The sequence below is a fragment of the Mustelus asterias genome, chromosome 9, assembly GCF_964213995.1.
Source record: "Mustelus asterias chromosome 9, sMusAst1.hap1.1, whole genome shotgun sequence".
NCBI lineage: Eukaryota > Metazoa > Chordata > Chondrichthyes > Carcharhiniformes > Triakidae > Mustelus > Mustelus asterias.
This window is the reverse complement of record NC_135809.1, coordinates 95,857,168-96,001,346: the sequence shown is the minus strand read 5'-3', so window position 1 is coordinate 96,001,346 and position 144,179 is coordinate 95,857,168. Positions and strand designations below refer to the sequence as shown.

At 44.9% G+C, this 144,179-nt stretch overlaps 1 protein-coding gene across 1 annotated transcript; it reads left to right on the top strand.

Moving 5' to 3' along the window:
- Positions 1–25,413: 25,413 nt before the first annotated feature.
- saxo4 (stabilizer of axonemal microtubules 4) lies at positions 25,414–132,129 on the top strand. Its single transcript, XM_078220604.1, has 12 exons — positions 25,414–25,519; positions 33,132–33,249; positions 43,558–43,711; positions 47,774–47,902; positions 51,793–51,856; positions 61,816–61,928; positions 72,801–72,872; positions 78,238–78,324; positions 89,712–89,897; positions 120,020–120,114; positions 121,644–121,808; positions 132,051–132,129. The coding sequence occupies exons 1-12, from the start codon at positions 25,414–25,416 to the stop codon at positions 132,127–132,129; spliced, it is 1,368 nt and encodes a 455-aa protein (XP_078076730.1).
- The last annotated feature ends 12,050 nt before the right edge of the window (positions 132,130–144,179 follow it).

Here is a 144,179-nt window from a genome sequence, read left to right as displayed (position 1 = left end):
TCCAGTTTTGCCAGGGCTCCTTAATGCCACACTTGGTCAAATGCTGCCTTCATGTAGAAGGCAGTTGTTCTCACCTCACCTCTTTAGTCCACCTCTTTTGTCCATATAATCCAGGTGCACTGACCTTATTTCTCAGAAGATATAAATCCACGGGTTCTTTAACATCTGGAAACAGAAAAGTTGACCTTTTTGGGGAACTTTGAACAAACTTTTGATCAAATAAACCTGTCTTTTCTGCCTACATAACAGCACAAGGACTGTCACTGCACTGCACTCCCTACAAAAGGCGTTAGGGGTCATTTCAACATGCAATTTAGCACAATATAAATGCAAAGACGTGGTTATCCTTCAGATGCATGTGGGCCTGTTACATATTCCCAATTATTTTATTCATGATATCTCCAGCAGTAGCATATTTTTCTTACAGCTCAATTTTGTTTTTCATTTGGGCATGGGCTGTGGGCACCAGCTGCTGGGCTAACATTTATGTCCATCCCCAATGTCCTTGAGGTGGTGGAGGTGACAAAAACAGAAAATGCTGGAAAATCTCAGCAGGTCTGATAGCATCTGTGGGGAAGGAATCGAGCGAACGTTTTGAGTCAGGATGATCCTTGGTCAGGGCTAGTGGAGGAGGTAAGCTTCCTTCTTGAACTGCTGCAGTCCATGTAGTGTAGGTGCACCCACAGTGCTGTTAAGAAGGGTTTCTTATCCTGTAATCAATCTCAAGTAGCATTGTCTATTTGCGCAATTGTTTGAAAATTGGAAACTTGTTGAAGATCATACCTGAAGATCACACCTGACACGTCAGCAATGCAGACTGTTAAAGACCCAAGAGACATAATTTGGAAGAATGTGCATTCAAAGGATGTAATGAATAAGGGAAAGGGGGAAGGGATGAGACAGAGTACAGGAATGAGATGGAGAATCTGGTGAACTGGTGCAACAACAATAATCTCCCCTCAATGTCAACAAAACGAAGGAGAGTGTCATCGACTTCAGGAAGCGCAGTGGAGAACATGCCCCTGTCTACATCAATGGGGGCAAAGTAGAAATAGTCGAGGGCTTCAAGATTTTAGGTGTCTAGGTCTTCAACAATCTGTCCTGGTCCCACCATGCTGACACTATAGTTAAGAAAGCCCACCAACGCCTCTACTTTCTCAGAAGACTAAGGAAATTTGGCATGTCAGCTATGACTCTCACCAACTTTTACAGATGCACCATAGAAAGCATTCTTTCTGGTTGTATCACAGCTTGGTATGGCTCCTGCTCTGCCCAAGACTACAAGAAACTACAAAAGGTCATGAATGTAGCCCAATCCATCACATGAACCAACCTCCCATCCATTGACTCCGTCTACACTTCCCGCTGCCTTGGAAAAGCAGCCGTTAAGGACCCCACGCACCCCGAACATATTCTCTTCCACCTTCTTCTGTCGGGAAAAAGATACAAAAGTCTGAGGACACACACCAACTGACTCAAGAACAGCTTCTGCCCTGCTGCCATCAGACCTTTGAATGGACCTACCTCGCATTAAGTTGATCTTTCTCTACACCCTAGCTATGACTGTAACACTACATTCTGCCCTCTCTCATTTCCTTCTCTATGAACGGTATGCTTTGTCTGTATAGCACGCAAGAAACAATACTTTTCACTGTATATTAATAGATGTGACAATAATAAATCAAATCAAATATACTTTATTACTATGAAGAAATGTCCAACATTATTACCTAAGCTCTGTACACAAACATTCCCCCTGCAGTTAATGCTACAGTTGTTAAGAGACTTTTGTAAAGTGAAGTTTGAAGGCAGCTCCCTCTGGCTCTGGAAGTTTGTTTCAGACTATTATGTGTGTTACTTTTTTTAAACACGTTAATCTCTGTCTCTATTGCCGAGGTAACGGTTGCTAGGTTACATGTAGAAAGCGTCGCAGTTCGGGCAGAGAGGGAGTGAGGGAGATCCGGAAGCGGCCAGCAGCAGGTTTCTTGGGTGAGTGAGTGAGTGAGGGCTAGGCAAAGGTGAATTTCAAAAGTTTCAATAATTCTCTGCTAAACTCCACTTCCTGGGAACTGAGCCTTGATTTCTGTGTCGCGGTCAAAATAACTCAGGGAGCCTCAGACCTTAAGACTGGCATTAAACTGTCAAAAGTTTATAAAACAACTTAGACATACAAAACTGAATGGGTTGGTTAGAGTTCACATCGTCGAGATTTCCATCCCGAATGTGCTTGGTTTCTGTCTGTAATGTGTTTATTAACATTTGGTTTTAAAACAAAACAGTGCACACTGCAAACTGGTACTGTACATCTGTGAACTTCGCAGATGGGAAATTGGAGCTGCTTCTAAACTTAAATAAATAATATACTATTCATGTTATTCCATAAATAAACACCTCACCTGATTATTCATTTCATTGCTGGACACATAAGCCATGTGTGCCAAGTGGCTCTGTATAGGACAATACGAAATGCATTGCAACTGAATCAATTCAGTGTGAAAGACGACGCATTTCAGATGTGCCATATTCCTGCAACATTTCATCTCTCCTAAAGTGCTCGATGTGATTCCACTCCAATCAGTTTGAAAGAAGTCAGCACATCTCCATCACCATTGCTGGCCGCTCCTAACGACTGTTTCAAAGATTCCATATTTGACCACCCTCTGTTCCTCATTTGGAATGTGCACCATTATCCACAACGCCCTTATTTTTTACAGACCCTTTTTAACACCTATCTAATGTCTGATGGCCTGTTCAGGTTTTTTTAAAATTTATTCATTGGATATGAGCATTAATGACAAAGCCACCAGCATTTATTGCCCATACCTAATTGCTCTGGGAAGGTGGCGTGAGCTGCCTTCTTGAACAGCTCTAGTCCATGTGGGGTAAGTACACCCACATTGCTGTTAGAGAGGAAGGTTATTGACTCAGTAAAGGAACATCAATAATGTTCAAAATCAGAGTAGTGTGTGACTTGCAGAGGAATAGCAGGGGATGGTATTCCCATTCGCCTTCTGCCCTTGTCTTTCGAGCCGGTAGCGGTTGTGAGTTTGGAAAGTGCTGTCTAATGAGCCTTGGTGAGCTGCTGCAACATGTATTGTAGGTGGGACATACTGCTGCCAGTCTGCACTGTTGATGAAGGAAGTGATTGTTTAAGTTGCTGGATGGGGTGCTGAGCAAGTGGTTTCTTTTGCTTGTATGGTGCGGAGCTTCTCACGTGCCAGGGCTGCATTCAGCCAGACATGTGGAGAGTATTCCATCAAATTTCTTACTTGTGCCTTGGAGGCGGATAAGCTTTGGGAAGTCAGGAGGTGAGTTGCTCACTAGAGAATTCTCAATCTCTGACCTGCTCTTGGAGCTACAGTGTTTATATGGCTAGCCCAGTTCAGTTCCTGGTCAGTGCTAACCTAAGCATGTTGATGGTAGGAGATTCAGAGATGGCAATACTATTGAATGTCAAGTGGAAATAATTATGTCCCCTCTTGTTGAAGATGGTCATTGCCTGGCACTATGTGGAATGAATATTATTACTATTTATCAGCCCAAGCCTGAATGTTGTCCAAGTCTTGCTGCATTCCTTTGATTTGATTTGATTTCTTATTGTCACATGTGATACAGTGAAAACTATTCTATCTTGCATGCTATACAGACAATACATAATGTTCATAGAGTACACAGGAGAGAAGGAGAGGAGAGGGTGCAGAATATAATGTTGCAGTTACAGATAAGGTGAAGACAAAGATCAGCTTAATATATGAAAGGTCCATTCAAAAGTCTGATGGTAGCAGGGAAGAAGCTGTTTGTGAGTTGGTTGGTAAATGTTCTCAGCCCCTTGTACCTTTTTCCCAATGGAAGAAGTTGAAAGAGAGTATATCTGGAGTGCGAGGGGGTCCTTGAAATTGCGAGCTACTTTTCCAAGGCAGTGGGAAGTATAGATAGAGTCAATGGATGTGAGTCTGGTTTGTGTAAAACACTGCGCTACATCCACAACCCTTTGTAGTTTCTTGCGGTCTTGGACAGAGCAGAAGCCATACCAAGCTGTGATACATCTGGAAAGAATGCTTTCTATGGTGCACCTGTAAAAGTTGGTGAGAGTCATAGTGGATATGCCAAACATCCTCAGCCTCCTGAGAAAGTAGAGGCGTTGGTGGGCTTTCTTAACCACAGCGTCGGCATGGAGCAACCAGGACAAATGGTTGGTTATCTGAGCACCCAGGAACTTAAAGCTCTCAACCATCTCCACTTCAACACCATTGATGTAGACAGAGGCATGTCCTCCTGGAGGCTTCATCACATGACTGGCCCTCAATCCCACAGCCATTTGTCACCCAGCACATCCAATTTGCAACTCACCGCCTTCCCATGCCAATTGGAAAGCAAAAAGAGTCATTACCCAATTGGATGATGCTGAATGTCAGACATAGAACCTTTTGTTCTCCCCATTTTCAGTTTTTGAAAATTTGGTAACGAGAAATGATCAAAGAGAATGACAAAGAAAATCTTTTTAAATTGTCCAATGGTTTTTTTTCCCCTAGGATTACACACAACCATGTCCTGGAGATTAATCTTCAATTCCTGGAAACTACAGGACAGTACTGGAGAGTTGGCAACCCTAGCTTGGCAAATTGCTGCTTAAAATTGCAGGACTGCAGCACTTCAGATGTTATGAATGGACTTGCTGCTGTAATATGAAGTCAATGTATTAACATAAATGACTGCTCTATCCAGCATACAATGGCTGACATACTGGGTATGCACCAGGCTCTAGAGATGGCTTTTGGGGTGACGATGTGGAGATGCCGGCGTTGGACTGGGGTAAGCACAGTAAGAAGTCTCACAACACCAGGTTAAAGTCCAACAGGTTTATTTGGTAGCAAATACCATAAGCTTTCGGAGCAATGCTCCTTCGTCAGATGGAGTGGTCTCTGTTCTCAAACAGGGCACAGACACAGAAATCAAATTACAGAATACTGATTAGAATGCAAATCTCTACAGCCAGCCAGGTCTTAAATGCACAGACAATGTGGGTGGAGGGAGCATTCAACACAGGTTAAAGAGATGTGTATTGTCTCCAGACAGTACAGCTTGTGAAATTGTGCAAGTCCAGGAGTCAAGCTGTGGGGGTTACTGATAATGTGACATAAATCCAACATCCCGGTTTAGACCGTCCTCATGTGTGCGAAACTTGGCTATCAGTTTCTGCTCAGTGACTCTGCGCTGTCGTGTGTCGTGAAGGCCGCCTTGGAGAACGCTTACCTGAAGATCCAAGGCTGAATGCCCGTGACTGCTGAAGTGCTCCCCCACAGGAAGAGAGTTTATGTCACATTATCAGTAACCCCCATAGCTTGACTCCTGGACTTGCACAATTTCACAAGCTGTACTGTCTGGAGACAATACACATCTCTTTAACCTGTGTTGAATGCTCCCTCCACCCACATTGTCTGTGCATTTAAGACCTGGCTGGCTTTAGAGATTTGCATTCTAATCAGTATTCTGTAATTTGATTTCTGTGTCTGTGCCCTGTTTGAGAACAGAGACCACTCCATCTGACGAAGGAGCATTGCTCCGAAAGCTTATGGTATTTGCTACCAAATAAACCTGTTGGACTTTAACCTGGTGTTGTGAGACTTCTTATTTTGGGGTGACAGCAGCTCTATTATGAACTGTTTGTGCATGCCCGACTAATTTATGTTAATACATTTACATTGCTTTAAAATTCCAAGTCATCTGATTAGAGTACAGGTGTACGCAGTAGCCAAATTTCTCCAGTCCCATCACTGTGCCAGGAATATGTGATTAGAGTGTTGATGAACCCTTTTAAACAAAACAAATAAAATTAAGCATACATATTACTCCATTACCAGCCTCTTTTGGAACTAATAAGTGGTAAATATGTTATTTTCTTTGAAATGAGTTCTTTGATCCTCTGAGGGTTGACTGGATTATCATTTCTACAGAAGTGTAGTCATTAGCAGAGCCAGTGTGATGTTTCACTGTTAGAAATTCAGACGCATACATTTACCGTGTCCACAAGAGGGCAGAAGCACAGCAGCAAAGAGGAGCTGATCATCGGATGGGCAGGTTATGTGATACAAGCAAAATACTGCGGATGCTGGAATCTGAAACAAAAACCGAAAATGCTGGAAAATCTCAACAGGCCTGACAGCGTCTGTGGAGAGAGAATAGGGCCATTGTTTCGAGTCTGGATGACCCTTTGTCGGAGCTAAGAGCAAAGAAAATCAGAAGATGTGTTGAGAAGTGGCATCACGCTGGAGTTGGCGGAAATGGCAGAGGACGATCCTTTGAATGCGGAGCCTGGTGGGGTGAAGAGTGAGGACAAGGAGGACCTTATCCTGGTTCTGGGAGGGAGGGGAGAGGGTGAGAGCAGAGCCCTGGGGGATGGGTCGGACGCGGTTGCGAGCCCTGTCAACCACACAATGAGTTTCTGAACAGTGCAGGGAGGGCTCAAGCATGGTGTTATAGTCAGAGGAGTGTATGTTTAGGATTTATTTGGTGTGGCAGGTATTGTGGGCAACTTTTAAACAGCGTGCTGAATCCGTGGCCATCTACTTTTTCCTCAAGCTACCTTATCTGTGCTTTAGGTGATAGCTAATGTCATAGAATCCCTACAGTGCAGAAGGAGGCCATTTGACCCCGACAGAACATCTTACCCAGGCCCACGCACCCTGCCCTACCCCATGGCTAATCCATCTAAACTACACATCTAGGGAAACTAAGAGGCAATTTAGCATGGCCAATGGACCTAACCTGTGTACCTTTGGACTGTGGGAGGAAACCAGATCACCCAGAGGAAACCCACACAGACACGGGGAGAATGTGCAAACTCCACGCATAAAGTGACCCAAGGCCAGAATTGAACCTGGGTCCCTGGTGCTGTGAGGCAGCAGTGCTAACCACTGTCTGACCTTGCCCTGAATGGTTTTCTTTCGATTCAAGGTTCCCTACGGCTTTGTCCCTGCCCTTCTTCAGACTTTTTCAGACTAACAAATCCCTCCACTTATCATCCAATCTCACTTCCTCTTGGTTCTAGTTACATTAGAAAACTTGTGAGCTCCAATCCCGTCAGTGCAGTGGCTGAATTACCCATCTGATCTTCATCTCCTTCATGAAGCAATGGAAATCCTCTTTGCTTAAACACCTCAGAGATGCAATTCATCATGCCACCTCTTTTGTGGATTTACTTTTAATTATCTCTATTTATTAGCTTCATATAAAACTTAAATAGCTCCTGTGTTTCTACAGTTACCACCAAGAAGCCTGTCCTAAAAAGCAATGAGCGAAAGGATCGTGAAGAAATAACAAATTTCTGCAAGCAGATTTAAACGCACTGGGACAAATTCAGGCAAATTATATTTCAGATAAATAAAGTGTTAGAACCATAGAACCATAGAAAATTACAGCTCAGAAACAGGCCTTTTGGCCCTTCTTGTCTGTGCCGAACCATTTTTTGCCTAGTCCCACTGACCTGCACTTGGACCATATCCCTCCACACCCCTCTCATCCATGAACCCGTCCAAGTTTTTCTTAAATGCATTTACCACTTTATCCGGCAGCTCATTCCACACTCCCACCACTCTCTGCGTGAAGAAGCCCCCCCTAATATTCCCTTTAAACTTTTCTCCTTTCACCCTTAACCCATGCTCTCTGGTTTTTTTCTCCCCTAGCTTCAGCGGAAAAAGCCTGCTTGCATTCACTCTATCTATACCCATCAAAATCTTATCCACCTCTATCAAATCTCCCCTCAATCTTCTACGCTCCAGGGAATAAAGTCCCAACCTATTCAATCTCTCTCTGTAACTCAGCTGCTCAAGTCCCGGCAACATTCTTGTGAACCTTCTCTGCACTCTTTCAACCTTATTTACACCCTTCCTGTAACTAGGTGACCAAAACTGTACACAATACTCCAAATTCGGCCTCACCAATGCCTTATATAACCTTACCATAACACTCCAACTTTTATACTCGATACTCCGATTTATAAAGGCCAATGTACCAAAGGCACTCTTTACGACCCTATCCACCTGTGACGTCACTTTTAGGGAATTCTGTACCTGTATTCCCAGATCCCTCTGTTCAACTGCACTCTTCAGAGTCCTACGACTTACCCTGTACGTTCTTCTTTGGTTTGTCCTTCCAAAGTTCCTTACACCTCACAAGAAATAGGGCTGAAAATAATTAAAAGGGAAGGATCTTGATGTCTTGATCTTTAAGGCTCTTTAGGTTCCTTAGATAAAACCTTCCAAACCCACAACCACTACCATCTAGAAGGACGAGGGCAGCAGATATCTGGGAACACCACCACCTGGAAGTTCCACTCCAAGCTATACACCTTCCTGACTTGGGAATATATTGCTGTTCCTTTCTGATCACTGAGTCCAAATCCTGGAACTCCCTCCCCAACCAGCTATGATTTCCCAAAATTCCTTAGATTGGGAAACAATGCACTTAGAAAAGCATAGTATGATTAGGACAAATCAACATATCTTTACTGTAGGGAAATCCTAGTTGACGATTTTATTGGAGCTTTTTGAGGATGTAACCAATAGGGTAGATAAAGGGGAACCAGTTGATGTAGTATACCTGGATTTCCCAAAGACTTTAAATGAGGTGCCACACAAAGCATTAATAGACAAGCTAAGGTCTCATAATACATGATATTGAGGATAATATCTTAGTATTGATGGAGTACAATATGGAGGAGTGTGAAGTTATTCGTTTTGGTTGTAAGAATAAAACAGCACAATATTTTTTTTAAAATGAGGACCTTTTAAGTGTTGATACTCAGCGGAATTTGAATGTGCTTGGACTAGGAATACAAAAGGTTTGCTGGAGGTGCAGCAAACAATTAGGAAAGAAAGTAGCATGTTTCCCTTTATAACAAAATGATTGGAGTACGAGAGTAAAGAACTCTTGCCACAATTGTGTAGGCTTTGGGCGAGACCATGGGGGTGATTCTCCGATCCCACTGCACTACAAAGGCAGTCAAGAGACTCCAGTGGAGGCTGTTTCGTAGGCTCCCCACTGGGCATCATGTTTTCCATGTGTCGCCCAGCGCCGGATTTCCAGTGCCGTGATTTGAATATAATTTAAATGGCATTAGCGGGCCCAGGACTGAAATCTCCGGGCCTGCTAGCCATCACCACCCCACCCCCCTCCCCACCACCCCCCCGCCCCTCCCCTCGCCAGGAGTGGCTCACTCCAATGGGGTTTATAGTAGCTTCCCACTTGTGGGGAGCTGGCAGTCCAACCCTGCTGGAGTGATGGGGAGGCAATCGAGGCTCAAAGAGGGTCGGATGCTGGGGGTTGCCCCTTAGGCATTGCCACCTTGACAGTGTCAGCCTGGGCACCCTGGCACTACCCAAGGAGCAAAGTGACAATGCCCAGGGCATTTTGGCACTGCCCATTAGGCATAGGGCAGTGCTAAAGGGGTGGAGCCTAATGGGGCCGGGCCTGATGAAGGCAGGGACTCTGGGGGGGGCAATCTGTGGGGGTCCCACTGCCACTCTGCACTTAGAGCTGAATGACAGAGGGAGAGAGGCCAGTGATTGGGGCTGGCCATCGGGGTTGTGGGGTCAGCCTTCTGGGGGCTCGGGGCTGCCGGGGGTGGGGGGTGGGGGGGGGGGGGGGAAGTGAGGGGCCCAGACATGTCTGGGGGTCCAGCAATCGGCCGTGAGGGAGGTAGAGGGCCGGTGATCTGGGGGTTGTGGGGCTGGCCAGTGACCAAGCTGGCCAGCAATCAGGAGGTTGGCAGACAGGGGCTACTGTGCGTGCACCGATCCCGGTGCTGACAGATCGGCACATGCGCAGTGGTCCGCTCAGTGCTATGCTGCCGGCCTCTCCAGCGGGAATAGACCCCGGCCCCTGATTTTTGAACTAATTCATGCTGGTGTATTCTGCAGTGCACTGAGTGTGCGAGATTAATTTCCCGTGAAAAAAGCAGTGTAATGTATTCCAGTTTTTACACGAATTTGACACTTAGAATTTCATCTGGAGTATTATGCGCAGTTTTGGTCTCCACATTTAAGAAAGGATATACTTACATTGGAGACAGCACAGTGAAAATTTGCTAAATTGGTCCATGGGGTGAGGAGGTTGACGAATGATGAGAGGCTGAATAAATTGGATCTATATTCTCTGGAGTTTAGAATGAGAGGCAATCCCATTGAAGCAAATAGGATTCTGATAGAGCTTGATAGGGTGAATGCTGAGGGATGGTTTCTGTGACAGTCTCAGGATGCGGGGGCAATCATTTGGGACTGAGATGAGGAGAAATTCCTTCACTCAAAGGGTTGTGAATCTTTGGAATTCTCTACTCCAGAGGGTTTCATAGAAATTTTCATAGAAACCCTACAGTGCAGAAAGAGGCCATTTGGCCCATCGAGTCTGCACCGACCACAATCCCACCCAGGCCGTACCCCCATATCCCTACATATTTACCCACTAATCCCTAATTTCCTACCTATCTCAGGACACTAAGGGGCAATTTTAGCATGGCCAATCAACCTAACCCACACATCTTTGGACTGTGGGAGGAAACCGGAGCACCCGGAGGAAACCCATGCAGACACGAGGAGAATGTGCAAACTCCTGGGTGCTTCACCGTTGAATACATTTAAAGATGGGATGGACAGATTTTTAGTCTCTCAGGGAATTGAGTGACATTGGGAGTGGGCAGAAAAGTGCGGATGAAGCCCAAGATTAGCCATGATCTTATTGAATGGTGGAACAGGCTTGAAAAACTGTGTGGTGGACTCCTGCTCCTAATTCTTGTGTTCTTATGGAAGGGGCTTTAATAGAAATTTATGCACAATAAAATGTCCTTGAAAAATGCCAGTGTGTGTAGAACACTTATAAAATTATGTGCAGATTGTGGAGGAACATTTGAAAAGGAAAACTGCTGTTCAAAGAAGTTGAACACTGCAGCTATAAATGGAAAGAACTCAATGTGGAAGGGGTGAAACCTTTTCCAATAAACAAGCATTTTAATTTGTTAAAATGATTTTCTTTTTCAAAAACTTGGCTCCCATTTTTTCCCCCTCTTTGCTCTCCTTGTGTCATCTCTTGCTGGAGTGTGGCTCTGTGGGTGGGCGCTGGCAGCCTTCTGTCACCTCATCAGAATGTTTCAGATGTGAACCAACATAAGGTCATGTTGGAACCAACAACGTAATGTCATGGGACTACATTTTAAGTTTAGTTATTAGTCTCAAGTAGGCTTACATTAACACTGCAATTAAATTACTGTGAAAATCCCCTAGTCGTCACACTCTGGTCCCTTTTCAGGGACACTGAGCGAGAATTTAGCATGGCCAATGCACCCACTAGCACGTCTTTTGGACTGTGGAAGGAAATGAGAGCCCCTGGAGGAAACCCACATAGCCACGGGGAGAGTGTGCAGATTCCGCACAGACAGTGACTCAAGTTGTGAATCGAACCAGGGTCCCTGGCACTGTGAGGCAGCAGTGCTAACCACTGCGCCATGTGCCGCCCTGTGCACCATGCCAGCCCACTTCCGGTGAATTCTCTAGGGAGAGACTTCAAACCCCACCAGGGCAGCTGGTGGAATTTAAATTCAACAAATAAATCTGGAATATAAAGCTTGTCTCACTAATGGTGACCATGAAACCATCATTGATAATGTCCTTTCGGGAAGGAAATCTGCTATGTGCCATCCTTACCTGGTCTGGCCTACATGTGACTCCAGATCCACAGCAATGTGGTTGACTCTTAATTGCCCTCCGAAATGGCCTAGCAAACCAGTCAAGGACAATTAGGGATTGGCAAGAAATGCTGACCTTGTCAGTGACACCCACATCCCATGAAAGAAGAAGAAACAATTCACATACATATTATTTATCAGAAACAGGAACTCTTGGTTGAAATTTCCCTTGAAAAATTGTATTGCCCTAACTATCACACCTTGACATTCAATACTATCGCTGACCAGAAACTGAACTGGACTAGCCATATAAATACTGTGGCTACAACAGCATGTCAGAGACTAGGAATCCTGCGGCAAGTAACTCACTTCCTGAATCCCCAAGATCTGTCCACCATCTACAAGGCACAAGTCAGGTGTGTGATGGAATAGTCTCGCACTTTTCTGGATGAGTGCAGCTCCAACAACACTGAAGAAACTTGACACCTTCCAGGACAAAGTAGCTCACCTGATTGGTACCCCTACCACAAACATTCAGTCCCTCCACCACTGATGAACAGTGGCAGCCATATATACCATCTACAAGATGCACTGCAGAAACTCACCTTGACTCCTCAGGTAACACTTTCCAAACTCAACACCACTACCGTCTGAAAGGACAAGAGCACCTGGAAATTCCCCTCCAAGTCACTCAGCATCCTGACTTGGAAATATATCACTGTTACCTCACTGTTGTTGAGGCAAAATCCTGGAACTCCCTCCCTAACAGCAACATGGGTGCACCTACCTCTCAGGGACTGCAATGGTTCAAGAAGGCAGCTCACCGCCATCTTCTGAAGGCAATTCAGAATGGGCAACAAAATTGCTGGTCTAGCCAGTGATGCCCACATTCTGTAAATGACAAATGAATTTTAAAAAATTGTTAACTGATCAACTAACTCCTCTAATGTAATTCAACATGATACCTCTTTAGTGCAACACTAAGTGGGACTGCAACCAATTAAATCACCAAGAGGATTTTCACTTAAAATAGGCTACATTTTTACTTTGGGGCCTGTTGGCGGCAGAGAAGCCCGACAACACAAAGTCTTTTTTTTGGAGGCTGCAAAGGTTTGCAATCATCTGACATGAAACCTTCAGTCCCCCAAGGCACTGCTGCTCAGTCATGTCTAAGAAGCTCATCATCTGCATGTAAACCCCATGGACATTGCCTTCTGTGGGTTCTATCCCTGTGCTCTATGTTCTGATACTGCCCCTGCTGCTGCTACTGCTCATCCTATTCCTCGTCTGTGGCCCAAGGTAAATTTGCTGATTTAAAGGTTGGCAAATGGCAAGTATAAATGAAACGCAGCATACGCCAAAGTAGTGGAAATGACCTTCAAAGCAGTGAAAGCACACCCTCAGAACGAGTCACAGAATCATAGAATTACTACAGTGCAGAAGGAGGCCTTTTGGCCTGTCGAGTCTGCACCGACCCTTCGACAGAGTATCTTATCCAGGCCCACCCGCCGCCCTAACCCCACATATTTTCCCTGCTAATCCTCTGACCTACATATCTTGGGACACTGAGGATCAATTTAGTTTGGCCAGTCCACTTAACCCTCACACCTTTGGACTGTGGGAGGAAACCGGAGCACCCGGAGGAAACACACGCAGACACGGGGAGAAAATGCAAACTCCACACAGACAGTCATTCAAGGCTGGAATTGAACCTGGATCCCTAGTGCTGTGAGGGAGCAGTGCTAACTACTGTACCACTGCGCTGCCCTTCTGTACCACCATGCCATCCTGTGAGCAAAGCCTTTCACCCAAGCAAGGAGGCAGGTATATGTTGCTTGTATTTGAGGAATATTTGATATGATTTATTACTGTCACATGTATTAGTAAGAAGTTTAACAACACCAGGTTAAAGTCCAACAGGTTTATTTGGTAGCAAAAGCCACACAAGTTTTTGCTACCAAATAAACCTGTTGGACTTTAACCTGGTGTTGTTAAACTTCTTACTGTGTTTACCCCAGTCCAACGCCGGCATCTCCACAACATGTATTAGTATACAGTGAAAGATATTGTTTCTTGCATGCTATACTGACAAAGCATATCATAGAATATAGAACATAGAACATAGAAAGCCACAGCACAAACAGGCCCTTCGGCCCACAAGTTGCGCTGATCATATCCCTACCTCTAGGCCTATCTATAGCCCTCAATCCCATTAAATCCCATGTACTCATCCAGAAGTCTCTTAAAAGACCCCAACGAGTTTGCCTCCACCACCACCGACGTCAGCCGATTCCACTCACCCACCACCCTCTGAGTGAAAAACTTACCCCTGACATCTCCTCTGTACCTACCCCCCAGCACCTTAAACCTGTGTCCTCTCGTAGCAACCATTTCAGCCCTTGGAAATAGCCTCTGAGAGTCTACCCTATCCAGACCTCTCAACATCTTGTAAACCTCTATCAGGTCACCTCTCATCCTTCGTCTCTCCAGGGAGAAGAGACCAAGCTCCCTCAACCTATCCTCATAAGGCATGCCCCCCAATCCAGGCAACATCCTTGTAAATCTCCTCTGCACCCTTTCAATGGCTTCAACATCTTTCCTGTAATGAGGTGACCAGAACTGCGCGCAGTACTCCAAGTGGGGTCTAACCAGGGTCCTATAAAGCTGCAGCATTATCTCCCGACTCCTAAACTCAATCCCTCGATTAATGAAGGCTAGTACGCCGTACACCTTCTTGACCGCATCCTCCACCTGCGAGGCCGATTTAAGAGTCCTATGGACCCGGACCCCAAGGTCCTTCTGATCCTCTACACTGCTAAGAATGGTACCCTTCATATTATACTGCTGCTTCATCCCATTGGATCTGCCAAAATGTACTGCTGCTTCATCCCATTGGATCTGCCAAAATCATACATAGAGAAGGTAAGGAGAGAGTGCAGAATGGAGTGTTACAGTCATTGGGTGTAGAAAAAGATCAACTTAATGCGAGGTAGGTCCATTCAAAAGCCTGATGGCAGCAGGGAAGAAGCTGTTCTTGAGTCGGTTGGTGCATGTCCTCAGACTTTTGTATCTTTTCCCCGATGGAAGAACATAGAACATAGAACATAGAACATTACAGCGCAGAACAGGCCCTTCGGCCCACGATGTTGCACCGACCAGTTAAAAAAAAAAACTGTGACCCTCCAACCTAAACCAATTTCTTTTCGTCCATGAACCTATCTACGGATCTCTTAAACGCCCCCAAACTAGGCGCATTTACTACTGATGCTGGCAGGGCATTCCAATCCCTCACCACCCTCTGGGTAAAGAACCTACCCCTGACATCGGTTCTATAACTACCCCCCCTCAATTTAAAGCCATGCCCCCTCGTGCTGGATTTCTCCATCAGAGGAAAAAGGCTATCACTATCCACCCTATCTAAACCTCTAATCATCTTATATGTTTCAATAAGATCCCCTCTTAGCCGCCGCCTTTCCAGCGAAAACAATCCCAAATCCCTCAGCCTCTCCTCATAGGATCTCCCCTCCATACCAGGCAACATCCTGGTAAACCTCCTCTGCACCCTCTCCAAAGCCTCCACATCCTTCCTGTAATGTGGGGACCAGAACTGCACACAGTACTCCAAGTGCGGCCGCACCAGAGTTGTGTACAGTTGCAACATAACGCTACGACTCCTAAATTCAATCCCCCTACCAATAAACGCCAAGACACCATATGCCTTCTTAACAACCTTATCTACTTGATTCCCAACTTTCAGGGATCTATGCACACATACACCTAGATCCCTCTGCTCCTCCACACTATTCAAAGTCCTCCCGTTAGCCCTATACTCAACACATCTGTTATTCCTACCAAAGTGAATTACCTCACACTTCTCCGCATTAAACTCCATCCGCCACCTCTCGGCCCAACTTTGCAACCTGTCTAAGTCTTCCTGCAAACTACGACACCCTTCCTCACTGTCTACCACACCACCGACTTTGGTGTCATCAGCAAATTTGCTAATCCACCCAACTATACCCTCATCCAGATCATTAATAAATATTACAAACAGCAGTGGCCCCAAAACAGATCCCTGAGGTACACCACTTGTAACCGCACTCCATGATGAATATTTACTATCAACCACCACCCTCTGTTTCCTATCCGCTAGCCAATTCCTGATCCAATTTCCTAGATCACCCCCAATCCCATACATCTGCATTTTCTGCAGAAGCCTACCATGGTGAACCTTATCAAACGCCTTACTAAAATCCATATATACCACGTCCACTGCCTTGCCCCCATCCACCTCCTTGGTCACTTTCTCAAAAAACTCAATAAGGTTAGTAAGGCACGACCTACCTGCCACAAAACCATGCTGACTATCACCTATCAATTCATTACTCTCCAAATAACTATAAATCCTATCCCTTATAATTTTTTCCAACATCTTGCCGACAACAGAAGTGAGACTCACCGGTCTATAATTCCCGGGGAAGTCTCTGTTCCCCTTCTTAAACAATGGGACAACATTCGCTAACCTCCAATCTTCTGGTACTATACCAGAGGCCAACGACGACCTGAAGATCAGAGCCAGAGGCTCTGCAATCACTTCTCTTGCCTCCCAGAGAATCCTTGGATAAATCCCATCCGGACCAGGGGATTTATCTATTTTCAGACCCTCCAGAATATCCTGCACATCCTCCTTATCAACTGTAATACTGTCTATTCTACTCCCTTGCAACCCAGTGTCCTCCTCAGCTATATTCATGTCCCCTTGCGTGAACACCGAAGAGAAATATTGGTTCAATGCTTCACCAATCTCCTCCGGTTCCACACATAACTTCCCTCTGCCATCTATAACTGGCCCTAAACTTGCCCTAACCAACCTTCTGTTCTTGACATACCTATAGAACGCCTTAGGATTCTCTTTAACCCTATCCGCCAAAGTCTTCTCATGTCCCCTTTTAGCCCTTCTAAGCTCGCTCTTCAACTCCCTCTTAGCCAATCTAAAGCTTTCTAGTGCACTACCCGAGTGCTCACGTCTCATCCGAACATAAGCCTCCTTTTTCTTTTTAACCAACAAAGAAACTTTTTTGGTGCACCACGGTTCCCTAGCCCTACCAATTCCTCCTTGCCTGACAGGGACATACCTGGAAACAGGTGGAAGAGCGTATGTGCAGGGTGCGTGGGGTCCTTGATTATGCTGGCTGCTTTTCCAAGGCAGCAGGAAGTGTAGACAGAGTCAGTGAATGGGAGGCTGGTTTGCGTGAAAGACTGGGCTTTGTTCACTGCCCTATGTAGTTTTTGGTGGTCTTGGACAGAGCAGGAGCCATACCAAGTTGTGATACAACCAGAAAGAATACTTTTGATGGTGCACCTGTAAATGTTGGTGAGAGTCGTAGCAGACTTGCCAACTTTCCTTCACCTCTTGCAAAAGTAGAAGCGTTAGTGGGCTTTCTTAACTGTAGCATTAGCATGGAGGGACCAGGACAGGTTGGTGGTGATCTGGACACCTAGAAACCTGAAGCACTCGACTATTTCTAATTCGTCCCCATTGATGTCGACAGGGGCATGTCCTCTACTATGCTTCCTGAAGTCGATTATTATCTCCTTTGTTTTGTTGACATTGAAGGAGAGATTATTGTCGTCACACCAGTTGTCCAGATTCTATATCTCTTTTCTGTACTCCATCTCATCATTGTTTGAGATCCGACCCACTACATCAGCAAACTTGTGTTAATGTTTGCTATTTTCATAATTTGTCTGTTATATTCATGTCTCACTTGCAGGTGTCCTTGTAGTGGGGGTATGGGCACCAGGAGGATGTGACCCAGTGGATAATTCATCGTGGGAGGCATGATGGCACAGTGGTTAGCACTGCTGCCTCACAGCACCAGGGATTTGCATTCAATTCTGGCCTTGGGTCACTGTCTGTGTGGAGTCTGCACGTTCTCCCGTGTCTGCATGGGTTTCCTCCGGGTGCTCCAGTTTCCTCCCACAGTCCAAAAGACGTGCTGGTTAGGTGCATTGACAGTGCTAAATTCTTCCTCAGTGAACCTGAACAGGCTCCGGAATGTGGCGACTGGGGGATTTTCACAGTAACTTCATTGCAGTGTTAATGTAAGCCTACTTTTGACACTAATAAACTAAACCAAAACTAGTCTTTGGATAGAAGGTCTTCATCCATCTGATAAACATGGCTGAGCTAGCAAAGACGTTGTTAGCTTAGCAATGAGTGTATATTGCTGGCATTAGCATGGTCCAGGATCTCCGAGTTTCTGGCCTCGTTATGCCAAAAGATGCAAAGCATAAGTCTACGACACTGAGGGTGGAAACTTTTAAACCTTGCTTCCTGCCTATATTGTTCAGGCCTCACCACTGTAGAGGATTGTGCTCAGGGTGCAGGCTTGGTAGACTGACAGTTTAGTGTTCTCAGTCAGGTTGCTATTGTTCCACAATCTGTTACTCAACTTGAACATAACAGCTACAGCTTTGGTGATATGTGTGTTGATTTCAGCTTCAAGTGACAGATTGCTTGTGCTTCTGGAGTCTAGATATGTGAAGCTACCAACAATCTCCAATGTCACATTGTCAGTGCTAATAGGTGGCGGCATGGCAACATATTGGACCATGACAAATGTCTTCCTGATGCTGATGGTCAAACCAACTCTTTAAAGGCGTATGAGAGTCTGTCCATTTGATGCTGAAGGTATTCCTCAGTGTGGAATGTTATTGCGGCATCATCAGTGCAGAGCAACTCTCTGATGAGGACTTGGTGCACCTATGTCTTGGATCTCAGGTGCGCAAGACTGAACAGCTTTCCTTCAGTTCTGGGATGTGAGTAGAAGACCTGAAGGTTTATGACACCAGCAAAAAGAAATATATGCCAAAGAATGTCAGTGTCAAAATACTGTTTGAACCCCACTATGGCTGTCAAGGAGTTCTGATGTTGTCCTGTCATAGCTGACCTCACCCATCAGGTTGCCATAGAAAGAGGAGATCCCACTGAACAGCTTCAGCGAGCAGCCAACTTTCCCTAGCAACTTAAATAAAGTGCCTCGGTTCAAATGGTTGAATGCCTTGGTGAGATTGATGAAGGCAATAAACGGTTGTCTCCTTTGTCCATGGAGCTTCTTTCACAGCAGTCATACTGGGAAGCTCATTGTAAATCTTCCAATTTGAAAAGCATACTGGAATTTGGCCTGGATGGGTTAGCCAGGATCTGCAGTCTGACAAGGGTAACATGGGCAAATACTTTTCCCACAGTATTCAGCAGTGAGATGCCCCGCTAGTTGTTGTAGTTGCCCTTGTTTTTGTTCAGGGTCACAATCTTTGTATCTACATTTCCTGGGGTCCTCCCTCCAGCCGAGACACAAGAGTTTATGCAGATGCTGGGGGAGTGCTGGTTTCCTGGGATCGATTAGTTCAGGCAGTATAGCATCAGCAACTGGAGCCTTGCCAATGAGTCAATAATTTTGCTAATCTCCTCCAATGTGGCTTTGATATCCACCTCCGCCATGCAATGCAGACTTTCTGTGGTGACCAGCGTTTACCCAGTGACAGCCTTTTTCTGAGAGTAGAACTCAAGGTAGTGTTTCACCCAACTCTCCAACTGTAATCAGTGATGACCTCCCTGATCTTTATTTTCCATGGAACTGTTTTCTTTGCTGATGTGCCTTTTTGATCCTTTATAACTTGCCCCTGACATTTCCTGTGTCAAAGGATGTCTGTATATTCTGGCAGAGTTGTAATCAGTAGTCATTGACGCACCTCCTAGCAGTTTGTTGGAGTTTATTTCAAGTGGCTTTTAGTGAATTCAGTGTTCTCTCTCTCAGATCTCTCTTGTAATTTAAGAGAGCAGACTTCTTGGCTTCAATGACAAGCTCCATTACAGTGAGGTCAGCCTTGAACCAGACTCTTGCTTCCTATATGTTGAGAAGTGCAATATTATAGATGAAGCCTCGAAGGTTGTTCCATTTAGCTTCTGCATACTTTATTTTTATTCATTTGTGGACATGGGTGTCACTGGGAGCCAGCATTTATTGCCCATCCCTAGTTGCCCTTGGAGGGCAGTTGAGAGTCAATCACATTGCTGTGGCTCTGGAATCACATGTAGGCCAGACCAGTTAAGGATGGCAGATTTCCATCCCTAATGGACACTAGTGAACCAGATGGGTTTTTCTGACAATCTACAATAGTTTCATGATCATCAGTAGATTCTTAATTCCAGATATTTTTTATTGAATTCAAATTCCACCACCTGCCGTGGCGGGATTCGAACCCGGGTCCCCCAGAATATTAGCTGAGTTTCTGGATCAATAGTCGAGCGATAATACCATTGGCCATCGCCTCCCTTAAACTGTGCAAGTTTGCCAGAGAAAGCCTGGTCAACTGAATCACAACACTGTTGGATTTTATCTGGATAGGCTGTATGGCTGACAATGATACAAGGATGGCATTTCTGCTTTGAACGAAGCATTCTCACCTTAGTTTGCATCAGGGAGTGATCTATATCACAGTCAGCACTGTGCCAACTGTATGCTAATGAGATTCACATCTGGTGATGATCAGATTCAGCTGGTACCAATGCTCTGGCTTTGGCTGTCTCCAGTTTACCTTGTACCATGGTTTGTTCTGAAAAAAAGGTGTCCATTCCTCAAAGCTCATGGCGGCAGCAAAGCTGAAGTAGCCATTCTCTTAACCTTCCCAGGCTATGATACCTGACGCAGGAGGGTTGCTCCTCAAGATCCACTTTCACTCTTGCATTGAAATCCCCCCATAGGTACAGATGTTCTGACTTAGGGATTCTGTAGACAGCAGTGTCAAGTTCCTCATAGAGTGGAGCACAGCATTGGAGCATAGAGACTCATGAAGTTACTGGCCTTGTTTAAGTTGAGAGGTGGCTGGAGAGAACATGGTGGGAACCATTTGTAAGGAGTTCTATTATTGAGAATAGCGAGCTCCTTGCAGCAAAGCTTACACCTTGCTCAGACTTTTCCTCTGAACCTTACCCCTGACAGATGAATGTGTATTTTTTTCTTTCAGTAGTCACTCACAGATAGCCTGGTCTCTTGTAAAGTTTTGAACTTTATTTATTACTGTCGCAACTATGCTTACATTAACACTGCAATGAAGTTACTGTGAAAATTCCCTAGACACCGCACTCGGGTGCACGTTCAGATACACTGAGGGAGAATTTAGCATGGCCAATGCACCTAACCAGCACGTCTTTCAGACTGTGGGAGGAAACCGAAGCACCTGAAGGAAAGCCACGCAGACACGGGGAGAACGTGCAGACTCCACACAGACAGTGACCCAAGCTGGGAATTGAACCTGGGTCGCTGGAACTGTGAGGCAGCAGTGCTATCCGCTGTGCTAGTGTAGGGGAGCTATATTGATGTTCAACCTATTAAGTTCCATGTTAATTATAGTTGCCTTACATGTGTTATTGATCAGCTGCAAGTCATGTGTCAATTCCACATGCATGGTCCTGATCTTCCATCTTGTCAATCGGAGAGTTGGTATCTTCTTTCTTTTTGTTTGTTTGCCGAGTGCAATGGGTTCCCTTCATTTGTGAAGAAGAAATTCTAAGCTCCAAGCACTCATTGTAGCAGATGGACTGTGGCGGGTCACTCAGGGGCTGCCCAACTTGTGATGGGCAGTAACTGAATAAAAGGACATAATGATCCCTCCCACCATTGGAGATAGTCCGTAGCACCTGTTCTCTATGCCAGTCGAGTTGGGCTTATCACTCATAATCACTGCTGTGTTCATGATTTGCAGCATACCGGGAGTATCCTCTCCAGGGCCCAAGCCTGGGCAAAATGTATAGAGAACCTGGCCTGCCCAAAACTCTTGCAATGGAATGGAAAGCACCATGTTTGGTAACAGCTTGGTTGCAGGAGTTGCCTAAAGGATGACATATTTAGACATCAGCCCAACTTAGGGCGCCACTCCACACTTTTTGCCTTCAACTCTCCTGAAATACCCCAAAGTTTCTCAAGATCCTGGGTAATTCAAAGAAGGTGCAAGGCTTGAAGATATTACTTTTTTTTGTAGATGATTGGTCTCCCAGTATGAATGTATGTCACTTTCAGCAAGCAAACGTGAGTCACATTGCGAGCTCAATATTAAATTGGTTGTTAGTGCAGCTGTTAGCTCACCGAGGATTGTGTTGTCCAATCGTGGCATCACATTTTAACAGTAGACATTTTGCAGTGGACCAAAAATCATGTAAATAGGGCCTTGGCTATTTGTTCACCTTGTAAACTTGACACAGAAATAGAGTGCATCAAAGATATCGTGCAGTGCAATTGCTGTCCTCATCAGGTCATTGTTGTTGTGTATCTGTTCAAATTTTCAAATGGGCCAAAGGCTGCAACCTTTGGAACTGAAAAGTGCCCAGTCTGCATTCAGTTCCAATGAAAGGCAAAGTATTTTAAAGATTTGAAGAGGTGAAGCTAGTCATTTCAAGATGCTAAGCTACAATGGCTACATAAGTGGCATTTTCCACATACTGGATGCTGCTCTCAGTCCAAGAACACATTCTGCCACCATGCAGTGGAATGATGTGCATGAATTTCTGGGCCTGTACATCGTCAGGTATGTAGGCCTTCTGTACCAGCCATTGCATGATCGAATGAAACAGTGGGTAGGATTTTCCCGCTGATCAGTAAAAGCTGATGTTGGGTCGGAAAAACGGCATTCAACAGCAATGGCGGCTTTCTCTGCTGTATCGTCAAGGGGCGGGTCCCATGATCTCTCACTGGTGGGACGCTCTCTGATTCACCTGCCCCAGCAGTAACTTAGTCAGCCGAGGAACGGGACGCCAGTTTTAAAGGCCACAGCATCACAGACAAAGCGAAGGAGCTCACCCTGGAACCTGCCTGAATCCTCCTAGGACTGCCTGGACAAAGCCCCGGCACTGCCTGGACACTGCCCCCTGACACTGCCCAGACACTGCCCCCTGGCACTGCCCAGACACTGCCCTAGCACTGCCCGGACACTGCCCCTGGCACTGCCTGGACACTGCCCCGGCACTGCCCGGACACTGCCCCTGGCACTGCCCAGACACTGCCCCGGCACTGCCCGGACACTGCCCCGGCACTGCCCGGACACTGCCCCTGGCACTGCCCAGACACTGCTCCCAACACTCTTTTATGCTGATGAGAAACCCAACTCTGTAGTTCCTGCAATATTTTTCCATTCCCTTGCCCCATGCCCTACACGATCGGGAGAGGAAAATCCTGGAAAATCCCGGCCAGTTGTGCTTCTTTGTCTGTTCATAATTGTTTGTGTGTGCACCATGAGGAGGCGCAGCAGAGGAAAGGCTGACAGGGAGAGACTCAGACCTTGTTTTCACATTGCTGTTATCCAGTGGTGTGGGCTGAAAATGAGAAGCAAACCTGTACACAAGAGTGGAAAGCACACTAAATCTTTTCACCCACACACTAGACACATTGCATCGACCTGTTGGACACACAAGTGTTCTTAATGAGCACTTTACATGTTATAATTATCAACACACCCATTCCCACCGGGGTATTCCGCGGACTGCAGATTGCACTCATATTACATTCGGAAGTAAGTGGGTTGCTGCCCACTTTCAGATGCATTGGTACTTTAACCACCTGCCTGCTTGCAAACCCACTCACTTTTTGGAGTTAAAATTCCTCCCCCATGTTTCTAATTACACAGATTCATTGTTTGAAAACAAGTGTTCCTTGCACAGATTTTGCATAAGCACTAACAAATCGTTCAATAGGAAAGTTTCAAGAGTTAATTTAAGAGGATGACTATTATAGTTCACTATGTTTTATTTACCAATATTTTCAGTTCTTTGTTTTTCTTCTGGAAGTACTTTGTCAAATGACAGCATGTAAAATTCCCGATAAATCACACAATGCTCTGTTAGTCAATGCTATGGATCCTCATAATATAGAACAACATTAATCTACACTCTCCATTCCTAGTTGTATAAAGCTAACTCATGTGAAAGAAGCTTCTGTTCTGCTCTGCCATCACACCCACAATGGTTTGCTTCTTCCGGGTTCATCTGATTTCCTGGTGTTCATGATAACTTGGTTGACTGATAACTCGGACTACTTATTACTAGGATCTAGGTTCAAAGCCAGCTCAGACTAAGGTGATAAAGTCTCCTCAGACTGCTGGCTACAAGAGTCCAATGTGAAATCAATGGTCTTAATTCAGCTCATAGCTGGCAGGGGGCCACAGGATACCTTTTTTTAGAACCCATAAACAAATAAACAACCTCTTACAAATTAGGCACTCCATTTGAAAGGGGCATGATTACTCCACTCAAACAAGAACAAAAACTCTAAAGGGAATTTACCAACTTGAATTAAAATGCCACTCACAGGATTCATATTGTACTTAACCAGTGGGGGAACCATATGGAACTGCTCGCAATTTGGTGTTAATTGGAAATCTCATTCAGAATGACAACAAGTGTGGGAAATGGAACATGTAACTTGATCAAAAGACATGATCAGAAGGGCAGGCTAAAATCAATGCCGGAATTTTGCCGCCTCACCTGCCCGTGCTCGTAAAATCCCGCCCAAGGCCATTGGAGAGTGCCGTCCTATGAGCCTTGCCGCCCCAATTTTGGGGTGGGCGTGCCAGTGAAATTCTGGCACAAGTGTCAGATCAAGCCCAAGATGGAGCGCAATGCCTTTTCCTGTCATTCCTGGGGACCATGAATTGGATTCAATTGGATTTTGAATTTGATTTTTGGAGCAAGCAAGGAATGGATTTGGGTTTGCCTGGTCCACTCTGGGCATTGGCTTTGTAACTTTAAAGATGAAGTAATTTTTTTTTAAAAAAGGGCATGGTTTTACACAGACTTTTGAACTGTGAAGCCTGTTAGTAAGGCAAAAGTCATTTTGAAATTGAATATTTAAAACCTCTTTGCCATACACTATATTGGTCAGTGAGGCATGTTGTAGCACACCAAATACCTTTCTCAGTTGATATTAATTAATTAAATTTGAATTCAATAAAAACCTGGAATTAAAAATCTAATGATGACTTTTGTCATTGTCGATTGTTGTAAAAACCCATCTGGTTCACTAATGTCCTTTAGGGAAGGAAATCTGCTGTCCTTACCCAGTCTGGCCTACATGTGACTCCAGATCCACAGCAATGTGGTTGACTCTTTTACTGCCCTCTGAAATGGCCTAGCAAGCCATTCAATTCAAGGGCAATTATGGATGGGCAATAAATGCTGCCCAAGTGATGCTCACATCCCAGGAATGAATTTAAAAAAAATTAAACCTAAAACTGGAATTGAACCCGTGACCTGTGCTTTTCTATACGGATCATTATTCTGCCATACCAAAACAATGTCAACATCAGATACTTTACATAAAACTCCCTGACGAACCGTATGAAAGCAGGAACTAAACAAAAAAAATGAAAACTACAACTCAGAAATTCTGCCACTGGACCCTTTAAATTGGTTTTCTTTGCATTTGGACAGAGAGATGGCCAAGTGCTCTCCCAGTGTAAGTGAAAATATAGCCTGTGAATGTTAAATGTTTGTGGTTTAATTTTATCGATTGGAAATTGGCTCGCAATTCTGCTACCAACACAAACCCAACCAGAAAATTGGATTGGGCTCAAAATGGATGGAAATTTGATACGACTGATCACCAATTTTCAAAAAACTCTAGTTTTCAGTATATATATTCACATTTCTTTTTCAAACTTTTTGCCTTAGAATTTATTTGTTGAGAATGGCTTTGGTTTCTGTGGACAGCACACCGCACTACACAAAAACAAGCTTTGGAGCAGATAGCAACCCTCTGAAGTTCTACTCCACGACATATTCTACATCATACGGTAAGAGAGTGCAAAATGTATAGAATCCTACAGTGCAGAAAGAGGCCATTCGGCCCATCGCGTCTGCACCAACCACAATCCCACCCAGGCCCTATCCACATATCCCTACATATTTACCCACTAACCCCTCTAACCTATGTATCCTGGGACACTAAGGGGCAATTTAGAATGGCCAATCAACCTCGCCCGCACATCTTTGGACTGTGGGAGGAAACCGGAGCACCCGGAGGAAACCCATGCAGAATGTGCAAACTCCACACAGACAGCGACCCGAACCGGGATTCGAACCCAGGTCCTTGGAGCTGGGAAGCAGCTGTGCTAACCACTGTGCCACCGTGCCGCCCCTGTCTGTAAGTCTGTAGTGCTGCTGAAGCTTTTTTTGGAAGAGACGAGAGCACAATGCGAAGAGTCTGAGATTGGTGCATCACCCCATAAAATTTGGCACTCTGAAAAAATTGACAAGCTGAAGTAACTTTACAGGCATTGCAAAGACAGCTATGCATGCCGCTGCTTCAAATCATGCCCCAAGGAAGTGCAGATGATCGTGGAGTAATGGGGATCACGGGTAAAGTGAGTAGATGGTGTAATGAGATAGGCAGTGGCCTCCAGGCCCATTTCAAATCCAGCCCAGTTGACGGGGATAAATTATTTTCTGTCATTTGATTGTGAGGTTCCTATGAGAAATGGTGTTGTACAATGTCAAGCTAGCTTAGTGCACACAACACACACACACACTAGCACTATTGTGATGTGTAAATTGATGTTCAACTGGCAGTCTCCCTTTGAGACCCAAATGATAAACCCCATTCCACAGCCAGCATTTTCATCCCTCTCACTGGCTACTTTCTCAGACTGAACTGGAATCCGCATAAAATAATTGTCTGATTTGACCCTGAGCTGAGCTTCTGACTCAAATAATTTCCACCACTAAACTTCAACCTTTTTATTGTTGTTTACCTCTGCCCTTGCCTCAGCCCATCTGTTGCTGAAACCTCCATACCTTCATTTGTTACCTCCAGTCTCGCATATTCCACTTTTGGTAAACTTGAGGTCATCTAAATGTCTGCCTCCTGTATCCTACACCAAGTCCCATTCAGCCATCAACCGGTCATTAATTTATATTGGCCCACCAATACCTCAAAATTAAACTTATAATTCTGATATCCTCTATGGCCTTCCCTTCCAAATCTCTGTAACACTTCCAGCCCTACAACTTTAGGATATTTCCACGAGTAGGAAAAACTAGAACTAGAGGGCACAAGCTCAGGCTAAAGGGATGATCCTTTAAAACAGAGATGAGGAGAAATTTCTCCAGCCAGAGAGTGGTGAATCTGTGGAACTCTTTGCCACAGAAGGCTGTGGAGGCCAGGTCATTGAGTGTCTTTAAGACAGAGATAGATAGGTTCTTGATTAATAAGGGAAACAGGGGAAAAAGCAGGAGAATGGGGATGAGAAAAATAGTAGCCATGATTGAATGGCGGACCAGACTCGATGGGCCAAGTGGCCTAATTCTGCTCCTACATCTTATGGTCTTATGGTCTAACTCTTTAAGAATTGGGACAGAAAGAGGACCCACAATAAACTCCCAGGCAGAGACAAGGACAGCGATTAGAGATAGATCTCATTGAGTCAAGATAAATGACAGGATCAGAGAACAAGTCTCCAAGTTAAAGAAAGAACTATGGGAATCAGACTTGAAGCAAAGTGAGCTTGAGAGAAGCCGAGAAGATCTGAGAGAGCAGTCAAAGGTTGGTGACTCTATGCTGTAGACTACAGAGACAACAATATCCATTTGGAGCAGTGGTATTCTACTTGGCATGGCCAATGATCTGATGTTGAGAGGTGAAGCTTGAGTGTATTTGGAGATCTAGAGGAAAGGAATATCAGGAGGTGAAACTGACACCCTGAAGGCGGATGCTTGTTGAAACCATCCAAGTGGGATTGGCACTTAAAGTGACTTACTAGGCAAGTTCTTTAAACATGGATATTGGAAACCCTTGTGAAAAGAAAATTCCAATGAGACCAGTTGACTGTATTAGTATTACAAATGTCTGAGTGGGTTGTTGAGAAATCCATGGAATCTGCTTTGGTTGCATCTGTCATTTACTTCAAAGTGAAGTACCTGACCACAGTTCGCCTGTTAATTCAGATGTACCTCTTAGAACATAGAACATAGAAACATAGAACAGTACAGCACAGAACAGGCCCTTCGGCCCACGATGTTGTGCCGAGCTTTATCTGAAACCAAGATCAAGCTATCCCACTCCCTATCATCCTGGTGTGCTCCATGTGCCTATCCAATAACCGCTTAAATGTTCCTAAAGTGTCTAACTCCACTATCACTGCAGGCAGTCCATTCCACACCCCAACCACTCTCTGCGTAAAGAACTTACCTCTGATATCCTTCCTATATCTCCCACCACGAACCCTATAGTTATCCCCCCTTGTAATAGCTCCATCCACCCGAGGAAATAGTCTTTGAACGTTCACTCTATCTATCCACTTCATCATTTTATAAACCTCTCTATTAAGTCTTCCCTCAGCCTCCTCCACTCCAGAGAGAACAGCCCTAGCTCCCTCAACCTTTCCTCATAAGACCTACCCTCCAAACCAGGCAGTATCCTGGTAAATCTCCTCTGCACTCTTTCCAGCGCTTCCACATCCTTCTTATAGTGAGGTGACCAGAACTGCACACAATATTCCAAATGTGGTCTCACCAAGGTCCCGTACAGTTGCAGCATAACCCCACGGCTCTTAAACTCCAACCCCCTGTTAATAAAAGCTAACACACTATAGGCCTTCTTCACAGCTCTATCCTCTTGAGTGGCAACCTTTAGAGATCTGTGGATATGGACCCCAAGATCTCTCTGTTCCTCCACAGTCTTCAGAACCCTATCTTTGACCCCGTAATCCACATTTAAATTAGTCCTACCAAAATGAATCACCTCACATTTATCAGGGTTAAACTCCATTTGCCATTTTTCAGCCCAGCTTTGCATCCTATCTATGTCTCTTTGCAGCCGACAACAGCCCTCCACCTCATCCACTACTCCACCAATCTTGGTGTCATCAGCAAATTTACTGATCCACCCTTCAGCCCCCTCCTCTAAGTCATTAATAAAAATCACAAAGAGCAGAGGACCAAGCACTGATCCCTGTGGCACTCCGCTAGCAACCTGCCTCCAGTCCGAAAATGTTCCATCCACCACCACCCTCTGTCTTCGATCAGACAGCCAGTTACCTATCCAATCGGCCAACTTTCCCTCTGTCCCACACCTCCTCATTTTCATCATAAGCCGACCATGGGAGACTTTATCAAACACCTTACTAAAATCCATGTATATGACATCAACTGCCCTACCTTCATCAACACACTTAGTTACCTCCTCAAAAAATTCAATCAAATTTGTGAGGCACGACTTGCCCTTCACGAATCCGTGCTGACTATCCCGGATTAATCCGCATCTTCCAAAATGGTCGTAAATCCCATCCCTAAGGACCTTTTCCATCAATTTACCAACCACCGAAGTAAGACTAACCGGTCTATAATTACCAGAGTCATTTCTATTCCCTTTCTTAAACAGAGGAACAACATTCGCCATTCTCCAGTCCTCTGGCACTATCCCCATGGACAGCGAGGACCCAAAGATCAAAGCCAAAGGCTCTGCAATCTCATCCCTTGCCTCCCAAAGAATCCTAGGATATATTTCATCAGGCCCAGGGGACTTATCAACCTTCAGTTTATTCAAAACTGCCAGGACATCCTCCCTCCGAACATCTATTTCCTCCAGCCTATTAGCCTGTAACACCTTCTCTTCCTCAAAAACATGGCCCCTCTCCTTGGTGAACACTGAAGAAAAGTATTCATTCATCACCTCGCCTATCTCTACTGACTCCATACACAAGTTCCCACTACTGTCCTTGACCGGCCCTAACCTCACCCTGGTCATTCTTTTATTCCTCACATAAGAGTAAAAGGCCTTGGGGTTTTCCTTGATCCGACCCGCCAAGGACTTCTCAAGTCCCCTCCTAGCTCTCCTAAGCCCCTTTTTCAGCTCATTCCTTGCTAACTTGTAACCCTCAATCGAGCCATCTGAACCTTGTTTCCTCATCCCTACATAAGCTTCCCTCTTCCTTTTCACAAGACATTCCACCTCTTTCGTGAACCATGGTTCCCTCACTCGGCCATTTCCTCCCTGCCTGACAGGGACATACCTACCAAGGACACCCAGTATTTGTTCCTTGAAAACCCTCAATCGAGCCATCTGAATATTTGACTATAAGGTAGATATAAGGTAGATATTATGATTTGTTATAAATTTCTGAACTTGTTTGTGTCTGCAAAGATATTGCTGAGGTGGAAGAATAGTGAATATTTGAATCATTTTCTTACGTTTGTATTAAGAATTTTCTCACCTTTTCTGTCTGGTGTGATATAGTTCATTTTTATTGTTTAATTTTTCTTGTGTTAAAAGTTAATCAGTAGACTCCTGTGAATTTTTTTTTTCAAATCATAGAAACCCTACAGTGCAGAAGGAGGCCATTCGGCCCATCGAGTCTGCACCGACCACAGTCCCACCCAGGCCCTACCCCCACATATTTTACCCGCTAATCCCTCTAACCTACACATCCCAGGACTCTAAGGGGCAATTTTTTAACCTGGCCAATCAACCTAACCCGCACATCTTTGGACTGTGGGAGGAAACCGGAGCACCCGGAGGAAACCCACGCAGACACGAGGAGAATGTGCAAACTCCACACAGACAGTGACCCGAGCCAGGAATCAAACCCGGGACCCTGGAGCTGTGAAGCAGCAGTGCTAACCACTGTGCTACCGTGCCGCCCTTAATTTATTCAGTAACTTCCCTCTATGGTTTCAAAAAATATAGTTCAGGATCTATCAAGCCAGGTTTCACTATGGGATCTGACTTCTCTGGCTGCGACCATAAAACTATTACAACATTTCGCTATAGTTTCACCGATCTCCCTTCAGAGAACTTCTCAGGAAATACCAGGCAAATCTTTTGAAGATTTGCTGTATTTTTCTTTGTTCTTTAGTTTAGTTAGGGCATCATGATTGGCAATATTAGCAGATCTTGTCAATATTTGCAGATCACTCCCAGAAATGGGTCAATATTTACAAAGAGGCCCTTTTACAGAAATTTTGAAAACCATTAAGTGAGATTGTACAGTGTGGATGAGGAGACTGCTCAGGATTAGACCGAAGAAGCTCATATCACTCTTGGGAATTGTGTCGGCTTCCTAACCTCTGCAAAGAACAGCTGGCTCCCACTTTAAAAATAAACTCCTTCAACTTCTTTTAAAAAAATACTACAGACTTTAGGCTCCAGATGGTAAGCTCTATTTTGACAATTGACAAATGACAAATATTTAATGGCCTTTAATACTGAGTCAGTCCTTTTTAAAGAGGTCAGCCTTTTAATGGCTGCTGCATTGTAAAATGATGACTATTTCATATATTGGCTGTCTATTCATCAAAGAAACTCTGTAAAGCCCATATTGCTAATCTGCTAAACATAGACAATATTTGGTCTTGCAATGAGGTGTATAGTTTGTGGGGATGGGGTGGGATAGGATGGGGGTGGGGGAGGCAGGTTTCCTGTTGAGTTCCTGCCCTGTCCTAGCCCCTGCAATTATACATTGAAATGGCTCCAATCAAAGTCCTACCTCCAAAACATGTTCACCGTCTTCACCTGTGCTTCTGGGCACTTGCTCCTCAAACTCTCATCCATACCTTTGCCAACTCCAGATTCAACCAATCCAGCGCTCTCTTGGTTGGTCTCCTATTTGCCACCTTCAGCTTATCCAAAGCTCTACTTGACGTATCCAGTTCCGCACCATACCTCTCTCACCCAATTCCTCCAATGTTCATCCATCTAATTAATCCCTTTTTCATGGCTGTATCCATCTCTATCTCTGTAAACCTTCCAGGTCCACAGCAACCCCATTGACCGCAACCCCCACTGCCCCCCTGCCCACCCTCTGCCAAATTCCTTCCATCCTTACCCCTCCCCAGCCAGAATTTTCTGGATTTTGGCAAAATCTTCCTCTTTGACTCGGTTTTAATCATTTCTCCTGATCTCTCCTCCTCAGCCTTGGTGCCTGCTTACGTGATTCTGCCTAGCAACACTGCCTAACATCATGTCTGCCTAGAAATACAGGGAATGCTATTTTTACACAAAAGGCACTATATATATATATATGTAAATTGTTATTGTGCTAATTGGAAGAGTAGTGAGGAAGTTGCTACTGGCTTTCAGTGAGATGGAGGACTCCAGGGTTTCCACTGCTGATTGGCTATCCAGCAACTGCGACTGGAACTTTGCAAAAAGAGAACATAAACAAAGCAAATATGATTTGCATCTTTGGGATCAATTATCTTTCACCTATAGAACTTTCTAAGAACTTTCTGATGAGTTTTGTGTTGGGCTTAACCTCTGTTATTTGAAGAAAATGTTTTACAAATTCTTGTCATGTCATCTCCAATGCCTTCTTCAGAGACAGTAGGATCGGAGCGGCACGGTGGCACAGTGGTTAGCACTGCTGCCTCACAATGCCAGGGACCCGGGTTCAATTCCCAGCTTGGGTCACTGTCTGTGTGGAGTTTGCACGTTCTCCCCATGTCTGCGTGGGTTTCCTCCGGGTGCTCCAGTTTCTGAAAGACGTGTTGGTTAGGTGCATTGACCCGAACAGGTGCCGGAGTGTGGCAACTAGGGGAATTTCACAATAACTTCATTGCAGTGTTCATGTATGCCTTACTTGTGACACTAATAAATGAACTTTAAAAGATCCCTTTTAACTTTGGCCCTTGTTTGCCAGTGGTGCTTACCTGGACATTGCATAGCTATTGGCCACATATTTGTGTGCATTAAAGTTGTGGACCATGGATGCCCAATTTCCAAATAGGCATTCCTGGCAAGCATAACATTAATGAGTTTGTTATTAATATTGCACATTATTTCAGCTCATTATGGATAAGCTGGCTGAAAGTTGATGAAATCATTTAATATGTTTGAATATTATTTCAACTAAATGTTTCAGCTTGTATCTCTCATTTTCACTATTTCTTTTAGAAGCGATGTAAAAATTAACTTGTTCAGTCTCAGTCCTCCTGAAATTAGGTCAATTGGGGCAGCACAGTGGCACAGTGGTTAGCACTGCTGCCTCACAGCACCAGGGACCCGGGTTCGATTCCCGGCTTGGGTCACTGTCTGTGTGGGGTTTGCACGTTCTCCCTGTGTCTGCATGGGTTTCCTCTGGGTGCACTGGTTTCTTCCCACACTCCAAAGATATGCTGGTTAGGTACATTGGCCATGCTAAATTCTCCCTCAGTGTACCCGAACAGACGCCGGAATGTAGCGACTAGGGGATTTTCACAGGAACTTCATTGCAATGTTGATGTAAGCCAACTTGCGACAAATAAATAAACTTTAACTTTAACAGTTATCTGCAAGTCTACTGACTGACACCAATGCCAGTCGTGGAAAAGTCTATGGCTGTGTCAGGTGGAGGACACCAAATGAAGTTGAAATGAGAGGAAAATGTCAAGGATCCGTTTTCTAACACAAAACACAATGCATTTGTTCTCTAGGACATGAAGGATTCATACCCAGGAGAGGTGTGCACTCCGGGGCTGGATATACGACCAATATACGACCTGTTCTATACTATAGCCCATCTATAGACAGATTAGACAACCCAATCCTCGGGTAAGAGAGCTTTGATAAGAATGGTTGATTGGGAAAGCTGTCAGAACACTGAAGTGTGTGCCAATCTGAGGAGAAAGGCAATGAGGGGACAGTATAATTCTTGTTTTCTCTTCACTTTGTTTTCTGTATTACAGAGTGTGTAGTTAAAGGAAATGGGCACAATCTTGTGGGGAAGATGATTTTCTTGGTACCACTTCATACATCAGTGGACGTTAATGGGGTAGGACTCCCACCTACCCTAGGCCTCTGACTGTTTGTTATTCCTCAGTGTCAGGTTCATTGTAATGTTTTAAGCAACTTTACAGTCAGTTTCCTACCTCCATTTGGGAGCCTGTCTTGGGGGAGGAAAGAAAATAGCCCTTGGAGTGTTCAGGAGGTTATATCAGGATAGTCTGTTCCACTGCTTCTATGGCATCTGAATAAAATTCGAAAACTATGAGGCCATAAGTAATGCAATTAATTACCCTGTGATTGATGACACACTCTTGAGAGGTATTTAAGTTTGATTTCCAGCTCTGCACGGCACTCTAATGCCATTTGCGAGGAACATACAGTGTCCCTGTTGCCCAACATTCGAACTTGGCATATTATAGGAGATCCTTTTGATGATATTTTGCACTTTAAAATACATCCACCCATACTTGGAGTGGTGAATTGAATGCTCAAATCACTTCCAGTGGGAAATTCTGGAAATGTTGGTGAATATTAGGGAGCTGTTGGAATGGTTTAATAAATCATAGAATCAGAGGACAGGACTTAGTGCTGAGCATGCAGATATTGTGAGCAGAAGTGGAAGCGAGCATACCTTGCAGTCCTGCCCACTCACTGTTTCCAACTGCAATCACTGACTTGCCAATTAACGGCGAGCCAGCAATCCAGAGAGGGCGATGGAGGCTGGGCTCAAGGGCATAAAATGCTGCCGGCGGGATTTATAAAGGGACACCCGCTAAGTTAGTCTGCGTACACTGGGGAACTGAAGGAGAAGGCCAGAGGAAGCAGGAAAGTCAGCAAGTGAAGGCATGTTCTGTCAAAGGGGCAGCTGTGGTCCTGCCCACCCCACTGCACATGAGTGAATGTAAGCCACTGGAGGAGGGAAGCTCAAGGGACTACAAGAGAGTCAAACTCAGCTCTACCCATCAGCAATGGCAGCAAATTGTACACTGTTGGCCCCACAGTTTAATAATTAACCTTTCTCCAGGCTGCCATTGAACACTGGGAGGTTCTCGTGCCATGGGATGGCAAGAGGAGAACAATCTTTCTGACCAAGACAGCCTGAATGGAAGTGGCAGAGGTGGTCAGAAGCCATGGAACTGGGCTACAGCACAGGAAAAGGGTGAACAACCTTCTGTGATTTGCAAGGTTGCGTGAGGAAGCTTATTTTCAATATGACCATTTAACTGTAGGAGGCTATGCACATGGCGTGCTAGGGAGGTGTCTGTTAGGGAAGTGGATGTATAGTTCTTGCACACTCACAATACCGGCTGAGTTCCTGGCACAATTCAAGGCTCTTGGGGGCTGGAGGGTGTTGCTAGGGAAGCTCACCTACAAGGTGAGCAGTGCTGTGATGAACAGTGCAGAAACAGCACTGTAACGAGATGATGGCGACCTGAGTGGCTGATCCATCCAGATATGGGACTCATTCATCCACCATTGTCTTCATAGGTGAGAAAGTCCCATAATGTCATTAAAAGAGATGGAATGGCCAACAAGTCAATGCTAAACACGATGGAGGAGGACATCCTGGATCTCACCAATCATCAGCGGGGGTCAGACCAGTAGGCAGAAGAGAAGCCAGAGTTAGTGCTGGAGTTAATGAGTATCATTGGGACCATCCTCTCCGCAATGGATGCAGAGGAGCGAGAATGGAATGGGAGCTGGATGAGTGTGTGTGGTTCAATAGTTTGAGATTACCACATCTGAGCCACACATCATGTCTGTGTCCCAGATGAGGCTACTTTTGCTCAGTGCTTCTCCTCAATGTTGATGTGCACTCACCCATCTTCTTCCTTCAGCAGCTTATTCAATAGCCTGAGCAGACATTGACCCCGAGCATCCAACATTAACCTCTGAGGAGGAGGAGGGGACCTCAAAAGGTGCATCCTTGCCCTGCACCTCCCACCAGCTGAGAGCCCAGTATCTTGGTGGGTTTGCACATGTCAGTCAAAACAGTGGCACAAACTGGGTGGAGCAGTGCACAGTCCAGCTGTTGAAGGCTATGACAATCCAGACCTTTGACTCTCATGGGAGCATGGGAAGCCAGGAGGATGCAGAGTATTAGGCTGATGGCGGATCTCTGGAGTCATCCCTGAGGAGGTAACTGTTGGCTGTCTAACAGGAGGTGCATAAAAATCTGGCAGAGCTTCGAGAGGATTTCCACAGCCTGGCAATGACAGTGAACAGCTCATTTAGGTTATGAGTACTGAGATCACCCTCAGCTTTAAAAGCGTGGCTTCCTCCATCGAGAGATTGGCGACTCTCACAAATTGCTAAACGCAGCAGCTCATTCAGGGGTTTTTGGGTATAGGTTTGGACCTGTAAACCCGAGCATCATCAAAGATGTCAGGTAGGTATTGCCAGTGTAAGAGATGGACAAAGCAACAGGAGTCTCCACTAGGTCTTCGTGCATCTCTGGTAAGCAGTGAGGATCAATTGACAGATGAGCAGCAGCTTCTCTCGGTGCACTCCTGATGGGGTAGTGGCCCCTCCCCATTGCAAGTGAATGCCATGTACCAGTACAACCATACACCATGGTGACGGAGACGGCTTCTGCCACAGGGCAGGAATCCCTGGCAGCAATACCAGGGAATGATTGCTCGGGCTATTCAGGCCAAAGGATCAGCAGCCTGCCTGTAGCTCAGCTGGTAGTGCCATGATCCCTGAGGGTGATATAAATGAATGAGGAAATGACTGCTCTTTGCTGTGTAAGGCCGTGTGTGGAGTTGTTCACCTGCCCTATTAAATTCATCAGTTATAGTGTGGTGTACTGCATGAACTGGAGACAAATTTACATTGATAGGAGCCACAGACGTTTTCTGATGAAAATCGTAGGTTCTTCTCGGCCAGGTTGATTTGGCCATGCTAAACTGACCCTAGTGTCAGGGGATTAGCAGGGTAAATATGTGGGGTTACAGGAATAGAGCCTGTTGGGACTGTAGTCGGTGCCGACTTGATGGGCCGAATGGCCTTCTTCTGCACTGTAGGGATTCTATGATTCTGTGATTCTAAAATATGTTAGCAGAGTTGAGCCTTTGAGATATCTTCAGTCTGGTATGAGAAGTCCTCCATATTGCTGATGGGGAAAGACCCGCAACACCTTAGTTGTACTGATTCATAATAAGGGCCTCTTTTGTTCCCCCAAGCACCCAGTCACTGCTGCCCACCATGTGAGTCGCCATGGTCATGGTCAATGTGTTGTTCCTCCTCTGAAACACCACTGGACTCATCATCTAAGGAAGCAGGGGAATTCTCATGTCCACATCCACGATTTCTTTACTTCTTTGCAATACGAGGGTGTGGATCTACCATGCTGCTTCTGGGAGATCTAAGCTGCTGCTCTCACAGTATCTCCTTAAATACGCCCCTTCCCATTGATCTCTCTATTGTCTCAACAAGTCTCTTCAAAAGTGCTTTTTTCCCAGAATTGATTAAACTTCTTTCTTCACTTAGCCCTCGGCCGGAATTCTCCAGTCTCGTACGTACTGTCACTGCTTTCGCGAGAATGGAAAATTTGGAGCTCAGCTAAATTGTCATTCATAGCAGCGGGACAAGATAATCCTAGCCATGGAGGAGGTCGGAGAATCCCGGCCATTATGTTTTAAAAGTAACCTCACCCTATCTTTACCTTACACCTTTTACAACCTGATATCTCTTTGAACCAAAACAACTCACTTTGAAACTACTCCTTTGCTGCCTTATGTAAACTCTGATTGAAGTTCTACTTGGTTCCTTAACATATCAAAACCTCTTCTTACTGTTGATTTAGAGATTCTTGCATTCATGCTGTCTCTTACTCCAATTACAACCCCAAGCAGCTTGTCTTCCATATACAAGAATATGACAGTGCTATTACAAAAATAAAAATATTACAATCCTTTGTTTTCTTGACATCTCCCTATTTTTATAGAAAATGAACCATCATAATTTAAAAAGACAGTTTTATTTTCTCAACCTCTTTCATATTAATTACTAACTATACATATACACTATACTACTACACTATAAGATGCATGCACTAACATGATAATATACCCAAGGTTTCAGTAAAAATAGAGTCTATTTTCTCATCGGTTTCAAATGTTCAATCTTCCTTACATCTTAAACCCTTGATAATGTATCTGCAATTAGCTTTTCCCATCCAGTCACATGTATAATTTGCAAGTTAAATGGCTGTAGTAATAGACTCCATCTAAACATTCTCGCATTCCGGTCTCAAAACTTTTCCAAAACTCTTAATGGGTTATGGTCAGTGTAAACAATTATTTCTGATAAATTGTTGGCAACATAAATTACAAAACGTTGCAATGCCTGCACCAAACTCAGTGTATCCTTCTTGATGGTGGAATATATTTTGATGAATATTTCGTTTTTTTTGAAAAATGTCAAAATACCAAAGAACACCAAAAATGTGTGGGTTATGTGGATTGGCCATGCTAAATTGCCCTTTAGTGTTAGGGAGATTAGCAGGGTAAATACGTGGGGTGATAGGGATAGGGTCTGGGTGGGATTGCTGTCGGTGTGGATTCGATGGGCCGAATGTCCTCTTCCTGCATTGTAGGGATTCTATGATTCTACGATTCTATGATACCCCACAGGCTTTTCAATATGGGTGGCACAGTGGCAGAGTGGTTAGCAGTGCTGTCTCACACCGCCAGGGACCTGGGTTCGATTCCCGGCTGGGTCACTGTCTGTGCGCAGTCTGCACGTTCTCCCCGTGTCTGTGTGGGTTCCCTCCGGGTGCTCCGGTTTCCTCCCACAGTCCAAAAGACTTGCTGGTTAGGTGCATTGGCCATGCTAAATTCTCCCTCAATGTACCCGAACAGGCGCCGGAGTGTGATGACTAGGAGATTTTCACAGTAACTTCATTGCTGCATTAATGTAAGCATTTTTGTGACACTAATAAAAAAACTTAAACTTTAAACCGTTGTTGTCTTCCTGCTACAATACCCACATCACTTGCATCAACCTCCAATTTAAATGGCTTGACATAATTCGGTGTCGCTAAAACTGGCGCTGTTGTCAATATAGTTATTAGATTTTTTAATGCATTTTTGCACTCTAATGCCAGTTGGACTTAATTTTCTTTTTAAAGAATTCAATTAATGGGGCAGCCACTCTGCTAAAATTTGATGCAAACTTCTGGTAAAAACCAATTATGCCCAGGAATCATAAACTGTCCCTTTTCGTTCAAGATACTGGGAATTCGGCAATTGCTTTTATTTTTACATCTTGTGGGGACATCTGATCATGTTCAACAGTGTGGCCTAAATATGTGACCTGTGCTTTCGGACATTGACTCTCAGCCAAGTTCATCACCAACTTTGTTTCTTGTAGACGATTAAATAGTTCTCCCAGATGCTGTAGGTGCTCCTCTTAACTTTTACTGAATACCACCAAATAATCAATGCACAGAGCAGAGTGACTCAGTCCAGTAATAATCTTATTTATTAGTCTCTGTTGGTGCATTTTTCATACCAAACAGCATGACTTTGAACTGATAAAGCGGGTCTGGTGTTACAAAGGCTGAAATCTCTTTCACCCTTTCTGACAGAGGTACTTGCCAATATCCTTTAAGCAAGGCAATCTTTGTAATGAACTTTGACTATCCCACTTTCTCAATGTGGTTCTCCAAATGTGGAATAGGAGATGAATCTGCTTTTGTCACTGCATTCACTTTTCTATAATCCACACGCAGTTTTTGTGTTCCATCCGGCTTGATACCTTCACGACAGGTGAACTCCAATTGCTGCAACTCTTGAGCATGAATTCAATTTCTTTTTGCACTTGTGATCATTTTACTGGATTCAACCTGCAAGGATGTTGCTTGATTGGAACAGAATTCCCTACATCTGCATCATGTATAGCAGCTACCTTTATTTTTCCTAATTTATCTCCACAGATAGTTCTAAGAGACTACAATAGCTCTCTGAAATCACTGATTCTTAACTGGAAGGTAACTCAGTATCTCATTCAAATGTTCAAGTACTTCTCACTGTTCGATTCAATTTGAGGAAAGTCAGTTTCAGAGTATTCCACCCATACTTCCTTTTCCTGATTTGTCACTACCAATACTTCTTTTTAGTTATCTCTCCATTGAAGTATTCTTTGAACATTTTTATATGGGGTTACAGTCTGGTGAACACAGTGCGCAATCTGATCCACAGCAGTTAGGGGCAGGGTCATCCGAGGTTACCGACACTGAGAGGGTGGCACAGTGGTTAGCACCGCTGCCTCACAGCCCCAGGGACCCGGGTTCGATTCCCGGCGTGGGTCACTGTCTGTGTGGAGTTTGCATATTCTCCCAGTGTCTGCGTGGGTTTCCTCCGGGTGCTCCGCTTTCCTCCCACAGTCCAAAGATGTGCAGGTTAAATTGATTGGCCATGCTAAATTGCCCATAGTGTCACGTGATGTGTAGGTTAGAGGGATTAGGGGGTTAAATGTTTGGGGTTGTGGGGATAGGGCCAGGGGTGGGATTGTTGTCAGTGCAGACTCGATGGGCCGAATGGCCTCCTTCTGCACTGTCGGGTTTCTATGAATATAGAGTAAATAAACAGGAGGCCAGGAATCTGCTGAATCCGAGTCAGATGACGAGTCTCCGGACTCAGCTAATGGAAATTCAGAAACAGCCAAGGGAATATCAGGAAGGGATGTCAGCTGTATTCCTCAGATTGCAGTGCATGATGGAGGAACCCATATGCCTTCAGTCTGAGGCAATAGTGCCAACAGCCCAACACACTATCGTCCACACTGGCAGCTTGGTGACCTGTGGAGACCTTGGTCCAGGACATTGGACATCACAGCTTCAGGAGCTGCACTCCATCATTTTAGCCACCGGCAGAACCCATCAGTGTCAATGCCAGAGGGCTGTGGGACAGCTCAATCTCACTCCAGCTGCTGTAGAAGTTGAGTGTGACAGTACTTTCACTGCTACTGGGAATGGGTGTCCTCCCAATCTCCATTTCACAAAATCCTAAATAATGTGACAAATGTGAGTGACCAGTTTCCTTGATACACACCAGCATTGGCAACACTGGTTCTCACTTATCTGCAGATAACACATGCAACGTCAATAAGCCTGAGGTCTAGTGAGGTGCTTACAAATGATGGCTCTTTGAGGATTATCCGCTGCATCCAGATGGGGACCTACTGCCCTTGGTTCTGAGAGTTCTGCACTTCCCTTTGGCATGCCAGGTGCCTCCTTCGCAATCTCCTTCTGCTCTCCTAACTAAAGCAATAATGAAGGTAGCGACAACACCAGGCTCCATCTTCCTGATGATCTCCTCACTGCAGTATCAAAGAGAGAAATGCAAGAGTCAGTATTTGTTTCTAAAGGTCCACTTTTGTTCAAAGAACTGCCTGAGACTATGGCCTCACGGCTCTCTGTCAATTGCTGTAGAGTCCTAGCCTCTGAAATGATGCCATGTGGGGTGCACATGAACATTCACCACAACACCGCCCCCACCCCCAATCCACAGTTGCGGCCAGGTGACTGGATACTCTGCTTACAGCTAAGGCACTGGGATCATCAAGACCTGCACAATTTTGCCTGACCGTAAGGGTGAATGTTTAGCCTGTACATTACAATAATTACGGGGGTCTGGAGGTTTCACCTTTGTGAGTGTTCCATGGCCACATTTCCAAGAGGGTCCTCAAGCTTGTTCAGTTGCCCAATAGTTCTGCATAATACTCTGGTGAATTTGAAGGCTCTGCATGAGGGATTAAAACTAGAGGAACAATCATTGCCACTTTGAAGTGTCAGTGTTTGCTTGAACGGACATAATTGCTTCACTTGCCTGACTCCCTGCATGTTAATTGAGCTGCTGCTAACCTGGTTCAGCGATGGCTGTATCCTCCGCTTGGAACTAATATTTCCATTGGGTGGCCATTTAGTTCCCACCCACCCTTCCCTCCAGTCATGTCAGGTGTGGCCATTCCCACTCGTTAGACCCAGTGGAGCTCTCACCTGCAGCCTCTTCCCTTCCTGCAGTCCTGTCTTGTCCTTTCCATAATGGGACCATTGCTCTACAGCACAGTCGTAACCACCTCCGCCTTAATCCTGGTTTGGACCATGAAGAGACTTTCCTGACAGACAGTGATAGACATGATGACACTAGGTGCAAGGCCACCTCATAATTCACAAGGAGTGTTGATTAAAAGATAATTCAAACAGTAAGTCAAATGTCTCTACTTTTCTAGTGATAGTCTCTTGGCCAACATTTATATCTTGCTCTGATCTGGTTTGACTTTGCCTCCTTGATAAAGGTCAAAAGATTAACCAAGTCATGAAGAAAATATTTAGTTTCTTTGTGCCTGGAGATTAGTAATTTCCTTTGTGCAAAGCAGAAAAAAAGGAATAGATACCCTGTGATCAGTGTTCCTTCTAAGCTGCATGGGTGCACAACTTTCCAAAACTTATCATGCAGGGGACAGACTGTTTGCTTACCAGAAGTAGCCCCTTTAAGATGTGAGGCCATGTGAAAATCTTAAAGGGACTGCACAATGCAACAAACAGGTAATGCACAGCAAAGAGAAATTTTAAAAAAACAAGGGGGGGGGGGAGTGTTTACCCTCATGCCTGCGTGGTGGGGGCTTGGGGAGGAGATTACCCCGTTATTTGTGGGTGGGAAGGTGGCTGCTCCTCTATGATGAGGGGTTGGTGTGCTTCCCTGGTCAGTGTGCGGGGCCACTATTTATGTTTTTGTGGGGGGGGGGGGGGCGGAGGGAAGGGGGGGGGGGGGAGGTGTGGGGGGTGGGCTGCAAATGTGGAGATTGGATTGCCATTTAAAAATGGCGGCCCAGTCTTGGAACAGCGAGCTGGCCAGCGGGTTGTCTGCTTTGCATAAATTAGCATCTATCAGGTGGGAGAATCCTTCCCGCTGGCATGGGCACTTAGTCCCAATTCAGGAGAATCACGGTCATAGTCTGTGATGCTGATGTTGCACTCCCCTTTGTGTTACTTCTTGGGTTTCCCTGAAGACGTCTATTCTTCAGGTGCAGGCTTCTTTCCTGGGATGGTAACATCACTGGCAAGGCCAGCGATTGTTACTTATCCCTAATTGAAATTGGAATCACCAAGAAGTACACAAGTAGAGCAAAGGAAGAGTAAGATGTGCTACGCCTCATTTTCCTGGGATAGCCACTTGGCATAGGCCTAAATGTAGGCCTCAGACCCCAACAGATAGTAGGCTCAAATGATTTCACTCAGTCCCTATCAGAAGGAACAGTGTTCAGCAAAGTTCTAGTAGGCCAAGAAGATGGGTATGCACTATTCCACAGGCTGGTGTCCCACCAGGAAACTGCAACGGTGGTGTGCCGTTGGTGGGACCATAAGATCCCGCAGGTGTGAACAGTAGCAGGATTTCGGCACAGAAAACAAATTTAATCCAAAGCTGAGCCTGAAAAATTGGAAAAGTCTTTTGTTGTATTGCAGATTTGTGCTGCAGTTTAATCTCTAGAATGATGCTGCATGCAATATAGTGCCCCTGTGGCCATGGGGAGAGGGGATGGAGGGGTGAATGGGAGAGAGTGTGGGTCCTATCCACCTGAATTCCCACTCTAGTTCCTGCCTCTAAATTACCACAATGTTCAAAGTACATTTCCGTACTCATTAAATGTGGGTAAGATTAGGCTGCTGTAGTGGATGGTGCAAGCAATTCTGGAACCTTAGCATGACCATCTACCTTCAGAAGAGGAATATGAAAGGAAATTGGGTAGGTGGAGATGAAAAGAATGAAAGGCACGGTGGCACAGTGGTTAGCACTGCTACCTCACAGCGCCAAGGGTCCAATTCCGGCCTTGGGTGACTGTCTGTGTGGAGTTTGCACGTCCTCCTCATGTCTGCGTGAGTTTCCTCCGGGTGCTCCGGTTTCCTCCCACAGTCCAAAGATGTGCGGGTTAGGTTGATTGGCCATGGTAAATTGCCCCTTAGTGTGAGGGGGAATAGCAGGGTAAATACGTCAGGTTAAGGGGATAGGACTTGGGTGGGATTGTTGTCAGTGCAGACTCAATGGGCTGAATGGCCTCCTTCTGCACTGTGGGGATTCTATGATTCTATGAAATATTTAACTTCACTTTTCACAATTTTGTCTTTAGGCAGCTTTTACGAGATAATTATCGGTCAATTACCAAGAAGGACTTTGTGCCCTATCGACGCCCGGATGGCAAGGATGATTTTCCTCACAAATTACATTCTGTGGGCAGTGGATTTATGAGGAAAAAGCCATTGAACTTCCCATACCTCAAAGATGTAAGAAAACGCTCAACAGACTTCAAGTTACAAAAGCTGTCGGGCCTGGTTGTGTAATGGGTTAGACAGGAAGGGAACAACATGTTGAAATGTTTGCTTTGAAGTCCATGCTATGCTTTCCAATAAAACTCACTACTAACTGTGATGCTTGTGTGGTACTATGGAATGTAGGTTTATAATTTCAAAGCCCTCCTGCAATTCAGTTATAATCGCTTGTATTCCATGCCAACCTGTCATGCAACCAAAGACTTCATTTTCAGATATTGTAAGTTGAAGGAGGACCTGCATCGCAACAGGTTTGTGCCAACCTAGAGTCAGTTCATATGTCAGTAAATGACGAAGCATCGTACAGCTAGGTTAAGCTATAATGCTGTTATGTGTGAAGCCGTTTCAAGACATAGGTGGACCAACAGTGTCAGTTGGAAGTTAAAGCTTGCATCTATGCACCAAGAGAGTGGTTGTGTATGATCAGCTCTCCAACACCTATCTCGCTGTTTGAGGGCTTAGCACAGGTCAGCCGTTTAAAAGAAACAAGTTGACAGGCAATACTTTGTGGCATGCATAGTTCTGCTATCTACTTTCTAAATGCTACAATTAGATAGTCTTAGTGTGCTAGCTTTTGCATCTGTTTCCTGGCCTTTTGACTGATGCACACAGTTTGATATTGGCTGCTAACTCTTTATAGATATATAGATACTCTACAGTACAGAAAGAGGCCATTTGGCCCATCGGGTCTGCACCGACCACAATCCCACCCAGGCCCTACCCCCATATCCTTACATATTTACCCACTAATCCCTCTAACCTACACATTTCAGGACACTAAGGGGCAATTTTAGCATGGCCAATCAACCTAACCCGCACATCTTTGGACTGTGGGAGGAAACCGGAGCACCCGGAGGAAACCCACGCAGACATGAGGAGAATGTGCAAACTCCACACAGACAGTGACCCAAGCCAGGAATTGAACCCAGGTCCCTGGAACTGTGAGGCAGCAGTGCTAACCACTGTGCCACTGTGCTGATCATATAAGGAGTCGTAAAATTGACACAAAAATTGAAATATTATTACATTTTTGGATGGACAAGTTGAAGCTCGATAAGCGTATCCACAGCAGTTGAAAGATTTGTTCAGATTTTTCTACGGGAAACAACTTTCAAGAAAATTGATAGCTTGTATTTCATATTACTGATCCTTGTATTTCCCATTCCCAAAGCATTCAGCCTTCATGACTGGTGTCACAAGGCTACGCTCCTTCATTTTTGAGTCAATTGACTGGAAATTTTGCAATCTGAACTGTAACAGGGGAAACTGCTGAAACCTGCGATGTCACATTCCAAGATGAAGATGAGAAACAAATAAATCACCCTCAGGGGAGTGTGAAGAGAGAGACATTTTCTAGAATCCTGATATCTTTGAAACTCATAACTTATAAGGAAAATATATTAAAAGTGCAAAGCTCCGATGTTGAAACAATGGCTGCCACAGACAGACTCACCCAAAACTTCCTGAATGTACACAATGGCTGAACTTTTCATTCCTCATTAGCGGCTGGGATTTCCCCGTGCCACTGAATGTAAATGTTGTTTTGGCTGGAATGCCAAATATTCTGTTCTCACTTACAACAGGTCCTGCTATGGACATGACCACAGAATCCTGCCCACTGGGTGAAGTATTTCAGGACAAGGTTGCCCAGCCAATTGAGAAAGATTGTATGTGACACAGATGATGTCAAGAAAGTCTACAGCAGAAGAAACAGGCTGAAGATTGCTCTCTTTCCCTCTCTTTCTCTCTTTTGGAATAAGCATGTCATCCAATTTGAGAAACTAACTCTACCAGAAACTTAACAGCGTAACAATTGAGACATCTTTTACATCTGACCACATCCAAGAGACCAGCAAACTCAAATCGCCCACAATGCTTAAAAGATATGTTTCAAGGATAATCAAATGACCCTGAACCATATCATAGAATCCCTACATTGCAGAAGAAGCCATTCAGCCCATCGGGTCTGCACCGACTCCAACAGAGCATCTAACCCAGGCCCTATCCCCGTAACCCCACACATTTCTCATGCCTAATCTACCTAACCTATGCACCTTGGGACACTAAAGGGCAATTTAGCATGGCCAATCCACCTAACCTGCACATCTTTAAACTGGGAGGAAGCTGGAACTCCTGAAGGAAACCCATACAGACACAGGGAGAACGTGCAAACTCCACATAGAATGTCACCCAAGGCCGAAATTGAACCCAGGTCCGTGGAGCTGTGAGGTAGCACTATGCCACTGTACTGCCCATATATTTGTTTATCTTTTTTTAATTGGACTCTAACTCTCCTATTTCTGATGCGTGAATGCGTGTGTGCCCTTTCCACTGCATGAGGCTCAAATGCTTGACATCGTGTTTTTATTACTTTTCTCAGGTTTTGTGATTAATACATTTGTTCTTTATTCATTCATAAAAAACCTTGTTTGATTGGCTCCTTATTGCTCAAGCTCAAATAGTTAAATACATTCTGACTTTTAAAAGGCCTATCTTTGTGAAAAAGAAACTTAAACCATTGTTGTGACCAACTGAGGAGGTTGAATTGATGGGAGCCAGTTCACCCCTTCTCACCTGCTCATAACATGGGCAGGAACTTAGAGGCAAATAGCAGAGACCAGCAGCATAAAGACACACCAACAGGCTACCAATCCTTTGTTATGACATCCTGATAGAACCCTGCTTCATCTTACTAAACTAACCTCCATGAGTAGAATATATTAACCTCATAAGGAAAATAACATTCAAGAAAATTCAAATGGCTCCTTTAATCTATTATCTCCATCTATGTTAGATGGAATAACGAATTGAAGTTTGTCAACTTAGGTTCAGCCTCTCGTGATCACTAAAAGTGCCCATCATATTATGGTAATCAACAAAAAGAACAATAGATGATCTTAGATGTGGGAAAATAAATCATCCAGGGTTTTCACTTTTCATCAGTAACCCGTGACCCTTGCTGGAAAGTGGGATGTTAAATTATTTAATTTTTGGCTGCACTTTCATTTCCCAATTGATCATGCAACCTCAGAATAACAGAAAAGTTACAATGACAGGCAACTTATGATATATATATATCTTGAATACTATGCTAATTCAGTTGATTCCTAGCATGCTGGAGACAGGTTCAATCGAAAGGGAATGAGACAGCTATCTGAAAAGGAAGAATGTGCAGGATTACGGGGAGAAGGCAGGGGAATGTAACTGAGGAAGACTGTTCCTTCGCGACCTCCCCAAAAGGGCACCTTATCTCTTCAACGAACGCTGGCAGGTTTAGATTTTTCGCTCAACTATGCGAAGGGAATGAGTTGATTTTCAGAAACCAAAATTGCTTGAGTGAAGGTAACCACACTTCCAAATGTGCCGCTGCCTCTGTGAACTGCAGATGAGCAAAAAATGTCCCACCCACTGCTGCCACACCCCCAACCCCCTCCCCACTCCCACTGCTGCAATCCACACCCCACCCCCCCCCCCCCTTCTCCTCCCCCCTCTTCCCCCCTCAGTTCTGGTCCCAAAAGTGGTGGGTGCTGGGTTCAGGACTTCTGGAGGCTCTGGCCTCATTTTGGCTAAGGTGTGGAACCTTCTAACTCACTAAAAATTCCAGTCTCTGTTTTTCTCTCTCCACAAGTGCCTCCAGACCTGCTCAACATTTACAACGGTGGCTGATTTTATTTCAGATTTTCAGCTTCTGCAGTATTTTGCCTTTGGAGCTGGTCAATTAAACTCCAGTCGTTTCCTTTTCTGGCCTTGCACATTCCTGATTTTATATTCCTGATTAAAAAATGCAGAGCTGACACACGCAAGATTTGTTGTGCTTTTTGTCGAAGCAGGGTTTGTGGTTACGGTTTCTAAATTCAGGAAAAATGTTATAATTGACAATCATTTATGTTGGCCTTTATCTCATGGACCGATCAGTCCAGCTGACAGAAATACTAAGCTGCTGTGAATAAATGAAGGATTGTGTGTCACATTTTTATCTCTGAAGTTAATGTTTTTTTTGTCACCTCGATCATGCAGATGAAAGAAGTCCATATTGACACAAGAGATCATGGCCCATCTTCCATCACAGGGATTGAACCCAAGCACACTCCCCTACTCCATCAGATTCAATCACAGGACCCAGTGATGCAAGAGAATGGAGGTCATGTAAGTATAGGATGGCAGTATCGGTGGATGCACACGTACTATTTATTTAATTTAGATGATATATTTCCCGACGCTCAAAACTATGTCTCTGGATCTGGTCAAATAACCATCTGCTGTCAAATCACAAATTATGTGTCCTGAGATTTGTAGTGGTTATGTCATGTGACCATGGTCCATTTATTTGTCCATTTCGCAGGAACTTAAATTTCAGAGTAACCGCCTTGTCTTGTTGAACTTCATCCTTTGATTTAAAAGCAATTGGAGGAGAAATTAAGTTATGTGGAGAAACATTTTTATGCAGACATACCTCAGTTCCCCAGAGGCAGGACTAGGACCAGTGCGGCCTATGAGGTCAGGCTTTGTTGATGTCAATGAGGGATGCCATGCAGGCCTTGCAGATAGCAGCAGACGATGCTACCTGCCTCCTGGGGAATTGAGACAAGTCTGCACAGAAGTGTGGGATGTGACGCTACACAAATGAATTTCTCCTCCCGGTAACTTCTGAACTGACAAAAGTTATACTTTGCGCTATTTGAAATGAAACCCTTTTGCTAATTTGTAATTAATAGCTGCCAAGTATCAAACTAACTTTGTTGGTTGTGTGGTGTCGGCGGAGGGTGGGTGGGGGGGGGGGGGGGGGGGGGGAGTATGAGGTAATAGACCAACAATGTTTAGGAGGGATATGGGCCAAACGCGGGCAATTAGGACTAGCTTAGGGGTTAAAGAAAGGGGCGGCATGGACAAGTTGGGCCAAAGGGCCTGTTTCCATGCTGTAAACCTCTTTGACTCTAATAGCTTCATAGACCTTTAACATTGTGACTTTAGGGATACAAAAAACAGGCAGTGGTAAGGTAAGAAAAGGGCATGGTGGAGGGGTGGAGAGGTGGTGGTGGGGGAGGGAAACATGCAGGGGTGACTAAAGCTATTGCCTAGTTTGCAGACTCTCAAACAGCACAGTGAGTTTCTGCATGTATTTGACAACTGACTGATGACAAACAAATACATCTGACCATATTTTTAACCTTCATCAATCACCCTTCACATCAGATCCCTATCTGCATTAAATAAGGTAAAGTGTGCCTTATTTTCATTTCTATTCAGAATGCCCCCAAAGATCGAGGAGCAGCCAAAAACACGATAATTGTTTTCTAACTTTTTACAGAATTTAATTTGATGAACAGCACAATACCAGAAAGATAGTAACAACTTTTCATCCAATCTTTCCTAGCGCGTACAACTCATGGCAAAGAATGAAGCAAGTTCTTTGTTTTGGGAGGTAATTGAGGGTACTCCGCTATGCTGTCTTATCCAGAAATACACATGCGGCTCTCCTGAAAAACCTTACACACTTACAAATGATTTTCTTTCAAATCTGCTGTTTGATCATCATCTGTTACACGGATTGATTTAAACACCAAAGGGCGTCTGATCAATTTGCAAGCATTGCTTTCCTATCTCTGCAGCTGTCAGCATTGTTTATCCTTATCAGTTACTCAGGTTTTACAGCTTGTAGAGGCGCCCTTCAGTCTTACTGACACGTGGGCTTCTTTCTGCAAATATACCTCACAACAAGCGAATCCATCTTGTATCCTGATTTTGGTACAGTGACAGTTCTGTGTTCTTTTACCAAGAAATTGAAGGTTTCAAGTCCATTATTTTGTCTTCTGTTAAAGCGGTATCAAAAGCTCACAGTGAAACGTCTAAAATCTTTCATTTTTCAATCAGGAACTAGATGCACAAGAGCATCTCAGTGAATATTAGCAGTCCAAATGTTCTTTCCTTGCTGCATGGGGTGTCTAGCTTCTGTCTTCTGTAACAGACAGGCTGAAGCTGGATACTCAATGTTGACATCCATGAAATTCTCCATCCTTTCCCAATTCTCACTTTTCTTTCCATGAAGGCAGTGATTCATGTGATAATATGTCACAAAATAACAGTCCAGCTCCACAGATAAAATTAATTCTTCAGTACCATACCTCAATGGTTATATTTTGCGATGCAAACATGAAGTATTGGCAGCTCAGCCACTGATGGAAGCATCATAACTAAGACCTATCGTATATATGGACCTATGAATTAAGAGCAGGTGTAGTACATTCGGCCCCTCAAACCTGTCCCGTCATTTGATAAGAGAATGTCTAATCTGATTGTGGCCTCCACTTTCTTGTCTACCTCCCATAACCTTTGGCTCCCTTGTTTATCAAGACTCTATCACACTTAGCCTTAAAAATATTCAATGACCATGCCTCCACTGCTTTCTGGAGAACAGCATTCCATTTATAACACTCTGAGAGAGAATAATTCTCCACATCCCTGTCTTAAATGTGAGGCCTCATGTTTTTAAACTGTGTCCCCTAGTTGTACTCTCTTCATAAGGGGAAATGTATTTTCTGCATCCACCTAGTCAAGTCGCCTCAGGATCTTATCTGTGCACCCTGGACATTCTCTCTTCCACCTTCTTCTGTCGGGAAAAAGATACAAGAGTCTGAGGTCACGTACTAAACAACTCAAGAGCAGCTTCTTCCCTGCTGCCATCAGACTTTTGAATGGTCGTACCTTGCATTAAGTTGATCTTTCTCTATCTATGACTGTAACACTACATTCTGCACTTTTTCATTTCCTTCTCTATGAACGGTATGCTTTGTCTGTATAGTGCACAAGAAACAATACTTTTCACTGTATACTAATACATGTGACAATAATAAATCAAATCAAATAAAATCAAATCAAAAATCAAAAGATCACCTCTCATTCTTCCACACATTCTTCATAAGGTAACTCGTTCATTCCAGGAATCAATCCTTTCCATCATAAGGTCAGTAATGGGGATGTTCACTGGTGATTGCATGATGATGAGTACCATTCACGACTCCTCAGATACTGAAGCAGTCCATATCCAAAAGCAACAACACCTGGACAATATCTAGGCTTGGACTGATAAGTGATAAGTAACACTCATGCCAGACAAGTGCAAGGCAATGACCATCTGCAACAAGGGAGAATCTAACCATTGCTCCTTGACATTCAATGGCATTATCATTGCTAAATCAGCATCCTGGGGGTTACCATTGACCAGAAACTGAACTGGACTAGCCATATAAATACTGTGGCTACAACAGCAAATCAGAGGCTAGGAATCCTGTGGTGAGTAACTCATCTCCTGACTCCCCAAAGCCTGTCCACCATCTATAAGGCACAAGTCAGGAGTGTGATGGAATACTCCCCACTTGTTTGGATGAGTGCAGCTCCAACAACTCCAAGAAGCTTGACACTGTTCAGCACAAAGCAACTGCTCGATTGCTACTCTTTCCACAAACATTTTCTCCCTTTCCTACCGAGGCACAGCGGTAGCCATGTGCATCATCTACAAGATACACTGCAGAAACTCACCAACATTCCTTAGACTGCACCTTCCAAATTCACGACCACTACCATCCAGAAGGACAAGGGAAGGGACCCATGGGAACACCACCCGCTGGAAGCTCCACTCCAGACCACTCACCATCCTGACTTGTAAATATATCATCGTTGCTTCACTGTCTCTGAGTCAAAATCCTGGGACTACCTCCCTAAAGCACTGTGGGTAGACCTACACTACATGGATTGACTGCACTAGTTCAAGAACACAGTTCACCACCACCTACTGAAGGGCAATTAGGGATGGGCAATAAATGCTGACCTAGCCAGCAAAGCCCACATCCCTTGACTGAATGAAAAAAATCTGCCTCATTAGTCCCAACTGAAATCTATTAACAGCACAGAGGAGGGAGTAAACCTGAAACCATTTTGCTCCATAAAGCTCAGTCCTTACCCTGCATTCACTCACTAAAATGTTGAAGGAAATTTGGTTTCTAAAATGTGATGATATTTTCCACTTTATGTTGTTCCAGGGACCAAGCTACATGTCCACAGAATACAGTACTAAGTATAAACTCAAACCACTGGATTTGCCAGGTTTGTAATCTTAAAGTACTTTTAAAATTTGGAGGTGCAAAAACAAATGTGTTGCAGAGAGGAATCACGGACATCAGCGCACCCTTGGATGTCAATTTTGGAATAATTGTCAATGTTGTTGCATGGCCAGTAACCTGGACCACCTGTTAAATTTCATTTCATTGATTTCAATTATTCTGTTAAAAGCCGCTTCAAAGGAAACTTTGAAGACCTTGGACTTAAAAAAAAATTGCAGTAGATATTAGGTAAGACAAGTAACGCGTAAATTGGTGTTGAAATTGATCCCCGTGACATTCATTTTTTGGACAGGAGCAAACAGAACTGATCATGGGTGTAATGTCCCACGTCCAATCTGTACTTGAGTACAGAAAAACCATCATATCGGTAAAGGACATTGCAGGCATCAGCGGCAATCACTTAGAACAGCTGGAATTTCATTTTAAGATATACAAGACCAGTTTGGACCAGTACCAGTTATTTCCCAAGTTTTGCTGGCTTTTGCTTTGGGAAACGCCTGTTTTGCATATTGGTGGACCCCTTTTCATATAATCATTGAATCATACACTGCAGAAGAGGCCCTTCGGCCCATCGAGTTGGCACCAACACGCGAGAAACACCTGAACTTGCACCTAATCCCATTTACCAGCACTTGGCCCATAGCCTTGAATGTTATGACGTGCCAGGCGCTCAGGAGACTGGTTTGGAATACAGAGCAATTGCTCAGATTACTTTGCCCAGGAACCTTCAGCAGTTGCTGCTGCCCAGGTTGGGCACATTTTATAGGAATGCTGGTGGTAATGTACCAGAAAATATGCTAATTTCCATTTCATAGTTTTTGTTGTGTCTCCTTCTGCTTCTGTGTGATTATTCCTAAATAAATCTCCTCTTTTTATTATTACACATTGATATAACAATATGCTATTTGTCACCTTTCGGTGTACACAGGTGAATATGTGGATATTCAGGTGGTCGGCAATGTAATGTTCCAGGCTAAAAGATGAACTGTCTGTCACATTATCTGACTCACAGCAGGGTGGAGTAGATGTTAGTTCATAGAAGACTCAAACAGAGGGCATCTTCATGGAATACTTCAAGATTTGTTGTACAGATTGTTAGAAAGCAGAGGGGTATCCCCTCTGAGAACTAACACCAAAACACCCAAAGAGGAGGACCTCACCCTATAATCTGTAAAAAGTGTGTGTGAAGTGGTGTGACCTGTTTTTCAGCAACTTCTAGTGGTTTAAATAAAAAAATAAATTCCTGACACTCACTCTAAAATCAACACGTAACAATTTATTTATCTAACAGTGAACAAATTAACTAAACTATTAACAACCGATTAAACCCCTTCTAACTATTAACTATTCCTGAATAAAATAAGATTCTAATGGTATGCTGTTCTAAAAAATTCAATTCCCACTCATTAACAAAAATAGAATTCAGTCACTCTCTAAATTAGTCCCTCTCGAGAGAGAAAGAGAGTTGAGAGCTGAGAGCTTAGAACTGTTAGCTCTGCCAGGTGACAGTTGCCCCCTTCTTTTATATGGTGGAAGCAGCTTCAATAGTAATTTTCAAAAGTGAATTGGATATGTACTCGAAAAAGAGTGAAGAGCAGAGGGGTGGGACTATTTAGATATCTCTTTTAAAGAGCCAGCACAGACACAATGGCTCAAGCGGTCTCTGGATTATAATAAGAAACATGCTGCTTTCCCCATCCCATTTCTCAAACCTCTAGCAATCAAGCATAGGCCAAAGCTGAAATCGACAACAACTTGCTTTTGTATTGCATCATTTAACATCATTGAATATCCCAAATCACTTCACAGGAGCATTATAAAGCCAAATTTGACACCCAGTCATGTAAAGTGAGATTCGAGTAGATGGTCAAACACGGGGTCAAAGGGCTGACTTTGAAGAAGTTTCGAAGGTGGAAAGAGAGATAGAGGCGGGGAGCTTCAGGTAGAAAATTCCTAGGGCCTAGCCAGCAATGTTGGAGCATTTAAAACTGGGCATTCTCTAGAAGCCAGAATTTTGGAGGGTCTTGGTGCAAGAGGAGATTACAAAAATAGTGAGTGGCAACAACATGGAGGGATTTCAAAACTAGAATGAAAATTTTCAAAATGGGAGTGAACAGGGAGAGGGTGATGGGTGAACAGGACTTGATGTGAATTAGGACATCGACAGTAGAGTTCTGGAAGTTTACAGAGGGAGTTCAGATATGGTCAAGTACAAAAGGTATGGCAGAGTATTTCAGCACCAGGTAAGCTGAAGATAGGGTGAAGTTGGGCAATGTTACGCAGGTGAAAGTATTGATGGTGCGGACATATGGTTGGAAGCTCATCTTTAGGTCAAATATGACACCAAGGTTGTGAATAGTGTTAGGAATGGGTTAACTGCATCTTCCATTTCAGACCTAATTCGTGTGTTAATTGTTTAATAGTACTCACCGAGATATATGAAGGGGCTATAGATGGCACTGGGTGTTGGGTGTGTGTATGGGGAGCTGTAAAAGAGAATAAAGTGAGTTTGTGAAGAAGTTGACCTTGCATCATCTTTTATTACTGGATTGCAACTGAGAGACTAAACAAAGGGCCCTATTTTACCATTTTAATTCTAAGTGCTGGGTGGACTTGAGACTGGGAGTGTTTCAGATTCGACTTTTAGACCCGTTCTCAGGTGCCCCCATACACACTCTGCCTGCAAAAATATCAGCAATTCTGAATCACGCTGTAGAAACCTGTGGGCGGGGCTTAACATGCCCAAAACCCTGCAGCTCCGATCGGCGCCTCCAACTGCGCATGCACAGTACAAAAATAGAAAAACGCTCCCCTGCCACATCCCTCACGGGCCTGATAATGACTCCCCCGGCCCCCACAGACATTGCTCCACACCCACAACATTACTGACCCCCTTATCCCTCACCCCCCTGCTACCAGACCGATCGTGGCCCCCTGCTCCCCCTTGCCCCCCACCGATCACACACAGAGTGACAGCGGACCTCCCCTTCCCTCCCCACTGATCACATGCAGAGTGGCAGTGGACCCCCGTGCACCTCTGTCCCTGCTCCCCCGGCGCCCGCCTCTCCCGATCCCCTGCCCCACCCCCCCCAACCAAAGAGCCATCTAACCCGCCTCCCTCCCTCCCCCCCACCAAAGAGCCATCTGGCCACCTCCCTCCCTCCCCTCCACCAGAGAGCTATCTGACCCACCTCCCTCCCTTCCCTCCACCAGAGAGCTATGTGACCCACCTCCCTCCCTCCCCTCCACCAGAGAGCTATCTGACCCACCTCCCTCCCTCCCCTCCACCAGAGAGCTATGTGACCCACCTCCCTCCCCCACCACCAGTGAGCTATCTGACCCACCTCCCTCCCCCCACCACCAGAGAGCTTTCTGACCCACCTCCCTCCCCCTCCCACCAGCCATCTGACCCGCCTTCCCCCTCCCATCAGAGAGCCATCTGACCCGCCTCCCTCCCTCCCCCTCACCAGAGAGTGAACTGACCCGCCTCCCTCCCCCCACCAGAGAGCCATCTGACCCACCTCCCTCCCTTCCCCCCACCAGAGAGCCATCTGACCCACCTCCCTCCCCCCTTCCAGAGGGTCATCTGACCCACCTCCCACCCTCCCCACCAGAGAGCGATCTGACCCACCTCCTTCCCTCCCCCCCACCAGGGAGCCATCTGACCCACGCCCACCCCGCCATTGATCTGAGTCAGAGAGCTGCCGGAAGCTCTGAACTTACCTCCTCAGAAGCTGGAGCATCCGAATCAGACCTTTGCGGACCATGTCTGTTTCGCGCCGAATCTGGACGGGCGAACACGGTGGTAAAGGAGGAAATGCCGGTAAGTTTGGGCGTGCAGCCCATTAAGTCAATTTAAATTCATGCAAATACATTTAAATTGACGTTGCGCCCATTTTGGGTACAGTCCCGACGATGGCTGTTTTCAGCCCTTGGTAAAGGGGGAACCGGTGTGGAGGGGGGGCGCAGATCGTGCTATCTGCCTCACGCCCAACTTTCCTAAGTTTTTGTGCTCGAAAATGGGAGCAAATTGATGGTAAAATTGGGCCCAAAGAGTCTGGTTTGGTCTCAGACAGTTACCAGGGAGAGGATGGATGGAATTGATAGCTTGGAACCCGATGATTCCCTTGCCGAACAAGTAGCTATCTACTCCACATTAAAGATATTCAATGACCATGTCTCCACTGCCTTCTGAGTCAGAGAGTTCCAAAGTTGCACATCTCTCTGAGACAAAAAAAAATCTCATCTCTGTCCCAAAAATCTGATGGCAGTAGGGAAGAAGCTGTTTTTGAGTCGGTTGTTGCGTGATCTCAGACTTTTGTATCATTTTTCCAATGTAAGAAGGTGGAAGAGAGTATGTTCAGGGTGCGTGGGGTCCTTGATTATGCTGGCTACTTTTCCGAAGCAGCGGGAAGTGTAGACAGAGTCAATGGATAGGGGGCTGGTTAGATTGATGAACTGGGCTTCATTCACCACCCTTTGTAGTTTTTTGCAGTCTTGGACAGAGCAGGAGCCATACCAAGCTGTGATACAATCAGAAAATGTTTTTTATGATGCATCTGTAAAAATTAATTGATTTGATTTGATTTATTATTGTCAACTGTATTTGTATACAGTGAAAAGTCTTGTTTCTTGCATGCTATACAGACAAAGCATACTGTTCATAGAAAAGGAAACAAGAGAGAGTGCAGAATGTAGTGTTACAGTCATAGCTAGGATGTAGAGAAAGATCAACGTAATGCAAGGTAGGTCCTTTCAAAAGTCTGATGGCAGCAGGGAAGAAGCCGTTCTTGAGTCGGATGGGACGTAACCTCAGACTTTTTTATTTTTTCCCAATGGAAAAGGTGGAAGAGAGAATGTCCGGGTTGTGTGGGGTCCTTAATTATGCTGGCTGCTTTGCTGAGGCAGCAGTAACTATAGACAGAATCAATGGATGGGAGGCTGGTTTGCGTCATGGATTGGGCTACATTCACAACCTTTTGTAGTTTCTTGCGGTCTTGGGCAGAGCAGGAGCCATGCCAAGCTGTGATACAAGCAGAAAGAATGCTTTCTATGGTGCATCTGTAAAAGTTGGTGAGCGTTGTAGCTGACATGCCAAATTTCCTCAGTCTTCTGAGAAAGTAGAGGTATTGTTGGGCTTTCTCAATTATAGTGTTGGCATGGCGGGACCAGGACAGGTTGTTGGTGATCTGGACACCTAAAGACTTGAAGCTTTCAATTTCTACTTTGTCACTGTTGTTCTCCACTATGCTTCCTGAAGTCGATGATAATCTCCTTCGTTTTGTTGACATTGAGAGAGAGATTATTGTTGCCACACCAGTTTACCAGATTCTCTATCTCATTCCTGTACTCTGTTTCATCATTGTGTGAGATCCGACCCACTACAGTGGTGTCATCAGCAAACTTGAAAATCGAGTTGGAGGGGAATTTGGCCACACTGTCATAGGTGTATAAGGGGTATAGTAAGGGGCTGAGGACACAGCCTTGTGGGGCACTGGTGTTGAGGATGATTGTGGAGGAGGTGTTGTTGCCTATCCTTACTGATTGTGGTCTGTGGGTTAGGAAGTTCAGGATCCAGTCGCAGACAGAGGAGCCAAGGCCCAGGCCATGGAGTTTGGAGATGAATTTCGTAGGAATAATGTTGTTGAAGGCTGAGCTATAGCCAATAAATAGGAGTGGTGAGAGTTGTAGCGGACATGCCAAATTTCATTAGTCTCCTGAGAAAGTAGAGGTGTTGGAGGACTTTCTTAGCTATAGTTGGTGATCTGCACACCTAAAAACTTAAAGCTCTCAACCATTTCTACTTTGTCCCCATTGATGTAGATAGGGGCATGTCCTCCACTAAGCTTCCTGAAGTCGATGACTGTTTCCTTCGTTTTGTTGACATTGAGGGAGAGATTATTGTCATCGCACCAGTTCACCAGATTGTCTATCTCTTTCCTGTACTGTGTCTTGTCATTGTTTGAGATCCGACTCACTACGGTGGTGTCATCAGCAAACTTGAAAATCTAGTTGGAGGGGACTTTGATAGAACCTTTTCATTACTATTTCTGGTGGAAGGGGGGCATCTGATTGGTGGGATTCTGGGAGAGCTGAACATGGATTTAGGGGACAATAATACATTTAGTTGCTTTGAAGAGGAAAAGGAAACTGGAAATCGAGTTCTACTTTGCAATGGTGGTGGAGCCAAGAGTTGGTTGTGAGGAAGTAACAAAATAAATTTGGCACACAATCACTGCAGCACAATGAGATTATCTGAAAGTTCAACTATAAACGGAATAATTGGGTGATCAGTATTGGCATGCGGGAATTTTTTTTTGTCTTAATAAATGTAATCAAATAGCTGACTGGGTGCAAAAGATCTTTCTGAACTTATCTATGATGTTTCTACATTTGCGACTGTAGCAGTTTTTCCCATAAAGTGTGTCAGATGTCATGATATAATATGCAAACAAGGCAAAGAGTTATTATGAAGTTTAATCATTCTTTTTCATTTTTCAAGGCCATTTTGCACTATGTGCAAATATTGTACTTACACTATAAGATCAATTACTGAGCCAAACCTCACAGTCAAGGCACTATGTCATTTCAATATTAATGTTTTCAGAGATGAATATTCAACTTCCCCATGTGTTACTGAAGGTCAATGTAAAATATGTTTATATTCCAACAGCTTGTGATCCAAGTATGAAATTATATTTGGCCACTCTATTTATAGTAATAAACTGGAGCTGAATACATGCATAATTCAATTCCCACTTGCAAATTCAGGTTGACTAGAGACTCTTCTGATTCCTCCAGACGCTTAAATGGTTAAGGCAATGAAAGGCTGAGTGACTTAGATGAAGGTTATCTCAGGTTAAATCCCCTGTCCGGGCTGAATTAATTGCCCTCGATCCAGATGGAGTTGGGGGCAATGCAGTTGGTCATGGAACTCCCTGGTTTAGGTATTGGATGGGTAGCCGGGGCTCCTACATAACAGGTAGCAACCTGACCTCTAGTTGCTGGTCCTTCTAAATGTGTGAGCCAGGTCAGAGGGGGTGAACAGGCTGCTAAGTGAGAAGGGCAGGTTCTGAAGCTCAATATCCTCAGTTGCACACTTATTTAAAGAGGGCAATGAATAGAATAGAAACATCACTGTTTTTCCCTAGTCAGCTCAAAAATTATTTTTCACAAAATAGTTCCAGCGAGAAAGGTCTGGTGGGGGCAGGGGGGGCGCGGGTGGGGGGCTGGGGTGGTTTGCTCCAAAGAAATCACATGGATTTCACAGGAACAATAGGGTTTACTGAAGGACTGTGCTCCTCGCACTCCAGCTCTTGAGGGCTGGAATGGCAGTTTCCAGGGCAGGTCACCCCCCCCACACACCCCCCCCACACACCCCCCCACCTCCATCCCGGGTCACCTGACCCATCGTCTTAAAAGGGGTCACGCCTCGCATACATAGCAGTCCCAAATTAAAATCATTGAAAGTCTGTGACATAGATGGAGGCCATTCGGCCCATTGTGTCTGTGCTGGCCAAAAATACAAGGCGCCCAGCCTAATCCCATTTTTCAGCATTTGGTCTGTAGCTCTGCAGGTTCTGGCACTTGAGGTGCATAGCCATACATATTTTAAACAAGTTAAGGGGTTCTGCCTATACTACCCTTTCAGGCAGTGAGTTCCAGATCCCCACAACCCTCTGGGTGAAATTTTTATTTCTTCATCTCACCTCAAATCTTTCTACCAATTACTTTAAATCTCTGATCCTTGATCACTGACCCCTCTGCTGATGTAAATAGGCCCTTCCCATGCATTCTATCTAGGCCTCTCACAATTTTGGATATCTCAATCAAATCTCTCATCAGCCTTCTCTGTTCCAAGGAGGAAACCCCAGCCTATCCAAACTTCCCTCAGAGCTGCAATTTTCCAGTCCTGGCAACATCCTTGTAAATCTTCTCCGTATCCTCTCTCATGCAATTATATCCTTTCTGTAATGAGGTGACCAGAACTACACACACTACTGAAGTTGTGGCCTAACTAATATTTTAAACTGTTCCAACATAACATCCCTGCTCTTAAATCCTATACCTCAGCTAATCAATATTCACTCCAATGTCCCTCGCTTCTTTTACACCTCTCAGTATTCTCCCATTGCATATTTCATTGCCTTTTATGACCCCAAATATCATTTTCATGGCTGCCTGACCAGTCCATTGATACCTTCCTGCACTTCACAGCAATTCTCCTAGCTATCAACCATGTGACCAATTTTCATCTTGTTTGCAAACGTCTTGATCAGGTCGCCTACATTTATGTCCAAATAATTAATTCATAATACAAAAAACAGGGGACCTAGTAATGAGCTCTCTGGAACAACACTGGAAACAGGCTTCCAGTTGGAAAAACACCAGTCAACAATTATCCCTTGTTTTCTACCACTTATCCAATTTTGTATCCAGCTTGCTACTCTCCCCTGGATCACCTGGGCTATTGTTTTTAATCTAGCCTACCACGTGGCACCTTGGCAAAAGCATTACTAAAATCCATGTGGATCACAACAATCCTCTTTGTTACTTCCTCAAAAAACTTCCCCTAACAAAACCATACTGACTATCCCTGATTAATACATGCCTTTCTAAGTGACAGATTATCATGTCTCTCAGAATTGATTCCAATAGTTTGCACAATACTGAGGTTAGACTGACTGGCCTGTAATTATTTGGTCTATTCCTCGCTCCCATTTTTAAAAAAGGTACAATGTTAGCACTCCACCAAAACTCCGGCACCACACCTGTATCCAGTGAAGATTGGAAAATAAGGGCGAGGTTAAATTTGAGCTCAGACTTGTTTGTCCAAAGATATTTGCTGAGGTGTAAAGTAAACTAACTGAAACTTTAACAATGGTGGGATTTGAACCCATGCCTCTGCTGATAGTGGAATTTGAATCCAGTATCTTAGACTGCTCAACCACATTACCAGACTCCACGGGCAGGATTTTCAGCACCATCACCCCGCCCCCCCTCCCACCCCCCACCGCCCCTGCCCCCCATGCCTCCTGGCGTGTTTTCCTGTGGCAAAGGCAGCTCGCCACTGGCCACCAAAGTGACCTATCAGTCCCACCGATGTCTTTGGCCTTTTGCGTGGCTTACCTGTTTCATTGCCAGGGAAACCAGCCATGCAGAGGGTGGGGGGAGGGGGGGGTCACCTTTGGTGGGACCGGAAGATTCTATCGGTGGAAAGGGCTGGAAAATCCAATTCCATAACTTCACTAATCCATCTTGAAAGATCCTAAAGCCTCCCCCCCCACCCATTTCAACATGCAACTGCTTCTTCAAAGAGTCCAGAGCTCCTGTTTCAACCACACTTCCTGTAATTCTATTTCACATCTTGATTGCTCGATGTAAAAAAAAATCCCAACATCTGTCTTAAAGTTATCTTTCTCCAGTTGAACCTTTGCTCCATTCTCCTTTGCTCACAGTTTAACTTAAATTGGTACTCTGGATTCATTTATTTTGTTCTCTTAATTATCTCATAAATCTGCATAAGATCGATCGCCTGTCAGGCATCTTGTAGTAACCCACGGCACCAGCTGAGATCAGTTAATTCACACACCCTGGGAATCAGATCTTGAGGCATTCCTAGTTTGTATTACTGAGCTTCACACTGGGATTTCCATTATCAGCTGAATTCTCCAGGGAAACTTGAGTTTATGAAGTTTTCTTGTGAGCACTTCAGAATGCTGCAGTTGAAATCATGAAGTGCAAGAAAAAAAGTGATGAATCATTAAGTATTTTCTAAAGGGATTGGAGGTGTTCTCGATGGATCTGTCAAGAATGGTCTTTATCATCTATACTTATCTTGTGGCCTGAACATGTGCATGGGGCGAAGCAGCGTTATATTTTACACGTTTGCATTCTATCAGGCACTGACATGCTTTCCCTGATTATTTTGTATGTCACCAGTTTTTTCCCAACACAAAACAGTGGGCAGAAAGGAAGACAGTGGTTTCACAGAAGGCTCTCCTCTGAAACCCATCACTTACCATCACCCGTTGGCATACCGAGGTGACCTGCCGGTGAGTTATACATTGAAACAATGCGCTGTAACCGATGCTTTCAGGAAATACAGCGCATGCACAGCTTCCCAGTGTTTGTTTAAATCTCTTCTAAAATTAAGCAATTCATCATGCTCCAGGGGCTTCAACACATTAGCGTGCTATAGTTGACACAAATATTTCAGTGAGATATTAGGCAGATTGCGAGTGAAATGCTTTTAATATTCACCTGAACTGTGAATAACTCCCAGCAGTGCAATTATAGATTCTGTACTTAAGTTGCAACTGGCAAGGACACGTTGAGCTACCTGTTTGGACTATTTCAATATTTCTCTTGTTTTCTTTCGCTGGAGAATCAGAGATAGTGATAAGGCAAGGCACTGTAGCATTCACAGTGATAATAAAGACCTATTTTGAAAGCTATGGGACCAATAGTTTTAGTAAACTGGGGCGGCACAGTGGCACAGTGGTTACTACTGCTGCCTCACAGCGCCAGGGACCAGGTTTCGATTCCCGGCTTTGGTCGCTATCTGTGTGGACTTTGCACGTTCTCCCCATGTCTGCGTGGGTTTCCTCCGGGTGCTCTGGTTTTCTCCCACAGAAAAGACATCAGAAAGAAGTGCTGGTTAGGTGCATTGACCCGAACAGGTGCCGGAGTGTGGCGATTTGGGGAATTTCAGAGTAACTTAATTGCAGTGTTAATGTAAGCCTTACTTGTGACTAATAAATAAACTTTACTTTATTTAATAGGAGGCTTTCACAACGTTTATTGAGACTGGGATGATACAATTACAAGGCATGAAACTCTCAAAATCCATAGCTAATTGATATGAAAAGCAAAAGATGATGGATGTCACAAACGGCATTCTCTCTGTTGCTGTGATCATCATGCACTAACTCACCTTGGCCTCCTTGACAACTTTGCAGCTTTTGACACAGTGGACCATTCTGCTCTGCAATAGCCAGCCATTCCACCATTATTCCTCATGTGGACTTCCTCTTAAATATTTAACTGTGGCCACAGCATCATCAGCCACAGTTTCTCTTTCAATCGCTAAAGTATGACTTCTAGAATTCCTCAAGGACTGGTCCTTAGCCAACATCACTAACAAGATCCAAAGACATGCGCCTTGGTACCAGCGCTTCCCATGATAGATGAGAGATTGCCATGAGGGAGTGGCAGGGGATTAAAAATAAAAGTTGGGGATTGCATCTCCAAAGTTCCACGTGCGCATGGGTTACTATTTTATGGAAGCGCTGGTAGCAAGGCGCATGTCTTTGGATCTTGTTAGTGATGTGAACAAATGTTGGCTAAAGACCAGTCCTTGAGGAATTCTAGAGGTCATACTTTAGCGATTGAAAGAGAAACTATGGCTGGTGATGGCTTTTGAAGTGTGCAAGTTTGCACCAACATATTCAAATCAGGCTCCCACAGTGCAGTTGGGATTCTGATTTAAATTTAATATCCTGTTGGACTCCCAGGGCTTGGGAAACTCAGTAGTCAAAAATACAGAAGTTTAGCTCATCTGAATTTCTGCTGTCCTTATCCTACCCTGCACCAAGTCCTGCTCTCCTAAAAGGCCTGTCCTCACTGATCTCTGTTGCCATCCAGTCTTCCAATTTCTGAAATTTTAAATGAGTATCTTGTTTTCAAATTCTTTCATGCCTCTTTGTTTCCTATCACTGTAAACAATACCCATCTACTGAACTGTCTTTTCCTTTGCCTCTAACCACATGTGCCTCCCTCTTTTTCGAACACCATTGGCAGATGACCCTTCAGTCACCTAGACCCTGCAAACTGAAATTCCATCCTTACACTCTTTGGTTTCTGTATCTCCCTCTTTCAGTTTAAGATTGTCCTTAAAACCCAATGCTCCTAAAGTCTCCCAATTCCAATATTTCCTTTTCTGGTTTGGTACCCATTTTTCAGAACATTTTTCTGTGATGGTGTTGTGTAATGACTTTAACGAGGCCCATGATGTGGACCTCTTAGAGCCCGCAGATTAAGGCAGTAGTGGCTTTTGTAATCAGGGAACCCTACATGTGTACACAATATGGAGTTTTAATTCATGTTTATTAATTAGGCTTACATTAACACTGCAATGAAGTTACTGTGAAAATCCCCTGGTCGCCACGCTCCGGCACCTGCTACCAGGTTTATACTCTGTACAAGGAAGTACCTGTCTGAATGTTGCTTACTGTGTAGATAAATCCAAATTTGATGCAGGGATACCAGCCTAGGAGGAGTTATTCATGTTGTAACTCTTTTTACCTTTTGGCATGTTACAAATGCAAGTTACTTTTGTTGAAATGTACCATCCATTGTGCCAATTTAGTGACAGATACAGTTTGCTGTTCTCAACCACATTTACATTTCAGGCCCGAATCATGTTTGAAATTTTCACATTAGGATTTTCTAACGATGACGACTTTTGTCATTGGGGTGTGAGTGACAAGAGAAATTTGAGATTAGAATATCAGAGAAGAAGCATACTGCATAACATGAAAACAAAGTGCTCTCCTACTAATACCACATCGGTGACACTTCTCTAATACATTGGTACAACAGCATTCAGACAAGAGTTCATGTCCATTATTCTATGAACTGAATTCCTAATCTATTTAGTTCTCTCCTGGGAATTGCAAGGAGATAAGGTGAAATCAATCAAAACTGAACTTTCATGGCCAGCGCATGCTAAATGGCCAAGGGTTAGGAACCAACAAGGAGGCCATGCCGGTATGTACAAAGCATATTGAAATGCCCTGAAGAGGCTGCAGAAAAGAAACTTCTTTTTTCTTTTTTAGGAGAGGAATGCAGAGGTGATAATTGGACAAATTAAAACAGTGAAAAATAATATAATGACCTACCAAAAATTGACATCCAGCTACATACTGGGGACACAAGCATCAACATTTGACACAAATTAACAATTTTATAAAGGTCATGAAAGCAGGTAATAGGAAAAAATGAGGGGAAAGAAATCATCCTGAACTAGTATGATAATAAGAGGTTAGTATTATGGCACATTAATGGTATGGACAAGAGAGAGTTTTATTTTGATCTAATCAGGAGTGGGAAATGCCTTAAGTAAAAATGTTTCAGACAGCTTTTCTCTTTATATTAAAAAGATGGACAAAGTGCAGAACACAGCTAACTGTAAACAAACAATAGTTGAGCCTGCAGGGAATGCTTGAGGAGGTAACAAGTAGGGTCAATGAGGGTAGTACATTTGATGTAGTCCACCTGGATTTTAGTGAGGCTTCCGATAAAGTCCCAGATGGCAAACTGGTCACAAAGGTAAAAGTCTTTGGTATAAAAGGTAAACTGACAAGTTTGATCCGAAATTGGCTCAGAGGTTGAAGCAAAGGGTTAATGTGGGGTTTTATGACAGGAAGCTGTTTGTAGTGGAGTTCCTCAAAGCTCAGTGTCAGATCCATTGCTTATTGGGATATATAACAATGATTTGGAATTAAATCTAGATGGCATTAATTAAGATGATACAAAGATTGACTGTGTGGTTAATAGTGAAGACTGTAAACTGCAGGAAGATACCAATGAATTAATCAGGTGAGCAGAGGAGTGCCAAATGGAGTTTAATATGGAGAAATGTGAGGGAATACATTTGGAGAATGCTAACATGACAAGGGAATACACAAATAAATAGGATATTGAGGAGTATAGAGGAACAGAGGGATCTTGGAACATCTGCCTACTGTTTCCTGAAAGTGGCTAGACAGGTAGATAAGGTGGTCAAGAAGATATATAGGATATGGGAGGTGGTGGCATAGTGGTATTGTTGCTCGACTAGTGGTAAACCTAAGGTGATGCTGCGGGGACCCTGGTTTGAATCCCACCATGGCAGATGGTGAAGTTTGAATTCAATAAAAATCTGGAATTAAAATTCTAATAATGACCGTGAAACCATTGTTGGTTGCTATAAAAAAAATCCATCTGGTTCACTGATGTCCATTAGGGAAGGGAATATATCATTTTTACCTGGCCTGGCCTACATGTGACTCCAGACCACAGCAACGTGGTTGACTCTCAAATGCCCTCTGAAATTGAGACACTCAGTTCAGCGGGGAACTAAGTATGGACATCCGCCGAAAGAATTAAAAAGACTTTTTTACCCAGGACATATAGAATATGAGCAAGGAAGTTGTGCCAGAACTGAAGAAAGGCTGGTCAACCTATAGCTGGAGTACTGATGCAGTTCTGGTCATTGTGCTAGAGGAAGGATGCAATTTCACTAGAAAGAGTGCCGAGGAGATTTACAAAATTATCTGCATCGAGAATTTTAGTTGTGAGGAAAGATTGGATAAGGGTTGTTTTCAGAGACTGAAGGAAACGTAACTGAAGTGTATAACTCTATGAGGGATCCAGATAGAGTGGACAGGAAGGCCTTGTTGTTATTAGCTGAGGAGACCATAAACAATGTGGCCTGAGGTTATCCCTTGTGCAGACTTGCCCTCTGATTGCCCTAACATGAATGGATGAGGGAGCTGCTAACTAGCCATGCCATAGAAATCAGAACCTTCTTCCTGCTGTTGCTAGCTATCCGGATTTAACATTAATATCTGAAGGGGTGGTGGGGGTGGGAGGGGGTGCGGATTAACTTTGAAAATGGTTCCTACTTCTTCGTCCTGCCACCAGCTATGGATCTTTGAGTGACAAAGATTCGAAAACAAACTATAGCACATTGTTCAACTGCACTTTTGCAGTGTCCTTTTAGTCTAGAATATGAAGTGAAAGGCCTGGTATATCCCCTCCCACCCCGACAACATGGCTTTAGCACAGTGGTTCCCAAATGGTTCGGCGCATCACACTGGTGCGGCGAGAGAGGATGGCAAGTGTGGCGGGAAGATTCAAGGACAATCAAAGAAACATTTAAACATGGATAGATATTCTTCCAAAGTGAGAGCAAGAGCATCAAGTGATGCATTGTTTTATACTTTCTGGATGTCCCATGACCATATCATAAAGTAGTTGTTTTCTATGTTATACTCGTTGTACTCGTTGGAATTTAGAAGGCTGAGGGGGGATCTTATAGAGACCTATAAGATAATGAAGGGGCTGAATAGGGTAGAAGTGGAGAGATTCTTTCCACTTAGAAAGGAAGCTAGAACTAGGGGGCACAGCCTCAAAATAAAGGGGGGTCAGTTTAGGACAGAGTTGAGGAGGAACTTCTTCTCTCAGAGGGTGGTGAATCTCTGGAATTCTCTTCCCACGAAGTGGTGGAGGCTACCTTGTTGAATATGTTTAAATCACGGATAGATGGATTCCTGATCGGTAAGGGAATTAGGGGTTCTAGGGATCAGGCGGGTAAGTGGAACTGATCCACTTCAGATCAGCCATGATCTTATTGAATGGCGGGGCAGGCTCGAGGGGCTAGATGGCCTACTCCTGCTCCTATTTCTTATGTTCTTATGTTATGAATCAAACACTGCTCGGAGTTGTTTTTTTTTGTTTTTGAATGTGTTTCTTATCAATAAAACATTTGGTGTGGCACGAACAAATTTTTATTCCGAAAGTGCGGCCCAGTGAAAAAAGTTTGGGAACCACTGCTTTAACAGATCTGCACTCACCTCCACCTATAGGAAAGCCCCATCAATTCCAGGACTACACTGAAATGGCAAAGACTTCCTGAAACAAACATTCACCATCAGAGCAGAAGCACATGGACATATATATAGATGGAAATGGGAGGGTTCAAAGTTTTTTAAAGTTTATTTATTAGTGTCACAAGTGGGTTTACATTAGCACTACAATGAAGTTACTGTGGAAATCTCCTAGTCGCTACACTCCGGCACCTGTTCGGGTACACTGAGGGAGAATTTAGCATGGTCAATGCACCTAACCAGCACGTCTTTTGGACTGTGGGAGGAAACTGGAACACCCGGAGGAAACCCGTGCAGACACGGGGAGAATGTATAGACACTGCACAGACAGTGACCCAAGCCGGGAGTCGATCCTGGGCCCCTGGCGCCGTGAGGCAGCAGTGCTAACCATTGTGCCACCGTGCCGTTCCCACCCAGCAACTCATTTGTTTCCACTTCCCCATCACCGGCCTAGCCCTTCTTGGGACTGAAGTGAAGCCTAAGCTTTGAAGATATCACGTGTGCTACTTTCTATTATCTAAGTTAGGATTTTAAAAACCCGTGACCTACAATGTTCCAAATCATTCCATTTCATTTTCTAGCCCTTACAAAAAGAACTATAACTTCCTAACATAAAAGAAAAATGCTTGAAACCCTTGCATCACTGCCCTTTGTTAGATAATGACAGCACTTGTTGTGCACTCAGGTCATGAATGTTCACTTTCTGTTCATCTCTGATCTGAAATAACACATTTTGTACATTTAGAAAAAAAATCACCATTTATTGAATCAAGTTGATCTTAGTTTTCAGCAATGGATGATGCTTCTGTCTCCCAGCACCTACCTCAGTGACAATAAACATCAAGAGCACCATTTTGTGAAAAGCAATATTCAAGACTATGGCTGGGACTTTCTGCTCCTTTTCACAGTGGGCGGGTTTGGCAGCGTAAGCAGAAAATATTGTGAGGAAGCCTTTCTCAGCAGCCTAAATGCAGGACACGATCATCCCTTCCCCCAGTCAGTGGCAGACCACGTTTTCCACCGTTCAACACGCGAAATGCTGTTATAATGCATCAGCATATTATTATTGGCTCCATATACCGGGTGCAGGAAGGTAGGATTAGAAAGGGCACATGGATGTCCTCAGGCTGGCATGGACATGATGGGCCAAACAGCCTCCTTTTGCGGCTCTGCATATTCAGTGTGATGGTGGAGAGAGATGGTGGGGGGTTGGTGGGGAATAGTCACAGGCAAATCTGAACAGCAATGTCTTCAGGGCTTCCTTCTGGTATAGGGCCCAATGAGCAGTGCCAAGATGCCCAACGGACAGTGCCAGGGTGTCAGGGTGCCAACTCATAGAATCATAGAATAGTTACAGTGCAGAAGGAGGCCATCTGGCTCATCGAGTCTGCACTGACAACAATCCCACCCAGGCCCTATCCCCATAACTCCATATATTTACCAAACTAATCCCCCTGGCACTAAGGGAGAATTTATCATGGCCAATCAACCTAACCTGCACATCTCTGGACTGTGGGAGGAAACCGGGGCACCCAGAAGAAACCCACGCAGGCACAGGGAGAATGTGCAAACTCCACACTGTTACCTGAGGCTGGAATTGAACCTGGGTCCCTGGCCAGCTGACCAAGGGGCACCCCCTTAGTCCCCGACCTCCCAGGGGGGCCTCAATGGCCTCTGTCCCCACCAGCAGAATGAGGACACCTGTTTCTTGTTCATGGGCATCAATTGTGAACCCTGCTGGTGGGAACCTCTCCCAGCAGGGGGGGCCGGAGACGTTAGCGGGCTTAGAGACTACCATCCTGGGCCCACTAATAATATGGAAATGTTAATTTCCGAATGATAATCAGCTCTGCGCAGATTTCCGGCGCGGAGCTGATTGCACCAAAAAAAAAGCACCTTGGAAACTCACAAGCAGCCGGACACTGGTCATGAATCTTGCGAAAGGCTCCCCGCTGTTGTCTCCTGGCCTGCCCTCGAGCAGCGCAGCGGACTGGGAGAATCCCGGCCATGGAGTCGGATAATCTCACTGTCATTCTTCTCGCAGAAAGGCAGCAGAGAAAAAGAAGATGTCAATGGTGGCGCCAGGGTCACCAAAGGTGGGAGCAGAACCGTCAAGAGGAAGGGATGGCATGGCCTGCTCAACGTGCAGAGGATAAATCCCAGAGAGCTGTCACTCGTTTTCACCTCACTAAACCTAAGGTATACAGATAGAGCTTGACATACCTGATGATGTCTGAGCACAAGCATCACTGAAGACTGCACATGTCCAGGGAACTGGTTGGCCAGATCTGCCATCTGCTACAGGATTTGGAGACTTGGAGGACATCCACTGCCAGTGTTGCTGAAATTGACCACGGTGCTCACTTTTCCACCAGTGCCTCCTGTCAGGGCTCCACAGGTCTCTGCAAGATTCCACAAGCCTCCGCACGCAAGTACATCCAGGAGGTCACGGACACAATCTTCCTGATGACACACAAATTCATCTATTTCAACCTGGATCAGGCAAGCCAGGGTTCTATCGACTGCATTCACAAGGCACAGAGCTCCGTGGCATTGAGCTGTCAACTATGTGAACTGCAAAGGCTTCCACTCGCTGAATGTTCAGCTGGTCTGCGAACACACCAAGTGCATCCTGCAGGTGTGTGCTCGATTCCCGCGGGGGTGGGAGGGGTTGCATGACTCCTACATTTACGGCCGTTCTTAGATTCCTGACACCTTTCAGCCTTCACCGTGACTGCAGGGTTGGCTCTTCAGGGGCAAGGCCTACCCCCTGAGGAGGTGAGGTCACAGAGTGCAGCTGAGATAAGATACAATGAAGCTTGTGCTGCAACTCCCACTTTGATGCAGCACTCCATAGGGATGCTGGAAATGAGGTTCCAAAGCTTGGTCTGGTCTGGAAGAAGCCTGCGATACAATCCACAGAAGATCTCATGCATCCTGGTCATCTGCTGCTCCCTGCTAATCACCCTGACACTAAGGGGCAATTTAGCATGGCCAATCAACTTAACCCGCACATCTTTGGAATGTGGGAGGAAACCAAAGCACCCGGAAGAAGAGGTCACTCAATCTGGTGGATGCTGCAGTGCTGGATCCGCATGTTTGGTTGAGCACAACCAACCTCACTATAAGCACAGGAATGACCCAGATTCTCACACGCTAGCTGATCAGCTGTCTCCTCAGAATCCATGAGGAGCTTGAGTTCTGGCATTCTTCTAGCATCTGGGATCTATCCCTCTTGCTGTGAGCCAGCGCATCCCACATGAAGACAGATAGAGAGCATGTAAGCAGGATGTGTACCAGGACTGCTGAGTAAAATAAGGGCCCATGGTATTCGAGGCAAGGTACTAACATGGATTGACGATTGGCTGTCAGACAGAAGGCAGAGAGTTGGGATAAAAGGTTCTTTCTCAGAATGGCAACCGGTGACAAGTGGTGTCCCGCAGGGTTCAGTGTTGGGGCCACAGCTGTTCTCTTTATATATTAACGATCTAGATGACGGGACTGGGGGCATTCTGGCCAAGTTTGCCAATGATACAAAGATAGGTGGAGGGGCAGGTAGTATTGAGGAGGTGGGGAGGCTGCAGAAAGATTTAGACAGTTTAGGAGAGTGGTCCAAGAAGTGGCTGATGAAATTCAACGTGGGCAAGTGCGACGTCTTGCACTTTGGAAAAAAGAATAGAGGCATGGACTATTTTCTAAACGGTGACAAAATTCATAATGCTAAAGTGCAAAGGGACTTGGGAGTCCTAGTCCAGGATTCTCTAAAGGTAAACTTGCAGGTTGAGTCCGTAATTAAGAAAGCAAATGTAATGTTGTCATTTATCTCAAGAGGCTTGGAATACAAAAGCAGGGATGTACTTCTGAGGCTTTATAAAGCACTGGTTAGGCCCCATTTGGAGTACTGTGAGCAATTTTGCGCCCCACACCTCAGGAAGGACATATTGGCACTGGAGCGGGTCCAGCGGAGATTCACACAGATGATCCCGGGAATGGTAGGCCTGACATACGATGAACGTCTGAGGATCGTGGGATTGTATTCATTGGAGTTTAGGAGGTTGAGGGGAGATCTAATAGAAACTTACAAGATAATGAACGGCTTAGATAGGATGGACGTAGGGAAGTTGTTTCCATTAGCAGGGAAGACTAGGACGCGGGGGCACAGCCTTAGAATAAAAGGGAGTCACTTTAGAACAGAGATGAGGAGAAATTTCTTCAGCCAGAGAGTGGTGGGTCTGTGGAATTCATTGCCACAGAGGGCTGTGGAGGCCGAGACGTTAAGCGTCTTCAAGACAGAAATTGATAAATTCTTGATTTCTCGAGGAATTAAGGGCTATGGGGAGAGAGCGGGTAAATGGAGTTGAAATCAACCATGATTGAATGGTGGAGTGGACTCGATGGGCCGAATGGCCTTACTTCCGCTCCTATGTCTTATGGTCTTATGGTCTTATGGACAGATGATAAGGATGCCTGGCATGTGTGAAAGGTGAGTGGGAACAGGGAGGTGATGAAGACATGACCTACAGGGGAGATGAAGATATCTTTGGGAGATTCAGTGGTGATGTCCTTTGAACTGAGTAAGATCCCTGTAGATGAGTGATGAGAAGAGTTGACTTGCCCTGGCTGAATGGGGAAGATTGTTCATTCTCTTGTGGCACTTGTCCACTTCTGCAGGGCATTGGCACTGACCACCACTGCCACTGACTCCTATACTGGATTGGTGATCTTGCTTGCAGGTCTTTGCCCACTGCGTGGGTAAAGTACATCGTGGCGGGCCTCCACTGCATCCAGCTGGCGCTCAACCGAGGCATTGGAGAAATTGGGTACAGAATGTTTTCTGGGTCTGGCAGCCATGACTTTGCAGCACACTCCAAAGTGTGCTTGTTGTGCGCAGGGGCGGCCTTTAAATAAGGCATCCAGATCATTGAAGTGCTGAGGTGATGGTAGACGGGCAAATCTGAGGCCACCCACTGGTCATACAGTGCAGAACCTGTGCCTGGAATTATTTTCCCGAAGTGCCATGATGGAAAAAGTCAGACTTTGCCAATTTCTGAGACAATTTTGCCATATGGGTTATATTTCTGTCTTAAGGAAATCAGAATGGGAGCTTTGTACTTTGAATGCTTCTATCTTATATCTTATATAGTATTGCACTCCTGCCACACCAAATAATGGCAGGGAGTAAGTTTAATAATTAAAGTTTGCAGTTTTAATTATAATTAAAATTGTTAGAGTCAGCTACAGATCCATTTAAATGGTATTTACGTTTCTTTTTAGGGATATTGCACAGACCGACCAACGGGAATTTCTATAACAAAATCAGACTATCTACCATCCGAAACTTTACATGTGAGTAAAACTTCATGCACAAGGGAAATGTTTAAGTTGAGAGAACTTAAATCAAAAGTCAACTGATTTTGTAATTATGTGACTTGCATTCCCACTTGCTATTCAAGGGCCTGGATTTTCACCGATTCAGGATTACTCGGATGCTCTTTGAAAATGGCGGGTGGGTCCCAATTCCGGGATTCCCGAAACCATTCCCGAATGGGAAATTCACCAATGGCAAGCCGCCTCCATCACCAGAAAATACGCTGCAGGAGGGGCTGGAAAATCCCGCCTTAGGTTGAAAGTAGGATTTTTGAAGAAAGATTTTAAGAAGTAATTCATGCGTAACTTTCTGCTATAATTAAAAAAATATAACTTCACAAGTAGGCAATAAAGGGACTAATCACCCAAACCCTTTAATGTATCAATAAGAAAAATTCAAGGCCTTGGAACTACTTAACATTAACGTGGTGAAATTGACTGCAGAGGTCAGCGATTCTGAGCTTTCAATTAACAATGGGTGGAATTTTCCCCCAATTTATCAAAACGTCATGCTTTGTCTGAAAACAGGCGTGTATCTCTTCAGATGCACTGTCGAGTTTGCAGACCACATTCTCTGACTGTCTGACAAAAAAAACCTGAGGGCATGGTTTACGCCATCAGTCTGACCGGGCCGGGCATGACAGAGCTGGCAAGGCCACCTTTAAAGGGCGCCCCAATCAGCAGAGAGTTAAAACTTCCCCCAGCAACCCCCCACCCCATCACAAAAGTATTGGGGCCTCTCCCCTCCCCCCATGTCTGGAGCTGGTACAATCATCTGGGGCTCTCTCCCATCCTTGGTGCTATCACTGGGTGCTCTCTCCCCCACCTCCCACAGCCAAAAACCACCTCAGCAGTATTGCCGGCACTCCTCCCCCTTACTGCTAGCTCCTCTGCCAATGTCAGGTGCCCATTCTCAATGGCTATTCCCCTGTCACTGCCAAGTCCAAGGTTCAAAGATCTTGGTGCTCCCGCCCCCGCCACACATAATAGGAACACTCCCATTGGGCTCCCCAGATAGTGCCAACCTGGTAGTGCCAACCTGTGCCCGGGGCACTGCCTGCACATGTCCCTCTCCTCCCCTGTGAACTATACTAACCTTGCACGCCCCAGCGGAATTCCCTTGACTGTTCCGTCCTCTCAGCTGTTGCGAACTTTATCCACATGCGTCACATTAGCGAGGTTTCACTATTCCCTCAGGTGGAATCATATGGTTGGGAAACCCTTTAATGGTATTAAAATTTATTTAGATATATTTAAATGAGGTTCTCACCCTCTCTGGGCAGTATCCTCGTGATGTGACTAGCGAGGGTTAGGGAAAATCGGGAAACATGATCCCGCCTGCGAGAATTGCATCTCCTGACTCTCACGATATTTTGTTCCCATGTCACCATTCCCGCTGACAGCTAATGCAGGCAGAAAATCACCTCCATAGATTTCCCTGGAGTGCAGTTGTTTCAACAAGTGAAATGAACATCTGGGCTCTCAGCCAAGCATACATAATTAGGCTTGATGAGGTTAAATGGTTTTCAAGGGCTTGTTGTTTTTTTTTGTTATTGATACTTTAAGGGACCTGGATAATTGACACAATTATTGCCTTCCAGTGGAGTTAGTATTTACTCCCACGACCCGCCTTGGTTGAAAGCTCAGGCCAAAGCATCACAGTTCAGAATGTCTAACTTTCCAAATAGCTTATACACCTGGAGACAACATGATTCACTCCTTGATCCAGTGGTGGTGGCTCACATGAAAAGAAAAGGACGCGAGCACTATGCACCTAAAATTAGAAATCATAGAAATCCTACAGTGCAAAAGGAGGCTATTTGGCCCATCGAGTCTGTACCGACAACAATCCCATCTCAGGCCCTATCTCCAACACATTCACCCTGCTAATCCCTCTAACCTACAAATCCTGGGACACTAAGGGGCAATTTAGCATGGCCAATCAACCTAACCCACACATCTTTAGACTGTGGGAAGAAACTGGAGCACCCAGAGGAAACCCACGCAGACACAGGGAGAATGTGCAAACTCTACATGGACAGTGACCCAAACCGGGAATCAAACCCAGATCCCTGGAGCTGTGAGGCAGCAGTGCTAACCACTGTGCCACCGTGCTGCCCACAAATTCACACATCGTGGAGGCGATCTTGAGCCCATGCTCGCCGTCTGTGGCAATGTCAGTGAGGGGGGCGGGGTGGGGGGGGGAACAAGATTCGGCAAAACCCCGGAGGTCATGGATCTCACCGGCGTGATTGTAATTTCCAATTTACACTGCTCGTCTCCAGTGACCTAACCAGGTTAGGTTGATTGACAGCGCCAGGGACCGATGCCAATGGGAGCCTCGTGGGGGATGAAAGATTCATTTATTTATGGTGGTGGGGGTGAGGGGGAGCAGACATTGGAGCTGGTGGTGCCAGTGATGACTGTTTGCCGGCACTCTTCCCCCCCCCCACCCCCCCCAACCCCCACCTCCCCCCTCACTGCCAACTATGAAATGCCAGCTATGATCGGTTGGGGGATGGGAGCACAGCCGACTCTGATCAGGGGAGGGGACCCTGAGATCTCCATGGTGGGCTGGGGCCACTGGAGAGGGTGTCACTGTTTGGTCTGATTGGGGTTCCTTTAAACATGGTGCCCGATCACAGTGCAGCTGAGCTTTGCCAATGTGTTGAGGCCCCCAAGCTTGCCCCAGCTATCTCATCACCCACTTGGCAACGTGAAACATGCCCACCTGTTTTTTTTTGTGGCAGTGTGTGGTAAGATCGGAAGAGAAAATCGGCATGTTGTTTTGGAGAGAAACACACCGTTTTTCTTGCCAGAACCAATACTCTGCTATTCTTGAGTAAGATTTTGCCTATTATTGCTATAGATTTTCCCAGTTTGGAAGGAGAGGGAGATAATACTGTGATAAAGGTAAATATATCACCAGAAAGAAAAACACAAAGTTATTTCATAGAGTCACAGGCCCTTCGGCCCAATTTGTCCATGCCGCCCTTTCTTTTTAAAACCCCTAAGCTAATCCCAATTGCCCATATTTGGCCCATATCTCTCTATACCCATCGTACCCAGGTAACTATCTAAATGTTTTTTAAAAGATAAAATTGTACCCGCCTCTACTACTACCTCTGGCAGCTTGTTCCAGACACCCACCACCCTCTGTGTGAAAAAATTGCCCCTCTGGACACTTTTGTATCTCTCCCCTCTCACCTTAAACCTATGCCCTCTAGTTTTAGACTCCCCTACCTTTGGGAAAAGATATTGACTATCTACCTTGTCCATGCCCCTCATTATTTTATAGACTTCTATAAGGTCACCCGTCAGCCTCCTACACTCCAGAGAAAAAAATCCCAATCTATTCAGCCTCTCCTTATAACTCAATCCATCAAGTTCCGGTAGCATCTTTATTTAAAATAATTCTTTGTATTTTGTTGAGAAGATCAGAAGTAGTACCATGATAAATAAATTAGGTTATAAGAGCGAGGGGACATTGAAGCTCTGGGACCTCAATGGCTCAGAGGACTGTGGCATCTGTGCTGTACTAGCATTTTCCACTTCACAGATATAGTACTGGAGGATAGAGGAAAATATTATAAGCAGAGAATTGGTATTGCAAGTTACTCGGACAATTTTTAAATTGTAAACAGAATATATTAATATTATGTATAAAGTGGGAGCTATGGAAATCCTGAGACAACGGTGTAAACTTAGGTAAAATTCAATTAAAAGAGGTAAGGAACAGTCTGTTTCCGAAATATAAATCATAGAATCATAGAATACCTACAGTGCAGAAGGAGGCCATTTGGCCCATCGAGTCTGCACCAACCACAATCCCATCCGGGCCTTATTCCCATAACTCCACATATTTACCCTGCTAATCTCCCTGATACTAGGGTCCATTTAGCATGGCCAATCAACCTAACCCGCGCATCTTTGGATTGAGCGAGAAAACCGGAGAACCTGGAGGAAACCCGCGCAGACATGGGGAGAATGTGCAAACTCAACACAGATAGTGACCCGAGGACTGGAATTGAACCCGGGTCCCTGGCGCTGGGAGGCAGCAGTGCTAACCACTGTGCCACCGTGCCGCCCCCAAATCAGAAGGTGATTGAGCCCTGCTATACGATGTACAGATAATGTCCTTTGCTGCATATAGGATTATCAGACAATTAAATAGAAGGTACTTCTTATTTGAAGATTTGTGCGCTTGTGTATGCAGACATGTATTTATTTTATTGCATCACCAAAATGATTCAAAATGCTTCACCCACAATGAATGACTTTTCGCATTGAAATAGAGTAACAATGTTGTGCACAGCAAGGTCCCATAAATAGCAGAGCAAAGTCGCAGCTGAATGACTGGTGAGTTTGTTTATTGACGATTCCGTGATAATGAGTAAGTCCTTGTTCTGCTTTGAAGAGTTTCAGGGAATCTTTACTTTCCCTTGGTGCAACGCCCCACTGAAGTGAAATGCAGTGTCCCCCTCAATTAGTTGGAATGTTGCCAGAGTTGTAAATATTAAAGTTTCCATGTCAGTCAATGCTTTTGCAAGCTCTGTGCATCATTGGTACCTCATTTTAACACGGGCTTTTTAACTTGAGGAGTTGGTCGGGCACACAAGCTCTTTATTTGTGTTTTGAGCATGGGTGACGCTTGCAAGGCTGCATTTCCTGCCAATTTCCCAAGAAATTGTGGTGGTGTCTTTTTGTGTTAATAGCAATTGGAATTCAGGATCTTCTGCTGACCATGAAAACATTGTTCATTGTCGGAAAAACCCATCTGATTCACTAACATCCTTTAGGGAAGGAAATCTGTTGTCCTTACCTGGTCTGGCCTACATGTGACACCAGAGCCACAGCAATGTGATTGACTCTCAATTGCCCACTGAGGGCAACTAGGGATGGGCAATAAATGCTGGCCAGCCAGTGACACCCATGTCCCACAAATGAATTTTTTAAAAAATGCTCATATATCTGAGCGGCTACCGCTGGATGTTTCAAGTTCACCCCTTGTCTATAGGCCAGAGTGTATGGATGACAGTTCCAGTCCCCATAGACACTATAGTGAAAAGGCCTATCCAACAACTTACAAGATTAATTTTATGGTGCTAGCCCACCACTTATCAAATGTATTGAATACATTTTCACAGCATGCCATAATGGGATTTGCTAGTCCAATATTGTATACACTGCCATATATGCACTTTATGGATTTTGGGCTGTCAGTGAAGTTGCATCTCCCATTATTGCATTCACAACCCTAGTTGGCAGCACCGTTGAATCTTTCACTGAGAAATATAATAAATATAAGACTGACATTAAAAACTAAATTGTGATTGATACACAGGGAGATGAATTTTTGCCTGCAATAGCAAATACGTCTGACAGAAACACTGGTTTCACTCATAGAATTGGATTATCACTGAACACAACTGTAAGTACTTGTTTCCATCAATATTTCACAAACTGGTCAGCGAGCCTACAGCAGTCATTTATTTTTCTGCACAAGTGATAGTTACCCAGGGGGGTTTCATTTACTCTGTGCAATGGTTAACGCATTCAAGTAAATTTCCTGACTGTATTTATTTATCACTTTTAAATTTGCCAGATTCCCCAGCTCATCTTTACTATTTAGTGCTCCCCTGTTGGAAAATGCATGTAAGTCTGTTGAGGGCAGGTTTGAGTTTGGCATGCATCTCATGGGTAATGTATCTTGTCACAACTATTGTCTTGACTCGACATAAAGAATGAACAATCTTGATAAGATCCCAGACGATGTCCCAGAGGACATCCAGCAACTGCTATTGCCTCGAGGTAATGGAAGGAACTGAAGTAAAAGGAAGTACAAAGATATCCTTTGCTAGTGAAGCGTTTGAGATAAGCAATGCAAAGTTGACTAGGACAAAGTTTACCCGTGAGCAAAAGTGCCCAGATGAGCCCTTTGAGTCGTTGTGCTTTACACCTCTGTTTTTATACTGTTTAATTATCTCACCTGGAATGAATAAATCATAATACCGTGTTGGATATACTGAACACCGCTGAAAGTAAAGCTGTAATATAATCACACTGGTTATGTGATGTCGAATACATTCTAGTTTTCAATAAGCTTTCAACATCATCTCCTTTTCACCTACATCAGACCCTTGTATCATGCCTGCCCACTTGTAAAATGCAAAGACAGAACAGAACATTGTGCTTAAGGCTGTAATTCAGTCACGGCTCTCCTGATATTGTTAATAACATCAACAGCGCTGAGTGTTTGAATTACAGCACTTATACCTACCTGTGTGTGGCCTCACTATCATCCCAGTCATCACTACTTAATGCAACAGTAACAAATACTGTACTCTTTTCATGAATAATGGAGTAAGCCACCAATAAGGAGCAGATCACATTTTCAAAGACTGATGAGGAGCTGGCGACTGATATTGTTTCTCTGAATGAGTAATCAGATCGAAGGGTATCATAGAATCCCTACAGTGCAGAAGGAGGCCATTCGGCCCATTGAACCTGCACCGACAACAATCCCACCCAGGCCCTATCCCCATAACCCAAGTATTTACTCTGTCAATCCCCCTGACACTAAGGGGCAATTTGGCATGGCCAATCCGCCTAATCCTCACATCTTTGGACTGTGGGAGGGAAACCACGTAGACATGGGGAGAACATACAAACTCCACACAGTCACCCAAGGCCAGAATTGAACCCGGGTCCCTAGCACTGTGAGGCAGCAGTGCTAACCACTGTGCCACCCGGCCACACTTAAACCCGGTCAGCCTGACGGTTTCCTGTTGGTGAGTGCCAGTGGTGCAGACTCATGCTCGGTGTTGGATGGAGAGGAAGGTTGTGAAGATTGGAGAAGCAGTTAACCATTCAGAATTCAGCAGTCCAATGCTACCTTGTAATTTTGCACTGGGTAATGGGGGAAACCAGCTGCTCATACTACTCCAGTGTGGAAGCTTCATTAGACCTTTGGAAATTACATTCAGATGGTTGGATCGCTCTATCCTACATTTCTATAAGTTACTGTCAACAGCACAGTTTGTGAATACAGCAGATAGATAAACAACAGAAGGACCTTGCTGGATCCTTTAAAGCTGTACTTCATTGGACATTAATTCAGAACTTTCCTGTTAGTGTTCCTTTTCTTGCAGTTATTTCGGTGCATTGGTTTTCTTTTTGGTACTCCAGTTTGATTTTGCATTTTTAGATTATTGGTATTGGTTAGACCTAAATTGAAGTGAATTTATCTGCTATAGCAATATTTGCCTGTTGCCCTCAGGGAGCTGAAGGATAGGAGGGATTTTCTATAGCCATGGCAGTGGCAAGTACACATTGAAGTTGGCCAAAAGACCTGCACCGCCCCAATGAACCAGGGTGGGAGTTATGTTCTTGAAGTACTGCTACTTACAATGCCACGGAGACTACATTGGTTTCCCAGGAGCAAGTAATGTTGAAGGCCAATACCTGTCTGGCTCCTGAAGCATTCTTCATTGATACCAGGCTGCACAGGTAGCAGCCTAAGGCACTATCTGCCCCCAGGGAATCAAATTCTGCCCCATCCAGGGGTATAGTCAACACCAACATTTCCAGAACAAAAACAGCATGGAGGTGAAGGTATCCTGCGGCCAAGGTCTATCGACACAAAGGATGGGCTACTTCCAGATACCTTAGAATCATAGAATCCCTGCAGTGTAGAAAGAAGCCATTCGGCCCATCAAACCTGCACCAACAACAATCCCACCCACGCCCTATCCCCGTAATCCCACCTATTTACCCTAATAGTCCCCCTGATAGTAAGGGACAATTTAGCATGGGCAATCAACTTAACCTGCACATCTTTGGATTGTGGGAGGAAACCAGAGCACCCAAACAAAACCCACGCAGACACAGGGAGAATGTGCAAACTCCACACAGTCACCCGAGGCTGGAATTGAACCTGGGTTCCTGGCGCTGTGAGGCAGCAATGCTAACCACTGTGCCACTGTGCCACTCCGAAGTAGCAGCGTTGCTGGAGACTGTGTCTGTCCCAAGAGGCTGAGGGCAATCTCTGTGCCAGTGACGGTACAGAAGGTAAGCTCCAGCTATAATGGTTATCATGCGATATTGGTGTCTCTCTAGGTTTCATTGCCTCAGCTTCACTCCAACGGCTCACTGGAGAAATGTATGACATCTCTCAGTCAGCTCCATATCATTGCACCAAATACCCTCCTCAGGAGGACCAGCTAGTATATCAGGTTCAGAACCAATACAGGCTGCTAAGCTGAGAGAGGCGGTGGCCTCAGCACCATGGCTGTATTCCACCAGATGCAAGGTCTCATAGACAACATGCATATGGCCAAGAAATTTTCCATGGGGTTCCTTTAATGAGAAGGGGTTTCATTCACTCAATGTCCAACTTGTGTGTTATACTGATAGCAAATGCTGCAGGTTTTGTGCTTGTTACCCTGGAAGCACCATGATGTGTGCATTCTATGGCATTCCCAGGTGCCGCAGTTTCTCAAGCAACTCCCTCGACCACCCACCTGCTACAATGGATACTTGCTGACAAGGGATACCATTGTAGAGGTGCCTGCTGACACCACTGCAAAACCCAAGGACTAGGGCAGAAAGAGGAACAGTGAAATATGAGCTGTGCTGTGACCACAGAGACCACCAAACAGACCATGGGCTCCTCAACATGGGATTCAGGCACTTGAACTATTCGGGAGGTGTTTTCCAATAAATCCCAGTCTCATGGATAGTGGTGGGCGATCAGGAGTGGGGGGAGGCCTGGGAAACAATCGGGAGACTGGCGATTGGGAGGCTGGCGATGGGAAGGGCAGTGTGTATGCGCCAATCTCCTCACTGACAAATCGGTGCATGCGCAATAGCCTGCTCAGCACGCTGTAGAGCACAGAGTGCTAGAGATTCGTTCAACTATGTACACCCAAAGAAACGAGTGGGAAAATCTCGAGTGGGCACTTAAATTTTTTTGGGAGAATCGCCCCCGACATCTTTTGTTCTGGCAGCGGTTCTATTTTGTGCACAGGTGTAACTTCCCCAGAATCAACAATACTCCACTGATCAGAACTGGCCTTGCCACTGCACTTACTATATAATCAGAGTTCCTGTAGATCCCAGTATCAGGAGGCACTGTTCAGTGAGGCTGTGCATCTGGAGTAAAACTCCCAGAATTTATTCATCCCATTCACTGTTGCATCGACCACACACTTGGCCTATAAAGTGTTTAGGAAATTTTAGTCCAACTCTGATCAGCTTTCCAGAGAAAGCCAAGCTCCAAGCTCCTCTCAAATACTTATTATGCCAAAATTGTTTATGTCTCCCTCTCGTACAGAAACCATATAAAGCAGTCTTTGCATGCCTATAATTTAGCTTTTATATAGCTCCCAAAGAAGGTACTCAAGACAAACACAGATAGGTCACTGTTTTTATATCTTCCCATTCCAAGAATTTTTGTGTGCGTATTGTACTATTTTTATCCGGGTTTTTTTTTAATTGCACATGTATAGGATTTTTAGAAGTAGAACACAGGATAGATATTTTAATTCCAGTGCTGAAGTTGATGGACCCACACACTGAAATCTTTTTGTTCTTATGAATTAGGAACTGCTGTGACCGTCTGCAGCTGTTGATTTCCTCCCTGTAAAACTTCTATTCTCTCCCATCATGATTGTTGGCCATCAATGCCACTACCTCAAGTATTGTACTGACTTTTGGCTTGTTTAGCTCTCCATCACCATATTTAGCAGGACCATACACCTTGAGTTTCTCCAGAGGCTAAGGAAAATTGGCATGTCTGCTACATCTCTCACCAACTTTTACAGATGCACCATTGAAAGCATCCTCTCTGGATGTATCACAGCTTGGTATGGCTCCTGCTCTGACCAAGACTGCAAGAAACTACAAAGGGTCGTGAATGAAGCCCAGTCCATCTCGCAAACCAGCCTTCCACCCATTAACTCTGTCTATGCTTCCCGTTGCCTTGGAATGCAGCCAGTATAATCAAGGATCCCACGCTCCCTCTTCCACCTTCTTCCATCAGGAAAAAGATACAAATGTTTGAGATCACATACCAACCAACTCAAGAACAGCTTCTTCCCTGCTACCATCCAATTTTTGAATGGACCTACCTTCTAATTAAGCTAATCTTTCTCTACACCCTAGCTATGACTGTAACACTACATTCTGTACCCTCTCCTTTCCCACTCCCCTATGTACTCCATTAATGTTTTGTTTGTATAGTGCATAAGAAACAATGGGGGCGATTCTCCGAAAAAAATTCGAAGTGTCGAATTTGTGTAAGACCTGCAGTAAATCCCGCTGGTTTTTTCAGCGGGAATATCGAAATGAATCTCCCATACTCTGTGCACTGCAGAGTGCAGGAGCGTGAGGTTTGCGAAAAATCAATGGGCGGGACCTATTCCCACTGGAGAGGCCAGCAGCATAGCGCTGAGTGGGCCACTGTGCGTGTGCCAATCCGTTAGCGCTGAGATCGAAACATGCACAGTAGCTCCACACTGCTGGTCTCCCGCAACACTTGCATCACTGGCCCTCCAACCCCGCCACAGCCCGATCACTGTCCCACTTAACAAGTCTAGGCCAGCCTCGCCCACGCGCACCCGCCCCCAGCCCGCCATGATCTCCTGCCCCCCCCCCCGATCTCCCGGTTCTGCCCCCCACCCCAATGCCCAGCCTTGATCGCTGGCTTGCCTCCCTCTGCTCGCGATCACACTGCAGAATGAAAGCGGAAACCCCTCACCCCCACCAATCACCCCCAGAGCCCTGCCCCCATTAGACCCCGCCCCATTAGGCCCAATGCCTGGTGGGAAGTGCCAATGTGCCCCTTCGGCATTGGCACTTTGCCCCTTGGGCTGTGCCAGGTGGCCCAGGCTGGCACTGCCAAGGCAGCAATGCCCAGGGGGCGTCCACCACCCCGGCCCTTGACTCTCTGGGGGGCACTCGATTGCCCACCTTCATTCCAATGGGGTCAGGCTGCTAGCTCCCCGCATGTGGGGAGCTATAGTAAACCCTGCTGGAGTGAACCACTCCTGGCGAGGGGTGAGGGGGATGGTTGGGGGGGGTGGGGGGAACACGCTAGCGGGCTCGGAGACTTCAGTCCCGGGTCCGCTAATTACATGGAAAACATGAGAATTTAAATAATTTGTTCAACTTCGGGCCGATTTCTGGCTCAGAGCTGATGGCGCTGGAAATCCAGCTGCCAGAGACTCGCGGAGGTCGTGGCACCCATTGGGGAGGCCACTAAAAGGCCTCCGCTTGAGTCTCTCAGCCCGCTGCACTATAAAAGCTGTGCAGTGGGCTGTGAGAATCGCCCCCAATATTTTTCACTGTATCCCAATACATGTGACAATAATAAATCAAATCAAATCAAATATGAAACACAATATGGCCTCATTCTCCTCTTCCAAAGTTGGCCACCACTTCAGGATCATTCTGCAGAGCAAAGAAACCCTGGGCTTCTTCTCTTCACTGTCATGGTTTGTCGTAGGGGTGTGGATAGCCACACTGTTGTCGACAGTAATTCTTTGGAATTTTAAGTATTTCTGTGTTTGAGGGTTGTGAATCTTTGGAGTTCTTTACCCCAGAGGGCTGTGGAAGCTCATTCATTCAGTATGTTTGAGGTAGAGATTGATAGATTTCTGATTAAGAATAACGTAAGGGTTATGGGTATAGTAGGTGTGAAAAACATTGAAGTGTCCAATCAGCAATGATCATGTTGAACGGAAGAGCAGACTCGATGGGCTGAATGGCCTACTCCTGTTCTTATGTTCCTAAAATTATAATGCCTTTTATTTACCTATTTTATGTAGCTAGCCATTGATTCATGCCATTGACGAAAGTGAGCAAGTTACAATGAGCCAGAAGTATGTAGGTTTTTGCAGTGATATTGGTGGTACCATCCTTGTGCTGAAATAAAGTTAAAGTTTATTTATTAGTCACAAATAAGGCTTACATTAACACTGCAATGAAGTTACTGTGAAATTCCCCTGGAAATTCCCATGGAAATATGTCTGTGCAGTGGTAGCAGACCATTCAGCCCCTCAATCTGTTCCTCCATTCATTCAACAAAGGGAAGACTTGCATTTATATATTGCTTTTCATGACCATCAGCTATCTCAAAGCACTTTACAGTTCATGGAGAACTTCTGAAATGTAGGAAACGTGAAAGCTAATTTGTGCACAGCAACCAGCAATGTGACATTGACTAGATAATCTGTTTTTGTGAGGTTGATTAAGGGATAAATATTGGCAAGGACACCAGGTCTTCGAAATAATGCTATGGGTTCTTTGACGTCCACCCAAGCAAGCAGATGGGACCTCAGTTTAAGGTCTCATCAATGTTCCTCAGTACAACACACCCATGATACTGTACTGCATCACAGCTGATCTGAACCTCTATTTCATTTACTTGCCTTGGTTCTGTAGTGTGCAAAACCCTTATCTACCAATCTCAGTTTTGAAATTCACAATTGATCTATCCTCAACAGCTTCTTAGGGTAGAACAAGTTATAGATTTCTACTACCCTTTGTGTTTTTCTTTTATTCTTTCATGGGATGTGGGCATTGCAGGCAAGGCCAGTATTTGTCATGTTACAATTAGGTGAGGAGGTGTTGCATGGCTCCCATCTTTTCCTTCTCCTCGTCTGACTACAACAGGCTTTTGTGTTTTGGAAAAGGATATGCATGTCATTTGAGTGCGTGCTTAACTGTTTATGTACTGTGATCATAAGAGAACCAGATGGGTTTTCTTAAGTTTAACAGAGAAAGAGGTAGCTTTATCATAGTTACAACCAATCTAAGTAATATAATAAAACATTTTCAGATTTTTGGGGGCTGCACGGTGGCACAGTGGTTAGCACTGCTGCTTCACAATGCCACGGACCCTGGTTCAATTCCAGCCTTGGGTAACTGTGAGGAGTCTGCACGTTCTCCCAGCGTCTCCGTGGGTTTCCTCCAGGTGCTCTGGTTTCCTCCCACAGTACAAAGATGTGCACATAAGGTGGATTGGCCATGCTACATTGCCCCTTAGTGTCCCAAGATGTGTAGTTTGGATGTATTGGCCATGGTATACGTGTGGGGTTATGGGGCTAGGGCAGAGGGGTAGGCCTGGGTAAATGCTTTTTTGGAGAGTCAGTGCAGACTTGATGGGCCAATGGCCTCCTTTTGCACTGTAGGGATTCTATGGTTCTATGATTTTTGTATGCACGCATTTAAAGTTCACACACACAAATACAGATTACAGAATGGCGAAGGATCGGTTGACCAAATTAGTGTCCATTTTTTAAAAACGGTGAAGTCTTGATACAGGTTAGTGACTTGGCTGTCTTCAGACTGAATTTGATGGTCTCTGATTTAAAGATGTAGACAAGTGAGTTAGTTGTCTTTGGGACACAGTGGTGCTGGGATGAATCCTTTTAAGAAAACTCTGTCTGCACTTGGGCATCGCTGGTTTCTCATGGTCAAAATACAAGGCTCAAAGCTTGCTGAGTGGGTTGGAAAGAAAAGGAGGCAGGAGGGACCCCACTTCTCATTCAGCTTCTGAGCTGTTTGTCTTTTGTTCTACTGAGACGACATGTAATTAAAACATACAAAAAGTTGGCTTGTCATGTGACCTGTCTTCACTAACTGCCGGGGGATGCAAATAAGGTCATTGTCTGGTTACTTGAACAGCTCACATCTGGAAAGTTTTTTTAGCCAGGGTCTCATTGTCCAAGTGATTTGTTTTAACGGTTGTCCCCAACAGTTGAAAACCTTAGGTGAGATTACCTTAATGCCTTGTTAATAGGACAGGAGATATTACCTTAATGCCTTAAACATTCCCCAGGGACTCATTTTATTTGATAGGTTCAGCAGACTTTCTGTCACTGTAATAAGCCTTCAGAGGGAGAAGTCCCTTCAGCAGAATCCTTTTATTTATAACTCCAACAGCAGTACACAGAGTGCTATCGGTCAGCAGTCTACCTTCGGGAGTACCAGAGGAACTGACACTCCCGGTTAAATACAAGGAGAAGACTCCCTTTTTGGCCCATTAATTGGTTCTTTAATCAGGGAGTTTGTATTTCAATAGGCCAACCTCAATGGCCTGATTGAAGTCATTACAGTCACCACTCCAATGAATTGGAATATGGGGTGTATAGTAATGCAAGTTGGAGTAGCCAAATTTAGCTGTGCTGTCAAGTCACCTTTAGTCTATGTTTAAGAAGATCAGTTCATGTTTCCAGACAGTGTTTTAAAATCATTGTTTGCCATAAGCGCATCTTCATGTCAATTGCCCATCCTTAATTGCCCTTGAAACTAAATGGCCTGCTAGCCTTTGTCACAGTGCAGCTAAGTGTCAATTACATGGAGTCACGTATAGGCCAGACCAGGTAAGGATGGCAGATTTCTTTCCTTGAAGAAATATTATTGAACCACATCATTCTTTATGACAATCAATGTTAAGTTTCATGGTCTCTACTTCTGAAACTAGTTGTCAATTCCATATTTTATTAATTGAATTTAAATTACACCAGCTGCTGTGGTGGGATTTGAACCCATGTCCCCCAGAACATTAGCCTTGGTCTTTGGATTACTGGTGCAGTGACATTTCACAGACAGTGGTGTAGTAGGAAAGAATTATTTCCAAACATCACCCGGCCTTAAACAGCTCACCTCTATTTATAATGAATGCCGCCTTGTTCTGGACTCTCCCAGCAAAAGGACTAGGTTCTCTCGCTCTACCGTGTTGAATCCTTTAGTCATCTTAAACTAATCCATTGCTGTCTCCTTGATGAAGGAAAGACAAATATCCTCCAATATTCCCAACCACTTGTGTCTGAATCTGGACACATGCTTGCTTGTCCAAATGCAGCAAGACCTAGACAATATCCAGACTTGGGCTGACAGGTGGCAAGTAACATTAGTGCCACACAAGTGCCAGGCAATGACCAGTTTCAACAAGAAAGAATCTAACCACCGCCCCCTTGACATTCAGTAGCATTACCATTGCTGAATTCCCCACTATCAACATTCTGGGTGTTACCATTGACCATAACTTACTTGGATGAATCATATAAATACTATGGTTACCAGAGCACATCAAAGGCGAGGAATCCTGCAACAAGTAACTCACCTCCTAACTGTCCACCATCTTCAAGTTACAAGTCATGAGTGTGATGGAATACTCTCCACATGCCTGGATGAGTGCAGCTCCAACAACACTCAAGAAGCTTTGACAACATTCAGAACAAAGCAGCCTGCTTTATTGCTAGCCCTTCCACAAAAGCTCAAAACCTCCACCATCGATGAACAGAGGCAGCAGTGTGTACCATCTACAAGATGCACTGTAGGAATTCCCAATGTTCTTTAGGCAGCACATTCCAAACCCATGACCATTACGATCTAGAGGGATAAGAGCAGCAGATACCTGGGAACACCACCACCTGCAGGTTCTCCTCCAAGCCACTTACCATCCTGACGTGTTCCTCCACTGTCGCTAGGTCAAAATCCTGGCACTCCCTCAGTAACAGCACTGTGGGCATATACACACCTCAGGGAGGGCAGCAGTCTCAAGAAGGCAGCTCACCACCTCCTTCTCTGGGGCAGTTAGCGATGGGCAATAAATGCTGGCCTAGCCAGCAATGTCCACATCCCGTAAATGATTTTTAAAAAAATACAAGGGTAGGTACAGGCAATCAGTCACCTCGAGCATCCTCCAAAAGATCAAACACAATCGGAAGCTTATTTTAAGAAATTACCATACAGCAATGAGAATTGAATAGCCCAGAACATGCAATTTTAAATGGAACCTGTGTGCACTGTACATTCCTGTGAGAATATTAAGAAATTGTGCTGCATTAATATAAACTTCACGTGTTGTAAGATTAGAATGAAACAGAATATTTGACAGCACTTCAGCCAGAAGGAAAACTCCAAGATGCATGGTGCGTGAAGGTGTGCAGCAGAAACATGGATCTTTCTCTAGACTCTTTCTAATCATTCCACATTGATAGAAACCATCGCCTTAGTTAGCAATCTGACCAAAAAAGTTAGGAAGTCTGTTAAGCTTAAGTTCATCCACATTGTGATTTTAAAAAAACTAAGAACCTAAAATTTTTTTTTATGGTTCCAAATATTTTTACCTGCACCCAGAAATCTATTCCTTGTGTGACAAACTTTCCAGCAGAATTCCTAAATATACCTTTTTAACCAGTGTTCCCATGTCTCTTTCCTTTGCACCCTAACTTACATATCTCAAATCATAAGGTTCTTTCGAATTCTAACTGTGGCACTACTAAACGACTTGTGGTTTGTTCGTACTGATCTCAGCCAGTCTGTGGTAATGATGCTATAATTGCCTTAGTATCTCGGGGCTAGAGAGGGATAAGACGCAGCCAAAGCCATGATTGCTACTGCGACTCATTGTCAAATCAGCTACACATCTGCAGCAGTCAAATACCCTGCTGGGTTTCATTGTCAGGGCTCCTATGGGAGCATTATTGTTTCAGGAGAGCAGAAAAGAAAATATTAAGACGGGAGACAAGTCTGGGATCTCGGGGAGTCAAAACACACTCAATTTCAAATAATTCCCAAAGTGCAATTTCCCATCTGCATACTAAGTTAGGAGTGTAAAATTTTTGATACGTTCATAAATTACTTGGTAATCACAAATGTTTGGATGCTTTCTGTTTTCAGCTGGGAGGTGAACACTACATGAGACTAGGCCGAGTAGAATATGATGCAATTGCTACTGGTAATTAAATACTTGGACCGAAAATGCACTCAGGATTCTTGTTAATTTTCTTCGCCTCTTTATTGTAGCTACCAAGCGGGCTACAGAACCTTCCAGCTGATAAGATAGAGAAGCTAAAGAAGGAAGACTCAGTCGAGTACCTTAACAGGAGCCATCTTGATGATCCGAGCAGCATCAACACCCTGACCTACATAAAACCAGAACATAGACCATTGAAAACTGAACTGCTGGGGCATGTTAACGTTGGTTCTAAGGTAAGGAAAGCATTTTCCACTTTCGTGCCAGGCTTGTGGCTATCTGCTGTAAAACCTTTTTCAGTGTTTTAGAGTTAGTCAGCAACAGTTGTTAATGTCATCATTCACATGGGAAGATCCCAGAAATAGTTATAGATGCCCAATTATTTGTTTTTGATTGTGGTGTTTGAAAGATAACATTGGCAGAGAGTTCCTTAAAATAATTCCATAGTTTGTTTACTGGTCACCTGAACGGACAAACCAGGCAATTTGTTTTTATTCATTCATGGAATCTAGGCATTGCTGGCAAAGTCAGCACATTGCCCATCCCTAATTGCCCTTGAACAAAATAGCTTGCTTGGCCATTTCAGAGGGCAATTTAAGAGTTAAGTGCATTGCTGTGGGGCTGGAGTCACCACATATAGTTAGGACCGGGTAAGGACACCAGTTTTCCTTCCTGAAAAATTGGTTTTTATGACAACCGACAATTGTTTCTTGATTATCATTAGACTTTTAATTCCAGATTTTTATTGAGGTCAAATTTCACCCTCCGCTGTGGTGGGATTTGAACCCTGGTCCCCAGAGCATTACCCTACAGCATTACCCCATTAATCCAGCGACAATACCACTGTGCTACTGCCTCCTCAATTCACGTCCCTTTGAAAGGATGTCAGGCTGGCAGAGGGAATATTCTGCCAGTATTGCGTTGCCATTCCAATTGATGTCACACTTTCCTGTCTTGTAGTGAAGTTAAACCCAAAACCTTCTAAATCCACTGTGAGAGCAATTGAGCCAAGCTAACACTTTTAATTCTTGGGAATTCACTCTTATCCAATTAAGGAGGCTTCATTTGGTTGGGTAAACTAGACAAGTGTGTCTGCTGGACCATTGAAAGCATTACTGGTTTGTCATGAAATACCAATGACACAATACTTTTCACCTCATAGAATAACCACTCTCCCTAGTTCTTCATTCTCCAGTCCCCACTTCAGAACATCCCAGTCCTCCAACTCGAAAGCTGGTATTCTTGTTTCAGAACTCCGCAGTCTCCTCAGTTCCGTGAGGTGGAGATGGCGGCGTTGGACTGGGGTGGAACTCCAGTTCCAGACATGAAAACATTCTTTTCAACATAACAATGAGCTATTGAAAGAGGCCAGAAATGTGCTGCACAGAATACACGATCCTACACGATCCTTTTCTTCCAGGCTGCAAACTCACCACGTTGAGATTGCTGGGCGGCACGGTGGCACAGTGGTTAGCACTGCTGCCTCACAACGCCAGGGACCCGGTGATGCACGTTATCATACACGAGGCTTGATGCTCAGGAAATAAAGGCTTTTATTTGCTGTAACAAAGCAGCTATCAATTATATACACGATCCCAGACTGAGGGGTCCCAGCCAGAGCAGGGACCTTTATACCTCTCCCAGGAGGCGGAGCCCGACTGGGATGTACCACAACACTACAATACAAAGGTGTAACAACCCCACCCTAACCTCAACAGCAACAAGTAGCACAACCCATCCCTAACCCAACAGCAACATATGTACATACTTGTAGTACTGGCCAGACCCTGGCTCAGTTCTATCCAGTGGGAACCAACGATGGTTCACCACATTCACCCCCTCCTTTGAAAACCAAGGCCGGCGGGGTACAAAAACAGAATAATTTGTCATCAGTCTATAAGTTCAGACGGTCAGGAGAACGGAATGTCGTTGTGACCTCCTCAATACCGGCGGTGACACCGGAGTAGGCACTTGCGGTGGCGTTCTCCCCAAGGCGGTGTCCAGCTGTTCCTCCACAGACTCACAGGCCGGTTGTCCCTGAGGTGACGGTAATCCATGGAGTCCCGACACGCCCTGAAGTGGCGACCATCCTCTGGACTCAGGCAAGCTGTACATGGGAGTAAAAGGGTTAAGCAATGGTCCCGATGCTGCACGCGCCGTGTCCGGGGGGGAAACAAGAGTTAAGGGGTTTGTAACAGGGGGTATGGGAGCGACAGGGGTTGCTACGTCCCCTGCTGGCGCCAGGTCTCGGATCGAGACCGTGTCCTCTCGCCCGTCAGGGTATGCCACATAGGCATACTGAGGTTTGGCGTGGAGGAGATGGACCTGTTCGACCAACGGGTCGGACTTGCGGGCCCTTACATGTCGCCGCAGGAGGACAGGTCCTGAGTACGTCAACCAAGACGGTAATGAGGACCCCGAGGAAGACTTCCGAGGGAATGAAAACATCCTCTCATGGGGAGTAGCATTGGTTGCCGTACACAGGAATGAGCGAATACGATGAACGTCTGAGGATCGTGGGATTGTATTCATTGGAGTTTAGGAGGTTGAGGGGAGATCTGATAGAAACTTACAAGATAATGAACGGCTTAGATAGGATGGACGTAGGGAAGTTGTTTCCATTAACAGGGGAGACTAGGACGCGGGGGCACAGCCTTAGAATAAAAGGGAGTCACTTTAGAACAGAGATGAGGAGAAATTTCTTCACTCAGAGAGTGGTGGGTCTGTGGAATTCATTGCCACAGAGGGCTGTGGAGGCCGAGACGTTGAGCGTCTTCAAGACAGAAATTGATAAATTCTTGATTTCTCGAGGAATTAAGGGCTATGGGGAGAGGGCGGGTAAATGGAGTTGAAATCAACCATGATTGAATGGTGGAGTGGACTCGATGGGCCGAATGGCCTTACTTCCGCTCCTATGTCTTATGGTCTTATGGTCTAATGGAGCGCATCAGGGAGCACCTCTTGCCAACGGGAGACTGGAAGGCTTTTTGACTTCAACGCCAGTAAGACAGCCTTCCAGACTGTAGCATTCTCACGTTCCACCTGTCCGTTACCCCTAGGGTTGTAGCTCGTGGTCCTACCAGAGGCAATCCCGTATGAGAGCAGGTATTGCCTCAAGTCATCGCTCATGAACGACGAGCCCCTGTCGCTGTGAATGTAGCCGGGGTACCCGAACAGGGTAAAAAGATCACGGAATGCCTTGATAACCGTGGCAGCGGATGTATCAGAGCAGGGAACAACAAAAGGGAATCTAGAGTACTCGTCAATGATGTTGAGGAAGTACACATTCCAATCTGTTGAGGGAAGGGGGCCCTTAAAATCGACACTCAGTCACTCGAAGGGACGAGTGGCCTTGATTAAATGTGCCCGGTCAGGTCGGTAAAAGTGCGGTTTGCATTCCGCCCATACCCGACAGCTTCTTGTTATGGACCTGACGTCCTCCACCGAGTAGGGCAGATTGCGGGCTTTTATAAAGTGGTAGAGCCGAGTGACCCCAGGATGGCATAGGTCATTATGGAGAGCCTGCAAACGGTCCTCCTGTATACTGGCGCATGTTCCACGCAAGAGGGCATCCGAGGGCTCATTGAGTTTCCCTGGACGATACATGATGTCATAGTTATAGGTGGAGAGTTCAATTCTCCACCGCAAGATCTTGTCATTCGTGATCTTGCCCCTTTGCGTGTTATTAAACATGAACGCCACGGACCGCTGGTCCGTGATCAGGGTGAACCGTTTTCCCGCCAAGTAATGGCGCCAGTGCCTGACGGCCTCCACAATGGCCTGGGCCTCCTTTTCCACCGCTGAATGCCGGATTTCGGGGCCTTGGAGGGTGCGGGAAAAAAAGGCGACGGGCCTGCCTGTCTGGTTAAGTGTGGCGGCCAGGGCGAAATCAGATGCATCGCTCTCCACCTGAAAGGGGATGGACTCATCAACAGCGTGCATCGAAGCTTTCGCGATGTCAGCTTTTAATTTATCGAAGGCCAATCGGGCCTCTGGCGTTAGGGGAAAAGTAGTGGACTTAATGAGCGGACGGGCTTTGTCCGCGTAATTGGGAACCCACTGCGCATAATAAGAGAAGAAGCCTAAGCATCTTCTCAGTGCTTTTGCACTAGTGGGCGAGGGAAGTTCAGAAAGGGGGCGCATACGGTCTGGATCAGGGCCAATGACCCCGTTTTCCACCACGTATCCTAGGATGGCTAAACGGCGCGTACGAAACACACACTTCTCCCTGTTGTAGGTCAGGTTCAGGCGAGATGCAGTGCGTAGGAAATTCAGGAGATTCGTGTCGTGGTCCTGATGGTCATGGCCGCAGATGGTGACATTATCCAGGTACGGGAAGGTAGCCCGCAGCCCGTTCTGGTCCACCATTCAGTCCATAGCACGCTGGAAGACCGAGACCCCATTGGTGACACCAAAGGGAACCCTGAGAAAGTGATACAAGCGACCATCCGCCTCAAAAGCCGTGTATTGTCGGTCTTCTGGGCGAATGGGGAGTTGGTGGTAGGCAGACTTGAGGTCTATGGTGGAGAACACCCGGTACTGCGCAATCTGATTGACCATGTCAGATATGCACGGGAGGGGATACGCATCCAGCTGCGTGTATCGATTAATGGTCTGACTATAGTCAATGACCATCCGGGGTTTGTTCCGGCTCTTGACCACCACGACCTGCGCTCTCCACGGACTAGCACTGGGTTGTATGATCCTTTCTTTGAGGAGCCGCTGAACCTCAGATCGAATGAAGATCCGATCCTCAGCGCTGTAACACCTACTCTTAGTCGCAATGGGCTTGCAGCCTGGCACAAGATTCTGGAACAGGGAGGGTGTGGTGATCTTCAGCGTCGAGAGGCTACAGGTGGGGCACGTTGGGCAATTTGGAGGCTGCTATTCTCCCACTGAAAGCAAAGGGAGTGGCCCACCGTACTGTAGGGTTACACTCCTCAAGTGGACCATGAAGTTTAGTCCGAGAAGTATTGGCGCGCAAAGGTGCGGCAACACTAGGAGCTTGAAACGCTCGTAAACTGTGCCTTGCACCGTTAAAGTTACCACGCAACTCCCTAGCACGGTGACAGACCGGGACCTCGATGCCATAGAAATTGTCTGTTTGACAGGTTGAATCCGGAGTCCACACCGCTTCACAGCGTCTGGGTGGATAAAGCTCTCAGTGCTCCCGCTGTCAAACAGACAATAAATCAAGTGGTCATTTACCTTAATGTCCATCATAGATTTGTCAAGTCTATGAGGCTTGGCCTGGTCCAGGATGATCGACGCCACCGTTGGTTCATGAGCGCCACTGCAGGCAGCTGAAATTGACGAGGATGCCCCCTGCTGGTCGTTCGCGGTCGGTGCCGACCAACATGGCTGCTCCCATAGGTCGCACGTGGGTGATGGCGCCAAACTCAGCGACCCCTGGTGGTCACACATCTCCGAATCCGTCGACCGTAATGGCATCGTCCTGGCCTCGCACGTGGATGAAACCCTCGACGATTTCGACGACGAAGAACCGGGCTCTGAGGAATCGCAGGCCGCACTGCTGTTCCTGGATTTGGATCGGCACACTTTCGAATAGTGCCCCTTCTTACCGCAGGTGGAGCACAACACAGCTTTAGCGGGACACCGTTGCCGAGTATGCTTCGCTCCCCCACAGAAGTAACACCGCGGGCCGCCCGGAGCTGCTGCCGTCGTCTGGCCCGAGTGTGAGCACGCCATTACGCAGCATTTCGAACCCGAGGGACGAGGAGGGATTGGCGACTGCACCTGCCACGTTGTCTCCACGTGGTCTTCAGGATACAATGCTAGGCTTTTGGAGGCCGTCTCCAGCATCTCCGCTAGCTCTATTGCCTGGGTAAGGTCAAGGTTACCTTTCTCCAGTAGTTTAAGTCGAATGTACGACGATCTGACTCCCGCCACAAACGCATCTCGGGCGAGGTCGTTCATACTCTGCTCAGCCGACACAGCTTTGCAGTTACAGCCCCTGGCTAGCTGTAGGAGCTTGTTCGCGTATTCCTCCATCGTTTCGCCAGACTGCCGTCGTCGAGTGGCTAAGAGGTAACGAGCGTGTATTTCGTTGGGCGGTTTGATATAACGCTTCTTCAGAAGCTCGAGGGCCTTTGTGTAATCGGTGGCCGCACGGATCGCGAGGTAGACAGTGTCGCTTACCCTCGCATGGAGGACCCGGAGTCTGTCATCATCTGTGGTGACCACTGCGGAGGCTGCCAGGTAGTCTTCGAAACACTTCAGCCAGTGGTCGAAGGTGTTGGAGGCGCCCACCGCACGTGGATCTAGTGTAAGGCATTCAGGCTTCAGTATCTGCTCCATACTCTCTTTTTTTTTTCTTCGACGAGAGTTTATTTACAGCAAATAAAATTGATGCGCGTTATCATACACGAGGCTTGATGCTCAGGAAATAAAGGCTTTTATTTGCTGTAACAAAGCAGCTATCAATTATATACACGATCCCAGACTGAGGGGTCCCAGCCAGAGCAGGGACCTTTATACCTCTCCCAGGAGGCGGAGCCCGACTGGGATGTACCACAACACTACAATACAAAGGTGTAACAACCCCACCCTAACCCCAACAGCAACAAGTAGCACAACCCATCCCTAACCCAACAGCAACATATGTACATACTTGTAGTACTGGCCAGACCCTGGCTCAGTACTGTCCAGTGGGAACCAACGATGGTTCACCACACCCGGGTTTGATTCCCGACTTAGATCACTGCCTGTGCGGAGTCTGCACAGTCTCCCCGTTCTGCATGGGTTTCCTCCAGGTACTCTGGTTTCTTCCCGCAGTCCGAAAGACTTTGATTTATTATTGTCACATGTACTTTAAACATTAAGGTCCGTTGTAAGGCCAGCGCTGGTAGTTTCTTTCCTTGAAGATTTTTTTACCTCCCAGAAGAATGCATTTGTGTATCCTTTTATAAATATCCACGAAATGCTGCTGTATTGCACAAAAACACTGGGGGCTAAATTTTCCTGCCCTTCTGGTGTGTATTAGAGATGGGGGATGGGGGAGGTGGGAGGGTGGCTAGGGCATACTGGAAATAGGATTGGCTTCCAACTCCATGGCTGTTGGCAGCCAATTAAGATGGTTAAGGCTCCAATTGGGGGTGATTTTGCAACCGCGCCAGCTTTGTTCTGGTACTGGTGCCAGTTTTCCGGTCCAATTGAGAGGCCACCTCCCAGAAGATGGCACCACTGGTCTCGCTGCAGGAAAGTGTCCCCGTCAGAATCTATTGGCCCTTGCATCATGAAGCACACAGGAAAACTCAGCCCCTTACTGAACCTTATTGAAAAAACCCACTAAGAGGTGGATATATTTTTATGCTACAAAGCTGATCACACGACCAAAACCTTGCCAAAACCTTGCCATGTACATGCACCAAGAAATCCATTGCATTAGTTAATGTTTTTGGAGGCTACTGGAATAATCTATATATCTGGGACATTCATTACCACAGCTCATTAAAGTAGATGGAAAGCATTAAAACACATGAAACACACTTCTCTATCATTTCATCAGCCCCAAGTTCAGTGATGTGGCCAGCTGCCCAGAATACACATCTGTTAAAGCAAAAAGCCTATTGCACTGCCACTGACTTGAATGTTCTTTTTCAACATGCCCTACTGCATCTGGAGCTTCCCTGCGTTACTCTTATTGTCGCTTGTATTTTATTTTCTCATTCTTAAAGCAATGATGTTAGTATTGAATTCCTTGCAAAATGAAAATATTTTAAAATGACACTGATGGAGATTGCAGTATTGGTACCAATTTACAGGTCTGCATGTTTGGGCCATTTACTAGTGTAAATTACACTGTTACAAGTTTAGAACTTTGCTGATATATTTGCTGATATTGACGTGATATTTTCTCAGGTTAGTCGCACAAGTGGTTTGAATGCTTTATGTTTCGAGGTGTTCTCACAGTACCCAATATTTAATGATATCATAACATAACCCAGGATGTAACAATGGGTCGTGATCTGAACTTGGATATTCAAGTTTGTTATGTACATACTTTGCGTCAACCATGCACTATCATATTTTATTTCATGCTCCAACAATCCTTAATATTTTTCCTACTCTCTCCTCACCATCATATGACAATTTTTAATTCATAACCTCTTCTTACTGACTCCATCAGATCCCTTCATCATTTTAAAAATCTCAATTGAATTTCCTCTTAACCTTCTACCTCAATTCTCTCTTAATTAACATTCAGGCGAATTGATGTTGTACTCTCTCAGTAGCTTTGATGTACTTGCTATAATGGGATCCCTAAAACTTCAAAAAGTATTCTAACAACTTTTTGTTCCAACCAAATACCACCCACCGTCCCCCATCGGGCTATCTGTCACTTGTTCTCTAGTTTTGCTTTCACTGAGCTTTGTTCTCCCATTAATGAATTCTGCTATCTTACCTTCATGCCACTATCAGTACCTTCTATAGCCCTCCACACTGCCATTGACACTTCCTCTGCTTTGTGCCCCATCCATCTTTGCTGCAATCTTGTATAGCTCCCACTAATCACTGACCTTCTACACTGCTCCAGCTGCTTCACCCTCTCTTATACAGTATATAATCTCTTATACAGTATAGAAATATAATAAGTATATTTCTCCCTTTCGCTCTGAAGAAGAATCATATGGATTTGAACCATTAATTCTGTTCCTCTCTCCACAGATACTGTTGGATCTGCTGAGTTTTCCCAGCGTCTTCTGTTATTATTTCAGATTTCCAACGTCTGCAGTACTTTGCTTTTATTACAAAGTATTCTAAATCCAATCTAACCAATGTTTTGAAAAAATGTGTTATTGCTTCACTATCTTACTCTATGCTTCTATTTATAACACATAAATTGCGATTTTAACATCATCCATATCTCTATCTAGCCTGATGGAGCCACTCCAATTGGCTGGCTGATTTGGAGGTGTGCAAGATGGGCCTAAAATCTGACAGGGGGTCTCCTTCACTTTCAGGGAATTATGCATTTGATTTCCAGTCTGTCAACCAACTTTCTACGTGTGCTGCTGCATTTCCCCTTCTAATTTGTGCATGAAGTTTCTAAAACATGCTACTGGCAGATCTAAGCAAACCCACAACAAATGGATTAGATCAAAGCTGTGCAGTCCTGTGCAGTTAGACATGGTGGTCATCAATTAAATAACTAACTGCAGGAATCTCCACAAACATTCCATTGGTGAAACCCCACATGTAAGTGCAATAGACAAGGGCCAGGATCTTGCACCCACATCTTTCCAACGAGATATCATTTTCAGATTTTCTCTGCTTGCCTCAACTTCCCACCGCTGTCTGTGATGTAACATAATGTAAATAAATTATAAGAACAATAAAGGGTTTCCCCACTGAATTGTCCCTCCACGTTAGGATCGCCCCCTTCAGGATCTCCCCCGTCATGTCAGGAACCAGGCAAAGGGAACGGCACAGATAAGTCTTCAACAGTGCAATCTTCAGGCTCCTCGTCTGAGGTCTCCTCAAGAGTTGGCTGAAGTCCTGGCTGGTTGAGATCCTCTGGCGCTTGCCAGAGGTTCGTATGAAAGAAAGTAGATTTGATTAATGCATAGCAAACAAGTTGAAAAATGCTCAGTTCACTCACGGTATGGTTGTCTGAGGGATGGGCGGATGCAGGATTCTCATTTGGGTGATTATCATTGACATCTCTGTCACTGCTGAACAGTCCACATCCTCTCTGGCCAGTGCGATGGCTCAGTTTTCATCGAGAGTGAGGACTTTGATCTCAGCCACTCCACCCCAGGTCTGGGACCTCTCCCTCCAATTATGTATGAGCTTGTTCTGCATAAAGACAGGTGCAAATTGAGAGCTGGATGCATGTCAGGGCAAATGATGAGCATGTTTGTCATGTGTAGGTGCTGAGTAGAGCCATGGATGAAAACTAAAGTTTATTTATTAGTCACAAGTAAGGCTTACATTGACACTGAAATGAAGTTACTGTGACATTCCCCAAGTCGCCACACTCCTGTGCCTGGGGTGGGTTGAGGACATGAGCTCCAGTGAATATGAAGCCAGGTAGCGATGTGAAGTTGTGTGTGAGTGAGTGGTGAAGTCCCTTGAGTTGGCAGTGTGTAAGCTGCCGTTGAGTGTCTGGGCTGGTGAATATGAGTTGAGAGTGATGAAGTGATTGACTCAGCCTGGTATAACAGATCAGATCATTCATTCTCTTTTTGCACTGGATGGCTGAAGTCCTCTTTGCAGCATTGACACTGTCCACCTCTGCCACTGCCTTACAAGCTGGAGTGGTGATGTTGGTGGACCTCCTGCAGCCATAGAGGTAGGGGAAATTGCAGCAGGCCTCCATGGTGTTTAGTAGATGGCCCAAGGAGGCAACACTGAACTTTAGGGCTGCTGTCCTCCTGGCTTTTGGGGCCAAGTCTTCAGTGGAATAATGCTGCGCTGCATACAGTGGGACAGTTGTGCATGGCTGGTCTTCTCAATATGGTGCCCGGAGTGAGGTAGCAGTGAGTTCGTGGCAGGGTGGGCCAATCAAAGGCTGCCTGCCCACAATCTGACATTTTTACTGCTTGCGTATGATTAATGATGCAGGTAGCGGATGATGTGGCGTTAAAACTCACCTTTGCGGCTGGTGGGCAAAATATCAATTTTCACACCCACCACTGCACTTAGGGTGGATATCCCACCCTCCCACCATTGCAGGATCTCCCCGTCCCACTGCTGTCAATGGACTTTCCCAATGTTTGCACCCTCCGCCCCTGGGGAACCCCGGCAGGGTATCGCTGTTGGCGGGACCAGATGATCCCATTGGTGGGAATGGCTGAAAAATTCCACCCTTAGGATGCAATGGGAAAATCCTGCCCAAGGAAGCTTGTAACCATCTTCAGCCCTATGTGCCACATGGATGAGTAATCTTGGCCTTCTCCTCAGGTCCCCAGCATCGCAGATTCCAGATTTCAGCCACTTAGATTCATTCCATGTAACATTAAGAGTCAGCTGAGCAGACTGGATACTTATATTCTGCAGCAAATAACTCACCTCCAAATTCCCCAAAGCCTCTCCATCATCAACAAGGCACCAGTCAGGAGTGTGATGGAATACTTTCTCCTTGCCTGGGTGAGTGCAACTCCAACAAAATTCAAGAAGCTGGACATCATCTAGGAAAAAGCAGCCTGGTATCTCCCACCCACCACCCTAAACATTCACTCCTTCCAATGCACAATGGAAGCAATGTGTAGCCTCTACAAGATGCACTGCAGCAACACACCAAAACTCCTTTGACAGTGTTTTCCAAACCTGTGGCCTCTATCACCTAGAGGGACAAGGGCAGCACCACCTGCAAGATCCGCTCCAAGTCACTCAACATCCTGGCATGGAAATGTATCGCTATTTCTTTGGCTGGATCAAAATCCTGGAATTCCCTCTCTAGCAGTGCTGAGGGTGTTCCTACACCGCATAAACTGCAGCGGTTCAGGAAAGTGGCTCTCTACCAACTTCTCAAGAGTGATTAAGGATGGGTAATAGATACTAGCAATGGCAACATCCCATGAACAAAGGAAAGAGCCTCTTAATAGACACATTCAAAGAATCCATAAAAGCTACAAATACTCTCTTCCGCTTTAACTATCAAAATCATTCACTCCTTTGAATTGGGATACATTATTTGACTTTTACACATCCACGTTGCTGACTTTGACTAAACAGTGCATTTATAAACTGATGCTAATTTTACCTTGCATTATGAATTCCAAGAGTTTGCCCACAGGCAATATTAGGCTAACTGACCAATAGTTATCCTGATTAATTATTCTTTCCCTTGGCAACTCTGGAATTCAAAGACAATATTTGCATATTTAAAGAGGAATTATTAATTATTATTGGAACTAATCCTGTTTCCTCCCTCTTTTCCTTTGGCAGCTTTGTATTTCTTGACTAGAATAGTATTTATCTAGTTAGTGAAGGATAAAACTGGAGCTAACCTTTTTGTACATTTTTATATCAATTGAGAGATTTTGAGATGTTTTGAGCTGGATTTTGTTGGGGTCGCAGAGGCCCTGACTACAGACCAGAAAACCTAGGCCGCCTCCCCCTCAGCCACTGGGGGCACCCCCAGCTGGATTATAGACCCAACCTGCCCAAGTAATCCAGAGTCCCAGGATAATGTTTTGGGGACCTGGGTTTGTATCCCACCATGGCAGATGGTGAAATTTGAGTTCAATAAAAGTCTGGAATTAAAAAATCTAATGATGACCCTGAGAGCATTGTTGATGGTCATAAAAAACCATCTGGTTCACTAATGTCCTTTATCTGCTGTGCTTACCTGGTCTGGTCTACAGTTTGCCATTGCTGATCCACAGCAATGCCATTGACTTTGAAATGTCTTCTGCAATGGCCCCAGAAGCTATTTAGCCCAAGGACAATTAGGAATGGCCAATAAATGCACATTCACATCCCTTGAATGAATTCAAAAAAGTCAATTTTTAGCCATACACTGCAGCAACTCGTCAAGCCTTCTTCAAAGGCATTTACCAAATCTGTGGCTCTACCACCTAGAAGAATAAGGATAACACACATAAAAGCTCCCCTTATAATCATTAACAATCTTGACAGGAGAATATATTGCAAAAGTCACTGGGTCAACAGCATGGAATTCCCTCCTCAATAGTGGAAAAAGTAATACAATGAAACCAGCTCCACTAGAACAGCCATCAGGAAGATTAACTTTTGAAGCATTGCCAAAATAATTAGTTTCATGTTGTCTGAGTCATAAACAGATGTGGACTTAAGAATGCATTTTTATAGATGGGAGTAACACTTCCTAAATAGGATTGTTGGTTCATAGTTATTCCAGACAAACTTAATATCTGGACCAATATATTAAAAAGTTCCACGAAACAGACCTTCAATTTTAAACTTGCTCCAATCTTATGAACAACACATTTCTCATATTCCGCCATACCACACCATAAGAAGTTATCAAAATGTTTCATAATGTCTGGTGTGGTCATCACATTTGCTTGCATTTTTTATGCATGTTCCCATAACTGTCATGTCCCTCCATTCACTGGACGCCTCTGAGATATATGTCACCCCAAGTACCCATTCTGTGCAATTGACCTTCGGTTGTGACAGCTCTGTCATCTAGGCCATGATCACTGATATTGCCACGATACAGCCCTTGATTTACCATGTTCTGTTCCTTAGGACCTTCATGATGAAAAATATAAGAGCACTTGAAGTACAACAGTCTGGTTTACTTCTGTCAACAGCTTAGAGACTGAGATTAATTCTCTTTTACATTATACCTCAGCCTTGATGAAAGCCCATCTCCCTGCATGTAAAGCATTGAAATATGCAGCAGAAAATTGAACTAATTGAAGTACCCCTAGCCTGGAGGACTATTGCACAGCGCAGAAGGGCAATCTGCGGTTTCATTGTGGAGTAGTTGATAGGGCCTGAACCCTCCAACTATCTAGAATGGGTTTTTTTTGCATGAACTACTCTTACCACAGCAGTTGTCAAGTTACTGTCTGGTTGAACATCTAAACTTTTATGCAGCATTTTTAAATGACGACATAATTCCTTTCTCGGATTGTATTATGAAAATTACTTTGAGCTTTGGTGTTCATAACCATGTTGTTCATATGTTCATCTGTGTCACTGAACTTGTCATTGGAAATTTCCGCTCAATTATCGATCAGAAACTTTGGTCCCAATCCATTTCTCATGATTTTGTTTGGTTTAACGCTTTAGTTCTCACTGTCATAGAAACCTACAGTGCAGAAGGAGGCCATTCGGCCCATCGGATCTGCACCGACCACAATCCCACCCTCACAACCCCATGCATTTATCCCAGCTAGCACCCCCCGGCCCCCCCCCCCGGACATTAAGGGGCAATTTAGCAAGGTTGATCCACCTAACCCGCACATCTTTGGACTGTGGGAGGAAACCAGAGCACCTGGAGGAAACCCATGCAGACACGGGGAGAATGTGCAAACTCCACACAGACAGTGACCCAATCCGGGAAATGAATCCGGGTCCCTGGTGCTATGAGGCTGCAGTGCACTGTGCCATCGTGCCACCCCGCTAGTATGATTAAAGCCAGTCGTCAGGTCTAAAAAGCATGTGAGGAAAAGATTTCCGTTTTTGTCCCATACTTTTAGGTCCTTTGCAACTACCTCATGAAGTCATGTGCCAGACATCTTCTTAGATCTTGTATAGATTTTTCATTTTTCATTAATCGCTTCGATTAGTTTTGTACTCTCTTTATCAATGACATCTGCATCTTTTTGCAGGAATTTTATCTGTTGACAAGTGAAGCTGGCAAATTTTCTATGTAGCTTTAAGACAATATTCTTCCTTTCTGTCTAATTTTTATTACCCCATGTTTTTAATACGTGCCTCATACTCTGAAGAGAAATATTAGCTTTTGTTAAGGAGATACAATAATGTTCTGGTTAGGTAAACTGTCGATCCATTGATTATACAAAACTAATTGCCTCACCATCCATGTTAGTATTTTTGCCGAGATATTCAGCAGCATAGGTATCTCACCAGGAACTATGTTAGTACTTTTATAAAAATGGCTTCCTCCAGCTATTTCACATGAAATTATAACATGTTTTAGTGACCTCAATGTATTGTCATCATGAGACCTAAAGTAAATAGTACTTTTATATCCCATAACCTTGCATCAATCTTCACCACCGAGTGAATCAAGGTAACATTTTAACCAATTTAGAACATAGAACATAGAATAGTACAGCACAGAACAGGCCCTTCAGACCACGATGTTGTGCCGAGCTTTATCTGAAACCAAGATCAAGCTATCCCACTCCTTATCATCCTGGTGTGCTCCATGTGCCTATCCAATAACCGCTTAAATGTTCCGAAAGTGTCGGACTCCACTATCACTGCAGGCAGTCCATTCCACACCCCAACCACTCGCTGCGTAAAGAACCTACCTCTGATATCCTTCCTATATCTCCCACCACGAACCCTATAGTTATGCCCCCTTGTAATAGCTCCATCCACCCGAGGAAATAGTCTTTGAACGTTCACTCTATCTATCCCCTTCATCATTTTATAAACCTCTATTAAGTTTCCCCTCAGCCTCCTCCACTCCAGAGAGAACAGCCCTAGCTCCCTCAACCTTTCCTCATAAGACCTACCCTCCAAACCAGGCAGCATCCTGGTAAATCTCCTCTGCACTCTTTCCAGCGCTTCCACATCCTTCTTATAGTGAGGTGACCAGAACTGCACACAATATTCCACATGTGGTCTCAGCAAGGTCCTGTACAGTTGCAGCATAACCCCACGGCTCTTAAACTCCAACCCCCTGTTAATGAAAGCTAACACACTATAGGCCTTCTTCACAGCTCTATCCACTTGAGTGGTAACCTTTAGAGATCTGTGGATATGGACCCCAAGATCTCTCTGTTCCTCCACAGTCTTCAGAACCCTACCTTTGACCCTGTAATCCACATTTAAATTAGTGCTACCAAAATGAATCACCTCACATTTATCAGGGTTAAATTCCATTTGCCATTTTTCAGCCCAGCTTTGCATCCTATCTATGTCTCTTTGCAGCCTACAACAGCCCTCCACCTCATCCACTACTCCACCAATCTTGGTGTCAGCAGCAAATTTACTGATCCACCCTTCAGCCTCCTCCTCTAAGTCATTAATAAAAATCACAAAGAGCAGAGGACCAAGCATTGATCCCTGTGGCACTCCGCTAGCAACCTGCCTCCAATCCGAAAAATTTCCATCCACCACCACCCTCTGTCTTCGATCAGACAGCCAGTTACCTATCCAATCGGCCAACTTTCCCCCTATCCCACACCTCCTCACTTTCATCATAAGCCGACCATGGGGGACCTTATCAAACGCCTTACTAAAATCCATGTATATGACATCAACTGCCCTATCTTCATCAACACACTTAGTTACCTCCTCAAAAAATTCTATCAAATTTGTGAGGCACGACTTGCCCTTCACGAATCCGTGCTGACTATCCCGGATTAATCCGCATCTTTCTAAATGGTCGTAAATCCCATCCCTAAGGACCTTTTCCATCAATTTACCAACCACCGAAGTAAGACTAACCGGTCTATGATTACCAGGGTCATTTCTATTCCCTTTCTTAAACAGAAGAACAACATTCGCCATTCTCCAGTCCTCTGGCACCATCCTCGTGGACAGTGAGGACCCAAAGATCAAAGCCAAAGGCTCTGCAATCTCATCCCTTGCCTCCCAAAGAATCCTAGGATATATTTCATCAGGCCCAGGGGACTTATCGACCTTCAGTTTATTCAAAACTTCCAGGACATCCTCCCTCCGAACATCTATTTCCTCCAGCCTATTAGCCTGTAACACCTTCTCTTCCTCAAAAACATGGCCCCTCTCCTTGGTGAACACTGAAGAAAAGTATTCATTCATCACCTCTCCTATCTCTACTGACTCCATACACAAGTTCCCACTACTGTCCTTGACCGGCCCTAACCTCACCCTGGTCATTCTTTGTTCTATACTTTCGAAGTGCAGGCACTATTTAGCACTGTATAGTTAAATAAGTCTGTGATTAACACATTTGACACAGGACTAAAAATGAGGTGTCAACCGAGTGAAGCTACAGCACAGGACTATTTGTGTGCCAGATAGCATAAGCAGCTAGTAATAGACAGAGCTAAGCAATTCCACAATCATCGGATCAGATCTAAGCTCTGCAGTCCTGCCACAACCAGCCGAAAATGGTGGTGGACAATTAAACAGCTCACTGGAGGAGATGGCTCCACAAACATCCCCATCCTCAATGCTGTAGGAGCCTAGCACATCCTTGCAAAAGATAAGGCTGAAGCATTCACAACAATCTTCAGCCAGAAGTACCAAGTGGATACTACAGAGGCTATGGACCCTGACAATATTCCAGCAATGGTACGAAAGACTTGTGTTCCAGAACTTGCCGTGTCCGTAGCCAAGCTCTTCCAGTACAATCTTGTGACCAATACAATTTGTTCAGATTTATCACTTTGTTCATCTTCCTCAGAATTCTGTGTGCCATATGTCATATCAAGAACCCTGCCTCTCTGCTTTGGGCAATTCAGCACATGATGATATTTTGAGTAACTTTTCAACTCTTGATCTGTAGACATATAGGTAATGGCATCCAAGCAAATTTCCAAGCACTTTTTAAATGTTTTGAGAGTTTCAGTATCTACCTCACTTTCAGGCAGTGAATTTCAGATCCATATCACTATCTAGCTAAAAGGAATTCTCTCTTAATCTCCTATCTCTTATCCTAAATCTATGCCACCTGACTATGGATGCCTCAACCAAGGGGAATATGGCCTATCCACTCAATCTAGATCCCTTATAATTTTACACACTTCAATCTCCCCTTGGCCTCACCTGTTCCAAAGAAACCAAACATAGCCTGTTCAATCTTCCCTCATTATTAAAGTTCTCCAGCCCAAACTACACCCGAGGAAATTTCCACTGTACCTTCTCTCGCGCAATCACATTATTTCTGTAGTGTGGTCACCAGAACTACATGAGGTACGGGGCGGCACGGTAGCACAGTGGTTAGCACTGCTGCTTCACAGCTCCAGGGTCCCGGGTTCGATTCCCGGCTCGGGTCACTGTCTGTGTGGAGTTTGCACATTCTCCTCGTGTCTGCGTGGGTTTCCTCCGGGTGCTCCGGTTTCCTCCCACAGTCCAAAGATGTGCGGGTTAGCTTGATTGGCCATGTTAAATTGCCCCTTAGTGTCCTGGGATGTGTAGGTTAGAGGGATTAGCGGGTAAAATATTTAGGGGTAGGGCCTGGGTGGGATTGTGGTCGGTGCAGACTCGATGGGCCGAATGGCCTCCTTCTGCACTGTAGGGTTTCTATGACTACTCCAGCTATAACTTAACCAGCCATTTATACAGTTACAGCATAATCTCCCAACTCTTATACTCTCTACCTTGATGAATAAGAGAGGTCCACCTTATCCACCTGTCCAGCCACCTTTAGTATCTGTGGACATGTACTCCAACATCCCTTTTGTTCTTCATTACTCTTATCATTTATTGTCTATTCCTTGGTCTTGTTAGCCTTCACCAAAAGTAATGGGCGGGATTTTACGGCTTTGCTCGGGCGAGACCGAAAATTCCTGTTCAAGGTCAATGGAGATTTCCGTTGTCAGACCCTCTCACGTGCCGATTCCGTGGCAGGCAAGGTGGTAGAGTTCTGACCATTACCCCAAACTTCTCCAGACTGAAATCCATTTGCCATCGCTTCTGGCTAGTCCATTGATACCTTCCTGCAGTCTATAGCTTTCTTCCTCATTATTAACCACACAGCCAATTTTTGTATCATCTACAAATGTCTTTATCATACTCTCTGCATTCAAGTAGAAATTATTGATAAATGCTACAAAAAGAAAGGAGCTAGTACTGTGCCCTATGGAACCCCTTTAGACATGATGTGGAAATGCCGGCGTTGGACTGGGGTAAACACAGTAAGAAATCTCACAACACCAGGTTAAAGTCCAACAGGTTTATTTGGTAGCACAAGCCACTAGCTTTCGGAGCGCTGCTCCTTCATCAGGTAAATCACCTGATGAAGGAGCAGCACTCCAAAAGCTTGTGGCTTGTGCTACCAAATAAACCTGTTGGACTTTAACCTGGTGTTGTGAGACTTCTTACTGTGTGAACCCCCTTACAAACAGCCTTCCAATCATAAAGATACTCATTGATCATTATCCTTTGCTTCCTGCCTCTGAGCTAATTTTGGATGTAACTTGTGTTGTGTATGTGGTGTCTGTCTCTTTAAGACAGCAGAAGAGAGTCACCTGACTTGAGGAACCAGTAGAAGCTGAGAGGGAGTGATCACACCAGAGTATAGAGGCCTCTCTCAGTCAGAATCATTGAGCAGCCATGCAGTAAGCATGTAAAGACTGGAGCTCTGCTGCAGGGCAGCCCACAGCTGCAACCCCCCTGTACTATGTTTCACTGATCAATAAATACATTTTGTTCCTCAAATCTTTTGACGACACTTGAGTGCCATAACATAACAAATTGAAAAAACAGTAAAACAGGAAAATAAAAATATTGCTCTGAATGGTTCGTTCCTTCTGGGTGCCACTTTGCCTTGGATCCTATGGGCTTTTATTTTGGTGACCAGTGAAGCTGGGTGGCAAATGTAGGCCAACGTTATTTGCTCCTGGGCCCTAAAAAGTAAAAGTTCAAAATTTCCAGGCCCTATTTTCTTTTTTTACAGACTGCTAGTTTTAAAAAAAAATTACTCCATTCTTAAAGTTACAAAGCCAATGCTCAGAATGGACCGGGCAATCTGAATCCATCTCCTTGCTTGCTCCATAAAAAAATTCAAATTGTTGTTAGACTGCCCAGTGTCTGCAATGTGCCTGTTGCATGACTCCAATTTGCGTATTGAAATAGCCTCATGCCAGTTTCAGACAGGTAGTCCGCTTGTCAATTGACTGCTTCCTGGTCTTCCTGAATGTCACAATAGGTGTGCTTAAAAGTTAATGAAGCTCCTCCAATTTTCTACTGCTGGCCCCTTGCTTTTCAGGTCAAAATGATGGGACAATGAGCTAAGTTTCTAACCCTGAAGTTTTTAAAACCCTCTTTTCTGTTCTCATTTTTATTACTTACTAACCTATTTCATATTCCCTTTTCACCCTTCTAATCTCTTTTTTTTCACTTCGTCACTAGATTTTCCATACTTTCATAATTATCTTTTCTATTTTTAGCCTAACTTATCATGCTCATCCTTTTTTAGTTTTCGTTGAGTTGTAATTTCTTTATTTATCCAAGGAACTCTTTGAACAGTGTTCTCATTTTTCCTTCGAGAAGTATATTTATTTTGCACTCTGTGTATATCAGATTTGAAGATTTACCACAGTTGATTTATCAATCTGTTTGCTAACTTTTGCATCTGCTCACTTTGCTCGGGATCTCTTCTAGTTTAGCTAAACCTTGCCACTTTCCAGTTAGTACTCCTATTTTTTACCATTCATTATCTACTGTGGGCTTGAGGGCTGCTTTACGTCTTGTGTGAGTATACTTGGATGGCACTCTATTGAGTGATGATGAATTAATGAGTGTTAGATTGTTGAAAGTGCAGTCCTCTGGAACAGAATGTCCTGTCTGAGATTTCCCAGTGCAGATTCTTTGTTTGTAATCTACAATTGGTGAACTGGGCACCGAACTGTAAGATATGTTTGCCAAAGTTCTGATTGGCAAAGTCGCCAGTCTCACCTCTCCTGATGCTCACAGTTCTGCTTGGGCCACTCATTTCCCGGGCTTCTTGCTCTGTTTGTGTGAGGCCTGTGTTGGCGGGTGCTCCTTCCCTGGTCTTTGTCCTCTCATTCACATTACTTACTGTTTTGCCCTTCAGAAAGAGTGGATCAGAGCCAGCGAAAAGATCATTGGAGATGCGTGGGGTTTGTACAGAGTGTATATGAGAAAATGGGGAGATAATGGCCCAAATCCTTTGAGCAGAGTTGGAACTGTTTTGTCCGATGCTGATCAGACTGAAGGTTATCCCTGACCTAAATATGTATAAAAATGCTGGACTTGCGATCCACAATGTAGAAGAGCTCCCTCCGTGCAGGGATGCATGCCAAGAGCAGTGAAGAGAATCAGTGCAAAGGCCATGGCCCCATGTTACGCCACCAGCTGCTGGAAGGCAATTTTAGAAGACCACTCATCATCATCATCTCCTTCTCTTTCTCCTCATTATCATAGTTCACAAGAAGGAAGTGTTTCCCTGTGTTCTTAAGGCCATTCTTAGCTGGATTCATTATCCATGGAAGCAAAAAAGGAGCTTTGTCACTCTGGAGCTATCTACTGACCTAATTTTCTTGCTTGAAAAATCAGAAGAGTCAGGTTTTGGGGATCAAGCCAACATCCAATTTATCTGATAAGTGAATGATAGAGAATGGCTGATGGATGAATGTCTGTGAATGGGTGAGCGGATGAATGAGTAAATAGGTAGATGGATGAAGCAAATGAGTAAATGGGGTAGGATGGCAGGTGGATGATGAGGCAGGTGTGTAGGCACAGGTGGCTGAGATGGTAGGAGGTTAGGGTGGTAGTGGGCAGATGGGTGAAGTGGGTAGGTGAGTGAGTGGGTGGGCAGGTTGGAGTGTAGTCAGGTTGAGAGGAGTTGTCAGGGCAGGGAGTAGTCAGGGCAGGGAGTAGTCAGGTCAGGCTGAGGGGCTGATATAGTGTCAGGGGTTTAGTCGAGGGGGGTTCACGTCAGTCATTAGGGGGCAGGGTCACTTGTATAGTTACTCAGGAGTTGGGCTAGGATTTTTCTGTAACATTTGCTGAGTAATTATCCAGGTAAATATGTAAGAGACATTTGTCTATTAACTGAAGGGTCCTAGGAAACAGGGGAATTGCCCCTTGCAAATGTTTACTTCCTAGGCAATTTCCACTGAGACAGTATATCGGAACATTCATGGGAATGTCTCGACATGCATCTTGAGTTGTACATCTGGTCTCCAATAACCCAGTGACTGGAAACTCTGGGCCAATGTTCCTGAAGTTGCTGGGAAGTTGCATCGTTAGAACAACTCCTTAATAGTTCTCTCCATTATTAATTTGTACAAAATTCAACTATTTGCAGAGTAATGGAGATATGTCATGAGTTCTGGTCCTTTGTAAATTACCAAACAATTTATGCTGCTCCATCATTAACCTCAGTTAAGCCAATAAAAATCCTTTCTCACTGTGAGGCTTTCCATTGAAATTAATGGCAATCGTGAAATTGCTGGATTTACGAGATTATGAATCATTCCAGCTGCAGTCATTAAGGGCTGGTGATTAGTATCATATAACACACCATTTAGTGCCATGGTTTATGGCTCTTAGTGCCAGCCAACATTGGAGGGTCATAAAGGACCAATAGGTCTCATTCCAGTAGATTGTGAATTGTTCCAAGAGATCTTTAATTCTTTTTATCTGCCTTGGCAGGTTTTTTTTGTGTGTCATACTTACCAATCCACATCCCAGCAGTTAGATATTCAGGATGCAGAAGCTACTTCAACACTCTGAAGCTCACTCATTCAAATGGAAATTAGATTTGTTTTTGTAGAAAAATAAATTTTGTTATATGAGTAATTCTTGCAGCCTTTAAAAAGATAGTTCTGGCTGAACAATGTGACAACAAACTAGGGACAAGCAGTAAGTATGGATCAGTGCTTGGTTTACTAATCTGGCTCTCATCCAGCTTTACTGTATGTATCATCAATCTTTTTCTGATAATTCGCAAGAATGTCTACTCCACAAGTACATTTGGCACACTGAGCTGGCAAAACAAGGCAGAAGGCCGTGGCACACAGGCAGAGAAAAATAAAATGCTATAATTTCACCGACTCAGATTTTTTAGACTTTTGCAAGGAAACAGGCAACAGGAGATACAGACTGCTGGGTGTCCATGGCAGCAAAGCTGTCAAAAATGGCACTTGCAGCATCTGATGAGAATGAAGAGGAGAAAGAGTAAAGGAGGTAAAAGCTACCTTCTTGTGAATTATGATAATAAAGAGAAAGAAAGGAGATGATGATGATGAGAGAGATGGAAGAAAATTCACAAAGAGGTTAACAAAAAGGTCATGGGATGCAGGCATCATCGGCAAGGCCAGCATTTGTTGCCTATCTCTAACTGTCTTTAACAATATTGGTTTACTTGACCATTTCAGAGGGCAGTTAGGAGCCAACCACATTGTGCTGGAGTCACATGTAAGACAGACTGAGTAAGGATGGCGGATTTCCTTCCCTAAAGGACATTAGTGAACAAGATGGGTGCTTATGACAATCAATAATCGGTGTCATGGTCACCATTGCTGAGGCTAGCTTTTATATTTCATATTTGCTAATTCAATTTAATTTCCATGAGCTGCTGTGGTGGGATTTGAGTCCATGTCCCCAGATCATTAGCCTGGGCCTTTGGATTAATAACCCAGTGAAGTACTATCATGTGTGCCTTTAAGACCGCAGTCTCTTAATGATTAATCGTTTGTCTTACTGAAGTGTTTCCCTGCATTGTTTGAGCCATTCTTAGCAGGATTCATTATCCATGAGAGCAAAAAAGAAGCTTTGTCACTCTGGAGCTATCTACTAGCCTCATTTTCTTGCTCGAAAAATTAAAAAAGTCAGATTTTGAGAATCCAGATAAGATCCAATTTATCTGATGTTTGCATACACCCTGTTCATTGCTCATTGAATGTTCAGGAGGCCTTCATGTTGAGGTCGTTGAAGGATGCTCTCAGGAAGCTGACAAAGTAATGTAAATGCCATCAATTATACTTGGATCTTGGGAATGGGAGCAACCTTCTAAAACTGGACGGCCCATTTTCTTTGCTGTCTTGTGTTGTCAGAATTAGAAGCATAGAAAATAGGAGCAGGAGTAGGCTGCTTGGCCTTTCAGGTCTGCTCTGCTATTCAATAAGATCATGGTGAATCCTCTATCTCAAAGCCATACTCCCATGCTCTCCCCAAACCCTTGACACGTTTAGATTCTAGAAATCTATCTATTTCATTCTTAAATACATTTAGCGACTTGGCCTCCACAACCTTTGGTTGTAGAGAATTCCCCAAGTTCACCATCTTCTGAGTGAAGAAATGTCTCCTCATCTCAGTCCTAAATGGCCTACCCTGTATCCTAAGACTGTGGGCCCTCCTTCTAGATTTCCCAGCCAGGGGAAACAATCCCCCTGCATCCAGTCTGTCCAGCCCCATAGAATTTTATACGCTTCAATCAGATCCCCTCTCATTCTTCTAAATTCCAGCGAATGTAGTTTTAGTCATTTTATTAGTGCATGTATGTACTGCAGCCTTGTTGATAATATGAAGATTGCCTATGGATGCCAGAAATGAGACTGTGCCATCAAAGCTGAGTGCAATGTTCACTTTCATAACCACAGAGAGAGCAGTGTGGTTAGATTGCAGGTCCAAATCGAGTAACAGAGCCATTTCATTGTCTTTTTGTTGAGTTGCATCCTTCTTGCGTGCATCTCCTCAGTTAAAGTCTCATATGATCTATGCTGCCTCTATATTCTATGGGACAAAAGTAATATCCTGTTGGTTTCTTTGTCCTTAAATGCTGCCCGACTCTCTTCCACCCTGTGCTGCTCTGTAATGATAGTGACCTACTCCTGAGAAGCCCTCACTGTGGATTGGGGGTGGCAAGGGAGGCGGAGCCTAGCTGGAGACCTGTTCCTGTCAGGACCAAGCAGGTCCCGCTGAGTCGGCAGGATGGCAAACAAAGCACTCAATGGGAGTGGCTTTCCAGTCGTTCCCAAACCAGGAAACGTGAGCTGGCTCCACCTATCTGTTCGTGTTGCCGTTAGCGCTAAACCAGCTAAGCCTCATGAGCACGGCATTGTTAAGCATTCATCCTGCCTGAGCTCACCAATTCTGGCTGGAACTGATATCCTCTGACTTCCAGTCTGACAGGAAAGGTCTCAGGAAGGGAACAGGGTGGGGAGGGGGTGGAGGTGGGGTGGGGGTCAGGTGTGTGTGGAGTTGGTTGTCGGAAGGCATTCCTGGGGGAACCTCTCAAACATGCAGTCAGTGAGAGTGAGGCTTTTTTGTGGGGGAGGGCTAGTAAAAATAATTCTGCACCTACTGGACCTGCCTCTCCCCCCACCCCCGCACCGACTGGACCTGCCCCCCCCCTCCCCCCCCCACTCTGCACCTACTGGACCTGCCCCCCTCCCCCCCACTCCATATCTACTGGACCTGCCCCTCCTCCCCCCCCCACTCCGCACCTACTGGACCTGCCTCTCCTCCCCCCCCCCCCCCCCCCCCCCACTCCGCACCTACTGGACCTGTCTGCCCTGCCCCAAGCTTCTTGGACTCCCTTAGTAAACAGTTTTCAGGTTTCATCTTAGGACTGTTGTTTAATCCACATATTGTAACAAACGATGGCACACAGTCTGCCCACTTTGACACTGATAATTGCCTTCGCAGTCCTATGAGCAGCAGGAGGACACAGTTTGCGTTATTAAGCGGCCTCCTGCCTGTTTCAGACAGACAGGCTGTGGCTGCTTGCCCTTTCGGAGACTCACCTTAAAAATGCAGCAGATGGGCAGCTGAGATATTCCTCCCTACCACCAATCAGCTGAGTGGCAACATTGCACCTTCGTCTAACTTTCCCCCAGTGCTTTGTTAATGCAAAAGCAGAAATTCTGAAGCTGCTGCATTACCAGTGCTCTTTCCAGTAGAAATAAGGGGGCTCAGTGGGTGATAGGTAAGAAGAGCCAAATACTGTTCAGATGCACTCAGGAGGAAGCATGTTCCTAGATGTGAACCATTGGAAAGGACTGCCAGATATTCTGGCCGAAACTGTTTGTCCCACTTGTGCACCAGAAATATCCCAAAGATTCCCAGCCAGGCTTTAGTCATGACTAAAGATGAAAGAAACAACTCATTAAAACAAAGGTAATTCAGAAAATAGGTGTTAAAGGTGTTTGAAATTATGAGGGCTATTGATCAGGGAAGTTGGAATACTGGGTGCAATTCTCCCATTCTGAGACTTAAGCACCGTGGCTTGGGGTGAGAATGTGGAGTGTTTCCCACTGCGGCGGCCAGCAGGGAAGCATGCCAAATCTTCCAGTCCTGATCTCATTAATCATGCACCAAGACGTATTTCATTACGGGGCAGGCCTGGATGGTACATAGTCTGCCGACCTATCTGGGCGCCATATTGAAAAGGTGCCCAACATCACCGACCCACTATCGATGAAAAATGATGGACCTTCTAAAAATGAAACTGGATCGCTGAGAGCATTCTGAGGCTGAAAGACGGACCTCCTGAGAAAGAGGATGGGCGGCACGGTAGCACAGTGATTAGCACTGCTGCCTCACAGAGCTAGGGACCCAGGTTCAATTCCAGCCTTAGGTGACTGTCTGTGCGGAGTTTGCACATTCTCCACGTGTCTGTGTGGGTTTCCTGTGGGTGCTCCAGTTTCCTCCCATAGTTCAAAGATGTGCAAGTTATGTGGTTTGGCCATGCTAAATTGCCCTTAGTGTCAGGAGGATTAACAGTATAAATATGCGGGGTTATGGGGAGAGGGCCTGGGTGGGATTGTGGTTGGTGCAGACTTGGTGGGCTGAATGGCCTCATTCTGCACTGTAGGGATTCTATGATTCTATGTGCAGGTGATGTGGATTGACCATGCTAAATTGTCCCTTAGCATCCCAAGATATATATAGGTTAGGGGGATTAGCAGGGTAAAATAAGTGTGGTTATGGGGATAGGGCCTGGGTTACAGTCGCTGGAGACTTGATGGGCTGAATGGCCTCCTTCTTCCATGTAGGGATTCTATTCAGGAACATTCTGAGGCTGGAAGATGGATCCCACTCTGGGACACTGAATCTGGAAGCTCCACCTGCACATGCTGCCCTGTTGCACTGCTGTGGTGATCACATTACGTATTTCATTACGGGGCAGGCCTGGATGGTACATAGTCTGCCGACCTATCTGGGCGCCATATTGAAAAGGTGCCCAACATCACCGACATGAAATACATCAACAAGTTCCATCCCACCATCAGGCTCACCATAGATTACTCTCCGGAATCGGTTGCATTCTTGGACACGCGCATCTCCATTAAGGACGGTCACCTCAGCACCTCACTGTACCGCAAGCCCACGGATAACCTCACGATGCTCCACTTCTCCAGCTTCCACCCTAAACACGTTAAAGAAGCCATCCCCTACGGACAAGCCCTCCGTATACACAGGATCTGCTCGGATGAGGAGGATCGCAACAGACACCTCCAGACGCTGAAAGATGCCCTCATAAGAACAGGATATGGCGCTAGACTCATTGATCAACAGTTCCAACGCGCCACAGCGAAAAACCGCACCGACCTCCTCAGAAGACAAACACGGGACACAGTGGACAGAGTACCCTTCGTTATCCAGTACTTCCCCGGAGCGGAGAAGCTACGGCATCTCCTCCGGAGCCTTCAACATGTCATTGATGAAGACGAACATCTCGCCAAGGCCATCCCCACACCCCCACTTCTTGCCTTCAAACAACCGCACAACCTCAAACAGACCATTGTCCGCAGCAAACTACCCAGCCTTCAGGAGAACAGTGACCAAGACACCACACAACCCTGCCACAGCAACCTCTGCAAGATGTGCCGGATCATCGACACAGATGCCATCATCTCACGTGAGAACACCATCCACCAGGTACACGGTACATACTCTTGCAACTCGGCCAACGTTGTCTACCTGATACGCTGCAAGAAAGGATGTCCCGAGGCATGGTACATTGGGGAAACTATGCAGACGCTGCGACAACGGATGAATGAACACCGCTCGACAATCACCAGGCAAGACTGTTCTCTTCCTGTTGGGGAGCACTTCAGCAGTCACGGGCATTCGGCCTCTGATATTCGGGTAAGCGTTCTCCAAGGCGGCCTTCGCGACACACGACAGCGCAGAGTCGCTGAGCAGAAACTGATAGCCAAGTTCCGCACACACAAGGACGGCCTCAACCGGGATATTGGGTTTATGTCACACTATTTGTAACTCCCACAGTTGCGTGGACCTGCAGAGTTTCACTGGCTGTCTTGTCTGGAGACAATACACATCTTTTTAGCCTGTCTTGATGCTCTCTCCACTCCCATTGTTTTGTTTCTTAAAGACTGGATTAGTTGTAAGTATTCGCATTCCAACCATTATTCATGTAAATTGAGTCTGTGTCTTTATAAGTTCTGTTTGTGAACAGAATTCCCACTCACCTGAAGAAGGGGCTCAAAGCCTCGAAAGCTTGTGTGGCTTTTGCTACCAAATAAACCTGTTGGACTTTAACCTGGTGTTGTTAAACTTCTTACTGTGATCTGAGACTCAGGGTTGCTGGCAGTCTCCATCCTGAATCCTGGAGGCAGCCCCAGGAATTGTTCAGATGAGTCTTGATCTGGACGTGGTTTCATGCCGTGCTTTCCCGCTGCAGCCATGGAGAATCTGTGTGGGGGATGGGCCTTCATCTGTATCTCACTAACGGGTTGCAAATGAGGTTCCTGCTGGCCTCTGGCGGGTTTTCTGATCTGTCATGACAACAGCGGAAGGTTCCACTGTAAATTTACATGAAATTGATTTCTGGATCTCCCGTTATATTCGCCCAGCCATCGAAAGTGCTGGCAGGGGGCTTGGGAGAATTCTGCCCACTGTTTCCAATCGGTAATAAGGGTAGGGCAGTTAAAGATTGTCACTGAGAGAGCAAAGTTGAAGAGTTTTTTGCTGCAGTTTATAGTTAAGGTAATGGTGGACAAAAAAACTCATGACAGCTTTTGAAAAGAAAGCACACAAATATTTAAAATGTAAAAATCGAAAAGTATATAAAATCATTGAATAGAATCCCAACAGTGCAATAGGAGGCCATTCAGCCCATCGAGACTGCACTGACAACAATCCCACCCAGGTCCTATTCCTGTTACTCCACGTTTCCACCCTGCTAGTCCCCCTGACACATGGGACAGGCAAGGGGATAAAGATTAAGCGGACAGATTTCTAGCAATGGGTGGATTTCCCTCTCTGTGTGTTGTAAAGTGCTATGATTTGATAGAACACTACTGTCATTGTTCCTTACTGCCAAAATAGTGGATCAAAGAAAACATTGACAGTAAAATTGTGATGGATTTGAGTAGCCACAAGGAGAGAATTATTTAAAGTATGTGTTTTGAAAATCCTAAAACAAAAGGCACTCTGGATGTTAAAACTTATTTTGTATCCTTTTGTCACTCATCTTGTGTACTATCAAATGTGCTCCACCATCCATAGCATGGACCTATATGCATTTGTGTCTCATCAGGAGCTTGTTGAATATGGTTACAGCTTGGTATTCAAGAGCCACAGTACTGAACAGCTCAATGACCATGCCCATTGACTTGTCTCTTTTGTAAAACCCTTTTATTTCTCCTTTGCCAATTTTCTCTCATAGAATCAGATGGTGCAGAAGAGACCTTTCAGCCTAACAAGTCTGTGCCAACACACAAGAAACACCTGACCTCCCGCCTAATCCTATTTACCAGTTCTTGGCCCATAGCCTTGAATGTTATGATGTGCCAAGTGTTCATCCAGGTATTTTTTAAAGGATGTGAGGCCACTCGCCTCCACCACCCTCCCAGGCATCGCATTCTAGGCCTCCTCTTTCTCCTCTTTCCTCTTCTCTCCTGAGAGCATTGTTAGTCGGCTCCCACTATGGCCGAGTGACATAAATAATTGAATTGGTAACCCACAAACCCAGAGCAATGCTCTGGGTTCCTGGTTCAAATCCCATCATGGTGGATGGTAAATTGCCCTGTAGGGCAACAGCGGTGATGCCACTTAATTCGCAATCCAGAGACCCAGGCTAATGCTTGGCTTCCTTTAGTGGTATAGTTCACTGAACTGGTAAACCACAAACCTAGAGCAATGCTGTGGGGGGTTACAGATTCAAATCCCACCACAGTAGATGGTTAAATTTGAATTCTAAAATAAACCTGAGAGCAATATTTTCTTGGGCTTTGGTTTCATGAATACTGGCAGCCTATCAGTACCTCATCTGTTCTTCATGTGTGAGCCTGCACATAGTAAATTCAACAGGCTATTGAGCTGTGAAGTGAGGTGCAACTCTGATCGCACATAGCATCCATGTGTACAGGTTCCGATGCAAGTCAATGCAATTAGAAGAAGGCACTCTCGCCTCAGTCGTCTGGAGGGAATTAAAGTTAATTGTAGTTATCCAATTGAATTAAGCAAACAGCTTATATAAACCATAGACCCACTCCTAATCAGTGCAACTTTATATTAGGCCACTGGCAGAGCTTTATAAGATATTTTCCTCTCCCCTACCCCTTTCCCACAGTAACATCTCGTTTCACATTCAGGAGAGATTTAAAGGCAGCAAGTCTGATAAGATCTACAAATGAGATTTAGTAACAGCCCTTGTTATAAGTGTCATTGAGTTATATTATGCTTTGAAAGGCAGGGCACGGTGGCACAGTGGTTAGCAATGTTGCCTCACAGTGCTTGGGACCCAAGTTCAATTCCAACCTTGGGTGACTATCTGTGTGGAGTTTGCACATTCTCCCCATGTCTAGGTAGATTTCCTCCCACACGCCAAAGATGTGTAGGTTAGGTGGATTGGCCTTGCTAAATTGCCCCTTAAGTGTCCAAAGAAGTGTAAGTTAGGGGGATTAACTGGGTAAATACATGGGGATAGGGTGGGATGAGATGCTCTGTCGGAGAATTGGTGGAGACTCAATGGGCCAAATGGCCTCCGTCTGTACTATTCTATGAGCCTATGAAACACCTGATGCAGGGAATTTTCTGACTTTCTGCTTGGTTTCAGGAGTCTACTGGATTTACTAGCAATGAGAACCGCTACATATACCCAGCCAAGACTGCAACAGATGATGACAGGTTCCTGACAAATTATAAACTTTGGTGAGTCACCGTGGGAACTCAATAAAGAAAAGTGGAATCAGGTGATGTTTTACACTGCAGCACAGTAACAGGATGCCAATTTTCTCCTGTCAGTGAGATGCATGGCTCATTGGGAGTCTCCATGGTGAAATGGTGGATGTACTACCCTTGGTCTTGCTTCCCATTTCAGTGAGTAGAAAGTAGCAGGCAAGCAAGTTCCTGGAGGGGTGTACAAGCTCAGAAAAATAGCCTCCCCTGAAGGAGATAAATGGTAAAACATACAGGGTTGCAGGAATTGGAAATGCTTCTCACATGGAATAACATGTGGGGCCATGCACCAACATTCCTATCAAATTATTTTGGATCTAATCCTTAAATGACAAAATTATAGGGAACAGAAAAAATGGATCCAGGGGATCTAGGGGATTAGATTATGAAGAAAGATTAAGGTTACTCCATCTTTTCATTGAAGAGCATAGGATGAAGAGACATGACAGAACAATAAATAACATATACAATAGATGGGTGAAATGGCTTTTTATCATGGGCATGAATGGAAGATTGCAGGTCTCAGTGACATAACTTACAAGTGCTCAGCAACATTACATACTAAGAACATATTTTCTCCATATATTACCACATGGAATGGAGTGATAGACTTATTCATTCTGAATCAGTTGATATGTTTAAAAGGGGCACAGATTAAATCTGATTAAGAAGAGGGTTTGAGGTGCTTAGAGATCTTGGCTGGGAAGGGGTTTCCAAATTTGAAATAGTATATTATGAACTCTATACTGTATGCATTACCTTGTTTCAGTCTTTCCTGTATTCTTAAATGGTTCAAGTGCCAAAGGATACAAGTGAAAATCAGGACAGTAGATGCAATGACAAACCTTATATTTCCATGGTGCTTTTCAAGCAAGTAGAAATACCTTCATTGTGAGTAAAGTAGTAAAATATAATGGCTGGAATTCTCCGACCTCACCCGCAGTCGGGATTCTCCTGTCCAGCTGCCATGAATGGAGATTTGGTTGAGTTCCAAATTCTCCGTACTCGCTGACAGCAGGAGCGGGGTGTCCGACATCGGAGAATTCTGGTAAATGGTAGACAGGCACTGTACAGGAAAACTAATATAATTTTGTGTTGGGAGGGTTTTCCGGAGGTGTTGATGAAGGCGTGGGTGAAGCTGAGAGAGATTTTGAGAGAGAATCTGAAGAAGACAGTTAATTAGTGGATAAAAGAATAACCATCAAGGTGACGCATAAAGCCTGGGAATGGACAGAACTCCGACACTGGAAGAGTAGAGAGGAGTAAGGAGGGAAGCTAAGTGAAACTTTCTCACCCAAAGTATAATGGGATGATTTACCAGAGAAGGCCATTGCAATCGACATTATGAATGCAATCATGTGGCGGTTTTGGGAGAAGAAGCGATTGAAGGATAGAATGAGAAAGTGAATCAGTGAGTTTTAAGGAGAAGGTTTCTTCAACCTAAGGTGCTGTCACTTTAAAAAATCATGTTTTGTCTTTTGTTCAATTTTTCACAAAATCAGGTACAATGACAAAACTCTGAAAGGAGAGGACAGAGAGGGCTGGACAAGGGGAGGAATCCAGAAACAGTTTCCTTCCAGTTATGCCGTTAGCTCCAAGGCCCATCAGCATGGCCCCGATTATAACATAACTGAAAGTTTACGGCGGATCCACCCTCATGTGGCCAGGTAGGAGCCAAGCTGTAAATTCATCAAACAACTGCCTGTATCCCAACTCGCATCACCCATTCCCTGTGTCTGTTGGCCTACATTCCCTCCCCCAGTTAAGCAATGCCTCAATTTTAAAATTCTCATTCTTGTTTACAGATTCCTGCATGGCCATCATGCATGCATGGCCATCATGGGGCCATCCACCATTCCTTGTCACTGTAACCTTTGCCAATCCTACAACCTCTCTGCATGTATCTGATTTTGTTCTCTTGCACATACCCAGATTGACTCACTACACCGTTAGCAGTTGCTCTACTGCCTTAAGTTCTGGAATTCCCTCCATAAACATTTGCACCTTTATCTGTTTCTTTGAGACGCTCCTTAAAACCTATCTGCTTGACTAGGTTTTTGGTCACTGGCTCTAATGTCTCCTTACATCTTGTTACAACTCGTCCCAGGGGAGGTTCCCCAAATATTGTTGATCGGGGCAAGACCCCTCAATTTGTCACCATCAGGCTGAGATACCCCCAAATTGTCACAAACCCGGGTGAGGAAGGATGACTGGTGCCACGGGGCAAATTTTACCATCCTACCCACCAGGAGAATTGGAGCGGGTGAAGGGCAGACCATAGAAAGGTCTGTTGATCTCGGATGGGATTTTTCGGTTTCGGGGCGAGCGAGGTCAGAAAGTCCCGCCCCGTCGCCGGAACGCTACCACCTCGCCCGCCACGGAATCGGAGCGGGTGAGGGTCCGACAATGGAAATCTCCACTGACCTCGGGCGGGAATTTCCTGTCTCGCTCAAGCGAGGCCGTAAAATCCCACCCGATGTCTTTATTCAAGCCACCCTCTTCTGGTAGCAACAATGGCTTAATCTAATAAGGTTCCCTTCCCCTTGGGTACCTTTTTCCAGACTCAAGATATATTTAAAAAGGAGCGAATTCAAACAGGATTTCTTGAGTTAAGAGAAAGTTTAAAAGCTACTAAGAGAATGGGAAGAAGAAATGGTAGAACACATGCATCTACATTTGTACATGGGATTTTTCGGTTTCGGGGCGAGCGAGGTCAGAAAGTCCCGCCCCGTCGCCGGAACGCTACCACCTCGCCCGCCACGAAATATTAATGAAAAGTTATAGGGATGTCCTTGAGTTGCGGGAGCAGATGCTGATGAATTGCGGCCAATGTGATTCTTTCCAGTAAAGTTGATTTCTGCTGACAAATAGTTAATTCTGCGGTTCAGGTGACCTGTAGTCCAGTCGAGGGATTTTGTTTCCTTTTTCCAGTCACTATATTGCAGTTAGTATGTAGTAACTTCTAGCTTCTGTTCCTCAGTGCGCGCACACACAGGGCAACAAGTAGACCAACAGAAAGAGAGCGAAACAGAGAGAGAATTCCAGAAGAATGCCCAAATGGCTACTTGGAAGGCAGCCTGCCTAGCTTTGAACTCCCAGATGTGCATTCCAAAGAGCTGACATGTGCTTGTCTGTCTAGACCATTATAGCCAGGGACTCTGAGACGAGGTAATTGTTCTGTCCCTTTGTCTTCCAGAGATGGCAATCAGACTTAGAGGGTGGGATTTTCTGGCCGTGCTCGCCCCAAGACTGGAAAATTCCATCTGAGGTCAACGGACCTTTGCATGGTCTGCCCCCCGCCTGCTACAATTACCGTGGCGGGTGGGATGAGAAAATTCAACCCAGAATGATTTTTACAAATACTTTGAATTGTCTGGGCCCACAAGAAGGATGTTCCATAGAGACTTCCTGCAGCCATTCCTGTTAGTGGCTAATAGTGTATTCATCAGCCATGTTTGGTGACTTATGTTCATCTTTAAAAACATACAATTCAGGTCCTTATAAAGTCCAATATTTCCATGTATGACTTCAAGTCTTTTTTCTATCATCATTACAATATCTCAGTTTTAACCATTGTGCCACCGTGCCAATGTAATGGTGACATCAGCAGTTATGTGAAAAAGACTCCGAAGAAGGAGGAAATAATCTGTACACGGGAGAGATGTACTTACCCAGAACCTTATTATCCATAGAATATAAATAGAGTAGTTTTTGAAGGAACCTATCTAAGTTAGTCCTAAGTCACTTATGAGTAGAGGGATACCTTCCTTACTGATTAAACTGCAAGTTACCTGAAGTGAGATCCAAATACTATTCATCATGGAAACCAAACCACAAGAACCTGGAACCAGGTGGCCCCTATTTAAAAATAAGAGGTCACTCAGTTATGACAGAGATGAGGAGAAATTCTTTCTCCCAGTGGATCATGAGTCTCTGGAACCCTCTTCCTCAAAAAACAGTGGAAGCAGAGTCTTTGAATACTTTTAAAGCTGAGCTAAATAGATTCTTGATTAATGAGGGGTGAAAGGTTATCGGGGTAGGCAGGAATGTGGGGTTGAGGTTACAATCTCATCTACCATGATCTTATTGAATGGTGGAGCAGACTGGAGGAGCCGAGTGGCCTATCTGTTCCTAATTTGTATGTTTGTATATAAACCACCTTCATCCCAGGAATCAGCCAAATGGACCTTCTCTGAACTGCTTCCATCCATGGATATCCTTGCCAAAATAACTTGTACACAATTCTCTTGGTGAGGTCTCACCCATACCCCATATAATTGTAGCAAGACTCTCCTATTTTGTGCCCCTTCTCCCTCGCAATAAAGGCCGACATTCCGTTTTACTTCCCAAAGACTTGCTGTGCCTCCTAATGTTGCATTGCCTCAGCACTGCCCTGAGGTATCAGCTTTGATAATATGCTCCAATCTCTGGAGTGGGGCGTGAATTCACAACCTCCAAACCCAAAGGCAGAGCTGACACCATGAAATGCTGAGGTACTATTGTTCTTTCCAAGAATGATTTTTACATTGTGGCACAACATGCATCATATCGACATTTTCAGAGCAGTCATGAAACAAATTTTGTTATACTATAGCTGTTTGTGCTCAGAAAAGGTGACAGATAGCTTCATAAAAGCTGAATTGTTCTGAGTGTGCTGTAAAGTATGAACCCATCATGATTTAAGGTACAGTTATACTGAATGAGCATCCAGTTTTATGGGGGGTGGGGGGGGGGGGGACGGAACAGCATGGAAGTGGTACATTGAGGGATTTTGGAAGGGGTAAGCATGAAATGTTTATATCTGACAAGGCTCTGAGGTATGGCACCCTGGAAATTTTATTTTAATGTTTTTTTCTAGTCTTTTGAAGGATACTATGACTCAGCATTGAGGAGTGAGAGACTGTGTTAGAACTCTGGTACACTAAAGAGACAGAGATCCACATCGATCAGCAGAATGTGCCAGATGGTTTACCTTCCTTGCTGTAAAGAGGCTGTCATGGTTTCCATGGCCAGGCCTCCTTTCAATCCAACTGTAAGCAGCTGTATTTATCAAATGGGTATCTGTTGGTGAGTTTTCCTGTGGTATTTACAGCTGGGTCCTGGAAGTGGGAGTTAACAAGGGTGAAGGAATTGGTGGAAGGTTTGTGGGGGGGGGGGGGGGAATGGGTTGTAAAAATGGCAAAAGTCAGCACATTAACCCAACTGGCACTATAGTGTACAGCTGAGGGAAAGTCAATGCAATAGCATGACTGACGCTACAGTGTACTACTGAGGGAAAGTCAGCGCATTAGCACGGCTGACACGACAGTGTACTACTGGTACAGTGACAGACTGGGCAATGAGATTAGAGATTGTGGTGAAATGTTTTGCTGCTAATGGCCCACAGAGCCTCAAGGATTCCCAGTATTGAACTACTCGATGTGTTCTGAGTCTATTCCATGAAAAGGTCCGTTGACTTCGGGCTGGATTTTCCAGTTTTGGGGCAAGTGTGGTCGGAAAATCCAGCCCATGGGATTCTTAAGGGGCTTGACAGGGTAAATGCTGAGATGGCGTTTCCCCTCATGGAAGAGTCTAGGACCAGAGGGCATAGTTTCCAAATAAAGAGATGCTAATTCAAGACTGAGATGAGGAGAAACTTCTTCCCTCAGAGGGTTATGAGTCTTTGGAACTCCTCACCACAGAGTGCTGTGGGGACAGAGTCTTTGTGTATATTTAAGGCTGAAATAGATTTTTGATCAGGAAGGGAATCAAGAGTTACAGGAAAGGGCAGGAAGGTGGACGTGAGGAATGTTAGATCAGCCATGATCTTATTGAATGGCGGAGCAGGCTCAAGGGATCAAACGGTTTACTCCTGTTCCTATTTCTTATGGTGTTCGCAAATCCCAAGCAAAAGATGACTAAAGTATTAAGTGAAGTTAGAGGAAAGGGATCTAATGATACTTTTGGCAGAAAATAGCAATAGACCCTCAATATGTTGGCAAGCTGTGAACAGAGGGTGATTAGATTGCGAATTATTGTAACTTTACCAATACTGTTCGATAATCAGATATATAGTAGATCACTTCAGGAATGTTCTCACAAACATCCCTGAAGAGATGAAACATCCTTGCCGACTCATGGGAGCCCTTGGTTTGGAATTGACCAGAACGGAGAAGGATTATTGGGGAGGAGACTGAACACATTGAGAGACTTTGTCAAGGGGCAGACAGAGGTGAAGTTGAAATGTCAGGGAGAGCACACAATCTTCTCAACCTTTCATCGAACTGACTCTTCAAGAACCACCTGTCTGAATGTGCCAGTGTCTGGAGATCGTGCATTGGACTTATCAACCATCTCAGAACCACCCGAACCGGAGTGGAAACAATTCATCCTTGATCCCTAAGGAGCTGCCCAAGAAGAAGAATAGATTTCAGGGAATTTCAGCGCTGTTTTATCATCTTGGCATTGCTAATTTCAAATAATTGATTGAAATTTCCCTCATTTTATGCCTCTGTCTGATTATCTTTCTCCCTTTCCTTTCATTATTTCCTCCCAAAAATATGAAATGAGCTGAGGGGGCTGGGTGACGACATTGCTTCTGATGATATATAATCTTGAGAATCAGAACTCGAGTGGGTGGAAAAGGAAACATTAGCAATTCTGTTGACTGTTCCGTAGCAAAAAAAAACCCACTGAGACCACTCCAAAAGAACTATTAACTCAAAAGCAAACAATGTAAAATTAAAAAGTAGCTCTTAAAAAATATCAAAATTTTTATGAACATAAGGAGGCCATTCAGCCCAAAATGTCTAAGCGAGCTGAAAAAGATCTACCCAGTCTGATCCCATTTCCCAGTCCTTGATTGAAAGCCCTATAGCTTACGGCACTCAAGATCATTATTAAGTGCTTGTGATGAGAGCTCCTGCCTCTATCACCCTTTCAAACAGGAGGTCCTGACCCCTGTTTAGCTTTGGGTTCAGAGTCTGGATGGGATTTCTTTAGAGTTTGGCTTTAACCAGAAGAATCCTACCATAGACTGGCATTCATAAAAACCAGCCTTGTTTATTTGCAGATCTATATAAACATCTCTTTGCTCTGCATTGTTCTTGTACTTCCCACCAGATCGCAATCTCTTAGTCATGTGACTTTGCATCCTAGTTACATTAGTATCAAGTGTTCCTGATGATAACCTTTTACAGACTCCACCATCCTCTGGGTGAAAAAATCCTCTTTAACGTCCCTCTAATCCTATGGTCAAGATTGCAGCATTAGAGCAACTGGATTAGCTAAATTCCTTGCTGTTGGATTGGATTTCAGGCTTTTAGCACTTGAGTACATCGTAGTGTGTAATTCAACTTGGCTTATTGTGAAAACTGTAACCAACAGCCACATGCACGATGTACGGAAAGAACTTGTTACAATGCTTATGATGAAAGTGAGGAGGTGTGGGATAGAGGGAAAGTTGGCCGATTGGATAGGTAACTGGCTGTCTGATCGAAGACAGAGGGTGGTGGTGGATGGAAAATTTTCGGATTGGAGGCAGGTTGTTGGCGGAGTGCCACAGGGATCAGTGCTTGGTCCTCTGCTCTTTGTGATTTTTATTAATGACTTAGAGGAGGGGGCTGAAGGGTGGATCAGTAAATTTGCTGATGACACCAAGATTGGTGGAGTAGTGGATGAGGTGGAGGGCTGTTGTAGGCTGCAAAGAGACATAGATAGGATGCAAAGCTGGGCTGAAAAATGGCAAATGGAGTTTAACCCTGATAAATGTGAGGTGATTCATTTTGGTAGGACTAATTTAAATGTGGATTACAGGGTCAAAGGTAGGGTTCTGAAGACTGTGGAGGAACAGAGAGATCTTGGGGTCCATATCCACAGATCTCTAAAGGTTGCCACTCAAGTGGATAGAGCTATGAAGAAGGCCTATAGTGTGTTAGCTTTCATTAACAGGGGGTTGGAGTTTAAGAGCCGTGGGGTTATGCTGCAACTGTACAGGACCTTGGTGAGACCACATTTGGAATATTGTGTGCAGTTCTGGTCACCTCACTATAAGAAGGATGTGGAAGCGCTGGAAAGAGTGCAGAGGAGATTTACCAGGATGCTGCTTGGTTTGGAGGGTAGGTCTTATGAGGAAAGGTTGAGGGAGCTAGGGCTGTTCTCTCTGGAGCGGAGGAGGCTGAGGGGAGACTTAATAGAGGTGTATAAAATGATGAAGGGGATAGATAGAGTGAACGTTCAAAGACTATTTCCTCGGGTGGATGGAGCTATTACAAGGGGGCATAACTATAGGGTTCGTAGTGGGAGATATAGGAAGGATATCAGAGGTAGATTCTTTATGCAGAGAGTGGTTGGGGTGTGGAATGGACTGCCTGCAGTGATAGTGGAGCCAGACACTTTAGGAGCATTTAAGCGGTTATTGGATAGGCACATGGAGCACACCAGGATGATAGGGAGTGGGATAGCTTGATCTTGGTTTCAGATAACGCTCGGCACAACATCGTGGGCCGAAGGGCCTGTTCTGTGCTGTACTGTTCTATGTTCTATGTTCTATGTTCTAATGGCAGTGCAGCAGGATAAGCTGATGCTGCAATTAGAGACTCAATGGTCTCGAAATTCCTCAAAGATAATTATGTCACCGTGGAACCTCTAAACAAGAATTGTATCCATTATTGGCCTGCAGAGGCACTTGGAAATATATTTCTTGAATCTGCTCAAGTACATTCACACCATTGCAGTTATTGGCGTGGGACCCATGTAAAATGGATGTGAGCAATTGAAGTGCATAAAAACTCCTGTGCACCCTTTAAATGAAACTGCAACTTACACTTCCCACCAAGAGGGCAGAGGGGCAATGTTTGGTCTTTCACTTCACCCTCAAATGACTTCAGTGCATGGCCTCTCTACCTCCTCTTCCTCCTTTAAGCCATTCCTTTGACCAAGCTTGGTCCACTACATTTATATCCCCTGATTTGGTTTGGTGTCAACTTTTGTTTGACACAATGAAGTGCAGTAGGACATTTGACTACATTAAAGATGCTATGTCAATACAAGTTGTTGCTTATTCGTAAATATTTATCCGGGTATTCTATACTGAATTAATCAAGAGATTCCTGGAGATTCAGCTGAAATCTAACTATAACGGATCTGTGCCAGGTCTGTTAGCCTGTTTCTAGTAGAGTAATTCACAATCCTGGATATCAATCATTGATCTCCCAAAACAACAACAAAAAGCCGTGGACTCCCCCAGTGCTTTACTTGATAAATCAAATGTATGTTATGATCCAGAATCACATTGATCAGGGTTTCCCAAACTTTTCCAGTCGCAGACCCCTTTTGACCTCCCAACAGCACTGAAGGAGGCCCTGAGAAACACCCTTATCATATTGCAGAATTAAACCACAAAAAATTATTACGCAAAATAGGTACAAACATCATAAAGAAACATAAGCAATGATTCTATGTATTATTTGTATACATTTATTATGATAAAAAGTTTCTGTCACTCAACAAATACTTGCAAGTCTTACCTTTCTGTAATTTTTAATGAGTACCCACGCACATACACTCCCACTCTCACCCTCGCCCACTCTCACCCTCACCCACTCTCACCCACTCTCACCCATTCTCACCCTCACCCACTCTCACCCACTCTCACCCATTCTCATCCTCACCCACTCTCACTATCACCCTCAGCCACTCTCACCCTCACCCACTCACCCTCACCCACTCTCACCCTCACCCTCACCCACTCTCATCCTCACCCACTCTCACTATCACCCTCAGCCACTCTCACCCTCACCCACTCACCCTCACCCACTCTCATCCTCACCCACTCTCACCCACTCTCACCCTCACCCACACCCACTCTCACCTTCATCCACTCTCATCCTCACCCTCTCACCCTCACCAACGCTCACCCTCACCCATTCTCATCCTCACCCACTTTGACTATCATCCTCAGCCACTCTCACCCACTCTCACTCATTCTGACCCTCACCCACTCTCATCTTCACCTAATCTCACCCTGATTCTTCTCAGCAACCATATCCCCCACCCAGGCCCATGCACCTTTCAGGCCCAGCTGGATAGACCATGGGGCCCTGGAAGGAGTCCAGAGTTCCGAGGAATCCAATTTGGGAACTCGACATAGATTTTGCCAAGTTAACCAACCTTAGCTGAACTGGACATTGAGATGTTACAATTATGGAGCATAAACACTGGAATGGACTGGTTGGACTGACAGATATATTGTGTGTAATCCCATGAAATTACTTCTTGTTTCACGGACTAGGAAAAGGGGAGAAGTTAGCCAAGGTTCTTATTTTGGCCCACTGAATCTTGGTGGAAAATACAATTAAACTCCAGGTAAGATCAAATCCATTTGCATGGTCCCTTTCTCAAGAGTACTGCCTCATTAAAAATTGGATACCTGTCCACAGTTCACAATGTGCAGCCAATAAATAAGAATGAATAACTACCTGTCAGTAGGATGAAAGAAATGTTGGATAAAAATTTCAATACTGGTCAGATACTATTCTCTGGAGTGACAGGAGATTCTTTGTAGTGAGTACTGTTCAAAATAATCCTTTTCATGAACACGAGATGTGCTAGCTATGTTGTACAATGGAATCTTAATTAGAACTATAAAATATTATACATGAAATAGAAGTGCACTGGGAAAACTGGTGCAAAACAACAAGTTAGTTCCACAGCACTCACATTTGAGAGTGTCCTGCCATAGGAACTGAACAAACAGTAAGATATGGGCCCCACTCAAACAAATCGCACAAAGCAATCATGCTCAAAATAAATGATCAGTCTTTAGCAATGCAAGCATAAATGTGTATATTGCATAATACGCTCAGGAGTTCCAAGAACTTTAATTTAATGAGTTCAGGTATAGTTGATGTGCTTGTTTTATAACCTGGATTGGGTTACAGTTTTCCAGATTGTCATGTTATCAACAGAAGCAGTGACAGCACATTGTGTTTGCATTCTCTTCAACTATGTATACAGACAGAAATTAGCCATTGCTTATGCAAAGCACTCATTGATTTGTTTGAAACCCGACATTGAGGTAATTATTCGATATATGTATATATACATTTCATATATATATTAATCGAATAGAAAAATGGCATAAATCAGAAGTATTCAGAAACCCAGGCTGAGATTGATCATGGGCCTCAGTGCCAGTCATTCGACAACACCCTTCAGGTCTACATGTTACAAACAAGACGAGTTAGTATTTGTACTAAATTCAGGAAATCCCTTATGCAATCCACCCAATTTCAAAGCTGGTTACCCCCCATCACACCCAGAGCGAATGAGGCAATTCAGAAATTCAATTAAATTCCACCCTAATGCAGGATGGAAAGGTACATCGGGTCCTCTATGAAGTATTTGAATGATGAATGTTTGTCTGTACTTCAGTGCCTGTGATTTAGGAATGGCGTACTGGTTTGTAATCTCAGTTTTCATTTTAATTCAATGTCCCTCTTCCTTTAATATCCCGTACAGCACCCCCTGTAACCTGCTGAATTTGTTCCTCTATTTTTGTGACAAGATGATTGTTACATTTGTACATTTTTAAGCTGATTATTTGTTCTGTATATGAATTTTTGAATGTAAGTCACACTGCAATTCAGCCTTCGGGCTATAAACATGTTCCTGAATAAAATATCATAGTTATTATTTGTAAGAGCCTTTCAAACAATGAGTAACTGTTGGGGTGCAGTGACTATCGATAATCTACAACTACAGTCCCTTTTATGAAATGTTAATTTTAACCAAAAGTGACAATATTGTTTGTCGTAAGACCATTGCATACAGAAAAAGTATACACTTTTTAAAACTGCAATGATTACATAATAAACCACAGCCCTTTTATTCACAAAATAATAGTTTTCATTCTTTTTCTCTTTTGACAGGACATTGAAGTCTGTTGATGAATTCTATGATGATCACACTTATGACCACAAACTGCGTCCACCTGGACTGATCCTCTGAGGGTAAGTGCTGCTCTCTGCTGAAGTTGAAATATTCCAGTGGGTGTCCATAACCTTAAAACCCATTGCACTAAACATTGCTAAGCTGCCACATGTAAATCAGTTTTCCTCATTAACTAAATTAAAAACAGTGGGTGCAATGCAACAAATTCTGGTCACCACAATATACAGAGTTGAGTTTCTTTATTGCACAGAAACTCAGAATATTCTTCAGAAACTAAGTAGAGAATAATCGATTACTGAAGGGAGTTACAGGCTGGAACCTGACTGAATGATTCAGGAAGTTAATATATAGCATATTAGACAATAGAGACAGGCTGGTTAGATGGGCAGAACAGTGGCAAATGGAACTTCAGCCTGAAAATTGTGAGGTAATGCATTTTGGGAGGACTAAAAAGGCAAGGGAATATACTATGAATGGTCGTACCCTGGGGAGTACAAAGGGTCAGGTGTACCTTGGTGTGCATATCCATAAATCTCTGATGACAGCAGGACAGGTAGATAAGTTGGTTAAGAAGACATATAGGAGACTTACCTTTATTAACTGAGGCTTAGAATATAAGAACAGGGAGGTTATGATGGAGCTGTATAAAACGCTGGTTAGGTCACAGCTGGAGTACTGTGTGCAGTTCTGGTTGTGACACTATAGGGAGGGTGTGATTGCACTAGAGAAGGTGCAGAAGAGATTCATCAGGATGCTACCTGGGCTGGAGCGTTTCAGCAATCAAGAGAGACTGGATAGGCTGGGGTTGTTTTCCTTGGAGCAGGGAAGGCTGACAGGGAAATCAAATTGAGGTGTATAAAATCATAAGGGCATCAATATGGTAGATAGGAAGGAACCTTCCCCTGGGCAGAAGGGTCAGTAACCGGGGGCATAGATTTCAGGTAAGGGGCAGGAGATTTAGAGGGTATTTGAGGAAAAACATTTTCACCCAGAGGGTGGCTGGAATCTGGAACTCACTGCCCTCACAGCATTTAACAAGTATTTAGATGAGCACTTGAAATGCCATGGCATAGACTATGGACCAAGTCTTGGAAAATGGGATTAGAATATGTAGGTGCTTAATGATCGACATGGATATGAAGCCCAAAGGGCCTCTTCCCATTCTGCAAAATTCTATGACTCTATGATAACTCTAAGAAGTAGTTACTGGTCAGTTCCTAATTGAGGGGATTGGGTGATTTATGCATATCATTTTCATATATTTGAGGTACAGAAAAATATATCAGGGGCGGTTCTTGGGGGTGATTCTTCAGTCCTTCTGGGCTGCTCAAGTAGCACAGCAGGCTGGGAGACATCAGTGGGGGGCCTGTAGGGGGACGTGACAGGCGTCTGGCTGATCGTGACTCTCCCAGGCAATGTTTTCTAATGTAATCAGCTTCGCGCCTGAAATCAGCGTGAGGATGATTACCATATTGAAATCGCCATTTCAACATGATTAGCGAGCAGGGACAGAGATCTCTGGGCTTGCTAGTGGTTCCCCGCAGCCAGAAGAGGTTCCCACCAGCGGGAGTTAAAGCTGGTCCCAGGCGTGATCACCTCTCTGGTGGGGCAGAGACCATTGAGGCACCCTCCGGAGGTCAGGGGCAGGGGACGGTGCCACTTGGGCAGTGCCAGCCTGGCACCCTGGCACTGCTTCCAGGCACCCTGGCACTGCCCACTGGGCACCAGGCTGTGCCATGGGGCAGGGCCCACTGGGTCTGGAGCTGATCCGTGGTGGTGGAGGGGGACCCACTGCACACATTGCATTGGATCGGTGGGCGAGTGCGGGAGGAGACGATTGGGGCTGCACATGGCGGGGGTGGGGGTGTTTGGCATGGGATTGGCCATGGGGGGCTGACAATGGGGGGCTGGCAGTTGGGGCTGGCCCTTCGGGGGGAGGGGAAGGTCGGGTAGGCTGCCAATCGTTGTGGGTGGGTGATTGGGGAGGTCGGGATCAGGTGGGCTGGGGAGGAGTTGGGGAGGCCAGAGAATCAGGGAGTTGGGGAGTTGGGCGATCAGTGGGGGGCCTGGACAAGAAATCGGGAGGCTGGCGATTGAGAGGCCGGTGATGGTGGGGCACGCGCCGATCTCCCCACTGACAGATTGACGCATGTACAATGGCCCACTCAGCACAATGCTGCTGGCCTCTCCGGCAGGTTGGGGCCCCGCCACCCACTTACTGGCGTGAATCCCCCCCAGAGGGTTGGAGATTCATGAAGCTAAGTACACCCAAAAAACGGGCAGGAAAATCTCCCTTTTTCCCACCCATAGGGCGTTTTTTTAAAAAAAGAATCACCCCCATCTTGTCTCATGGCCAAACAGATTTACAGAATTGAGAAGATAAGACCATAAGACCATAAGACATAGGAGTGGAAGTAAGGCCATTCGGCCCATCGAGTCCACTCCACCATTCAATCATGGTTGATTTCAACTCCATTTACCCGCTCTCTCCCCATAGCCCTTAATTCCTCGAGAAATCAAGAATTTATCAATTTCTGTCTTGAAGACGCTCAACGTCTCGGCCTCCACAGCCCTCTGTGGCAATGAATTCCACAGACCCACCACTCTCTGGCTGAAGAAATTTCTCCTCATCTCTGTTCTAAAGCGACTCCCTTTTATTCTAAGGCTGTGCCCCCGCGTCCTAGTCTCCCCTGTTAATGGAAACAACTTCCCTACGTCCATCCTATCTAAGCCGTTCATTATCTTGTAAGTTTCTATCAGATCTCCCCTCAACCTCCTAAACTCCAACGAATACAATCCCACGATCCTCAGACGTTCATCGTATGTCAGGCCTACCATTCCTGGGATCATCCGTGTGAATCTCCGCTGGACCCGCTCCAGTGCCAGTATGTCCTTCCTGCGGTGTGGGGCCCAAAATTGCTCACAGTACTCCAAATGGGGCCTAACCAGTGCTTTATAAAGCCTCAGAAGTACATCCCTGCTTTTGTATTCCAAGCCTCTTGAGATAAATGACAACATTACATTTGCCTTCTTAATTACGGACTCAACCTGCAAGTTTACCTTTAGAGAATCCTGGACTAGGACTCCCAAGTCCCTTTGCACTTTAGCATTATGAATTTTGTCACCGTTTAGAAAATAGTCCATGCCTCTATTCTTTTTTCCAAAGTGTACGACCTCGCACTTGCCCACGTTGAATTTCATCAGCCACTTCTTGGACCACTCTCCTAAACTGTCTAAATCTTTCTGCAGCCTCCCCACCTCCTCAATACTACCTGCCCCTCCACCTATCTTTGTATCATCGGCAAACTTGGCCAGAATGCTCCCAGTCCCGTCATCTAGATCGTTAATATATAAAGAGAACAGCTGTGGCCCCAACACTGAACCCTGCGGGACACCACTTGTCACCGGTTGCCATTCTGAGAAAGAACCTTTTATCCCAACTTTCTGCCTTCTGTCTGACAGCCAATCGTCAATCCATGTTAGTACCTTGCCTCGAATACCATGGGCCCTTATTTTACTCAGCAGTCTCCCGTGAGGCACCTTGTCAAAGGCCTTTTGGAAGTCAAGATAGATAACATCCATTGGCTCTCCTTGGTCTAACCTATTTGTTATCTCTTCAAAGAACTCTAACAGGTTTGTCAGGCACGACCTCCCCTTACTAAATCCATGCTGACTTGTCCTAATCCGACCCTGCACTTCCAAGAATTTAGAAATCTCATCCTTAACGATGGATTCTAGAATTTTGCCAACAACTGAGGTTAGGCTAATTGGCCTATAATTTTCCATCTTTTTTCTTGTTCCCTTCTTGAACAGTGGGGTTACAACAGCGATTTTCCAATCCTCTGGGACTTTCCCTGACTCCAGTGACTTTTGAAAGATCATAACTAACGCCTCCACTATTTCTTCAGCTATCTCCTTTAGAACTCTAGGATGTAGCCCATCTGGGCCCGGAGATTTATCAATTTTCAGACCTTTTAGTTTCTCTAGCACTTTCTCCTTTGTGATGGCAACCATATTCAACTCTGCCCCCTGACTTTCCTGAATTGTTGGGATATTACTCATGTCTTCTACTGTGAAGACTGACGCAAAGTACCTATTAAGTTCCTCAGCTATTTCCTTGTCTCCCATCACTAGATTACCAGCGTCATTTTGGAGCGGCCCAATGTCTACTTTTGCCTCCCGTTTGTTTTTAATGTATTTAAAGAAACTTTTACTATCATTCCTAATGTTACTGGCTAGCCTACCTTCATATTTGATCCTCTCCTTCCTTATTTCTCTCTTTGTTATCCTCTGTTTGTTTTTATAGCCTTCCCAATCTTCTGACTTCCCACTACTCTTTGCCACATTATAGGCTCTCTCTTTTGCCTTGATGCATTCCCTGACTTCCTTTGTCAGCCATGGCTGCCTAATCCCCCCTCTGATAACCTTTCTTTTGTTTGGGATGAACCTCTGCACTGTGTCCTCAATTACTCCCAGAAACTCCTGCCATTGCTGTTCTACTGTCTTTCCCACTAGGCTCTGCTTCCAGTCGATTTTTGTCAGTTCCTCCCTCATGCGCCTGTAATTACCTTTATTTAACTGTAGAACCTTCACATCTGATTCTGCCTTCCTTCTTTCAAATTGCAGACTGAATTCTATCATATTATGATCACTGCTTCCTAAGTGTTCCCTTACTTTAAGATCTTTTATCACGTCTGGCTCATTACATAACACTAAGTCCAGAATAGCCTGTTCCCTCGTGGGCTCCATCACAAGCTGTTCCAAAAAGCCATCCTGTAAACATTCAATGAATTCCCTTTCTTTGGGTCCACTGGCAACATTATTTACCCAGTCCACCTGCATATTGAAATCCCCCATGATCACTGTGACCTTGCCTTTCTGACATGCCCTTTCTATTTCGTGGTGCATTTTGTGCCCCTGGTCCTGACCACTGTCAGGAGGCCTGTACATAACTCCCATTATGGTTTTTTTGCCTTTGTCGTTCCTCAACTCTACCCACACAGACTCCACATCGTCTGACCCTATGTCGTTTAGTGCTATTGATTTAATTTCATTTCTAATTAACAAGGCAACCCCGCCCCCTCTACCCACCTCTCTGTCTTTTCGATAGGTTGTGAATCCCTGGATGTTTAACTGAAACCAACTCAGCAATTTTCTTTGATTTTATACATTTTAAACAATTATCTTTAAACAACAGGGGTACAATGATACAGTGGGTAGCACTGCTGCCTCACAGTGCCAGGGACGTGGGTTTGATTCCAGCCTTGGGTGAATGTCTGTGTGGAGTATTCCCCATGTCTGCGAGGGTTCCTCCGGGTGGTCCGAAGATGTACAGGTTAGGTGGCTTGGCCAAGCTAAATTTCCCCTTAGTGTCCCAAGGTGTAATTGAGTTTGTGAGCAGTCTGATCTAGCTTTTGAAAATGGCTAAGGTGGCTGTCGGAGTTGCTGTCAATGCAATAGAGTTTGAGCTATGGACCAAAGACAATTGCTTCAAGTGGTCCCTATGTGAGCTGGAGGAAATTACAGTTGATCCAAGATTGGCTAACAGCCAAGCAGTCTGATAGCATAGGGTGAATGAAAGCTGATGGAGTGGTGAAGCTGGCTGTTATCAGCATATAAGTTGACCCGATGTCTGCAGATAATTTTACCAAGGGACAGATGTAGGTGTGGAAGAGGGAGGATGATTTTTGGGAATTCTCAAAGTGCGATTGTCGGGGTAGGAAGAGAAACCTTTGGCAGAGATAATTAGATTATATTTGGATAGATATGACTGGACCCAATTGAGGACAATGCACCGCAAACACAGATCATGCCATTCATGACTTTGGCCATTTCAATACTGTGAAGAGGACTGGAAAATGATTGCAAGGATGAAAAATGTCAATCAGTAATGTTACAACTGATCTTAGGTAATTATATTGCTCTCCGAAAAACTTGATTTCGCAAATTAGTTGCTTCAGTTATGATAAAAACATTGCTCTGCGTATCCAAAATGCTTTGCGGCAATCCAGAAAATTGTTAGGAATGTATTTGTCATTCAGTATTTAGTCCTATGACCATTCTAATTCAAATACAGTCAAAATACTTCGGGGAATCATAAAGGTTAAATGAACCAAAACATTCACGGTTCACATTGGAATTACATTGAGATGCAGCTGGAGAAGGGTGTATGCTTACATCCAGTTGAATACAATCTTGTGGATCTTTCTCCCATTTCAACTTTCAATTTTAAGCCAAAATGGTCAATCAAGTGACCATTATATCACCCCGCTTAGTCAAATGTAGGGCATTTCACAATGAAGTCTTTTCATAAAGCATGTCACTTAATCAGATTCTGAATTTCTAATGAGGCGAGATTCCCCCAGTTTGCTATTCATAATCTTAGATGTAAGTTAAAGAACACATTTAGGATTGCATTAGAATAAATAATAAATAGCGTAAATAGGGGAAAGTGAAAACTTTCAAAGGAGAAAATTGCTCTGCTGTAACACAGAAAACAAAATACTGGAGATGATGGAAATCTGAAATGAAAACAGAAAATGCTGGAAATATTCAATATGTCTGGCAGCATCTGTGGAGAGAGAAACAGGATTAACATTTTAGGTTGATGACCTCTCATCAGGATTGAGAAAGTTAGACGGGGTTTTAAGCATGAGGGAAAGAATGTGATGGGTGAAGGCAAAAGTAATTAAACAAGGGAGTATACTGCAAGGTGAAAAAAGAGGTGGTAACAGGAGAAAGAAACACTTGAAAGCCCCCTCAAGGATGAGCTTGGAGGTGAGGAGCATTTAATCAGAAGAAACGGTGTGGTTTGGGGACTGCATTGTCTTCCTGATTTTGCCTGATTGAGTCTGTGGACAGGGTGCTAATTGAGGCCCTTACGTGGGCAATTAATGCCAACTTAAGGGTCTCATCCTACATGGCAGGTGGAGGAGTTGGCAGGAAATTCTGTTGGGTTTGCTTGTGGGCTTCTGAAGGAGTGGGGCCTCGTTTAAGGACACCCAGTGCCTGATCAATCAGGAGGGGGGTCCCACTAAGAGCCAGCCTCCTGCCCTTTCTTCTAACCTCCTCCCACCCCCAGCCAGTGACCCCTTCCCCCAACCTCCAACACACAACCTACCCCCACTCACCTGTGGCTGGGTTGTATGCCTCTGGTGAACGCATTACAGGCAGCAGCCATTACCAGCGTTGTCAGGCAATGGAGATCTGCCAGCCTCTGATTGGGGGGCTCTCGAATGGACAGTCATACATCTTGGGGAAGGCCTGATGCTGGCCAGCTAAGTTCCCAATGGGCATTTTATTGCAATAGGCTGTCCAGTAGAGGTGACATTTGGGTTACACTTGTTCCCTGTCCAATGACAGAGAACAAGCAAGATCTCTGTTATCAACACTAAATTCCGCCCAAGGTCTCTAAATGAACTCTAAATGGCAACTACAGAATCATTACCAGCTGTATGGAAAAAAGTAAGGACAGTGGTTCTGATTTGAAATTGTTGAATTCAACCTTGAGTCCAGAAGGCTTAAAGTTATTGAAAAATGAGATGCTATTCTCTAAGCTTCCATTGTACTTTATTGAACAGTGTGGGAAGCTGAGAACGGACAAGTCAGGGTGGGAGTGGGGTCTAGAATTTAAAAGGCAAGTGAATTGAAGTGCTCAGCAAAGCGATCACCTAATCTACATTTGGCCTTCCCTGCATAGAGAAGGCCACATCCTGTGCAGTAATACAGCAGAGTACAAATAAATTGTTGTTTCACTGTAAGGAATATTTGGAGGCCTGTATGGACGGTGGGAAGGGGTAAAAAGGCAGTTGTTGCATCTCCTGCCCTTACACGGAAAGAATGGAAGAAAGGGTTGTAAGGGATGAAGAATAGATCAGCATCTCACAGAGGGACCAGTCCCTTTAGAATACTGGAAAGGGGGTGGCAAGATGTGTTTGGTGGTGGCATCATGCAGAATGATAGAGGATGTTCCACTGCATGTTGAGGCTGGTGAGGTGAAAGTTGAGGACAGAGTTCCAGGAGGGTGGGAAGGGGTGATTGCCAAAGTGTGAGGAATGGAACGGACACAGTTGAAGGCAGATGGTGGGTGGGATTTTCCTCCCCCTCTGCGACGTGTTTTGTGGCAGTGGGTGGTGGCATGCCACTCACTGGCGAGGGAATCTTATGGTCCCGCCATTGTCAATTGGGTTTCCCATTGAACACAATCCTTACCACCAGAAAATCCTTGGTGGAGGTGCACCTTCAGCGGGACTGTAAGATCATAGCGGCGTAACCGGCAGCAAGATTTTGGTGAATGTTCCGGTGTATTGTCAACTTATATTTTGCTATTCAAAATAAATTTGCTATCTGTTCTTTGATTTCTTTTCTTCCTTCCCTTTAAGTCAATCTTTCAGTACATCTTATTTTTCTTGTCCAAAGTTTTATATCCGATTGAGAAACAATTTCCAGCCAGCAAATACTCTGTAATTTCTGCCTGGGTTTTTACTATTATTATTCCTTGCTGCTCCCATTCAAAAATGCTGCCCTTTGGGTCAAGGATTGTAAATTGGAACTTTTTCTCTGTGAAATTCTGGTCATACTGTTAAATTTCCCAGAAATGTACATTCACCACATTTGCTATAACTATTTCCCAGCAGAATTAATTTTGCATAAAATTGCTGCCTACCTTTGGTTGTGCAAAATACTCTTTATGCTAAGATTTCCTGATTTACAGAGAACTCATGCCCCAGTAACTTTACAATGAGTATGCTGCAGCTTGAACAAGCACTAAAGACATCAGAAGATATGCTCGTTCAGGACTGGTGTAAGTCAGCAGAGAGTGGTTAAGAATGGGTGCAAATCTTGCCTGCAAGGTTTTACTTTCACTCCTTTGCATAATTCCTTGCAACACCAGATGCAGAGTCAAACAGGCTCACACAGAGCATGATTCCTGAGTACAATTGCAAGATGCATTTAAAGATTTCAGACCAATTTAAGGGGGTGGTGGGGGGAGAGAGAGCTGTCATAAAAAGGAGGAACAAAGTGGGGGAGAACGGTTGCACAGTGGTTAGTGCTATCGCCTCACAGCGCCAGAAACCCAAGTTCAATTCTGGCCTTTGGTGACGATGGCTGGAATTTTACCGTCCTGCCCGCCACGGGAGTTGTAGCGAGCGGGACACGGACCATGCAAAGGTCCATTGACCTCGGGCAGGATTTTCCGACTTTGGGGCGAGCGCGACCGGAAAATACCACCCTGTCTGGGTGGAGGTTGCACGTTTTCCTCATGTCTGTGTGGGTTTCCTTCGGGTGCTCCGGTTTCCTCCCACAATCCGAAGTTGCACGGGTTAGGTGGATTGGCCATGCTAAATTGTCCGATTAAGATGTGTAGGAGGATTAAATATGAGGGGTTACAGAGATGAGGCCTGGGTCAGATGCTCTGTCGGAGAGTCGGTGCAGACTCAATGGGCTAAATGGCCTCCTTCTGCACTGTAGGGGTTTTATGGTATTGAAAGCCTTTTGGGGAGCCTCAAATGACATATCAACCCATTAGCAGCACTTGCTTAGTCAGAAGAAACAGGAGATTATGAATGGCAAGCTAAAACCGAAAGAAATGGAATTCAAGTATGGGTGTGAATCGGCAGAGAGGTTAAGGAAACAGCCCAGCAACAGATTTCCCGTTAAACACCTGCTTATAATTGTGAGGATGAATACCCTCTGACAGGCACTCCATGGTGCCATCTCCATCAGTCAACATTGCAGAAGACGTAGTGGGCACAACCTTGATGCTACGTTGACCAGAATTGTTCTTCAATGTGTAATCTCTGCACTGAATGCTATACAGAGATGTCCTTGGAGTAGATGACATAGCGCTGCACCTGCGTTTTCTGCTGAACACAAGAAGACAGATCAACCTGGTAATGAAGCAGGTCCTGCAGATCTGGTTGGTGGCAGCTTAGCAGATGCAGTTACATTCACTCACTGTGAACAGGAGGCCACTGAAGAGCTTTCCAACATTTCAGTCAGTCAGGCATTTCCATATCAGACTGCTGCCACAGAGGGAGGGCAGCTTTCATTAGCTCCTGGTAATATCACATCAGCCAAAATGAGGCAATTTCATATCTCTCTGTGCCTGTAGGTACGTGGGTACTAGCAGGAGAACACAGAGTATCCCCTGAACAGCCCAAACTGCTTGGCAGTCCTCCACAGATCCTTCTTTTCTTTCAAATGCAAGATGAGAGGGGGAAAGTTCAGAGGAGATGTGAGGAGCAAGTTTTTTTACACAGAGAGTGGTAGACGTCTGGAACACGCTGCCAGGGAGGGTGGTGGAGGCAGAAACAATAGGGCGTTTAAGGGGCTTTTAGATAAGCACATGAATATGCAAGCAATAGAGGGATGTGGACCAAGGGCAGTCAGAAGGGATTAGTTTAATTTGGCATCATGTTCGGCACAACATTGTGGGCCGTAGGGCCTGTTCCTGTGCTGTACTGTTCAATGTTCTATGTTAACTCAGAGGATTCCCTTTGGGAATCTGTGGTACTAGAAGGAGGGAGGAGGCAAAACTATAAAAGTAATGATACAAAGAAGCATGTGGACCGAAGGCAGCTGCAGGAAAGTAAAACAAATTTTGACCCTATATGATTCATCATCTCAATCAGTGGGGGATCTGCTGTCTAATTCCATACCATATCTCGATATCCAAATTGCATAATTAAAGTTTCAAATGTGTTTTGTCACCTCTAAATAATACACCAAAATCAGGATACACCGCGAAGTTGATAAAATTGTACTGATGTAATTTGTTATGGCAACTGCTTTGTTGTAGCTTACCTCGGTTTAGAAATGAATATTTTCACTGAGTTGGAAATGCTGTATGCAAATTGCAGCCCTCGGGCTACAGATCACATTGCACGCAGCAAGAAACACGAGGGATTTGTTATAGAATGTTACATTGCAGCAAATTATTTGTCTCCTGTTCCCTGGGTAGTTGGGGTTCTTAGCTAAGGTTTAAGACATAGGAAATTTTAAACCTCACATCTGAGTTTAGCTTACAGCATCATGCACTGTCAGGAAGATGGTTTTCCAATTCTCCCACTTGCACATCTGGCAGGCGTATTTTATAACTGCGTTAGTCAAGCAAGATATTAAATGAAATGTAAAAGCTCCAGCCATAAGACAACTGTGCTGAGGGATGAATTGGAAACTCGATTTCCAGTGAGACAGATGGGCAGGTACTCGAATTGGCAGGATGTGGCAAGTGGAGTCCTGTAAGAATCTGTGCTAGAGCCTCAACTATTCACAGTGGTCCAGAACCACTGCTCCCCAGGGCATTGTACCTGGGGTGGTACCCCACAATATAGCATTGGTGATCCCTCCGGAGGTCGCCACACAAAGACTGCATGGGAAGTTTAAACTTCCAGTGAGCAATTACCCTGCACCAGGAACCATCCAATACTCCGATGTAAATCAGAAACTTTGGATGCTTCTGACTCTTTTAGTAGAATCGTTACTCAGGAAAGGATTACAGTCACTTCTCACTCCTAGATAACTACACTAGTGAACATTCCAAACCCCCACTGGACCGTCCCAACTACCCCCCTCAACCTTCTACTGGAGCCCCTACCAATTACACCCTCTATCACCCCCTCCCCACTACCCCGACAACTCCTTAGAGCCCCCTGACTACACCCCGACTACTCTCCTGAAACTCCCATCCCTTGAGGACCCTCCCCATCCCTTTGACTACCCCCCCACCCCCTGACTACACTCCTGGCCCCCCAACTAGCCTCTGAACACCCCAACTATGCTCTTGAATCCCTGCCTAGCTTCCCTCACTCCCCAACTACCTGACGCAACTCCTGATTATTTAATACTCCACACACCCTGACTAGCCTCACCACCTGCTGACTGCCCCCTGACTACCCCGCAACCATAACTACAATCATACACTCATGATTACCCCACCACAACTCCAACTGACTACCCAACTCCCCTGACCCATCCTACCCAAACTCCTGACCTATTCTATCCCCACCAACTAACCCTACACTCTTACTTTCTCCCTGACTTCTCAAAGTGGCTGGGACCTTTAAATTTAAGTGCTTTGTGGCAGCTAGGGTTGTAGAAAGGGA

Bases quoted from the DNA above. Each gene is read 5' to 3' on its own strand.
- saxo4 (XM_078220604.1), top strand. From the start codon at position 25,414: ATGGCTTTGGTTTCTGTGGACAGCACACCGCACTACACAAAAACAAGC. The intron at 51,857-61,815 runs GTTTGTAATCTT...GTATGTCACCAG, and splicing joins CAAACCACTGGATTTGCCAG to TTTTTTCCCAACACAAAACA. The intron at 78,325-89,711 runs GTAAGTACTTGT...TCTTTATTGTAG, and splicing joins GATTATCACTGAACACAACT to CTACCAAGCGGGCTACAGAA.